General features: G+C 41.9%; 3 protein-coding genes across 4 annotated transcripts; all 3 read left to right on the top strand.

Annotated features, from left to right (window-relative positions):
- The first annotated feature begins 2693 nt into the window (after positions 1–2693).
- On the top strand, positions 2694–7090 carry LOC147898147 (BTB/POZ domain-containing protein At4g08455-like). The gene is made up of 2 exons (XM_087379374.1): positions 2694–3162; positions 5978–7090. The coding sequence occupies exons 1-2, from the start codon at positions 2764–2766 to the stop codon at positions 6425–6427; spliced, it is 849 nt and encodes a 282-aa protein (XP_087235500.1). The 5' UTR covers positions 2694–2763; the 3' UTR covers positions 6428–7090.
- Positions 7091–35877: 28787 nt separating this feature from the next.
- Positions 35878–115392, top strand: GCT (RNA polymerase II transcription mediator). Of its 2 annotated transcripts, none has more exons than XM_087378771.1 (22): positions 35878–36009; positions 44024–44174; positions 44905–44978; positions 62722–62837; positions 63003–63089; positions 63513–63600; positions 63701–63784; positions 67565–67642; positions 67868–67956; positions 88993–89071; positions 93851–94195; positions 94273–94359; positions 94478–94805; positions 99034–99357; positions 100850–102253; positions 108847–109307; positions 109464–109551; positions 109630–109708; positions 109958–110259; positions 111196–112273; positions 112622–113023; positions 114503–115392. In XM_087378771.1, exons 2-22 carry the CDS (start codon positions 44151–44153, stop codon positions 115156–115158), a joined length of 6273 nt encoding a protein of 2090 aa, XP_087234897.1. In that variant the 5' UTR covers positions 35878–36009; positions 44024–44150; the 3' UTR covers positions 115159–115392. The 2 variants fall into 2 exon arrangements, with proteins under 2 accessions (XP_087234897.1, XP_087234896.1); XM_087378770.1 differs by having other exon boundaries at positions 67868–67959.
- A 20048-nt stretch (positions 115393–135440) lies between these two features.
- Positions 135441–136790, top strand: LOC147898145 (uncharacterized). The gene has a single exon (XM_087379532.1). It carries the CDS (start codon positions 135695–135697, stop codon positions 136667–136669), a length of 975 nt encoding a protein of 324 aa, XP_087235658.1. The 5' UTR covers positions 135441–135694; the 3' UTR covers positions 136670–136790.
- Positions 136791–144179: the final 7389 nt, after the last annotated feature.

Genomic DNA, 144179 nt, shown 5'->3' with positions numbered 1-144179 from the left:
CAATGTTCATTACCAGTAGCTTGTCATCTATGTCAATGGCAAACGCTTTCTCTATCGCTAAGCATTCAAGCTTGCATTCTTTCATGATAGTGCTTTTTGCCATCAGTGTCTACAATTCCTTACCTGTTTTTTTCAATCTTGAGCTTTTTTTTTTGAATTGTCTACCACTTTTGCACCTTTCAACCACATTCCCACCAACAGCATGGGGTGTCCCTACTGTGTTTCCATCTTGATCACGATGAATGTCATCGTGAAGTAAGCCCCTTTAATCTTAATGCATAAATCCTTGAGCATATCCTTTGGCATTTCATTAGTTGGATAGTCCACCATATGAATCTTGAAGGGTGCTAGGTTTGGCATTCCTCAACTTGAGTCATTGTTGGACTTCTTTTGGGATGAGGCCCAAAGCCTCCATTAATGAGGACTCTCTTAGCGGATTAGTTCTTAGATTTGACAATGATCATTGGAACTTCTTCATCCTAAATCTTTGTCTTAGTGAATTCCACTCTGTTGGTCAAAGTCTCCACCATTGGTTGCTTGGTTGCTAGGTGATTTTGGAAGAACTTAGTGTAGTGTGGAGCAATTTCCAAGAGTTAGCCTATTGAAATCATTACATTTAATTGACATAATCTCTCCCAAGCTACAATGATCTTATTCTACTCTGTTGGGGTGTTTTCTAATTTCATCATCACTTTCTAGCTTGTCTAGACCTAATTGCATTCTTTTCTTTGTGTTTTGATTCATCAATTTGCTACATTCAAGTTCTTCTCTCAACTCTAACAAAGGCTTTTTCTACCTGAATGCCTTGGTGATCTTTATTGACATCTTCTTCTCTTCTTTCGAATGAATCCCTAGTTGGTTTGGCTTCTCTTGATTCATTTGGTCCTAATGCGTTTTCGTGATCACATTTGTTTTGATGTGAAAACCAAGCCTACAACAACTGGTGTCTGCTCATCTTGGTCATATGCCCTTTGCAACTACTTATTTTGCAACCTTCTTCTTGTGACGTTCCTTCTCATAATAGAAGAAACATTGTGTTTTGGCATCTTATGGTCTCCCTCTCTATCTATTAGACCTCTGTAGCCCATTTGCTCTTGTTAAATTAATACAGTTCAATCATGTGACTCAAATGATTGCACATGTTGTAGTATCGTCTCGTGACTCACTTTCATTGGGTCACCTCTATGTGGTATGGGGTTTGCATGCTTGAGTGCACAATGGTATTGATCTGAAGTGGGCTTTGAACACTCTTGCTTCAAGTGAAATGTGAATTGATTATTGGGTATGCAGGAAGGCCAAACATGGGAAGCACTTTTGATTAAGAAGAGAAGTACATGGTATCGCTCCTATGGCCAATGAACAAAGTTGAGCAAGACATGATATAAATCAAAAAGATGTATCGTCGAGGGTTTTGGGGCCCATTTAGCCTTGTTCCTTTTGGTATCTCTAGTGTCGAGCTAGAACATGAGCCATGGTTGGGCTCCTGTAGTCCCATGAAGTGCTCGTGAGAAATTGCCCCTCCCTCCCACTGAATACTCCTCAACTTCACTTCAAAATCAGGCTCCAAGCCCTCTTGCCCTCCTCTCTCTTCCCTTGGTTGTCTGGTGTGCTTGCATAGCCCTCTCCCTTTTCTTCTCCTCTTTGGGTTATGTTGCCTCCTCCTCCTCCATATTTTGTGAGGCCATGTCTACGAAGGGCATGCTTAATTGGCACATGCAACGCAAAAAATTGGCCCTTGAAAGCAAATTGCCCCATTTGCTCATGGAAGCTAGAGGAATCAAAATTTTTAAATGAGTAGTCAGACATAGTCAGGATTATTTTTCCTAAGTGGGGCCTCATTGCCCTCTCGTCTCACAAGTGCTCTCTACACATTGCATATCCAATATTCCCCACATGTGTGAGTGGCATTTTTTCAAATGAATGTGGGCGACTTAGATTCATGCCTGCAAAATTGCTACCACATGTGCGAGGGTGGGTGCGATTTTGGCTTGGTTTTGTTCATCTTGGGAAATGCGAGGCATGCATCAAGTGTGCAAACTCTAGAGGGAAATTGAGGCTCCCACGATGAGAGCACTCTATCATGTGACGAAGGGCTTGTTCCCACAAGGGTGTGATGCGACGATAATATGGCCACCCTGTGGTGGGAGACGGCGGGATGGTGGCTTGGCCATTCACGCCACATGCAGGGAGGCAGGCACAGTTGAAGCAGTAGTAGGCAAAGCTCGAACGCAACTTTAGGCAGTGGGTTGGTTGGGTATCGCAATCAATGAGAACGAAGCACCTGGGTGGCCAAACGAATCCACTATTTTTTAAAAATGCTCGATTGGCACGCGCAGACCTCGACTCCCATCCCTATTATCCTTCCATGAGTGAACCGAAGAGGGGTTACATCCAGCAGTTGGACGCACATTTATCGGCAGTGGCTCAAGAGGAGTGGGAATGCGCCTTGAGTGGGTGTCAACACTAGAGAGCCGTCCATCGAAGCCCCTTGGCTGCCCATTGGTGCGAACCGGGTCTGGGGTTGGTGCAAGTGGCAAGGAAGGTGTCCAACTCTTGAACGGATGGGTTCATGCCACAGAGAACTCGATGTGGACCGAGGAGTCTAGTCTTAAGGATGATGAAGTGCCAAAATTTTGCATGGTTATAAAATGCTGGAGCAGCTCTTCTTTCTCGTCTTGCTCGTTTTGCTTGGATTGGGTGCTCTTCCCCTCCATCGCCATCGCCATCGCCATCGCCACGGAACTCCCTTACCCCTTGCAGTACATGGAACATCACCCCCTCCACTCCGAATTAGACTTCGACGACATGGAGCTCTTCGACTTATACCATCGCTTCCTCCCCTCCCATCCGCAATTTGCCTACCCTCTTCCTGCCTACCTCCACAGCTCGCAACAACAACAGCAGCAGCTCCTCGGTACTCCCCCCTCCATCGTCTGCCTTTCCTGTAAAGAGACTTACACGCCCCGTGGCGCTGGAACTTGCCGTGAATGCTACGAGGAGGCTTCCGAGACCGAGGAGGTGCTGAAGAAAGAGATCGAAGAGCTCAATGCTCGCATAATGTTTCTGAAGACTTGGGCTCCCGAAGCTATGGGCGAGGATTGCACTGATGTAGTATTGGAAAGCTCCGATGGATCGAAAATCAGAGCTCATCGCGCTGTGCTGGTATTGCTTTTCAAAAAAATTTGTCCTTTATTGGTAGATGAAAGGGCGCCCGTTCTACTTAATTACTCTGATGTTCCAAAGTGAACTCTTCGTACGCCGTTCTAGTAGTTTGGGATGTCGTTATTTGTGCTTGTCTTGGACTGCTTTCTTATCCCTGGTTATTAACTGTACCCCTTATAGCACGCAGACGTGAAGATCCAGCTCCACAAAAACTTGACCAAAAAACCTGAGGGTAAACAAGTTCTTGATGTAGATCATTTTCGCTTTATTAACTTTTCTGTTTAATTCTGTTGGTGGAGTCGCTGTGCTTTGCGCTTTATTGTTCCATTTGTTCTATTTAAACTTCATCTGTCTGACGAACTAGGCTATTCTTCCTCTTTAGGGCGTAAGACATTTAAATGAATGGTATGGCTCTGTGATTGCGCATTCATGCGTACTTTTAAACTTTGATTGACACACGAGCAAGCAAGCTGCCTCTAGATTTTGTTGGCAACGTCAGTTGGCATGGACTAGTAGAAACTATACGAAGCTTGCTGATTCCATTTTGTTTTGCAACCATCCCTGCCGGATTAAAAATTGTCTTCAAAAGATGTAGTTATCGCTGCATTGTAGACTATCGGATTACATTCTTTATGGCAAGATTTGCTGCTCAGTAAGAGAGCTGGTCTAGCCTGCTCCATTGCGAGTCAGGGTGCTTTTGTAACATGCTCTTGGATAGCCATGTTACGGCAGCCTGTGCTAATCCTTTGCCATATAAGGAGGTATCACACCAAGATATTGTACTGAGCCTCTATCTCTAAACCTCGAACGATCTAATTTCGGGATGTATGACTCAGCATCAGAGGAAGCAAGCTTGGGATGCACATGCCTCTAAGCAATGAGAACAAGTTTTGAATTGGGGGTGCAAGAGGTGACTCCACTCTTCAACTTTTCCATGATACTCTTTTCTAACGTGAAATGAATGTAATCACCTTGAGGCTACACAGTCACTCCCAAAAAAAGGTTTGCTGTCTGTGCATATGTTGGAATGTTTCATATCCATCAAAAGATAAACTCTGGTAAGAAAGGAACAATGGATAATTAAGCTCAATCACTCATGCATGCTCCTGCACGCATACACAACATGTTTTGTGTGCATGCACGTGAGCATCCATGAGTGATTGAAATTGCATCGTACTTTAAAAACTCTGACTCTGATACTTGGTTTCAACTATCTAGACAATCTGTATTAGTTCTTTTATTGTTGAAAATTGACAGGTAATTGTTTATAGCTTGAAGCTTATAAGCTATTATCTACATATAGAACTTGCAAGTCTGTAACTATTTATTCATTTCTACCATGCAAACCTTGAGAGTTGAATCTTGAATGCTCAATTGTGAATGAGTTTGATCTAGATATGAAAAGAATAGCTCTACAGCAAATGTGCAGCCTACTGAGCCATCTTGGTGGCAAACCTGAGCTGGATAGTGCTTCAGGCGTTTGATGAGGCAGTTTAGTTCTTGATTCATATATCTATTTTTGGCGGTTCATTTGAATGTGTTCTCTATCTAACGGTCTGCAATGTTATATATGGCGCAGTAAGCCTCTTGGCAGAGCTTCCGGGTATCTTATGACTTCTGACTTGTGTTCGGAGACTACGTGTTATGCAAGCTCAGATCCGAGTTGGTTTCTCCAACTAGTATCAGAGAGAGCCTCTGCTCATTGTTTTAGTTAACAGGATCAGAGCAGCGCTTTGTCCATTTCCAATAGACAACTAGGCAAGCTCATCTTCAATACATATGTGGCCATATCAGAAACGTTTGGGTTTGTTTAAGGCATTCTTACAATTATCTCGGTGGCGAACTACAAACAAAGCTGAACATGAGCAAAGTTCTGATCATCAAGTATGAAAGTTAAAAATTAAAGCAAAGACTCAATTGTCAGGTTGTTGCCGTTTCACATAGATATCTAACTGTAAGCCTAAATGAGATTGAGAATTGCTAAGATCTTAACATCTGCAAAATGATATGCAATTCATTTCACAAGGATGAATTCCTCCCAAAAACGTATTTGGATTGTTTGTACATGAGGTCTCCAAAGTTTGAAAGGCCAGACACAAATCCTAAGTGTAAGTTTATCAAGATCAACTGGCCAAGTCTTTAAAGTTCAAGCGTTGCATGAATTCAGAAAAACATAGAAGTTTGCTGAGAACATAGCACAATTAGTACCCAAGGGAATAATATTGGAATAATGAATACCCTAGAATTATTCAAAATTTATTTTGAAAGAACGTCTGCATTTACAACATTTGTGTGCCTTTTTTTTTTCATATTAATGACCACATTCAGAACGTAAAGCTGATCTTGAAGGCCAAGTGACACCAAACTTTGGCAAGAATACCTGCAAGAGGAGTTCCATTATGGGCACACTGCTGCTCTGCTGGTACTAGATGTGATAAAAAGAAAATGTGGATCAAAATGATGAATCACATGCAAGATATTTGCTTTTGACATGCACTTTGGAGCACGTGTGACCTCAAGTCACCAAATGATGGGATGTGTGAGAAACCCTCCCTCCATTTTCATCTTCTTCTCTGCTAATTGTGCAAGCTTGTGCTAGAACACCTTTTTTTTGGGTGAGGGACAAGGGCTAGTTACTTTAACTTATGGGAGGGGTCTGAGGCGGATCTAACACCACCTAGGCCCTATGGCATTGCTTCGAGAGTTTTCTTTAGAGATAGAGTCACGCACACATAACATGCATGCACGCTTGTATGTATGTATATATTTGTCTAGTCAGGATCTAATTTCGGACCTATTTTATTGTGGCAATCAGGTCAGCCGATCTTCAGTTTTTAAGGGTATGCTGGAGAAGGAAATGGAAGAATGTGGGACTTGTACAATCAAAATTACTGATTTTACCTATGATGCTTTGAGACTTTTTGTACATTACTTGTATACAGCTGAGATCTATCCTGAGTCTTTGGATAAGTGTGCATTTGATCTGTTGGCTCTGGCAGAGAAATATAACATAAAACATTTGAAGTCAGTATGTGAACGATTTATGACGTCAAAGGTCAACAGTGACAATGCATTGGTCAGCTATGAGTATGCCAGTCAGCATGGGGCTAAGACCTTGAAGGAGGCTGCACTCAGCACTGTCCTGGAAAACATCCATGAACTTACTGCGAAGGATGAATACCGAGACCTTGTAAACAGAGATGCAAAGCTGGTAGTGGAGATATTTGAGATCTACCTGGCAAAGCAAAATAAATTAAGCAGTTGAGCAATGTTGATTATTATCTTTAAACACAAAGCATCAACTATGCCGTAGATGTCAATCGGTCATGGAGGTTTGCTACCTTCTCAGTGGTATGATCACAGGTGGCATGAATGGGTTAATGGTTCTGAAATCATGGTCTTCTTTTGGATATCTGGACTATTCTGGGTTTGTGTAGCTGTGTATACGACAAGCTGATGACGTTTGACCCTCTAGCAGTGTGTGACATGGCAGCTTTTCTCTGCTTCCCTAAGGGGCCTATCAAATAGACTCCATAATAGAGCCGCAAGGAACATCTTAGAAGCCTCTCTGAAAAATACCACACGGCAGTTTGTTTTTGTTAAAGATCTGGGCATCTGAAATAAAGCTCAGACATTCTCATCACACATTGAATCGGTTGTTGTGTGGACGCAAGGTGCTTTGCCGTGGTGACCACAGGAAATTTTTGGTGTGGACATCTCTTTATTGATAAATAGCTTGAATCATCATCAGCCACTGTAGTATCCACCTCAGGAATCAGCTTCCTTTGAAAAAAGAGAGTCAAAAATATATGCTTTTCTTAAAAAGCAGCAATTGCTGAGAGACAGGCGGTAATGAATGGGATTGGCGAAAATGTATTTAATCAAAAGGAGGTTGAGGCAGTTTCTGGCCACCGTAGTATCCACTTCAGGAATCAGATTCCTTTTAAAAAAAGGAGATAAAAATATATGTTTTGCTTTTTGCTCCTTTATAAGCAGCAAGTGCTGAGAGAGGCAGTAATCATTGAGATTGGCCAAATATATTTAACCCGAAGGGTTTTGAGGCAGTTTCCAATCCAAATTTAGTGGATGTTGTACTGAACTGGTTTACACGTTTCAAGGAAATATGACCGAATCAGTAAAATGTCTTTCTTTGCTTCTTACAATTGTGCAGGGCTGCAGAGCGTTGGTGACCCAAAATTTCCATTCACTAGACGGACACTCTTAAGATATTTACTTTCAATGGCTAATCTTTAGAATCCAAGGTTGCAATGGGGCAGGGGGTTATTGATGTTCAGGTGTTTGGGCTGTCCTATTGCAACGAATGGCCATGGTTAACCACAGAAATGGAAGGCATGGTATTAATCCTCGTTTTTTATTCCGGGTGGGCCTGTGATCATTTGCATGTGCATGTTGGTATCCATCAATTTATGGCATTGTTTTTTTTAAGAAGTGATTGGGATACTATGGGCACTGTGTAACTGTAATTTATATGTTGTTTTCTTTGTTTGTTATGATGTGTCCTCGTGTTTCTCAAGAGAAAGGTGAAAAAGATTCTAGGATTGTGTACATGTTTTGCTATGGATATATTTAAGTACTTGGATAGTTTGAAAAAGACAAAAAGTCGTTTCATGTCATGAAATTCTTACAATATACTCTAGTTATTTGACACATAAGTCAAGGTATTTTATCAAAAGGACAAGGACATAAGAAGCTCTATAATAGCTTCGAGAAAAGATAAAACCATATTTCATGCAAAATATTTATGAAACTTAGTAAAATTATTATTAATGTAGCTTCATTTCATGTCATTATGCATGTCCTTGCTTGGAATTGATTTACAAGTTCCCATTTTGTATCAAGTGAGTAATATTGCAATTGCATTGTAATGTGGATGATTGTGACCTTTTATAGCATCCTTGCCCTTTTGCATAAGCTAGTAATAGGTCACCATGATCTTGAAAAAATGCAATTAGTATTAGTATGCGTGGGGACCAAAACTCAAATTAAGCTAGTATCGGGCATCTGAATGTGCGACATGTGATTAAGCTAAGGTGTTGGGCTTTTAATCGATGTGCATTCCAGGTTGCCTCGAGAGCCTATATAGAAGGGGGGAAGGGATATGTCTAAGCAATGGAGACAGGGGAAGAGTGGGAGGAAGTGGAGGGGTTGAGGGAGAGGAGAGGAGAGGGAGCTGAGTGAGAGAGGAAGGGGGCTTGAGGGAGAGGAGAGGGAGTAAAATGAGAGAGACGAGGGACAAGGCAGCGAGATGGAGGGAGGGGGAGGAGGGGGTGGCTTGAGTGGAGAAGGGGAGAGGGGGGGCGGCACATAGCTTAGGTTATTTATCGATAATTGCTCATAACTTAGGTTAATTGGTTAATAAGGCGAACGAGAGAGGTAGAATAACATAAAGTGAATAGGTTAGTATAACATTTTTTTTAAATTATAGTATTACTAATTACATGTTAAATGTCATCAATAGTAATTAGAAATATTAATTTATTATCATCATAGTTGGCATTACTAGTATCACCATGCACAAATACCATGCCAATAATTACATGTGAAGCATAATGGTGTAAAAGGCACCTTTGAGTGAGATGCCTTATATGTAGCTCGTGAGAGAATTTGTATGGTGACTTGCAATAATATAGTGTGACATATTGAACAAATTATGGCGAGGAGAAGAATAGAGAGGATGTGAATTGGGAGCCATGGTGGTGGACAGGGTGGTAGTTTGGGATGGGGGGGGGCGTGGGGATGATAGTGGGAGTGGGGGAGTGGAGGAGGAGAGTAAGGAGTTGAGTAGGGATGGGGTCATAAAATATGGGTGCGCAAGGGGGGTGGGAGTGGAGGTGGGGGTGGCAATTGGAGGGGGGGAAATAGAAGTGGGAGTTGGGCAGGAAGGTCAAAGAGGTAAGGAGTGGATTGAGAGGATTGCGCAACCTCACCATGCAAGGATAGGAGTGGGTGTGGGTAGAGGTGGAAGTGGGAGTGCATGAGAGGGGGGTGTGGAGTCGAGAAATGGGGGTGGGAAAGTCATACAAAAAAAAGGTTGAGGTGGGAGTAGGGCTATATGGGGGAGGGTGGGGTTAAATGGAAGTGGAATTTGAATTAAAGGGGAATGGAGTCGGAGGGGAGTGGGAACTGGAAGTAGGGGAGTCAAAGAAGTGTGTAAGGAGTGGAGTGGGAACTGGAAGTAGGGGAGTCAAAGAAGTGTGTAAGGAGTGGAGTGGAGTAGAAGGATCCTGTGGCTGCAACCATAACAATACAACAATATAGAGGTAGCACCTGGTTCTTGACTAAATTATGGTAGAAGAATAAGGAGTAGAGTGGGAGGGTCACCCTAAAAAAGTCAAGGTGGGGGTGGGGATTGAGAGCAAGAGTGGGAGATGGAGGTGGAAGTGGGGGTGGGAGTGGGGAAGAGTGAGGGAGGCACAGATGCAAAGAAGCAAGTAGATCGAATTGGAAGGGGGGAAGTGGGAAGTTAAAGAGGTATGGAGTGGAGTGAGAGTCACATGGACATGGCCGTGCGCAAGGCACAGATGGGAGTGGGAGCGGCTGTATAGTGCAAGTGGAGTGCATGGAAGTGTGACTGGGGGAGTCAAGGAGAAGAGTAAGAAGTAGAGTGGAAAGGTGGCAGAAAAAAGAAGCTAAGATGGAGTGGGAAAGTGAGCAAGGGTGGGAGTAGATGGAGGTGATGGGAGTGACAATGGAGAAGCTTGGGATCAGGGGAGACAAAAAGCAGAGGAGTGAAATTGAAGGTATGTACATGCATTTGTATATGCATGTATATATAGTATGTATATGTATATGTACATGTACATGAACATGGATGTGTATATGTATATGTACATGTACATGAACATGTATATGTACACGCATACGTATATGTATATGTATATGTATATGTGTATGTGTGTGTATGTGTATGTGTATGTACACACAGGTGCATACATGTGCGTGTGCACATGCACGTGTGCACAAAGATAGCACGTCCACATCGGGATATACAAATTTAGAAAGGAAGAAGGTAAGGAGGAGCAAAACTGATGTCATGAGGAAGACGAAAAGCCAAAGGAGTGGATTGATAGGAGTCGAAGAGAACTAAGGGCGGAGGAAGGGGATGACAATAGGAAGGAGGAAAGAAAAGCTATTAAAAGAAAAGGAAATGTGGAGGAAAAGGAGGGCATCACGATATTGGATAGTAAACAAGCATGGCAAGAGGGAATAGAGAGGAGAGAAGGAAGGGCAACATGAGAGTGGAGAGCATAGGAAAGAGAAAGGAGGAGAAGAGGGAGGAAGTCATGGGGGCAAGAAGAGAAGGGACAAATTAGATGATTCAAGTGGTGCTTGATATGCAAGGATTGGGGCATTCATATACGTCTTGATGAAGGGGTTGATTGGGAGGATATATGCACAACATGGACAAAGGGGGGAGGTGTATGCAAGGACAAGGGGGAAGCATGTATTTGAGACTCGGGACAAGAGGGGGGTGTTGGAAAATCAATCAACCTTGCTTACACAAAGAAAAAAAATCTTTTTCCAGAGGGTCCTCGATCTAAAGCTTCTCTCTGATCCTAGATTAACTTATGTACAACATAGAAACACAATGCACACACATAATGTACTTATGGTGGATTCATTACATAAGAGATCCCACCAATTGGTCCTCGATTACACACATCTCACATACATGATCAATGAGCCTCAATCCTTTTGACCACTCCAAAAATGTGCACTGTACAACATCATTGCTAATTGATTGCAATGATAAATACTCTAAGAATTGTGTGGATCTTGCATTGCTCCAATTGAAGTCATTGTTGAATGTGATGAAGTACACAAATTCAACAAGGGATCTTGTGGGCATTGGCCAACAGATGTTAGAGTGAAATAGCTCAAGTGGTTGCAAGACCCAATTCAATGCTATCATTTTACGAATGGAACTTGGTGTTGCTTGCATTCCATGCAAGCCTAATACAGTTCATGTCCATCAATGAATGATGGTAGCCAATCCACCATTATTGATCTATATATATATCATGTCCAAGACTAAATATCCAGCATAAACAAATCTCTCATGCTTAGCATCGAGGATCTCTATCATCTCAAAGTAGCATTTCACTAGCCTTGTAGAGGCCTCCCTCTACCCCTTTGGAAATCACTTCTCTTGTGGATTTGGATCAGATGATAGCATCCTATTTGTGGAAGGCCATGCTCATTCTACTGCTTGAAAGTTGGCTAATGAAAGGTAAGTTGGTAGATGGAACTGGAAGATGGGAATTGGGGGAGTCAAAGAGGAGAGTACGGAGTAGAGAAACATCCTCCCCATGTGTGTACACTTTCCTTTTTATGCGAGTCCCAATAATTGCACAAACCCTACCTGACACTGTTCAAGTGTGTGAGAGAATCACACAGTTATAGCCATGCGAAAGGCATAGATGGGAGTGCGAGTAGGAGTGGGAGTGGGAGTGGTTACAAAGTGTGGGTGGGAGAACATGGAATTGCGAATTGGGATCGAAGTGGGAGTGGGGGAGTCAAGGAGGAGAGTAAGGCATAGAGTGGAGAGGTGGAAAAAAAAAAGCAGCTGAGATGGAGTGGGAAAATGAGCAAGGGTGGGAGTACATGGTCAGGATGGTACCATTTTGGAGTGAGAGTGGGGAACCTTGAGAGTGGGAGAGACAAAAAGTGAAGGATGTGAATTGGAAAGTATGTATATGTATTTGTATATGTATATATATATATGGATATGTATATGCATATGGTTATGTATATGTCTATGCATATGCATATGTATCTGCATATGATATTGATATGTATATGTATATGTACATCTACACGTATGTGCATATGTAAATGTATATGTATATGTATGTGTGAGTGTATGTGTGAGTGTATGTATATGTATATGTGTATGTATAGGTGTTGTGTCTGTGTATGTGTATGTTTATGTGTGTGTGTGTGTGTGTGTGTGTGTGTGCGTGTGTGTGTGTGTGTGTGTGTGTGTGTGTGTGTGTGTGTGTGTGTGTGAAGAACTATGAATCTACAACACTTCTAAGAAAGGTAATAGACCTTCTACAACAAATAATAGTAGAAACATATTTTTACAAATTACCCCAGGATGGAGGACAGAAGAAACTTTAGTCTAGCCTGATATGGAGAAAGTTTTATCTCCATTGAAGCTATAAACAAGCTTCGTATAGAGACCAAGGATTTAATCATATAGATTACCATTTACTGAAATTTAGAAATAGACATCTAGTGGTCCTGATACATGTCTATAGGAATATGACAATAATATGCTTAGTGAAAAAATCATCATACCTTTAGAGTAAGAGACAACAAGGAAGTAGAGTATGAATTTCCTGAGTCTCCACCAAATCACGTCTAAGATCCAAGTGAATCCCTGATTATTTTCCCTTTTCAGAACAAGAAAATTTCATTTATGTATATACCCATGAAAAAATGGTATATGTTTAAGAGGTATATTGGCATTATACTCACTATTACCATGCTATAAATGGTGTAAAGTACTGAGTGCTCCACCCTATCATTAGTGTTTAAAATTCATGTCATTTGAGATAGTAGTTACCTCTTACTAGCTCGAGTGCTCCAACTAAAGTACGAAAATTTTGACCACCATCTAGCCCGTATAAACCTTCACCAGGGCCCAAATATTAGTGCTAACCGATGGTGGGTTATTAGATTATGGGATCATATACAACCATAAAAGAGTAACGTATAGATTTGAAAAGGAGCTCCTACCGGTCTCTAGATTACCTCTTATAGTCAACAGTTTTGTTGATAAGCATGCGTCGATCGTCATATCTTGGAATGCATATCGTGATAACTGGCCTTGGTAGCATAGATCATCATATGCTAGAGCGTTGAATGGGCACAAAGTAGTTGGTTGTGATTGCGTACTCCCCCTGACTCTGAAGTGTAACTATGTAGATGTATGGAGTATCTTTGTGCACCCACCTTTCACGTAGAAGACCCTGTTGGCCAATACGTGAAGTATCTGTGTAGCTATCAAGATTGAGCGATCATACAAAGCTTAACAAGCTAGACCGCCACTATGAATACTTGTTCGTGGTATGGCTTTATTTGGGTGTCAATCGATGTATACCTGGCTTGCTTCCGTTGCAGAAACTTTCCATCAATAGTGAGTGGTCTTCAAGCCTTTAGCAATGCCGCGAGATCCTTCCTCTCAAGTGTTACGTCCAAGGCAGAGTTACGCTCAAGATGTCTATGGGCAATATAACTACTGACTGAGATCAACGAGTGTATAAGAGCCGTGTCTCATCCCTGGACTGAGCATTGATCAGAGTCTTCTTATGGTCATAAGAGCTACGATGTCTTGTGGACGTCTATACCAGTAGCTTTTTTCCTTTACAAGGAGTCCACACAACTTGCCTCTTTCGCTATCAATCTTGCAAAGGGATGGACAAGAGTATTGGCGGTAGAAGCTATCGTATGAGCGAGAGAAAGAGAAAGAGAAACGACCAAGCACAATGCATTAACCTTGAAGCTGTGTTTTGAATCGCAATGGCTTGATTGGGAGGCTTTATATAGCCATCAACGTATTCAGGCCGACCCCGTCGGTCTATATTCATGCAACGTTTCACCTTATATGCGCATTTCCATGCAACGTCCCATGGGTAATTAAAAACAATATCCCTTAATAGCAATTCCTCACGGATTAGCAGATGTTTGAACACAAAAGGTCATGGTCTAGCTTTTATGGTAAGTCCAGGATTTACTACTTCTAAAAAAGTACACACACACACGTGTGTGTGTGTGTGTGTGCCCAACCATCCACCCGCACAATCACAAACCCACACCCTACGAGGGTCACCATGTCCCCTCGTAGGGAGGGGATCATGGTGCCCACCTTTAGAACTGAAAGACATCCGAACAAGCCTGGTTTAGATCATGAGTGTTTGATCAATGTTTCAGGAACACCAATTTATGAGAAAGTCAATTATAATCCCTAATCAAATTTTGATTTGAAAAAGTAGAATATATACAAATTTTGTTAGATCCTCGGTCGTGATCAAATGCCATGGAAATCTCCCTTGAGAAAGTTATAAACGAGGGTCGCCATGCTCCTCGTAGAGAGGGGTCATGGTGTCCACCTTTTGAAGAGAAAGAACTTAGACAAATAATAATTTAAGAGCATTGTTTTGAGTGATATCAAATAATTTTTATTAGATCACGAGAATTGATTGAAGTCCCAGGAAAATCACTGTTAAGGAAGTTAGAAACAACCCTCCTGAGTCTCAAGCTATTACAACCATTTTTCGAAAAGTATCTGAAAAGCTTACGAATAAAATAAGCCGCCTGTTTTTCATTGTTGCAAATGTAAATGATAGGCATAATCTGAGAGCATATAGCCATATAGCAAAGTTTAGATGGTCTATTGCTATCCACCTTGATGAATCTTGAAACCTTAAAAGGGAGGGAATCCCTTTTGTCATATTTTAAGATGACGAAGGCCACATCATGTACTGATGTGATAATGACCTCTGTGCTAAGAAACTTAGCACTAGTACCAATTATACAACCATTCTCCAATCGGCAAAAACTTGTGGTATCAGCAATAATCTCCACGAACTTAAGAGGATAAATACAATTATCCCCAATGGAACAGAATATCATAGGGTTAAGTATATTGACCAGGCAAATGTCATCAATGTATCTAAAGGGATATTGAAACCATTTCAAAATATTCCATCTGCCTTGTCTGGCCAAATTGATGCAGAATTTGTATTCAAAGTAAAATAGGTAAAGATTGCACCAAATGGGTGAGCAAGATAAGCCCATAGGAATTCCCTTCTTTTGCGTCCAGGTTATGTTGTTAAGTTGAACGTACATGTTGGAAATGAGCCATGAATTAATTTTAATGACTGTCTCCATATCATAGTTTAGCTCAAATTCACCTATCAAAGTCCATATATCTTCAATTGGAGAGTGAGGCTTTTTTCGAAAAGAGATAAAGTTGAAGCTACTATGCTTGAATGTCATAATGATTACCTCCCTTATGATGTTAACTAGACCAAGTTCACCTTCTAGAGGAATGTTTTCATAGCATTGTGCTATGTCAGCTGAAAAAATACTAAATATTTTGTCAGGAAGATTTAGAGTGTAGTCATAGAGGGATTCAATCCCCCACCAACAAGAACAATTTACACCACCTCTGAGAAAGAGCTCATGTTGTGTTTTAGCGCATTTACTTTTAAGTTGTGAAACGCATGTTTTTAATATGCATGTATTGATAAGTCCAATTTCATCATAAATGCAACCAGCAGCATTGGTAATCCATCTAAAGGTGTTCTTATGGGCTTTGTATATACCCATAATAAATGGTAATTTAGTGGATAGAGGTGTTATAGAAAATGCTTGGAGTTCGGTTTCAATTTTCACTTCAATATTTAATTTATTTTCTAACTCGAAATCTCCATCATTAAGTCTTTCGAAGGCCGAGTCATGAGCAAATTTCCGACATACCAATGCAATGTTATTAGAAGCCTTGTCAATACCATGCATGAAAAAATGGTCTTTGAGAGTTCTAAGATTTTCCCAAAAATATTTATCACCCCATACATCTTTCATAAATTTCTTATGGTTGGGTAACTTTCTGTATTGTTTCCATAGACAATCATAAGAGAATTTTTTGAACAATTTTGAAGTAGCCCGTAGGGAGATGCCAAGTATGTGGCACAAATTTTTCCAGGCTTGTTCAAGTGCTTTATGAGCATCACGTATACAAGGCCTTTTAACCGGTATGTGGTTAAGTCCTTTTTTGAGCTCATGTCTTAACGGTTCATAATCAACTATACTCAAATCACAAGTAACCACATGATTCCATTTTTTATCGATAAATTTACTGAATTTATGGCATGAGCATTGTAACTCAGTATTATCGCAAAAAGTATCTTTTGCAGAATAAATGTACCCCAGTAGATTTTTGTGGAGTTTCCAAGTTAACAAGATTTCATCAAAGATAGTATTTTCCACTATCACTTTGCAAAAATTACGTACATTTAGAAAAAAGTCTCTCAAAATTATGCCTTCAAGTAATGGGTTATCAAAAAGAACATGGATGAAGTGTGAAAAGTTATTTTCTCTTGTACTTTCCAACATCCTCCTTCCGTGAACCGAAAAAGAGATACATCTGTGAACCTGTGTCAAAATAGAATCCTTTTAGTAGGATCCCCCTCCTCTATTAGAGATATTCTGGAAGAGTTTTTACTACCCTCCTTTGTATCATATCCTGTGTTATCACGTCTTGAGCTGTCCATCATGGATGATCTACTAGGGGAGAAATCGATAGTATCATGTCTTCTCGCAGTATCATTGCCCCTATTGAACCCATAGGAGTCCACTGCACGTTGCCCTCTGCCTCTGCCTGTTGGAGGGCGGAAGCCACCTCTTCTTGGCACACCACCACGTCTCCCACCACGTGTCGAGTTGTTTCCACCTCTAGAACTTATGGGTTGCCTCTCATCCATAACTCTAGCCCATTTTGGGTTAAGAGATCTGACCAAAAAGTTAATCCCTTTTCCATTAAGCCCCTGAAATGGGTCAATGTCTGGATTATTTACTGTGGCCTTGACACCTTCATTGACTAAATCCCGGTAGCAAGAAAAAATCATGGCTTGTTTAACTGAGAATTGAAGAAAAGAAGAGCACCATTGTATGAAGGCATACATTTTGATTGTAAGGCTATTGCCATGCATAAATTGGTGTACATGATTGAGTATGTACCATATAGCATGGTCAAACCACATTACCTTGTTGGGACACTGTAATCCCATATTGTTACAGTTGCATTTTAAGTAGGGTCGCATATAATTCCACACATCTAGCACTTTTTTAACAGGTAATAAAGTTTTGTGGCTGCAAAAAATTCCTTGTTTTGAAGAGCAAAAAGACTCTTCTAAATCATTTAGTGCAAAGAGCTCTGGTAGGATAATGTTGTCAGTATGTGCCGTCTTCCCTTCAATAGCCATGTTCTTGTATTCTTTTTTAATAGCGTCAATATTCTCAGTAATACCAGCTAAAACTGACCACATTTCAAATGTGATGGGTGCTGCAACGCTTAAGTCATTGAGTGACCACAATTTATGGTCCCTTCTAATATCCTCCTTGGGATAAGGGGATTAACTGAAATATCCTTGATATTAAGAGTCAAAGTGTCTGGTGCAGGGAAGTCCTGCGTAAGGACATTTCTCTCTTCTTGAGATAAAGTGTCAAAAGGAATCAGAGAATGTAATTTTGTGGAAAAAGGTGTAACCGTGGTGTTACGTTTCCTTCCTCCAATATTATCGAAAAGATACTCTGCATTGTGGTAGCGGTAAAAAGATTTAATTACCCCTTCAGATTTTCTCTTATATTCCTCGTATTGTGATTCATCATTGGAAATGATCTTACCAATAACCTTTGACAGCTTTTGTACAGTGGAAAGGGCATTGTCAAAAGATTTTGCAGAAAGTTCCCAGATGCGGCACCAATCTGAAATACTTAACTGGATCAAAAGTAGTTGTTGGTTCTCTGGATCAACAGAAAGCAAACCATTGTCGTGTTGTTGGATGAATTTATGGATTTCTTTGCTAGAAATAATAGATAAAAATCCTTGGACTCCAATGGAAGGAGCCGGAAGGGGATCAATATAGCCCATTTTGTGTAGATCACCGTGCCAAGTATAGTCCTGTGAAAGTACATATGGACAAAGAAAGAAATAGAAAAAGATAGAAAAAGATAGGATAATGTTATGGATGGCAATAGACGAGGGTTATCCTCCCTTCTCCATCCCCCAGGTGTGTGTGTGCAATTACAAGACAAACATTATCCATCTTAGACTTATCAATCAAGTCAATTTGTGATAGGATATCCTCTACCAAGAAAGCTTCCGAAAAGATCAAATAATTTTGCTCAAAAAATTACAAGATGATATTGAAGGAGCTCCACTCACTTGCATCCATCCACAACAAGGACAAGTTAGAACAAGACCCCTTATTTGTGGGACTACAGGCTTCAATGCACAGCTCCACTTGTTATCGATGTCACAATATCATAGGTTATTCTAATATAGCAAAATTGAATCGACCTTGGATGGTGGTACACCGTGTGGCACCTCAATATTTGAGTCACAGGCAACCAGATGCTCCATGTTTACAGTGTGAGCTCTTCACACTTTCTGAAACATATTTTTACAAATTACCCCAGAACGGAGGACAGAAGAAACTTTAGTCTAGTCTGATATGGAGAAAGTTTTATCTCCATTGAAGCTATAAACAAGCTTCGTATAGAGACCAAGGATTTAATCATATAGATTACCATTTACTGAAATTTAGAAATAGACATCCAGCGGTCCTGATACATGTCTATAGGAATATGACAATAATATGCTTAGTGAAAAAATCATCATACCTTTAGAGTAAGAGACAACAAGGAAGTAGAGTATGAATTTCCTGAGTCTCCACCAAATCACGTCTAAGATCCAAGTGAATCCCTGATTATTTTCCCTTTTCAGAACAAGAAAATTTCATTTATGTATATACCCATGAAAAAATGGTATATGTTTAAGAGGTATATTGGCATTATACTCACTATTACCATGCTATAAATGGTGTAAAGTACTGAGTGCTCCACCCTATCATTAGTGTTTAAAATTCATGTCATTTGAGATAGTAGTTACCTCTTACTAGCTCGAGTGCTCCAACTAAAGTACGAAAATTTTGACCACCATCTAGCCCTTATAAAGCTTCACCAGGGCCCAAATATTAGTGCTAACCGATGGTGAATTATTAGATTATGGGATCATATACAACCATAAAAGAGTAACGTATAGATTTGAAAAGGAGCTCCTACCAATCTCTAGATTACCTCTTATAGTCAACAGTTTTGTTGATAAGCATGCGTAGATCGTCATATCCTGGAACGCATATCGTGATAACTGGCCTTGGTAGCACAGATCGTTATATGCTGGAGCATTGAATGGGCACAAAGTAGTTGGTTGTGATTGCGTACTCCCCGTGACTCTGAAGTGTAACTATGTAGATGTATGGAGTATCTTTGCGCACCCACCTTTCATGTAGAAGACTCCGTTGGCCAATACGTGAAGTATCTGTGTAGCTATCAAGATTGAGCGATCATACAAAGCTTAACAAGCTAGACTGCCACTATGAATACTTGTTTGTGGTATGGCTTTATTTGGGTGTCAATCGATGTATACCTGGCTTGCTTCCGTTGCAGAAACTTTCCGTCAATAGTGAGTGGTCTTCAGGCCTTTAGCAATGCCGCGAGATCCTTTTTCTCAAGTGTTACGTTCAAGGCAAAGTTACGCTCAAGATGTCTATGGGCAATATAACTACTGACTGAGATCAATGAGTGTATAAGAGTCGTGTCTCATCCCCCGCTGAGCATTGATCAGAGTCTTCTTACGGTCATCAGAGCTACGATGTCTTGTGGACGTCTATACCAGTAGCTTTTTTCCTTTACAAGGAGTCCACACAACTTGCCTCTTTCACTATCAATTTTGCAAAGGGATGGACAAGAGTATTGGCAGTAGAAGCTATTATATGAGCGAGAGAAAGAGAAAGAGAAACGACCAAGCACAATGCATTAACCTTGAAGCTGCGTTTTGAATCGCAATGGCTTGAGTGGGAGGCTTTATATAGCCATCAACGTATTCAGGCCGACCCCGTCGGTCTATATTCATGCAACGTTTCACCTTATATGCGCATTTCCATGCAACATCCCATGGGTAATTAAAAACAATATCCCTTAATAGCAATTCCTCATGGATTAGCAGATGTTTGAACACAAAAGGTCATGGTCTAGCTTTTATGGTAAGTCCAGGATTTACTACTTCTAAAAAAGTACACACACACACACGTGTGTGTGTGTGTGTGTGTGTGTGTGTGTGTGTGTGTGTGTGTGTGTGAAGAACTATGAATCTACAACACTTCTAAGAAAGGTAATAGACCTTCTACAACAAATAATAGTAGAGTATAAACTCTAGCTTAAAAGTACTATTCCCAAGAAAGTACTATGATAGTAGTGACAATTCAGCCATTTTTGCTTATGAGGAAGAATGTTGAGTAACATGGCATAGAAATAAGAGTCCTTCCATCAATAATAAGTAGCATTTGGTAACCATTGCCATTTAGTATAACACACTTAGAACCTTTCAATACATTTCCACCAAGAAAATTGGAGCAATTAGTAGAAAACAACTTGATGAAGAAAACTTCAAGAAAAACATTGCCTTGATAGAAGATTTTTGCTGGCAAATAAAAGACTCATAGAAAAGATAGTTAAATCTTCATGTTGCTTCTAAGATGAAATCAATGGAACAAAACAACTAAGAATCTCTTAAAGGATACATTCATCCCACTGATAATATTGATTAACAAGTATCTTGGCAACCCAAACAGAAATGAAAGGATTTTAGCTACCAGTATTACACACCTTCTTTAAGCAAAATGGTAACTAAGTAGCAACACCAATAGAGCTCCTAACAAAGATAGGAATCTCATAGAAAGTCTTTAAATGGCAAGACAATAGAAAGGGGAGGGAGGCTAGACCTCTGATACCATGTTGGAAGCCAAATGAGAGGGAGATGTGCTCACACAGGAGAGGAGAGATGAACAAGATGAAACAGAACACAATAAGAATCAAAGGGTAAGTCTTTGATTATCAAGCTTCTCAAAGGAGATGTGCTCACACATGAGAGGAGAGATGAACAAGATGAAAGAGAACACAATTAGAATCAAAGGGTAAGTCTTTGATTATCATGCTTATCAAAGGAGAGCTACGATCTAGCTCACTCAACTTTGTTCTCACATCTTCTTCATTAATTTCTTGTCGGAACCTGCATGGGAAAATACCCAATTGGAAACTAATTGAACCACCTTTGAACATTCTTGATTAAGATACATGGAAAATAGTTCACAATGCTCTTCATCTATGGTTGCGCCATTGATATGATAGACACGCTAGAAACTCTGCAAGTGATTGTAAAATTTTGGAGCTTTACCTTGATATTAGAGCTGGACTTAAACTTCTCTTCCCCAAAATCTAAGTAGATTGGTCTACCGCTCTGAATAACTAACTCACTCACTCCCCACCTATCACCTTCTTGATTGTGAGGATATTGTAGACCCCTGACTCGCTTGGTATAGTCCTTAGGCCTCAAGGGTACAACCGGATGTATACTTGCCGATCGAGTAGGTTCTGTATGTTGTGAGAGGAACTCGGGCAAATTGCCTAAGTTGCTCTTCATTGACCTCTGGTCTATGGTGGCATATATCTCCATCAAAAGCATGCCTATCTTCATGATGATGGATTCGTTGTCCATCTATCATAGCTAGTCTTCTAGCTTCATACCTTTTTGGACTTACTCTTTCAGGTACAATAGCCGAGTAACGCCAAAGACATTCTCTCACTCTCTGAGTTGTCTTCACATTCATTTTGTTGCTCCATCGAGGAGATGGCCATCCATTCAAAATCCAAACTCTCCATGAATGAGTGTTTAGATTCCATTTGCCATGATGGGCCTTCAACCTCCAATCTTCTAGGATGCCTAAGCTTGACACAATTGTTTTGACCTTCTACCACTTCATAGTAGTTAACTTCCACCTCTGGAGTAGCATAGCCGAGTCTCTCTTCTCATGCTCGTCGCTCCTATTGGATAGTTGCCCCTGCCAACCTCCTTTGAGCATTGAACTCTAGTTTTGAGACTGCTCCGCCTTGCATAGTTGGATATAGCCACTACCTCTGATTTAGATATTCTTCAGATCTAGCCGTAGATCTTCTTCTTCTCTCCAAGAGTGTGTCATCCATTGCTTAATTCAAAAAGTAATCGAATAACTATCAGTATACTTTTTGTGTTCCACACCTCGATCTTCAAGGACTCTATCAATTACTACCACTCACTTGGAGTTACTTGAATAAACTTCCTATAGTAACGCATAATTTTTAGCAGCTACTTTGCTTCATCATGCGTAATCATGAACTCTCCTTTTCCCCACTAACACCAAGGATACTGACTCGGTTCTCTAAATTTCCTACCCTCATAGCTTGTCAACTTGCAATTCACTTGACCTCTCCCCAGTAGGATTGCCAAAATGTTGACACTCGTGCTCACTCACCCCGCTAACTCAAATCCCTCAGGTTAGTTTCCAACCTGGTACTGTGTCTCATGAAGATGCTTGCTCTTGCAATCCTAAGAAGTGAAAATATTGCTCATTCATTCACCAGAATCACCACGTACAACCAAGTTGCCTTGGCTTGTAATGAACACTCCCTGGCCTATCAACTCAGGTCTGAGGAATAGAACTTGGCACACTTCTCTCTTGTTCTTTCCCCCTTGTTACAACTTTTCTTCTACCTAAACTGTCCTTCCATTTAGCACATGCTCGGTGCACTCACTGCTACTCACCTATAGGTCAATATCCTGAAATCATTGGCACCCATTGCTATAAAATGGTGCTTGACTGTCGCTCTTGCTATGCTCGGTGATCGCATACCAGTTGGCCTGACCCCAGGTACAGTTTCTTTATTATTTCTCGTTAATTTATTTTTAAAGTTTTGTTCCACACTTTATCTCATGTAGCTTCTTCAATGTGAGTTAAAGTAGAGCATATGTGAATTAAGTAAAGCCTAAGAGGTCATTAAAGATAGAAAGTGTTGGTAAAGAGATCAAAGATTTAAAGATCACCCTTATGTATCTTAGTTACTTGATGTGGCCTTTAGATCTTTCTTTAAAAGAATAGGAAGTATTATCTCACATGCGATATACAACTTCAAGTCGCTTGATGCTTTCCTATGTTTTGATATTTGCTTTTATATTCTATATTAGTGGCATCTACGAAAAGGAATGTTGCTTGTAGGTTGCTAGAGGCCTCTTGGGCCATGCCTTTAGAGATCATGTTACATTGGTAGGTCCATCTCTAGTATTTCTTTCATTCTTCATTTATTTTTAAAACATTCTTTCTTTTTATTGAATTGGCCCTTTTTAAGTTAAGAGTTATTTAATCAGTGGAATTTGCTCTTGCATTCTCTTATATGTAGACTCTCTACTCAAGCTTCTACTTCATGAAGCTCCAACTATTAGAGTAGGATATTTTGCCATAGAGTAGAATCATTGAGAGATAATGACCACAAGGATAATATCTACCATAGAAATCAAGGTCACAAGGGTAGCTCCCCATATTCATAATGGTGTAGTTTGTGGAGCTAACAATGTTTATTAAAATAACATGCACATGATATTATTGGTTGATTTAAAATACTCATATGTATGTAAGTCAAAATGTGGTGCCAGATAATTGATTGGTTATATGTTTGAATAACATGAATCATGATACTACTATTGGTAATCCTCATATGTATGTAAGTCACAATGTAAATGAAACTTAGAGAGAGAAAGAAAAGCAAGCATGTTTTTGTGATGGTAGTCTTGAAACATTTGTAGCTACTTGATAGATTCTTTCTTGCTTGTCGCCAAAGGATGACATTGTGACAAAGATGATGTTTTGTAGATCCATGCTTACAAGGTCATGAAAGACTAGGCAAAATTCCAAATTTTGCCTTTATTGCCATAAAAAATACATGAAGTTGGTTTTCAAACTTATAAGCCATGGAAGGTTAGAAGATGATGCTCTCAGCTATTTGGTGCTTGTGTATACACATACATACATATATATGTATATGTGTGTGTGTGTGTGTGTGTGTGTGTGTGTGTGTGTGTGTGTGAGCAAAAAATGAAAATTTTAATTATCTCATAAAAGAGATCATATGAAGTTCTGATTACAAATCGGTTCCACCAATACATCTGAGAACCAAAATAGAAAAATAGAAAGCCAATGGAGATCATACATGAGTTATAGATTGAGGATCTATTGGCTTTTCTTTGAAGTCTTTGATCATTGCCTTGCCATCTTGGGTTCGACAGTCTTTTCTAGATGCCTTTACCTTTGCAAGCTTTAAGGCTTTGCTCTTTAGTTGACTTTTTGTGAGTTCCTTAGTAATCCACACTACAAGTCCTTTCAACTTGTTGGGACTATCTAAGAATCCACGTTCTTTCCTCTCTTGTGTTGAAAGTGATAATCCCATAAGATCCTTCCTAAACCATGTCGAAATTTGCATCTCTCCACTCAATTCTTGGTAGGTCTTTGTAGAGTTTTTTGAAGGTCTCACTCCTCGGAATCTTCTGCTACATTCGAGTTGTGTGGTAGTCCTCCAATCTTGATTTTCTTTTGAGTTGAGCTACCTTTCAACTTGCTCCTTCACTTCCTTCTAAAATTTTGTGCCTAGAGAGCTCTTCATTTCTCCTTTAAAATTCTCTTAAATCTCTCCCTTAAGCTTATTATGGAACTCTTCCATCTAACCCCTTAAATACGTTTTTTTCCCCAAAACAAACACCCCTCTTTACATAATTTTTTCCTAAAGTTGAATGAAAAAACCCAATGTTTTAGTAATTTTCTTGAGAAATATCCCTTCTTTACAATGCACGTGATACACTAAACTTTTGTGAGGTTAACCCTCGAGGGGGCGATGACAAATAGGGGGGCGGGGAGGAGGGGTTCAGGGGGGGGAAGGGGGGGGGGCTAACTAATAAAGATGCACAAAAACAAATGTACCCCTATATATATGCAAATACCTTCATTTTCTTAGTACCACCAATACTCTCTCATACTAGTACATTCCTTCCTATCGTCACATCTCCCATAGCCCCACCATCACCGACATGGCAAGAACAAAGCAAATTGGAAGACCGATTATTCCTGAACAAAGCTTCCAATCCCTCCTGATGTACACAATGCAATGATCAAAGAGAGAATAAAGAGGAGGTAGGAGGAGGAGGAGGAGGAGAGGACAGAAACCAATGAGCAAACAGATGACGATGAAGAAGATTATGGGAAGCAATCAAATCCTCAAAGTCAGCCCGAGGCACCTCAAGAGCCAAAAAGCAGACCAGAAGAACAAGAGCACAAAAGACGCAGATTGGAAGAATGGGCCAAAGGACAAGAAGATGCCATGCAAATGTGGATTCAAATGGCTCAACAAACAAAGGGCAGCCAACAACGACCCGCATGGCACAATGCTACTCAAGACTTTCCACATTCTAGATAGGGTGGAAAATCTTTGCTAGAATTGCATCACATAGCAAAAGGAAAAGGCAAAGCTCATAGTAGTTGAGGTGGAGGTGGAGGTGGAGGTGGAGGTGGAGTCCCTAGAAGACACCGCAGAAAGCCTAGAAGGAAGGCGCTTCAAGAGATAAGAAAGTATTAAAGTAGCGTGAACCTTCTAATCCCAAGAGCTCTGTTCACTTGATTGGTGAAAGAGATTATGCAGTCCTACAGGGATGACTATTGTATTCAATCAATCGCATTGGTTGCCATACAAGAAGCAAAAGAAGTGGTGACCATAACCCTTCTTGAGGACACAAACTTGTGTGCAATCCATGCCAAGAGGGTTACGGTCATGGCAAAAGACATGCAGCTAGCAAGGCAGATCAAAGAAGACCCATATATTAGGCCGTAGATTAGGATTTTTTGTTATATTCACTATGGACACCAATTTTGGTTGTCAAAAGCAATTTTCTGCAAAGATGGTTGTAAATATTTTTTGTAATAGAATCCTTTGGAAACTATGTTTCTTGTAGATTTTCAACTTTAAGCTTTCATTTTCAAGTGGAATCTTGCAGTGTATTATTTACTTCCATATATGATATATGTACATCAATAATCATGGTAGAATGTAATTGATTATTGATGGCAAATACGTGATTGTAGCTCATTACTCCATTGCTCCAATACATCCGTTTGTTAGCATCATCATCTGTGATGTCATTCATTACATCTTTCACATTCCCAAAGTTTTTCCTCTTTTTATTTGCTCTTTTCCTCTATGTATTCCTATGTTACTGCCTTGAAGTTGGTGTAAGTGCATACAATAAAGACACGGATATGTCACATTTGCACTCAATTCTGTTCCAAACATACACTTCAATGTCTTAAGATCTTTGTCATGTGCCATTCAACTTTAAATGATATGAACCCTTCAACTTGAAGCAACTCTCCTTTCATTTGCATATCTATATGATACTTGGAATTGGAGATCTATCAAATACCCATTTCAAGAATGAGTGTGTCTCTTTAGGAAGTTCAAACGTGGCAAGCCACCAAATGTGCTTTTCCGATTGCACACTAAAATCTTCCCTAATTTCCTTATCTTTGGCATGTTCGAGGCTTTATTCATCAAAGTAATACTAACCCTCTCCAACTTGTGGCCTTTTACAACCTCACACTCATCCAATTTGATAATGAGCACTGACTTTCCTTCACAATCTAAAAAATTAAAAGATTTACATGATTAGAAAAGATTTCAATAAAAATTGCAGCTCTCTAAACAATCTAATTTTAACCTACCCCATGCTTTCATGTTGTAAAACTCCACCATTGTAGCTTGGACCCTACGTACATCCAAGGAAACATTATTATGCTCTGTGTACTCAAATGTCCTTGGTCCTTGCTTTGCCCCTTTGATAGTTGGTCCTCCTTTCTTTTTGCTATGTTGGACATTTGTCTTGTTTGTGCCTTCCAACATCATGATTTCTGAGATGTGTATAAATCCACCCAACAAATCTTGAACACTAGAATTTGTTTCTTTCCTTGCATTTCTAACGTATACTGGTCTTGGCAATAGAGGATTCTGAATGCCTTGACCTCGAAGTGCATTTACAAAGGTATTATACATAGCAAAGTACCCTTGCTGACTAATGCCAATAGCATCACATGCATGGACAACTTCCGATAGATCTACAAGATTATCTAAATCAGTTGTAATCTCTTGTAATATTGCATGTCGCAATGCACGCCGACGGGGGTCCCTAAGAATAGAAATGAATTCTTTCTTCTTAACTACACTCTTTACAACACAAATTTTGTCAGAGGAATTTCTTCAAATAACCTCCTCCATCAAAATTTTGCAAAAATCATGATAACATTAGAAAAATAAAAGACTCATTTGTAAGTAATGCTTCATAATTACAAAATAGTCCAAATATACATACCTTGTAGCTTTCACCCTACGCTTCCTTGCTCCACCACCATATGCCAAGCTCTCCATTGGTTGCATGGGCTTGATCCTATGCTTGTAACCTAGAGGGGTTCTTTTTATCCTTTCTAATCTCCTAGTCAATGTAGCAAGCTCTTGTTGGATACACCAAGCCTTTGTCCCTTCTAACATCAAAATACAAATCTTACATGGGGGACTACCTCTTAAGACTCCTGGTCTTCTCCTAAGTCAAGTCGACTATCAAATGAAGTAGCATGTGACATGAAAGGATTGCAAACCATTCTAAATCATCAAGAGGAAAGGATTCTAGAGAAGACAAAAGAAAAGACTAAGGGTACTTTGAAAGAAAATTCTTGGAAGGTCATGGGTAAGAAAGGGCGAGTGCAAGAGATTGATGGAAGACCTTTTCCAAAGGATCCTAAGGAACAAGGGGCAAAAAGCTAATCATAAGGACCCTCAATCTGGCACATCATTGCAAGTGCTTCTGAGTAGGTCTTAGAAGATGAAAAGCAGATTACTCCAAGTGTTGATAAAGTCCTCCCCAAATCTCTAACCACAAGAAAATGTTGCCGGAGGATAAGGGAAGGACTCAAGGCCCCTTGGAGGATGCATAGTCGAAGGGAAATGCTAAAGTTTTAAAATGTATGCCCAAAAGGAATAACGACATGGGTGGGGCAATTCCACTTTCTTGTGAAGGCCTATAAAGTATTTGGTGAGTCGGGGATTTATAGTTTGAAGGTGGTGGTGGGTTTGTATTGAATCTATGAGGATAATGTGATAAAATCAAGCAAAGGGGGTGTGCACATCGGAGAAGAAAGCAAAAGCACAACGTGGTGCTTCTGCAAGAATTGAAGTGTGGATGAATGACAGTCTTTGGATCAATTTTTGATAGCTAAGTTTTTGTGTTTTGTCACTTGTCCAAGTCATGGGAAGGGTGGGTCTACTGCTCTGGTTCATCAATTGCTTTTTGCAAGGGGGTTATTTAGTAGTAATGAGGGGTACTTCTTTGGGGTTGAGGTCTTTGTAGGGTTCGTCTTAAATGTCCTTTGTAGGTATGCACCTAACAGTATATCTAAGATATGTGAGTGTTGGAGACAGCTCAAGTTAAACTTGTCGAGACATCGTTGGCTATATATGGAGGAGACTGAAACATGACGAGGTCATTAAACAATAGGTCTCACTCGGGGCCAAGTTATGTCTAGTGGAAAAAGAGAGGCTTGGGTTGACTCTATGGAGTTAGCCACAAAGGGTCTTGTTGGGTTTTCATGGGGATTAGACTTCAGAGCAGGTAGGCTTGATTACTTTGATGCATCTAAGGAGGGCTAGTGATTTTCCCTCCCCTTTTGAGGGTCATATATTTGTCTTTGTGTCTCTCTGAGCATCTTCCCATTCTATGGAAATTTGTTCACTTCATCCCCTTGGGGCAGTATCTTGACATCCCCTTCAAGTTTGATAACAAATTTCTACAATCTAAGAAGATTTGTCATCTGATCCAAAAAATGTGGAAAGGAGCCATCAATGGCATTATGGACCCTTGTGACCATTGGGATCACCCCATCTGTGCTATTCACAAAGTTGCCAAGGAGTGGCATGTTGTTGACATGAAAAATAAGACTGGTCTTGAGGATCGGCTACTTGGGATTAGAAACTCCTTGAGGTTGGTAGTTGAGGAGAATACATGGGACCTTGCTAGTAGAGGTGGAGAGGCGATTCAATCTTAGGAACTTGATCGAGGTTGAGTCTGCTCGGGTTCAAAGTCGCCATACCTAGCTGGCCATGGGGGACTACCCCTCAAATCTTTCTTTTGAAATTAGTAAAACAAAAATAGGAAAGGGAAGTGGTAGATTGGATCACTCATAAACATTGGAACATCATCATGGGATTCTAGCACATTGTAGAGGTTTTTTTGCTTGAAATTGAGCGGCATTATGGAGGAACCCAATGCTCAATATGCTTTGTGTTTTGCAAGCTTAGCTAAGGCATTGGCTCATGTTGACTACAGGCTCTTGGATGATCAGATATCTTTATGGATAGAGCCATCATAGTAGATGAGTTTTGGCAAGCACTCTCTTCTATGGAAAAGGAGAAAGCACTTGGCCTAGATGGCGTCACTATTGAATTCTTTGTTTTCTTTTGTGACATGCTGAAAGAAGATCTAGTTAGTATTGTTAAAGCCAAGGGCTCATTGTTTACTAATGTTAATGCTAATCTAGTCAAATTGTTCCCAAAGCACCAGTCACACCTTGTTATGGGGATTGGCACCCTATAACAATGCTTAACTCTTCATATCATTGCCAAGGCTTTGTTTCTTAGAATTTGGGATGTCTGCATGAAGTCAATGACCGGGTGCAAACAGGGTTCATTAGATCAATAAATATAGTGGAGGATATTCTAAATGTTTTAGCCACTCTAGATTATGCATGTGCTAGTCAACAAAGGTGCATTTTATTTTAGTATTGGCCTAGACAAAGTTTATGACAAAGTTTGGTGAGATCTTATGTTGGCTATGCTAGAGAAATTAGGGTTTGGTCCTAGTTTTTACAAGATGCTGGCGGCTTTTGTTTGGTCAAGCTTCTATGATTCCATGCCTTAATGGGGGTGTTGTGGGTTGTTATGATCTATGTTGATCCATTAAGCAAGGCTTTCCTTTGGCTGCTTTTTGCTTTGTGGTGTAGTTCCTCTTATAGCTCTTATCAACAAGAAGGCAAAGGAAGAGGGTCATGTGAAGGAGTTAAGCAATCCACACTGTACCCATCCTTTTGTTGCCGATGACATAGTGCTACACTCGTAGGACGAGAACTATGCTAGAGCTTTGTTCAAGCTCTTGCAAATCTTTTGCCTAGCTTTTGGTTGTGCATTGGGCCAAAGATCAAGAGGGTGGAGATAGTCAAATAGCTTTGGGGGGGCCTGGGTTTAGGAGTCACTCTTCAGTAAATATTTGTTTGGGTGAAAGACAAGGCAAAAGCTAAAGGCATGGGCAGGGCTGCCATTAGGTTGGAATGCTAGGTTACTGATAGTATAGCATGTTCTTATTGCAGCAGCCACCTATATAACATTAGTTTGGTCCTTTAAGAAACTGCATTGGATGGAGATTGAGAGAATGTTTTGGCCTTTTTTGTGGGCGGAAGAGAATGGCAAGAGAAGGCTTCAATACATTCCATGGGATCCAATTAAGGTTCCTAAAACACAAGGGCATGATAAGGAATTTTGGAAGGGTGGTAAGGAATTTTAGGAGGGTGGTAAGGAATTTTAGGGGGGACAAGGAATTGTAAGGGGTGATAAGGAATTATATGAGGTGGTGAGGAGCTATAGGGAGGGAGAATGAATTGTAGGGGGGATAAGGAATTGCAAGGGATGATAAAGGATTTGTAGGGGGAATAAGGAATGGGATAAGGACTTTGTAGGGAATGGAATAAGGAATTGTAGGGAGGGGATAAGGAACCATGGGGAGGGGATAAGGAATTGTAGAGGTGTGTTAAATAAATATGAGTATGGCACATCCTTCAAAATGTTCTATCTTTCGATGCATAAATCGGAAGGTTGAACAATTAACAAAACTTCTAGGAAAAATTGCCTCTCTATTGCTATGCCGATATCTTATCTTGAAGATATTGTTTAGAGCAACATAATGGTTTTACAATGGTTGTAGCAAGTGCTTAAGCTAGAACCACTTCAATTTTACCAAGAAAAGTGAATTTTTCATGCATGAGATCCATTTTCTCTCAAACACATTATTTCCAAGGATGGAGTCAGGATGGACCCCACCGAAATAGAGGCTATAAGGAATTGGCCACACATGAAGAACGTCCATGAAGTAGGTAGCTTTTTGGGCTTGTGCTCATACTACATGAGATTTATCCGATATTTTGCAGAGATTGCATCCCCTCTCCATGCCTTACAGAAGAAAGGGGTCACCTGCACATGCGGTACCACTGAGATTACAGCTTTTGAGAAGTTGAAAGAGAAACTTTGCTCCCATACTACCCGATCTTTGCAAACCCTTTGCTATCCAAGCTGATGCATGTGGGAATAGCGTAGGCGGGGGTACTTATGTAGGACGGTAGAGTGGTGGCATACGAGAGTAGAGTGCTCAAGGATGCTAAAATGAAGCATATTCTTACTCCTTGCCCTTGAGTATTTTATTCATGATAGTATTTAAAAAGGTTTCTTCTTCATGCACGAACCACTTTCGTGTAAGTGTTAATTTCCCCAGCAATGGCACCAAAACATTATGTATATTGCTCATCATAGCATTTGACCAAAACATTATGTTGATTGCTTATTGTAGCATAAATGACCACATATGTTGGAGATCATTGCCACACATTTGAGCCCCTGTGTAAAAAGGACAAGGATCCACATGATGGAATAGTTTGGAATTGAGTTTCTAAGTAGTAAATTTCAATACCAAATGTTAAACTAGGTAAGGATCTAGGTGAATGGTCCAAACCTAGACTAGCTTTTGAAGACTAAGATTTAGTAGGAAAAAGCCAAACTAGGATTTGGTAGTGTAGGGATCTGAGTGGGACCCAACTGATAGGAAAAACTACTAACAACTTAAAGATGAGTTAGAGCATTGATTCAAATGTTAACTAACAAGCTATACATCAGGATAAAATATCTCTCTAATTACCAAATTAATTCCAAGGGATGGCACCATGGCCATGGTATTGATGGCAAAAGTAAGAGAAGTAGCTTGATGATAAGGTCACTCAACTTGATAAGGCAACTAACTATTACGAAGAGAAGAGGTTAGATTCTTTGTTGAAGATGTTGAGACTTAACATGGTAGAGAAGCTGAAATCCCATCTTCCAAAATCAATGAGTTAAGGTATTGAACAAGACTTGCACACTACTAGTTGCACTGTAGTAGTAACACAAGTGAGCTTGAGTGAGCCGACATAGGATTCCTCTAAATCCCTCCACAGACGCATGTAGGATTCTCACCAACTCTTCATACTTGTAGCTTGGGTGCTATTCTATATTCTAACAAGGTTAGATTAGGGAATTAAACTCCTTGATAGCTTCATGTAATCAAGAAGCTGGTTTGGTGTATCCCATTTAATTGAATTCATCAAATATCTTTCTATGTGTACACTAATCAATTATTTGTTTGTGCTACTAGTCGACTATAGCACTAGGGAGGAGTATTTCAATATGAAGTCCCTTTAGAATTCTAGTTTCTATTGTGCATTTGGCACTTGATCAGCTCATGATTTTTGATATGGCATCGGAGCCTTATTACTAAAGGGCTCTCACAGTCTTCGTGAACATTGAATGAAGATGAAGGAGTTTCTTCTAGATCGAGAAGCTTAGTGTTCGATTAAGTGCAACCTCAAGATGGAAATCTAGATGTCCATCCCCAACTTTTATAGTTTTCAACTCCCTATTTCATTCTACTCCAACGATTCACTCCTCCTTGGTTCATTACTACTTGCATTCACCCCTTGGTTTGTTCCTCTTAAACCTTGGAGCAGAGCTATAGGTGTATGCCGCGTGTGTAGAGACAAGGTGTGCCTTATAGAGGGCTGATAAGTTGACCTTTTTCTTCTTGATGTTATAGTATTGTTGATACAGCTACTCCAAATATATTGTTAGCTGCTTTAGTCAATGGAATCAAATTGAGAGTCGTTGCAAGAGACACAAGGAGAAAGACAATGAGACTTTACGGTGAGTATACAAAGAGATAGTTTGGAAGTTTATATGCTCCATAGCTTATATAAGATGTGAGCATGCCTCCTAGTTGAATTACCCATCCTTGAGAAAGTGGGAGGAGATTTTAAAGTATGATATATTAATGTCTGCTTGAATGATTACTTTGATATTTATATTAAAGCTTTCTTCTATAACTTTTTGATTGCAAACATTGATGACATCACGAATAAGCGTCAAGGAATGCCCTTATGTGTAATAGTGTTTGATTTTAAAGTATGATATATTAATGCCTGCTTGAATGATTACTTTGATATTTATATTAAAGCTTTCTTCTTGAACTTTTTGATTGCAAACATTGATGACATCACGAATAAGCGTCAAGAAATGCCCTTATGTGTAATAGTGTTTGAAAGGCAATGTGCTTGCAAATCCATGAAGAAAGCCCTACGGCCCCATTCATTAAAGAAGGTTCAAATCACTCAAACTCATCTCATCATTACATCTTTTTGATGTTGTATGTTAGCTACAAAGAATTTAATCTTAGCTTTGAAGCTAGACGAGATGGGAAGGTAAAGACATCCTCTTGGTGGCACCACAATGCCATTGGAGGAGGGTTCATAGCCCTTTTAAAACAAGCTTATATAGGTCTTTGCTTTCAACAAAACTAGGCTTAATTAATCTTGAAGAATGTGTACAATGAGAACTATATGGTCTTAAATCCATGCTAGACACAAGCAAAAGGATTTTTGAGAGAAAAAATCAAGCATCCCACAATGGGGGGATGTAATGTAACATATCAAAAAAATAATGTAGGCTTTTTTGTTCTCCTCATTGAGAGCATGTGCTTGGTGCACTAAAAATTGATTAGGTGAAATCTGTTATTTGTGAAAATTGAGTGAGATTGTTTTTTTAATAAAGAAATCGACAAGGACAAGCTTAAATCATTAAAGATTGTCTTTCAGCAAGAAAGTGAAATCCATAGATTACTTGTTATAATACATAATCCACACCCTAGTACTATACGAGGAAAAAGAAGTATATAGGACCCATGTTTCATCTTCATACAAGCTAACACTAGATAATAAGCCACAACCATTTGGGCATTGCGATGAAATATTAATACTTTCATTTCAAGTGAATAAGTTTTGCATTTTACACACGTCTCAAATAAATTAGATGGTTTGAGACTTTACAAAAACTAGACTCCTTCCTTGGAGAAAATGCCATACCATATCTCTTGTTGACTCCTTTCAATTTGACAACAGCTTAATGCTACATGATTCAATATGTAAAGAAAGTAAAAGGCTCAAAGAAATATTGGGGTAGTGATGTGCCCAATGGGGAAAGAATGTTGGGGAGAATGGGTGTGACGTTAGGGAGAATGGGTGTGATGTTGTTGATTCAATGGAAACAATTTTTAAGGCTATGCAAAACAAGAGAAATATACTTTTATCATAATTGATTGATTGACTTGAATGAGTGGGATTTTCTATTTCCAAAATCTACTTATGCTAGAACTTGATGAGCTTATAATAATAATTGGATGGCTTTATCTACAAAAGCTTAAGTTGGGGAATTAACGAGGTCTTGAGAATTGCTCACTAATTCTTTGAACCATCCATATGAGGTTTAGTATGAGTTTGCTACCCTCATTCATTTAATTGCTCTGCCTTGATTGGAGTCATCTTTTCACTTTTTAATTTGGCATCTTGATTGGAGTCATCTTTTCATGTTGGCAAAGTTGTATATCATTTATGTGATAATCCCACTCATCTTGATGCGTCCCTCTATTTTGGTGATAGAAATAAACAATTGTCATCATGCATAGTACTGACTAACATACTTGGTGCAATGGTGGCAAGTGGCTAGACCTTAGAGGAGGTATGTCTCCAGCATTTGGAGATTTCCATTAGCTACCTTTACTATGATATTACTCAAATACTCCACTCTAGAATAAAACTTGCATATTTGGGGGTTTAATTTATCTATTGGCAAATATTTTATTGGATTATAAGCCATAAGTGTTGGAAGGACTGGTGTAGCTTGTAAATATTTTCTCAATTTCATGTTTGATTAATTTTTTAAATACGACTTTAATTACTCTTGTATATGCTCCGTAAACTCTCACACGCACGTGGCTTGCTCGTATCCTAGGCAACCTTATTGTAGGTCCCTTAAGAACGGGGCAAGCACATTATAATGATGGATGGGAACAATATAAGCCAAGGTGGACATTGAATTCACATGCATATAATTATTAGGATGCTTCAAGACATTAGGTGAGTATTCCATAACCCTTTTGTCAACAAGACTGATGCTATTCACACGCTTGGTTTCGGCCATCTATGGTTTGCCTAAGAGCTTGTTCACTCAAAGGCTCTGGTTTACAAATTAGGTGGGTGCCAAATTTGAACTTGATTCACATGTGGCTAGTTTTTTTTGGGGAAATCTTGGTTGCTCCATGAGCCTCAGTTCTAGAGTAGGGGGAAAAAAAAAACCGATTGTAGGTAAGCTTGGACAGCGGGTGATAGGGTGCTTTGCAAACCATCTGTCTTGCGTGAAGAGTCTTCAAGAGCCTGTTCCCGCGTAGAGCCTGATTGCAAATCACAAAAAACTAGCCAAAAGCTAGGATTTTGGTTCACGCAGAGGAGTTTTCAATAAGTTATCTGCAGGCATTCAGGCTTTGCAACCTGGCAAGTTTTTCTTTGAGCCCTTCCCAGAAAATCAATCTTCTGTGCAAACACAATCATAACAAATATGCCACGACGGGTGAACGTTTGAACGAGCAACCAAATCTTAGAGAGTTGCAAAAGAGACATGTGGCGTAAAGAGGCTCTAAGGAAGCCCCTTCGAGTGTTCTAGCGACACTTGAAAGGGGGACTTATTAGTATTGACTAGAGGGGAAGCTATAAGCTATGCATTTTGCTACGACTTTGGGAAAGTAAATACAACAGGCACCTTGTCATCTTTTGCCATTGCATTTGCCATTGCCATTGCCATTGCCATTGCTCTTCATCATCCTCTACCTGCTGCTCGCTCCTCTTTCGTTTACCCTAATTCTGCTCCCTTTCAAGCTTCCCAGTTCCTCCAGCATTTCTGGTTTGTACCGTGTTTCTCCTTCAGATCTCAGCTTTGCTCATGTATTTCTGTTTGTTTATTCGCTTGAAAATTTATCGGTTTGCGTCCCGCACAGCAGACTACGTGCTTGCCTCCGCTCCTTTCTCCACATTTTTCATCGTTCCAAGGGTGCATCATACACCTGAGCCGTCTGAATTTGTTACATTGACAAGGTTGTCTTTGGCTTCGCTAATCGCGTCTGCCCGGAGCTGGCGTGGCTCTTAGGAGCTGAGAGTTCCGTGGCGCTGCCAATGCGATCGTCCTGCTGTAATGTAGGAGACAAACTTGTGCAGGATAAGGCTTCCCTGCATGCTCGACGTGAGAGCAAAATTTTAGCAGCTCTTGCGGGATTGCGGAGGATGAATAGAATCAGCACTACGTTTTTCTAGACTTACATTTCAAAAATCTACCCTTGTGTGGTCGTGCGGGCTGCGGACGACTGTAGGCATTACGTGTGTTAAATACCAAGAAGTAACGAAAGAAAGTGAAGCTGCAGGCTAGCCTTAAGATGAGGCAGTAGCTCCGTGAACCTGTCGCACTATCCCACGTTATGACAAAGATATTTGCCAATCAAAAGGCTTCTCATTAGCAATATAGTTTAATAAAAACTTGGCTTCCTGGAAGTAGTACGCAAATGCAGAAAGTGCAGAAGTTAGCAATGGAGAGAAAGGAGAAGCCTTAAAATGTGACCAGCTATGAGCCAATCTGAAGATTTGGTACGTCTATAGCAGTTTGTAAAGAACGTTTGTCACATCCATCTATCCATTTATGCTACGCCCGGGTGGACGTTCCACCATGCTCTGTTGTCTGTGGTGAACCTAGGTCTGGGTTATAGCAGGGATGCCATACATATCAAAGCATGCACGTGCTCTAGGAGAGCACACTGATTCTGGAGGGCTGTATTTCAAAGCATGCACATGCTCTACGATCGCACATTGATTCAGGATGGCTGTTAGAAATACGTTCTGGTCAAAGCGTGATGCTTAATCTTAGGAATCCAAGGCTCCGGTAGATCATCTATTGGGAACACAACAGCCAGGGAAAAAGCCCCTGCAGAGCACAGTTAGGGCATTGGCAAAGGCTCTTCTTGCGATATGGGATCACCACAACCTGTTTAGCCCACTAGTTTCTAGAAAGCTAGGGTAGTCTCTAAAAGCAGAACTCGTATACCACTTTCCACACCAACTTGGTCTCCACCTTGGAGCATTGTGGAGAAGCAGTTAACGGCATGTTCAGGAGTAGCTTTGCACATTGTGGAGTCTTCATGTGTTTCGAGCGTTGGCCTTGCAGCTTTGAAGTCATCTTGAGGTCTCCAGTTGAGCTTCCCTCAGCTTGTGTGCTCTCAGCTTTGTAATTTCAAGGAATAAAGAAATACTTTCTTTGGAGGAGGGTTTGCTATAACCCGATATTCAATCTCCATTCCTCTTGATGCTTACACTTAGCATATGTGGACTGCTTCCAGGATGAATACTAGATGGTGAGTGTTAAATTATGAGTAGGTTGGTGTGAACTACCCTCCGGTTAGGATGTTTTTTGCCCAAGGGTTGGCATTAGGGTTAGTGTAGAGGATAAGTATCCTCATTTTGGTTTGCATGTGTAACACACAGTCTAGCAATACCATACGACTATGTGTGTTGATCATACAGTTTGTTGAACATTTGATATCAGAGGAGAAGATCTTGGCCTCCTTCCTTCGATGGCTACACTCCTGTGCTAGGCTTTTTGTGCTTGCCATTGCTTGGTTGGGAGAAGACCACTCAGTCCGTAGGACTGGACTTACTTCCAGTTAGGTCGTCTCAATCTCAGCTCGTTTTTGCTTAGTGTGGGCGTTTGTGAACAAATTCCAAGGTCTTTTTGCTTCTCTCTACAGGCCTGACTTGTTCTTCAGCACTTCAAGCTCTCATTTTTGAGGTCATTTCCCCTTGTATCAGCTGGGCAAAACATCAACAGACAAAATCACACGCACGTAGGATTTGTTTACAGCAGCAAACTGCAGAGGGAATTGGAAATACGATTTCACTATATAGCTTACTGCTTATATTTGAATTTCGTACCAATGTCATTCTTACACAGATGGATAAATCTTCTCGAAAACTGAACTCTTCTACCATGGAGATTGGGCTATTGCCATCTTGGAATAGGGAGTCCCACTGGCGTGACACCATGCAGGTAACAATAATGGGCTTAGGTCACTGCCCTTCTCCCTCCCACTGGGAAGTCGGTTGATACAGTTATGGCTCAGTACAAACTAAGTGCTGTAACTTTTGATCCAGAGTTTGAAACAAGGTTATTCCATCATTCAGATTAAATGGCATGACCTGTTCTATAACTCCATGTGAGTGTTGCATGAGGTTATTTCACTTCAAGGTAGCCTGTATTTGGAAAAAGCAGTCAAAATCTCTGTTTTTTGAGGTTTTTGCCTAAACAAGCGCGGTGGTGGACCATGGACCCAAACAAGCGCGGTGATTTCTGGTGGCTGCTATGGTGGTTGCCTGGTGGTTGCCTAGTGGTTTTGCGGTGATTGCCCGGTGGTTGACTTTTGATCAAAACCAGGGCAATATTTGTTGAGTATGTGCTCAGTTAAGAGTAGACTTTGATGCAAAAATTGCATTCTTTTTACTTGAATTTGGAGCCTTCTTTTGCTCTAGTTGAGTTCTATCGTAGGTCATCATGCTAGGGGTTGTCATTCGCAGGTACTTGCATTTAGAAAGTGGTGCATTTCGTTGTTGTGTTTTGTATTGCACTTTATAGCTAGAGATTACAGTCAGTCGTGCAGGGAAATATGGCTCAAATGATAACCTATTTGATAGAGCTTCATCCTAGAAGGACAAGCTTGATGGCGCCAATTATTCTTTGTGAAGTTTCATGGTAAAGAATGTGTTGGTTGCCAAAGGTCTATAGGGTCTATTGAATGGAGATGAACCCCGTCCCATAGATGCTATACCTAATGTGCCAGCCACATGTGGTAGAACAGAGGCCAAGGTGGTGGTTGCACTGACACCTTGCATTAATTGCAATGCTGCAGCTGAACAAAGGAGATGGGATGCCCATGATGCCCATGCTCTTGCCTTGCTATCTTTGTTTATCAAAAGGTTTGTTATTCCACATATCAGGTCTTGCAAGACCTCTTTGCGTGCATGGTATGTTTTACAACCCATGTATTAGGCAAAGAATGAGGCAAGGGTTTTTGAGAATCTGAATATGCATGAGGGTCACAGTATGTCAGAGCATCTGACTAAGATCTAAGAATATTGATGCGATTATCTCTGAAAAAGATTTGATCTCCAGGACATTGTAGTCATTGCTCGAGTCCTACCTGGGTTTCCACAATTCTCTCACTTTATCAAGGGACGATGCTCAGCCTCTTCAGTTTGAGGAGTTAGTGGGTTCGTTGTTGGAGGGCGAACAAACAAGTATAAATCTTCCTCTTCTTGTAGCAGTGATCAAACACTTGCTGTCGTGATAGGAGTCAAGGCAAGCACAAAGCTGGTACGCAGTCTAAGGCTGCTTCAGGACAGCCATCTAACAAGGCAAAGGTTGATGCAGGCAAATCAAAGGTGACATTATTCTAATTAGCAAGGCCATTATATCAGTGAATGTATATAAGGATTCAGCTAGAATGTCAGCAAATTATGTGGCTGAAGAGTGCTCCTTTTTCGTATGCAGTTCTAACCCCAACCTTGAGGTCAGTTCACTCAGTGTGAGCAGTACTTCAGATGTGGTTTGGTATTTTGATATTGGAGCATCCGGCACATTACTTCAAGGAGTCATTTGTTTATTGATTTGTTGTTGGCAAAACAGTATCCTTGGCAATTCTCCATATCCTGTGAGTTGGGAGGATTATTTTTTTGTCATCAGTGGATGTGTATTTCAGATGGCCTTTATGGTTCCAGGAATAAGAAGAATTTATGCACAGCTGTGTAGCTTGCATAACTGGACATTTTAAACCAAGAAAAGACTGGCAAATGAAGCAACTTAGTTTGAAACAGTGTATTATTTCCATCTGAAAGCCCCTTCATGTCATTAAGAATATCTAACAATTGAAATTTGCAAGCATTCAACTATTGTCAATAGACATTGTGTAAAAGTTATGTTATGGAGTTGTCCTAGCTCTTCTGCAATCTCACATGTTGTTCGTGAGTTGCCTCCCACTTCCTCCTCCTTTAGTTCCTTGAACTTCCTCAGTTCCAAGAGTTTTTGCTTCTTGAGACTATAAAAAAAAGAAGACTACTCTACCTAGATAGATTAATGTCTCTGGGTCTTTTTTCAATAAAAGTTTTTGAAAAATATAATGTTTAAGTTCTTTTTAAACTTCAATACACCTTGGAAAACTTTTTTTTTGAGGATTTGAATCTAAGTAAGCTCCATTATATACAACTTAAAACTTCATTGGATTGCTTCTTAAAAGTAAAAGCTTTCTTTTAAAGCAAAGAAGTATATCTAAATAAGGAATTCTTGATTTGTATTTTTACTTCTCCCTCTCTTGACAAGATAGGCTTAAACTCAATTTTGAAGTCTCCTGAAGTAATGGATTCTCTCCCTCATTTTGTGAGAAGAATTTGGAAGCATCCAGTAGTAGCTTGGAAGTATGTAAAAACTTTAGGACAAAAGGCTTTCAACTATGGAGAGATAGGTAAAAGGCTTTTAGAGCATTCAAAATCTTCTATCCTTAGAGAACCTTGTTATTGTAAAAGTAAGAGATTTTAAAGCTTTATTGATGCTGATTTAGGAGATGTAGTCACGATACCTCAATTTTGCTTTCTAGTAACTTAAGAGACCTTTTCATGAAAGGCACGAAATTTCGATTGTACTCTTTTAAAGAGTCTTGCCTTTTAAAAGCTATCGATAAGGGAATCTCAAAGTTTGTTTTGCAATTAGAAGAATGTTTAGGAGTTCAAAATATCTTATCAGCATGGAAAGGGAAGATCTTGAAGAAAGTTGCTTTGAAACTAGAAGAAGTCCCTTCAGTTAATTGCTCAAAGCAAAATAACCATCTTTCTAAAGAAGATGAAACTCTTCTTCGAAAATTCCATAGGAATTTTGTTATTTCTTATATGGACAAATGTTCCAATAACTTTGTTTTTATTTGCAAAAAGTTTTACTTAGAATGTCTTTTGAGAGAAGTAAACTCGTTTGCTAAAACTTACGCCCCTACCTTAGTTTCTCAAAAGTATTTGATCTCAAAACACCAGAGTTTTTGCAAGTCTTCTGGGTTTGTTTGCAATCCAAGTATCCCTTTTCTTTGTGCTGCTTGGAAGTTCCACAAAACTCCAAAAAAGCCAAGATTTATTGTAGCTGCTTGTGAGACTACTTTGACGGATGTCTCTAAATGGCTAAGCTACTGCTTCAAAGCCATCTTGCCTAGGCAGACGTCCCCTTGCACTCAAGCTGGATTTTAAATGACTTTGTAGGAGTGATTCCTGTTGTAAAAGTTTTTAATTCATCTCGAAGCATTTAGGATAAAGGGTCTCCTATTCTCCTTCAAACCTATGATTTTACCACGCTTTACACAAAGATCGAGCCGAAAGACCTGAAGTTTATAATAAAAAAGCTAGTGGCTGAAGTTTTCAAGCTGAGTTTTGACAAAGATAGATGCAAAGTGCGAAAAGTTGAGAAAACAGCCTTATGCTTTGACTTTTTGTGGCTAAAAAATAAAGATCATGACATTGCTTTTAAAAAGAAAAGATACACAAAGGTATTAAGTGTTGAAGATGTTTGCTCTTGGATAGATCTTTTTTTAGATAATCTTTACATGACAATAGGTGATTCTTTGTTTCAACAAATTATAGGAATCCAATTGTGTCGTCTTTTTAACAAACTTTTATCTTTTCACTTATGAATTTGAGTTTATGCAACGTCTTATTTCTATCAATACCTGCCTTATCATTTTACATAAGCTTAGCCAAGTTAGGTGTTTTATAGATGATTTATTTGTACCAGATGTTTCTAACTTTCACGACTTTATGTACAAAGACGCTTGTGCTTTTGGAGAAGTAATCTATCCTCGTGACTCTTGTGAACTGAACTGCACTTCAAGAGGGGATTCTTGTGTTTTCTTAGATATTAGACTTTCTCAATCTACCATAGGATTAGAGGTTGATATTTACGATAAACGTGAATAACTTGAATATAGTGGTTTACACATTATAAAAATGCCTCACATTGACTCAAACATTTCTGATTTGGCAAAATATGGAGTCATTTCTTCCCAATTCCATAGATTTTCCGCCTTTGTATAACTAAGGAGTCTTTTATCACTCAATGTAGTAATTTGATCACTTTACTATTACACAAGAGGTATAATCCAAGGAAAATAATGAAAAAAGTACGCATAATCTTAAATATGAAGTCTTTTATCTATGGTGTATCGGCCTTAGGTATGTTTAGAATGATTGAACATAATGAAAACAAAAAGGAGGGAGCTGAATAGCCCGTTTTTCTTTTAGTTTCAAAGGAGAGTTTGATTGAGTATGCTTGTGCTTTGTAAGTTAGGAATGTAATTTTGCCTCTTTGTAGGAAGCCATATATAAGTGTAAAGGGTCCTTTTAGCTTTTTATGTTTTAAAAGAGAGAGAGAGAGAGAGAGAGAGAGAGAGAGAGAGAGAGTTAATTCCAGTTTTTTGGAAGATTTTGTTTCTTGACTTGCTTGTTTATTTTTGCTTAATCACCTTCTTCCTTTCTTCTTCCTTTCTTGTTTTCTTTCTCTTTTGTTTATTTGACGTATTTTAGTAAGCACTGGATATGCCCAAGAGACTCCGCGGGTCTTTAGAAACCTAGTATAGCTGCTTATGCTTGGGCACTGATGACAACATGAGTGTTGCTTTGCTTGGTAAGTATGTCTTCCTTTTGTTTTCCATAAAAGTTCTTGTTTACCTCTTTTTTCTTCTGTTTCATTTTCTCTTTTATTTTCTGTGTAGATTTTTGGTCTTTAGAATAACAAAAAATCTAAATTTGTATGATTGGACTTATTCTAGTCTTACAAAGGTATATATAGACATTGTGTGAAAGACATCTTCATTTTTGAATCGGCTTGCTCATGGGCTAAGGGACCTTCTGTCTTTTCTGGTCTTTAGCTTCACTCCAAGATTATCCAGGATGCTTAAACTAATCAGAGTGAAAGAGAGTTGCTGGTGATATGTGGCAAGGAGCTAGTACTTCTATGTATAGAGGGAGGGGGGGGGGAGGGGCGGACGAAGTGTGCCCCTCCTTGGAGTGTAAGGCTGAGCAGGCGACCCAGGCAAGTCTGTCACTCAGCCAGGACTGCTGCACTGACCAGCCCCTCTACCCTGATTCGTAGGCTGACCAGGCCAGGTTTATATAAGACCCATTGCCCCCATCCCATTGGCTCGTTTTGCTCCTCAGCCCAGGCCCATGTATTGCCACTGTCACTGGCCTTGTGTGTCTTCCTATGTGGCCTTATGCTCTGTCCATACCTCTCTCTCTCCTGTGGCAGATCTGCAAGCTCTCCATGTAGCAGCCCGTGATGCAAACTTTACTGCTCATGTGGCAATCTTTCTACTGCCTGCGTGGCAGCCCCTATGAGCTGCTACACGCTCTCCCTCATGCTACTCTATAGACAGCCATGCCCATATGTCAGCCTTTGTGCTGGTCACATGGCAGCCCATGTGGGTATTGTCTTTTACCTAGATCTGCCCATGTGGCATACATACTTATGCCCAATGGCCGTGTCTCATTTCTCCTTATTCTGGACACGTGCCATGTCCCTTTGCTCTCTTCATATGGGGGCTTAGGGAATGCATTATTTGACCAATATTTCCAATGAAACATTAGAAAGAGCCTTGCCTTTGGAATGAAGGTGCAACAAAACATGTATGTAGCAGCCAGCTTTCCATGTAGTAATTCACTCAGCATCTAGCTATCGCTTGTCTGTCACATCAAAATTTGTGTCGTGTAGATGGGTTTGGTGGTTCGGTTATTGTTGACAACTGAGAACAAGCATGCAGATGCTCTAACTTCTGTTAAATTTGGCCATGCAGTTTGATGGAGCTGGTGGGCTGGATGGATCCCGTCTTGCCTTTTGCAGATGCATGTTTCGGCCTGCCTCACAATTTCCATTTTGTAATTCTCAGATCTTGATTGGTGGGTGCAAGAAGAAGAGAAGAAATGCTGACTAACGTCTTCAGACTGGTAATTTTCTTAAGCTTGGACAGCACAGTTTCATGTAGAGTTCTGAAGACTATGCTTCTGCCGTATTAGCGGACATGCAAATTTCACCTTGTGAAGTTTTCGTCCAAGTTGCGGCCTGTTGGTATTGTGATAATTCTTTCTATCTTAAATGGTGCGTTGCCCTATCAGCTAGATTTAGATTTAGATGCTCGTTGGGGAGAGACTAAAATGAAAATGTTTAGACTTCACAAGCAGTTGTAGCTTGAATGAAGAGATTTTGGACTACCTTTTGTTTAGCCTTCTCCTGTAGTGCTAGCCTTCATCATGGCTGAGTCTGCCCTTCACCTCCGGAGTGCCGACAGAAACTCAGTACGAAGACTTTGTATAAATGGATGCTCAAGTATGTGTGGGTGTGTGGATTTGTATGTGTGAGAGCATATTTTTATACTATGGTCTACACCCACTGTTGGGCGCTGATGACGTCAGTGGGGATGTCATAGTAGCTAGTCCCTGCTATGCATGATGGAGTTTATGGTTTTCAACCTTGTGAGTGACTATCATGAGATTGAAACTGCACTATGTTGTGTTTTTAGAGGATGAGTTTGGGAATGTTCCTGGATTCATCTAGGTATACACACGTTTTATCAATCTTCCATGTCCTGGTTTCCCTAGTTCTTATCGCTTTCTGAGATAGTGGATCATCCTTGTGGTTCTTTCATACATTATATGGATTTTGTGTGTAATGTTACAGGGCGGATTTCAGCAGATTTCATGGTTCCAACTGATTCCTGCAGAAGGAGATGGGGCTCAAGCCTTTGAGAAATGGTATTTATTTCCTTTATAGCACTGCTTACACGTTGAACTTGGTATGGATCTTGGCTGGGCTTTAATGTGAGTCTCAAGTCTGGGCCTTTTTTGGGGGGCAGAAACTAAGACATTCACTCATCTAGCTTTGTATCTGCATGTTCACATCAGTGCTATATGTCCCACTTTTTGATGAATGCACCAGATTAATGTTAAGGAGCTGCAATTTTAAGGCTATATTGTAATGACCATGAATCGTCTATACAGTGTGTTTCTCAAACTTTGTGATAGGATCCTCTTAAACAATCATGTTGCTGATCTGATATTTGCGTCATGTTTGGATTTCCAAGTTAACATGGTGTCTTGTTTTGATTACCGGGTCTAGAAATGAACATATTCCCTCTCTTGTTGGAAAAGAAAATGGTGTGCATTGTGTTTATGGACAAAGATTGTAGGGACCCAGATGATAGAGAGTTGGGTTTTGCCTCGGGGCAAGCCAGACCTTCCTGTAATAGAAAGACGGTGACTGTTGCCAGAGATGTGTCACCTGATATATGTGCAGTGGATGATGATACCTCTGATGCCATGTAAAGTCCTTGTGTAGAAAGAGTCTTGGTCCCCATGAGCCTGAAATGGCCTGTATCCAGGCTAATGTTGGAACATTGGTCCCAAGCTCCCGACTCCCAAATGGCGTGGTGCATATGCTAAGAATTCCTGAGTGCTATAGCCTGATTGAGCATACTTCTATAAAGGAAGTGGAAAGGTCAGTTATTCTGGGTAACAAATCTGTTTATTATTGCTCCAGCCTATGAAGGACCCAAGTTTCCTTAGAATCAGATCTCACATGAACTCTACGAACGGAAAGGGCAAATAGGTATCTTGTTGGACCGATGGAGCAACCCACATAGGGCGAACATCCCAAACAGGCATTAAAGACAGCGCGTGGGCCAAGAAGACCTTTGAAATGGCCAAAGAAGACACTATGAGGGGCTGTGATAGGGGTGGTGGCCCCCCAAATGACAGGGCGGCAAAAGGTAAAATCTAGGAAGGGCCTGGCGAAAAGCCAGGTGAAGGGGGAGGTAACGGAATAGAAGAGAAGGGGAGAAGAGCAGAAAGAGAAGGAAAGGGAGGTTGGGAAAAGCTTGGCGAAAGTCAGGCGGAAGAAGGGGGTGGCGGACAAGAAAGGGGGGAAAGACAGGCGTGGACCCTGCCGCTAGGCTGCTACAAAGCCAAGTGAGGGAGGAAGGAGGGTTGAGGAAGGAGCAGAAGATGCTGGAGCCAAGGAAGAAGGGTGAGGAAGAGGGTGGTGGAAGGGCTAGCTTGACCTCGGCAAGCAGGGCAGCACAAGATTTAGCTTCTTTTCTATGTGCTTCCATTCTGGCATCTATATTATTCTTGATCTTCTTTGATTCTTGCTTGATCCACCCATTTCTGGTTTCAAGCAATTCCAGACACTTTTTTAAATCTATATTTTCAAGCCTTGGTGCATCCAATGCTTTAAGTGAGATGGCATCCAGGGCTCCAGTCCCCTCCTTTCTTAGGTGGTTGTTGAAGGAAACATGGTGAGAGAGAGAGAGAGAGAGAGAGAGAGAGAGAGAGAGGCTAGGGTGAGAGGAAATGATACTCAAATGAAGGCATCATGAAAGGCTTTCATTCATTCATCAAGTATGATATGACAAGTGAAGTACAAGCCTTTATAGGCTAGACACACTCAGAGACCGATGTCCCGTCCACCGCAATACTACAAAGAGCAAGTCCAACTATCCGATACCTCTCGTGTGATAGTGACGTCTCAATCAGCTTGCGACTGGCAAGGGTAGACAAAAACCATACAATCATTTTTGGGCGACAACCCAAGGCAGAGTATCCTTATTGACTGCAAATACATTCATTTTAGAGGGACTACTCAAGGAAGAACCTTTATTAACTCAACACAAAAACACACAGCATATAGGACCTAGAAAGCCCAAGAATCCTAGTCATAATGCTCCCGAAGAGAGGTGTGAACCTCAGCTGTGGCTGCATGTATCTCCTCAGGGGGCTCTTTAGGTTTGGCTTGGTCTTCAGCAATAAGATTGGCATGGTGCTTCTCTTGTTCCTGTTCCTTCTTCTTGAAGCAATTAGCCTCAAAATGTCCTTTTCTCTTACAAAACCCGCAAATAATATTCTTGTTGGTCTTCCATTTGCTTGTGGAAGCAAATGTATGATGAGCAGCAGAGGCATGAATGGCTTCTTTATTACGACCGTCTTTCTCAATGACTAGAGCCACCATATCATCAAATGTGGTAGTGTTAAGGCTAGAACTTCAAGAGTTTGCTCAAAACGAGATATCCCTTGTGAGAAATTGAGTGAGCAAGAACGCAAGAGTGAGAGCAAGAGCAAAACATAGTGTACTAGAAAATATAAGATGAGTACAGTGTGAAGGATAGTTTTGCAGCTTATGCAGGTACTCTTCTTGATGAGGAGGAGCCCTAGACATTTGAAGAAGCAAAAGATAATGTGCATTGGATGAATGCCATGCATGATGAGTTGCAGTCCATTCATAAAAATCAGACTTGGGATGTTGTGGATTTGCCACCAGGTAAGAATGCCATAGGTACACGGTGGGTTTTCAAAGTCAAAAGAAAGCCAGATGGGTCCATTGATCGGTACAAGGCAAGGTTGGTTGCAAAAGGATATGCTCAGAAAAAGGGCATAGATTATGAGGAGACTTTTGCTCCTACATCCAGGATGACAACCATCAGGTTAGTTACAGCCATGGCTGCAAATTTTGAATGGAATGTTCATCAGTTGGACATTAAAACAGCTTTCCTTAATGGAGACTTGTTGCAAGAGGTTTATGTCAAACAACCTCCGGGCTTTGAAATTTCAGAAAATGCACTTCAGGTATGCAAGCTGAATAAAGCTTTGTATGGGCTGAAACAAGCCCCACGTGCATGGTATGCCAAAATTGATGCCTTTGGGACCAGTAAGGGGCTGCACAATAGTCCAACTGAGAGCACCCTGGGATATTCTGGTAATCATTCTTTATGTAGATGACATGCTGATCACCGGATCAAATGAGGAAGTAATTGCAGATTTCAAGGCCCAATTGAAAGCTACATTTGATATGTCAGACTTGGGCTTGTTACATTTTTTTTTGGGGATCCAGTTTATTTAAGAGAAACGTGGCATTGTTATGTCTCAGTCCAAGTATGTTTAAAAGCTCTTGGACAGATTCAACATGCATGATTGCAAGCCTATGTCCACTCCCGTGGAGCCGGGGCTGAAGCTTACAATGCATGATGCAGGTGATACAATTGATGTCACACTCTACACTCAGGCTGTTGGATGCCTCATTTATTTCTGCAATACACGACCTGATATTCAGTTTTCAGTTTCTCAGGTGAGCAGGTATATGCACAGCCCAAAGATTATGCATTGGCAGGCTGTAAAACGCATCTTCCGTTACTTGCAAGGTACAAAGTCTTTTGGCTTGATGTTTTCCATGGGGGGTGACTTGCAAATGTTACAGTGACTTAGATTGGGTTGGAGACTATGATACTAGGCAGTCCACCAGTGGGAATTGTTTCTTTCTAGGACATGCTTGCATTTCTTGGTTGAGCAAGAAACAGTCTACAGTGGCTACCTCCTCATGTGAAGCTGAGTACAGGGCAGCTTTCATAGCGACAGTTGAATGTGTTTGGCTGCGTCGTTTATTTGCTGATCTTCATCTTTCATTGGAGGGTCCTTCTCCGATTCTCACTGATAGTCAGAGTGCTATAGCAGTGGCAAAGAATCTTGTGTTTCATGCTCGCACGAAGCACATTGAGGTTCACTATTACTATGTCAGAGATAAGTTGCATGCAGGAGAGATTAGTATGATCTATGTGTCAACACATGACAATGTTGCAGACATCTTCACCAAAGCACTTCCATGTGAAAAGTTTGAGGCATTTCGCAGTGCCCTGAACTTATTTCCTTTTGGTGATTGATCATTTCCTTGTACATGACATTGGCACTGCAGGGGGGTGTTAGAATTATTATTATAATTCAGCAGTGACCAATGTAATGTAATAAGTAGGTTAGGGGCACTTTTCCCTCATTTAGAGGTTTTTTTCCCTAACCACAGTTAGTCCACTAACTACGGTTAGTGAAGGATAAGGTTTTGTCACTTAGACAAAATCCATCCCACTCCTTGTATTAGTCACTTCTTCTATTGCAAACACTACGTTCAGCTCTCTTGCTTCCCACTCTCTCACTCTCTTGGTTTCTAACAGCTAGGGGCCTTAGTTAATGCCCAAAAGGTACCTATGATTTCATGTGCAATAAGTGCAACTCCTAGTGTAATAGAGTGGTTTCAATTTCTAAGGTCATTGGTTTGGTTCAGTGGGGTCATTTTTTAAAAACTGACTCCCTAGAGATCCTACAAACTAGGGTCATTGGTTCCCAAGCATTAGGGTCATGGTGTGCCATCTGACCCCCTAGGGGCATTAAAATCCCATGCCTCATTTTGTACATGTGTCCGTGTGTGGCCTCTTTGCTTGCCTTGTGGCACCTAGGTGTCACCCCTGGAAGCCCCTAGAGCCCTTCCTTGCCTTTCCATGCTGTTTTGAGTCTTCTCCCCTACCAGGGCAGCTTCATTCTCAACATGGTGGATTTTTGAAGCCTCCCTTTTGCTGGCTGAGGTAGATTTTCGAGCTTTCTTCGCGACAGTTCTCCTCCCCTTGGTGCACTCTGCTGCTGGCATGCTTCTCGGACTTGGACGCCTCCATTCTGGGCCATTTTTGAAGCTTTTCTCGACTTTCTTCGTGATAGAAGTTCTTTTTTCTTGCATCTGAGGCCATATTCTTGGACGCCTTACTCCTGGCCTCTGTCTGGTGCAAGGCGCACTGAGTTCTGAGGTGTTTGTGGGCTGAAAACTCCATTTTGGTGGACGCATTCATGGTGGATTTGCTACAGCTTGCTGGACGCTCTCTTTTTTGAGCTTTTCTAGTGCTGGAAGACACTCATAGGCAGCTCCCTCCTACCAGAGTTTGCTGTCTGCTATTCAACCTACTTCTGGAGCGGTTCCGGGCTGAAGCAAGCTCTTTCTGTTGGTTGAATTCTCATCTTCTCTTCCTACTCTATGCTGCTGCCATTCTTACTAAGTTTTTGCAAGGTTTGATGCCTTGCCGTTGGCCCGGGAGAGGATTGGGGCACTGGTTGTGATACTCTCTTCCTGGGAGTGCAATGGCTAGCCTTGGGCTCAGTAATGGCTTGGATATGTGTGAATGCATTGCCTGGCATGTTGTCAGGTTGTTCTACTTGTGTCATGCATGACTACTGAAAGGAACCAAAGGAATAGCACTGGGAGTTGGTCACTAGCATAGCCACGTGTTGGCATTGTACTGAGTTGCACTTGCGGGTGAGCTCTTGAAGGGAGTCCCTTTGTATTTTGAGCCAACCAATAATTAAATAAATACCGCATGGGGCGCCAAGTGTTGGGGCCAACAGGTATCACTCTTCATGCTTTTGAGTAGGGGCATTCTAGCCTCCCTTGTCTTAAATGGTTCAATGATGCTATACAATGAAGTTTTATGCTCTGAGATTTGTTTGTGGACAATGGCAATGTTTCAAGTTGGCTGTATTTTCAGTTTTGTGAGATAGTAGAGACAGTTACACTGCCCTTTGTGATCAAAGGCCGGTTACAAAATCTATGCCATCCGTGGATGTGAGTATGATGTCACCCACTCCACACACTGAATAAGAAGAATTGTTTACACATGTCACCTTCTTTTTAGCAGGTGGTGCATGCAGAGATGCAAAAAGACTCTTCCTAGAAGTGATGTGCTTAGAAGCATCACTATCAAAATACCAAGTGTTTAGTGTCTCATTGACACTGAAAGAGCATGCATCCTTTGAAGGGTCATAGCTGCAAGTCAAGAAAACATACGGGTCATCCTCAAGAGTGGCTGTAGTATCTGGACTATCCACTGAAAAATCTGAAATGCAAGACAAAAGGCATAGTGCTCGTCCACAAAGTTGGCTGTAAGATCCCCTCCATCATGTGCATTAGGAGCTGATGCATTTTAAGCAGCCATACCTGAATCCCTTTTCTTTTCCTTAGCTATTCGCTTCTTGCATTCACCAATGTAATGACCTGGCTTCTTGCAGTAGTGACAAATGCCCTTCCTCTTAGGCTTATCTGCATCACCTTTAGCCTTATAAGAGGGCTGTCCTGAATCAGCTTTATGCTGATGTGTGGGCTGATTGACACGTTGCTTTTGTTGCCCTTTTCCTTTGGGCTTGAACTTCGAAAGCATGGCATGCTCGCCAGCCCGTGTTGCCATGTTTCTTCTTGTCTGCTCTTTCTGTAACAAAAGTCCTACCAACTCGTGCAAAGAGAGAGGATTGCTGCCCCCCCTAAATGACAAATTCAGCGAGGTGTGCCGAGATAAGACTCAGGAAGAGAATTCAGAGTGGTGGTAATCATCTCTGAATCCGGAATAACCTCATCTATATTCTGCAACTGTTCCCTCAAATCCTGAAGTTTTGTGAGGTGAGTATTCATGGAATCTCCCTCATCCATATGGGTATGAGATAGCTCTTTGTTCAGGAAGGAAACTTTGGCATCATTTCTTGCTGCAAACATGCTCTCTAAAATCTCCCAAGTTGCCTTCGAGGTCTTGCATGACCGAATGTGAGGACTAATGAGCCTCTTGACAGAAAGAGAAATAACTGAAAGAGCTTGTGCATCCCTAGAATCCCATCTTTTCTGCTCTGCTGTGGGAGCCACTGGAGTAGCAGCTGCTGCTCCAATCACTTGTCTTGCATTTTGACCTCTACCCCTGCCTCCAGCTGTACGAGTGATGGGTGTAGCCACAATTTTTGGCCTTGCCTCATCTCCATTGACATAATCCCAGAGATGTCTGCCAACCAAGATGTTGCAAACCATAAAACTTCACAAAGAGTAGTTGGTGCCATCCAACTTATCTTCCTGTGTGAGGACTCCAAGGACCTCATTGTGGTTGTTCTGAGTTATTTCTGCCAGAAAATTCAGAAATGCAGCAAACTAGACAAGTAAAATCCCTTCCTGGGATGTAAAATGCACAACCAAAGTTCTGCCCACAATGACAATTGTTGTCGCAGCCTATCAAAGGCTTGAAATGCACCACAATGCGCTGCAAATGCCCAAAAATCTGCAAAGTATATCTGCAAAAAGTGGCAAATGTCTGCAATTTGACTCACACTAAGTCCAAAACTGCTTGCAAATCTCCCAAATGATCTTTCAACTGCCAAATTGCATCCAAAATGCAAAAGCCTCAAATTTCTGCAAGAAATTGCATCTGAAAGGGGACAAATCAACCAAAAGCCCCAAATTTTGCAATTATATGCAAAAACTGCAAAAGCCCCAAATTTTTCCTGCAAGATTGCAAGTAGAACCAAAAAGGCCAAAATTTCTGGAGCATGTTCTACAACCTGACTGCAACCAAATAATATGCCCCAAATGTGCTCCTAGAATGCAAGCCAAATAATGGCTATCTACAAGAATGCTCACTGTGGACTAATTCTAGTCACGGTGGGCGTCCCCATTGAACACGTGTACACATAACAAATATAAAAATATATATTTATTCTCTGGTTGACTGAAGTCAACGCTATTGATCATAATTAAGGGGCTTTGACCAAGGGTCGAGGCACCTTAATTATAGTCAAGTCTCTCCAACCGAAGTTGGCACATCTTGGTTAACCGTAGTTAACTCTCTTGGCGCATGCCAAGTCTTGTTGACCGAAGTCAACACTCTCTGACCATAGTCAGCTCTGTGGTTCTCTGGTTAACCGTAGTTAACCACCCTCTTGGTAATAGACCAAGTCTCCCCGACCAAAGTTAGGCTTACTTGACCAGAGTCAAGTATCTTTGACCATTAAAAGAACTCTTTGACCATAATTAACACATATGAAAACTCTTTAATTATGATCAGATAAATGGTCAACTGTACTTTGACTTAGGATATTTACATTGTGGTGACAGCAGCCTTGCTTCACTCCGATTGTGCTCTTGATCCAACCGATAGTCCACGTGGGGGGCAAACCCTATTTCTGATTGACGCATATAGGATTATCACCCCCAATATCATTGTCTCTAGAATCTGTAGCTTTTGTAGTCTCCTGATCATGCGGGACTGTGGGACAGTGTCAAAAGCCTTCCGAAAGTCTACAAAGCATGTGTAGACCTTCTAGTGTTTGGACCTCGCCTTCTCAATGATAGCCCTCAGAGTGAAAATGTGATGTAGATATATTGGTTGCAATTGTGCGGCGAGTTGTAGCATCTCGTGGAAAAATTCCTCATTTCCTACCTCTGAAATAGGCATTTCTTCTGAGGTATTCACATTTTCTAATGTGATAGTAGGAGAAGGTGGTGACAGCTACCATGCTGGTAGTAAGGGGATGTTCAAATCCTCAAAAGCTTTAGGCGACTTGGGTAGAGTCTTTTATTTCCTTACTAATGATTACAGCCAATAAGTGTGGAATTTTGCATTTTTGGCCAGCTAAATCATCTAGTTTCCTTGTGAAGAAGATGACTTAAGTGCTGGATCCAGTCTTGCTGTAGCTGCCTACTCAGCAAAACAAATGTGCGGACTGGAAGGGATCGATTCTTGCCGCACTTAACCCTCAGGATTGTGGATAGGAATGTTGTTGCTTCTTTGAGTCCAGGGTTCATGATGGTGCGAAGTAATATCCCGTCCCTATGGAACTTGGTTCCCTTGGCGAGGAGAAGTTGTATTCGAGAAATTTAGTGTTAGCAGGTCTTGTGGGGTATTTTGCATCTTGATTTGGAAGTGATAAGGCCCTCTGAATCACTGTACTATCGAGTATAATATTGAGTTGCCTTCGATGTACAATGATGTTACCGTACTTGCCAACCTGTGCATTGCTGGAGTGGTAAGAATGGAGAAAGTCCCTGATATACGTGGTCATTGTAGGGATATTGTAGGACTGTCCTCCAAGGATTTTAAGCTCTAAAAAAAACTGCCTAGATCCCTTTGCTCTAAGAAGGCTTGTGTGACATTGGAAAGAGCATATGTCGATGTAGGTGGCCACACAAGCACCAAGGACTGGGCCCCGTCAATGGTTGTATAGCCGGTGGTGACTAGGGTGGCATTTGTACTTCTTGTGTTTCCATCCTTTGCTCTCTGATTGTGTAATCTCCGAAGTGCTGCCGACATTCTATGTGGTGAATAAGTGGCAAGTAGCGGGCCGGGGCATAGAGGACATATCCGATGGTGTCTGCATTTGGGAATTATAGAGGGAACATGCATACGTGTGCCACGCATCTGGATCGGTGATGGGAATAGGTGGCTTCCCCTCTTAGCCCTTTCTTGCAGTCTTGAATCTCTTTACTCGCAACCCATGTTTATTGATTTGATTTTCCCCCCCTTTTGTTTCCGTTTGCAGGTCCTTTAGCCCCTTGTCAAATGTGACCGATCATAAGCTCACGGGGGCCCTTGGTGTAGGTACAACAGTTTAAGGGAGGGCCTGGAGTCCTTGGCATGGACAGCAGTTAGTTTGGATTTGCCGGTCAATGATGGTCATAAGATATAAGCAGAAATACCGGGCGGTCACAGCCTCCAAAAATACATAAGAATATAGCTCACTGGGAAGCCTAAAGCCCCTGGCGTAGACTAGCAGCAGGCTTGGAGCCCCTGGCGTAGACAATGGAGCTCACGGGGGGATTTGGAGCCCCTGGCATAGTAGCAGCTCATGGAGGGGGGCTTGGGGGCCTTGGCGCAAGAAAGGCGCCTGCAGCTAGGCGTCTAACCCGACGAAGGCCGATGGCAGCAAGGCCCCGCTATGGGCTTGGACTTGGGCGCAATGGACAGCAGCAGCAGGGCCGCGATGAGAGAGAGAGAGAGAGAGAGAGAGAGAGAGAGAGAGAGAGAGAGAGTTTATTAAAGTCTTCGGAAGACTGATGGGTCTATGAGACTGAAAATCCTGGTACAAATGAGCTGTGTGAGGGTGGAGCTACTAAATGAGCATCCACACCAATGCAAAATGCAAAAAATGTAGAATGGTAGTTACTAAGTACTAAGTACAACATAGTCGTGTCGGTGGTCGACTACATATCAATCTCATTATCATCATCAGCATCAGGAAGAGACAGAGAGAGAGAAAGAAAGAAAGAAAGAAAGAAAGAAATAAATTTTATTAGAGTCTTCGGAAGACCGATGGGTCTATGAGACTGAAAGAAAACCTGATACAAATCACAGTAAGGGTGGAGCTACTGAAACGAGCATCATCACCCGTGCTGAATCCTAAGTCTGATCATACATAATCAAATACATCTGGATGTAACAATGAAAAGAAAAGGACTGGAGCGGAGCGGAATCCTCCGTATGTCATGTTCCCCTAGCTGGTGCATAGCCGGTGATGGGACGTTGGTGCCCATGAAGGGGTGCCGTGCATCTCGGTCTCGTGGACGAGGCTCGATGCAAGACCAGAGCCACCGTGACTCCCGTGGGATGTATCCCGGGTCTAAATAATGACGAGAGGTCCCCCAGAGTGATTTGTGTGTCCCCTCAATGTCTCGTGTGTCGTGCTGCGATCGTCAGGTTGGGGTCTCTGTCATGTCGGTGGCTAGAGACTGGATGATCAATGCCACTCGACGGGAAGAACTCTGTGATCTTGCTCTGAGAGGTGTCTGATGATGTGGCCAAGCCCCGTTGCCAGAGTGATTTGTGTGTCTCCTCAATGTCTCGTGTGTCGTGCTGCGATCGTGCGATCGTCGGGTCGGGGTCTCTGTCACGTCGGTGGCTAGAGACTGGATGATCAATGTCACTCGATGGGAAGAACTCTGTGATCTTGCTCTGAGAGGTGTCTGATGATGTGGCCAAGCCCCGTCGCCTGAGTAAGTACTCTCTATGTCGGACTCCCTCGTGAATGAAGGCCGTGAGGCATCTCTGATCTGGGTAGGCGAGGAATCTGGAAAGGAGCCCGGAGCCGTCTTTGAAGAGGCAGTGGTAGCGGCCTCGGATTTCGTAGTACACTGGGCACTTGAAAATAAAATGCTCCTCCGACTCAACCTCCTGACAGTCGCACAATATGCATAAGTGATGCTCCCTAGGAATCCCCTCTGCTCTGTCGCTCTCTATGCGGAGGCGGTGTGATGATACCCGAAACTGTCCGATGGAGATCCGTAGTGAGTGAGGCTATGAAGCTCAGTGTACCCTTGTGGTGTGATGAATCCCTCTTCCGAAATGCGAAGATAGTAATCTCTGTAGAAACTCAGCTTCATTGGAAGCTCCCTCGGCTCCAACCAGGTCCTAAAGGTGTGTAGCTGCAGGAGATCCTCTCGAATGACCTGGTTGGTATGTGGCCCAATCGGGATGGTGGGTGGGAGTACCGGAGGGGCATCTAAACTTCTCTGAAAGGGAGGTATCCTATCGATGTGGAACCCTAGTCTCACAAACCATCTGTGAGTCCGTGCATACCAACATCGCTCGTCTCCCTCTGCTGCCAACCTCATGGAGGAATCGAGAGCCAACCATGGCAACCTCTGTCCCTGATGTGCAGTCCCCATATGATCTAACCTGGTGTAGATATGTGATGGTCTGAAAGGCTGCATCTAGCTGGAGTGGAGAAGCACCAAACTCGGCCTGAATAATGTGATGTGGTACAAATGGTTTCCCTCGGATCATGCGTGAGAGCATGAGGATCTGCAAGCGCTCCACCCGTGTCCACTCTATCTCTGACATGTCAGGCCCCCAACAAGGGCTACCATACATACCAGCTGGTCAGAGCAAGGAGTCGAAGAGAAGAGCCTTGGTGTGAGGGTCCTGGAAGTGGGAGTGAAAGCATTGTCTCTCTAGCCGAGCGAGTGAGGCATATCCCGTGCTCAGTCTGGCCTGCATCGCTGGTCTCATCGTGAAGATTGGGCCGGAGAAGATGACCCCCAAGTAAGTGTATGAGGATACGATCTCAACTTGTGACCCACCCAAAGTAAAAGTAAACTGCTTCCGTTGCATTGCTCGAGAGGTGTTAAAGATCATGACCTTGGTCTTGCCAAGGTTGACCTCCAAATCATGGGATAAACAAAAAGCCTGCAATGCATCCAGGTGTCGCTGGAACCCCTCAGGTGTGGACGACAAGAGTGCCACGTCATTTGCATAAAGAAGAATCCTGATGATGATCCCGACAAGTGAGCAACCGGTCCCTCCGAACGTCCCCATGAAAGTCTCAAGCTCATCGATGTAGAGGCCAAACAGGGTCGGTGATAAGGGACAACCCTGTTTGACCCCTATGGTACTCAGGATCTCATCTGTCCAACCTGCGCCTATACGAACTCGGCCTGAGACTCTCTCATACAGTGCCATGACTGCCCATATGATCTCCTGATCAAGTCCCAGTGTTTGTAGGCGTGTGATAAGACGAGCTCGAGGTACCGTGTCAAAGGCTTTGCAAGAATCCGCAAAGCAACAGTGTACCCTCTCCTTCCGTGATCTACCTCCTCAATGATACTCCTGAGTGTGAGTATGTGATCCATAGTCCCATGGTCTCGCCTGAAACTGGCATGATCCTCTGCTCTAAGCCCTCTCATCTCTGCGAATAGGCTGACCGATGCATCCAATACAGCTGCATAGATCTTGGACATCACATGTCCAATCATGATAGTCCTGTAGTTACTCGGGTCCATGGGATCCCCTACCTTGTGGATGGGGGTGATGGTGTTGAGTGTCCAAGTGCGGGGGAAGCCAAGGCAAACAGCGTCATTGAATAGCTTTGCTAGGATTGGGGCTAACGTGTCGATCCCATATGCGATAAACTCTGTGCATAGCCCCTCGTGATCCTTAGCTCGGCCATTGTGCAGTTTCAATGTCGCGTCCTTGATTCCCCCTCTGGTGAACAACGTGCAAGTGGTGGGACGAGGTGTGTGTATGAGGTCTGGAGTGGGCTGGTGTGGGACATCATATAGATGGTGTGCATACGTGTGCCAAATTCTCGTGTCGGTGAGGGGTGATGGGGACCTACGCTCAAGGAATCTCCGCCAAAAATCCTTAGAGTTGTTGCTGTACAAGATGTGCAGCAGCTCCTCCTCATTTTGACGAAGAAAAGCCTGCTTCTTTCGACGTACAAGACGTCGGTACTTGCGTACCGTGTCTGGTGTGTTTGGGAGGTGACATCTGGTTTCAAGTCGGAGCTATCGGCGATAAGCCTTGCACTCCGCATCGTGCCAATTGTTGCAGGGTACAGAACCAAGATGTGGTGGTCTAGTGGACGGTGTGGTGTGGGGAAAGATTTGGAGGGCAGCCTCGTGGAGTGTGCGACTAATCAAGGCAGCACGGTCCTCTATGAGTGGTATGTGATCGATGTGGGTTAGGAGTCTGTTTAGGTGTCCAGAGTAGGCCGGTGAGAGGCTGTGATCAAAGTGTATGTTGTGGTAGGTGTCGTGCTTCCTATGTGGTGTGTGTGGTGTGGCTAAGCGTGGGGTGGCGATAGTGAAGAATAGGTATGTGTGCTCCTGGAGGGAGTGGTGCTACGGTGAAGTCGGTGATACATGAAGTGAAGGTAGGGGACCCCATGATGTAATCTACTACACTAGTGCCCCCCCCCGTGTGGGAAGCAAGTAAAACCACCTAAGGAGGGTCATAGGTCGAGCCCGTTGTAGATGATGAGATCATGCATCCTGCCCAAATCAAGGAGCGCGTGTCCATATGGTGTAACAGGCCCGTGTCGGTCTGATGAGGTCCTGGTCATACCTGCTCCGTCTAGGTCCATGTCTGGCAGCATGATAGAGCTGTCTCGGAAGTCCAAGTCTGGCAGCATGATAGATCCGTACTCATCCTGGCGTTGAAGTCCCCAACAAGTAGAACTTCCCCACGGGCTGAAAGGTCTGGGATATCCTGATGTAAGGGTGCATATGGCGATGTCTCACCCTCTTCTCGTGCCACTCCGGGGAAGTGGGATGTGTTTGGCGGGAAGTAGCATATTGCTATGAAAAGGTCACGGGTGTCTGTGCGTCGGATCCGGATCCACATGAATGTTGGAATCGGAGTCCTAGTGTGTGTGGTCCTAGAGTCTTAGGAGTGTCCTACAATCGTGTGAGTGTGAAGAGTCTTGAGGCCACTTGTGCCACCTCATGTGGTAGATGTGATTCCTCACCTAGATTATAGGATCTAGATTCTCTTGTGTGTGACCTCATCTATGAGGTGTCTGTAAGGCTTGCCCAGCCTATAAAAGAGGCTATGTACTTGCTGTGATCATCAATCAATCCACATCAGTTCGTGCCTCAGCTCGTCTCCAGTCATGTGTCTCTCACCTTCTCCCCATTTCCATCAAATGGTATCAGAGCGGGTCTTCCCTGACTGAGCCTTACCTCCTTCCCGCCTCACCAATGGCCAATCCTTTAGTCAACCCAAAAGCCCCTTCATCGACCTACAAGAAGATCGCACAGCCCACTGCAAATCAGCCGTACAGCCTGTACGGCTTGCCTGCCATACGACCGCACCTGCAGCATACAATCTTCCGTACAACGTGATCTCTGCAGCTGCTGTATGGTCTGTCGTACTGCTGTACGATCTGCCATACCGATGTACGATTTGCCGTACAGCAGGCTACCAAACAGCCTCGAAATCTCCACGCTGCTGCTCCCGCTTCTGCTCTACGCTGCGCCATTCTGCCCGCTAACTCCTTCCCGAACCTCTCCTATGGAGACCTGCTCATCATACTCGTGGAGCTGCTGTCAGAAATCTGCGCCAAACTGAGCTCCTTCTGCTGCGCCACTCTTCTGCTGCACCATCCTGCGGATCTTCTACCCGCTTCTCTGCTCTTCATCTGCTGCACACCTCTGCCCACGCTGTTGCTCCTGCGCGCCATATAGCCTCTGCTGCTGCTGCCCGAACACCTGCTGGTCCGATCTGCCGGATTCGAACCTGCTGCTTCCGCCTGCTGAGTGCCCGTTGCCCACGCAACTTCTCCCATGAACAAGGCGATGACTTGGCGTCGACAGCAGGGTATTACTTGGCGATGACTTGACTCGGCGACTGACGACTTGAGGGCTGTGGCCATCGACTCACCTCACGATCGTCCATGATTCAGCTCATTGATTCCCTGTCTCTTGAGGATGCCTTGATGCAGTAGCAACCCTGCTCTATCTGTGTCGAAGCTCGCAGCAATTCAGTGACCAATTTCCTGCCCGAAACCCTAATTTTCGCCCCTTTACAATTTATGCTCAATTTCTCGAATTCTTGGGTGATTTCATGATGTGAGGGTTCCCAACCGTTGAACGAGAACTCTTCTGTCAGAAATTTAGAAAAGCCCCAATTTTCTGCAAACCCTAATTTTTGCAGCAACCCTAACCCTAAAATTTAGGGCTTTTCTGTTCTGTGTCTTCCTTTGGCATAATTGAAGCTTCTACCATGTAAAATTTGGGCCTTTTTTGAAATTTGAGTAAACATTGTAAGGGATTTAGACATTGGCTGTAATAACAGCTAAGACCTTCCCACCAATGGATAGCATAAAAAACTTTTTGCGCATCGATAAATTCTCAGGGAGCAATTTCCCAACTTGGCAGACAAAACTCCGGCTTCTTCTTATGCGAGAAGGGATATGGAATATCACCAATGGCAAGGAGCCAAAACCCCAAAGTGATGATGCTAGAATCAGTTGGTGGTAGAACCAAAATGATAAAGCAATGGCTATCATTGGCCTAGCTTTAGCTGACAACCTTATCCACCATGTGGATTTTGATAAGATAGCAAACGACGTTTGGGAAAAGTTAGAGAATTTGTTTGGAAATAAGATCAATAATTCCAAAGTATTTCTCAAACAAAAACTCTTCAAGCTCAAGATGAAGGAAACTGAAACCCTCAATGAACACTTGAGCAATCTTGGGTCAATTCTCCAACAATTATCTGCCATCCGAGCCATTGTTGAAGATGATGATCAAGTTGCTGTACTTCTCTCCAGTATTGAAGACATTTCCAAGTACAATGAGATCCTTGCTGTCCTAAGAGTCGGCCGCAATATGAGCTTTAAGGATATGGTAGCTCATCTCATTGATGAGGACCGTAGGCTTACGGAGAAAGCAGAATCTTCCTTCGAATTTGGCAAAGCATTCTTTCTCAAGAATAAGCCCAAGAAGAACGGAAAACCTCTTAAATGTAATTACTGTCAGAAACTTGGCCATCCAGAGGATCGTTGCTTCAAGAAAATGGCAAAGGTACAAGCCAAAGAACATGCCAATCTGGTTGCGGAGCAGAGCGAGGACGAAGACGATGAAGCTACACCTTCTGGACCTGAGGAACAAGCCTGCACTGCTGCTATTTCTGGTCTATCCCTCCATGAGGTGATAGATGAAGAGTGGGCTTTCTAGAGTCATGTGTGTTAGGTACTCTGCCTTGGGTAGTCCCCCTAAAATGATGTAATAATTTGTCATTTTGTGTGCCGTGTCCTATAAAAGGCTCCACTTACTTCCATGTACCCAGTTAGGAGACAAGGGGGGTTTGTTATGTCTTTCCTTTATCAGGCCTGGCCGAGTTCCAGGATGTTGGTGTACTCCCTCGACCTATGAGTTGGTCATGCATCCATGCTTAGATTTGAGTCTCTGATCATGTTGACACCTAAGCCATGAGAGTGCTTGGTTCAACCTCTGAATTATGCTCAGCTGTTAGCCTCTGAGATTGCCTGGGATGCACAGTCTGGATGATGTCATAGTCTCTCACCCTAGCTCCGAGGGGGGGTTTGTTGGAATCGGAGTCCTAGTGTGTGTGGTCCTAGAGTCTTAGGAGTGTCCTACAGTTGTGTGTGTGTGAAGAGTCTTGAGGCCACTTGTGCCACCTCATGTGGTAGATGTGATTCCTCACCTAGATTATAGGATCTAGATTCTCTTGTGTGACCTCATCTATGAGGTGTCTGTAAAGCTTGCCCAGCCTATAAAAGAGGCTATGTACTTGCTGTGATCATCAATCAATCCACATCAGTTCGTGCCTCAGCTCGTCTCCAGTCATGTGTCTCTCACCTTCTCCCCATTTCCATCAATGAATTGGGAGTGTGCGTCCTTCCTTTCAATGGAGATAGCTCCAGCGAGGGAAGACCTGTACAATACTGCGACCCCGCCTGATCCTCGGACTCCTTCTGTATCCCTCGTCTCATCCCTGAAGGCTAACTCCCATGTGTAGCCACTGACTATTGGTAGTGGACGCTTTGGGCTCTGGTGTGTCTCCGTGTAAAAGATTATGTCTTGTCCTGTATATGACTCCGAGAAGTTCCCTGGGTCTGACCATAAGGTGCCATTACAGTTCCAAATGGTGCAGTCTAGGGTCTCGGAAACCTGAGTCTCATAGGCCCCGTCCCCCTAGGGGGTATGGGTGGGAGCCCGACAGGTGCCGGTTAACAACCTACCATCTCGGACCCATTTTGCGGGTAACATCCCGCTGCTGCAGAAGAACTCGTTGCTCCTCAATCTGTAGTGGTGTCAAGTCCTCGTCCATGGACAAGGTGGGATGCTCTCGTAGAGAGGCTCGGCGTCAGAGAGAGAGAGAGAGAGAGAGAGAGAGAGAGAGAGAGAGAGATTCCTTTACTTTGTTGGTATGCTCTCAAGGGCTTGTATGCTTAACTTTTTTTCACTTTGAAAAAATATAATGCATCTGAATACCAAGAATGTTAGAGTCTTCTAGTATGATATGTACCCTCTTTAATACCGGGCTTATTACAGCTAAGTTCATGTGCTAGACTGTTTGCTCACCGAAAATGATTCCAAGTGCTTAATGTTTGCATAATTATTATTATTTTGGTTGGGTTTTATTAGGCAAGCAGATAAGCATGCTGATGTCCTTGCAAATAAGGTGCTTAATGCCCACATAAAACTCCAGAATGAAGGTCACCTTTCTTCTTGGACGTGTGACTCTTCAGGGTCTCTTGAAGGTGTGTTTCCCCCTTGTGAATAACTTAGGGAAAAACGGAATTGATGTGAAACTTAGGAAACTTTTTTGCATTATTTTTGAGTATAGTTTAAGTCTGTTTCTTTTTAGTAGTTCATGCTGGAAAATTGTACCTTTTCTGATCAATGATGATCTGCTCATTCAACAGATGTAAAAGTCAAGCTTTGGGTATTTATCCCTGGGCACAATGAGAGTATCAGCGCCACAGTGCAGCCAGCTATTTCTGGTCTCAAAGGTGAGCATTATACTTAACAATCACAAGGCAGTATGCTATTCTTGTTTCAAAGGTAAGCATCCGGGTTTGAGAATCAAACTTCTAATAAAATATATCTGATAGCACATTAGTTAATTGGTTTATCATATGCCCTTGCTAGCTGTTTAATGATAACAAAATGCTGCTTTTTGTTTGGGGGGGGGGGGGGAGAGATGTTGACAACTAGGGTCAAGAAGACACATTGAGTAAATAGCCTTTGATGGACGTTCAGGCTTAGTACAATAGAAAATTTTAAACAGTGTAGATGGTTGCATTGTGGTCACTTGCCTAGGTGTTGAGGGAGCCTGGGGCACGCACTCTACCTCTGACTGTTTCGATCAGAGGAAGGAGAGAGAGAGAGAGAGAGAGAGAGTGATTGACTCAAGTTGGTTCTTTTGGTGGCAGTTGTTGGAAGTGGATTCTGGTGCTTTTCTAAAGATTATGGCGAGATTTCAACTGCGTTGTGTCAAGCATTGCGTAATCGAATGGAAAGGTGGTCATAGTCAAATAAAAATGTTTCTCAATTTGATCAACTAGGATTTCCTTGCTTCTAACATTTTGTACATTTTGTACTATTTACCATGTGATTGCAGAGGCTTAAGGAGTGTAGGGTACATGCGGTTTGGAGACGTATTTGTGAAGTGCAAATCATTTGCATCCAATGAACCACAGCTCAGGTATCAAATCAACTCAAGATGTCTCTTGAGTTGTTTACAATACAACCTCATGACTTCTACAGAGAAAAATGGCTGATATGATTTGAGTGAATGTATTGGTATTGGTAAACCTACTTAATTCATTCTGTGTTAAAACTTTGGGATCATGTCAGCTAGAAGTGAGCTATCCTCACAGGCTCGAGAAAAAGGACCTCTCCATAGTCTATATTAATGACCATTGACATTGTCTAAATATTTATCATCCTGTTTGCTATGCACCTACTGCAGCTCAGGTATCAAATCAGCTCAAGATGTCTCTGTAGTTGTTTACAAACAATCTCATGACTTATAGTAGAGAAAAAATGTGAGGGACCTGATTAGATGTGATATTGGCAAATCTATTTAATTTGTTTTGTGTTAAACTTTGGGAGCACATTAGTTAGGAGCGAGCTGCCCTCACATGCTCTAAAATAAAGACCTCTGCATGGTCTATAGAAATGACCATTGACATTGTCAAAATATCTCTCTTGTTGTTTGCTATGCTAGCCTGTCATTGAGAAAATCTATCCTTATAACTGTGACATAAACCTGTGCGGCCAGGTGTGTGTGTGTGTGTGTGGAATAAAGACACATCCATATACATGCTGTCCCTCTCTGATTCTGAGAACTAAATAGTGAAAGCTGGCTGTTTCGACCCTTTTATCCTTCCGTCCTGTTATACTTTCTTCTAAATATGGTATCAGAGCTCACGAGAGGGAAGCCGAAGCTCGAGCTGAGGAGTTTTGTAGTAAATCAATCTCGTTTTTGATCTGCAATGGAGCAACCGTAGAGGGAGTACAACTCCAACATCTGCAAACAAAGTTTTGCAATTTCAGTCTACGACAGTCAAGCTGGTTTTTGCAGACTTCTGTCTATGTTCTTCATTTCCTTAGGACTTTTTTGCATAGTTATAGAGCTGAGTTCAATTCCAGATTGATGAAGCAGAAGGGGCAGCATGCAGGAAGTGGGTTTTAGATATGTGAAATCTACAAGCAACAAAATCAAATTTCACCTATGTTTGGGCCATTTCTTCTAGGAGACATGTGGAAGTAAGCAAGAGCGAGAATATGCGTGGGGTTTTCATGCATGAAAGACAGATTGGAAGTGTTTTTATAAAATTTTTGGCACATTTGGCAAACAATTTTCTCTCTCTTGATTGTGCAACCTGGAAAAGTTGAGTTTGCATATACGGTCTCAGATTGTGTATTCAGCACATGGACTGCAGATTGAGCAGGTTTTGCTGAAAAATGGCAGGAAAATGCAATAATCTTTGTAAGTGTGAAAATTACAGGTTGGTCCAACCTTGAGGCTTGTATGCTGAAACAGTTCAGAAATTGCAGTAGCGTATTATGTCCGAGTTTCCAATGACTTTATAAAGTGTGGGATCAAGAAGCGATACAAAGCAGCCTAACATCCCTCAGCAAAATTGAATGGCTGAAAGGAAAAACAGGACAATATGGGAGTGGACTAGAGAAATGTTCAAGGATAGCAAGACCAATTCATGTGCGAGGTGAAACTTGATCTATATGGCTTGAAACAGGGTACCAAGGGCATGTTATGCCAGGTTCGACAAGATTTTCTTCAAAGGTTTGAGCATCTCTTGGGTCGATGCATTATTGTTTGGGCATTGAAATATGGCAGCTTCATGACAGGAACATGTTCGCATGTGACATCAAAAGATAATTTTACAGAGGTTTGACATGGAGAATTGACAGTGATAAAGAGTCTCATGCATGACAGTGATAAGCTGACAGCTAATGGCAACTCAAATTCAGTGGATGCCACATAATGTAGGCAGCTTATCTACTTAGCTACTAGGTGTGACATAGCATAAAGTAAGTCAATTAAGGCAGCAGCCAAACAAGTTACATTGGAGATTAGTGAAGAAATTATTGAGGCATTTAAATGGAGAGCAGTTTGGATATGGTTTATACAAGAGGTGAAGACATAAATGTTCATGGCTTTAATGATGCAAAATAGGAGTGGATGAAAATAGACAAACTACCAGGTATATGTGTGGATTAGGTACAGTGAGGTAGTTGGGATTATCCTCCGTTGAAGAAGAGTAAAAAGTAGCAAGCATGGCAATTGTGAAGCCAAGTTTGGTTAAGGCTTTTATTGTGAGAAACTGGGATAGGGAAAGACAGCTGTATTTTTAAACATTAGAAGCTGTACATGATTGGCTAAAAATTATATGTTTCATCCTAGAACAAAGCACATAGATATGCAGTTACGGTGTATCACAGGAGGTGTATCTCATTTTTTGCAATTTGGATCTCAAGTGATGGATATTTTTACAAAGCCATTGGAATTTGGGTGCTAGGAGAGTTGAATTGTGCAAAAACATGTTGGAGCAGTAGGACATATAATTGAGAGTTAAGAGAGAGTGTTAGAAGCTAACGCCTGCCTTTCCATACTGTTAATGCCATTTTTGGATCAACCGGTGGTTGTTTTTAAATTCTGCCATCAGCTAAGCTTAGCCAGGGCAGCTTAAGGTACAATGGGCCAATAAATTTTTTTGGCAGCCATGTCTTACTGCCACAACATTTAGAGTTGTGGAAACCCAAATTTGTGACTACATAGGTTTAGTCTTGTCTTGTCTTGTGTGTTTTGCTCACAGTCTTGTCCATATTGTCCATATCCGATTGTGCGAGATTACCAATGAAAGACGGCTGTTTTCTACCCTTTCTGGCTTCTATTTCCTCAAGTCTCATTTGAACAGACCATGGTATCTCATCTCAAATCTTTTTCCCAATCTATTTGAAGCTTTAGATTCAAATCTTGTGAAAAAGTTTTTTCTTATATAGTGGAGAAGTGTGATATCCTTACTTCATAAAACATGGCATGCAAATGCATGTAAATTCAGCTTTTGACAAGTACATGAGCTTACTATTTGTCTGTATCAATAAGTCATTATACACAATGATCAATCAAAACTACAGTTGAACTCTCTACCAGACTTCTTGTCCAAGTTACACTCAAGGATTTATGTGATTGCTTTCTATCCGCAACAAGATATCTCTCCTAACTTAGATCTTCACCTTTGAAGTGCTGATGATTTAAAAGGATCTGTTAATTGAGAACAGCATATGTTTTTACTTTTATGTTTAGTGCTAATGTTGGAATTATATGTCTCTCTGGATTAGTATTGCTGTGCAAAATCTCCGTGGTAAATCTGCTTCTTGTTGGTAGCTTCCTGTTGATTACTGGTTATGAGCATGCCAAAGTGGAAAAATCTGTCTATCTATCATGGTGGTGGTTGCATGAAATTGTTAGGGGTGCAGTTGATTCGATGTGCCTTTGTCATTTAATATGTCCTCGGGAGTCCGTTTTCTTTTGTCTGTGCAGTTTCTGATTAATCTGGAACTCTAACCTACCTGGTACAGCAATGGTAGACAAGTTGTCTTCGTCATCCAGATCTGATTTGCGTGATAGAAATCAAAAGTAGCCTCCAGGGCATGCGCATTCCCCCTCTGAGATGCCAGGGCATTTGCACAGTATTTTGAGGAGTAATACTGGGCAATGACCATTTTACCCTTTCCAGGAGAAATAAAGTGAGCCTGCTTTGAGAGATCACAAGATGCCTCTTCACAGCATTTCATCTTCTGACAAGTCCTACTTTTGCTGGCACAAACGTTTGAGAAGTGTTTCGGGTGTAATTACTATTGTTTGTTGCTTTGTTGCTCTGAATTTCCTAAATTACGCTTGAGAGTAATGTCCGCAGCTGCAGATTTTATTGCTTTGTTTCTCTGTTTTATACAGAAAGCCACTGCCGACATGTGAGGCAATTTTTACAGCAAGCGAGGAGGCCATTTTTGTACATTTCCTGCTCCAACGCAAGTGCGTATTTATTGTTTGATGCACACTTGTTAACCAATCTCTGGCTTAACTTAGCCAGTGAAAAGATAAACATACTTTTTCTTTGGATCAAATGAGACTCTGCACCTGCTTATAGAGGCTTGGGTATTTCATGTTAACCCCTATCTGCAGTGTTTGGTGTTTTGGTAAATTTGGGATTTATGCTAGGGTGCTGAGCTGACATATGCTGTCCTGTTCCGCTTGCAGGAGATTTCGGGCACTTTCCACTAATGACATGCAAGCAGCTCTTAAATTGCATCATGATGGGTCAGCAGATCATGCAGAGAGACAAGCAGGTAGTTGTTAGAAGTTGATGTTGATGTTCACTTTTTTAATTTTGTATGCAAGTGCCACGGGCATCCACAAGCCCAAGGCCATGCTAGCCGGTGCCAACGCAGGCAAGTCAGCTGCCATGCAAGCATCCGTACAGCCATGCAGGCAGCCTTGCGCAGTCAGCAATCAGCACACAGTCAACAGACAGTCAACGACACGTCATCACAGGTTAAAAAAACAGAGAGGTAACTTTCTAGTCAAAAGTCAATGCGTGGACTTTTTGGTCAATGTTGACTTTTGGCCGACCTTGACCAGTTGGCCCGGCTGACCTAACAGCCTATAAAAGGGCAGCCTTTGGCCCTCATTCTTCATCCCACAGTTGGGCAATTCAGTCCTCAGAATAGCAGCAGCAAGGCCTCCCAGCTGTAGACCAGCAGGGTAGCCTCAGCCTCTTCAGGGATCTAGTGAGGATTCACCTCCTCTAGGTAGTCTAGTCTTTCCAGTTTTGCAGTGAGGGTTTCAGCCCCTTCATATAGTTGTATTTAGCCCTTTGGGCATTCATTATTCATTTGTATCTATTTCCTCTTCGGAGGTCCACTACATTCTCTCCCTCTGATTCTCTCACTCACATCCATAGCATCACTTTGTGTATTGAGTGCATCATCCTATAGTTGCAGTTAGTATTGAGCAGGAGAGAGAGTGAGGATGGTCTATCTTCGGTTACAGTGGTATCAGAGCTTTAGTTTTCTTTGCTGAGATAGGGAGAGTCAGTCTAGGGGCAGCTATATTTTTAAATGGTCTAGACAAGATCCGGTAAGGAAAAAATAAGCACCAATGAGTAGTCCAACACAGGGGGTAGGGTTCAGTGCCTCAACCAACACCACCACCCCCACCACAGAACCCTGCAGACACTTCCATCTCTGCCCACAAAAAGGGGATGTCATAGGCATCCACAAGCCCGTGGCCATGCTAGTTGATGCTAACACAGGCAGGTCAACTGACACGTCCCCGCAGGATCTAACCCTATCACTGACCTAGAATCTCGTCCTCAATCCAACCAGAATCCTGCTTGGGGGATGGTCGGGAGGATCGAGGCACCTGCGCTATGATTCTGGTTGGATTGAGGACGAGATTCTAGGTCAGTGATAGGGTTAGATCCTACGGGGTCGTGTCATCAATTGCCATGCAGGTAGCCTTGTGCAATTAGTGCTCAGCACATAGTCAACAGTCACTCAACGCCACATCATTGTAGGTCAAAAAACACAAAGTTGACTTTTTGGTCAAAATTCACGTGGTCAATGGTCGATGTTGACAAGGTCGGCCAAGCTGACCTAAGAGTCTATAAAAGGGAAGTCTTTGGTCCTCATTCTTCATCCCACAGTTGGGCACTTAAGCCCTCAGAATAGCAGTAAGGCCTCCCCGCAGCATACCAACGTGGTAGCCTCAGCCTCTTAAGGGATCTAGTGAGGATTCACCCCCTAGGGTGGGTTTCAGCCCCACTATAAGGGGTTGCATACCTCTCTTCCTCTAATTCCTCGTTGCTTGTAGGAGTTGTGTAGGATACTAACCTTTGATCCAGAGAGTTCAGCTTGGAGGAGAAGAGTAACACTCGTAGATTCTTGTGATTCAACTCACCTTGGGGTAGCATCTCATAAAAGCTCCTTTTGTGCATCATTGTTCAGAGGTTTGGTTGATGTGGAATGCTACAAAACGTGGAGTTGAACTGAATTGAAGATGCAAGAACCAGATACAAGAGGGCTATTAACATGATAAAAACCTAAAATCCTAAGGCTAGTCTAGGGTGAGTTTAAAACCTATGATTGTACAGTGCAATCAAGTCGCAAAGGTACTAAGCTCAAAGCTTACCGGTGAGGTTGAGGAGGAGTCTTCGTCAAAAGATCTGCCAAGTTGTCCTCAGTGGGAACATAAGACAACTGAATATCACCTGCTAATAATCTCTCTCTGACATAGTGATAGTAAACCTCAATATGCTTTGCGCAGGCATGGAACACTGGATTTCATGCAACAGCCAAAGCACTTTGACTATCAGTAAAGATGACGGTAGGAGCAGTCTGACATGCATGAAGATCTGCAAGTAACTTCCGGAGCCAAACATACTCCACTGTAGCTGTAAAAGCTGCTTTGTACTCAGCCCTCATAGCTAGAAGTAGCAACTGTAGTCTACTTCTTGCTGAACCAAGAGATACATGAAGTACCAAGTATGAAACAATTGCGACTATGTGACACATGGGTGTCAGAATAGCCAGCCCAATCACTATCAGTGAAACCCATGCATGACAAGTGAAGAGAGAAGGCCCAAATGCTGAGTGCCTTTGAGGTACGTGAAGACACGCTTCACGGTCGGCCAATGGTGTGTAGAGGGGCTATGCATATATCTGCTCAATTGTGAGACAACATATTGAAGATCAGGTCTGGTATGGCATAAATAAATCAAACAACCAACTGCCTCCTAATAGATTGCCATCCTCAGATGAGAAGTGAAAACTAGGCTCTAATGGTGTGGATACTGGCTTGCAATCCTCAAACTGAAAACGCTGCAAAAGCTGTCCAACATACTTGGATTGTGACATCAAAATACCCCCCTCGCTGCTAGCAAATTGAATGCCCATATAATAATGCAAAAGACCAAGATCAGACATAGCAAATGACTTTTGCAAGTCAAGCTTAAAAGCTGCAATTTGCTCAGCATATGTGTCCCAGTCACAAGCATGTCATCCACATAGAGTACTAAAGTCAGCAAATCTGTCCCACTCTTACGGATGTAAAGGGTAGCCTTAGTAGGGCTGTTCTGAAATCCAAGACTAAGCAAACGATGGATCTTGGACTACCAAGCCTGGGGTGCCTGTTTCAATCCATAGAGGGCTTTCTTTAACCGGCATACTTTCCTTCAGAACCTTCAACCTCAAAGCTTGGAGGTTGGGTAACATATACTTTCTCTTGCAAGTGCCCATGAAGAAAAGCTATCTTAATATCAAGGTGATGTACCTCCCAATGAAAATGGGCAGCAAAGGCAATAACAATCATGATAGTAGTGCTCCTGGAAGTGGGGGAAAAATTTTCCTCAAAGTCAATGCCTTGCTGCTATGCATAGCACTTAGCGACAAGACGGGCTTTGTAACGGTCCATTGAACCATCAACTTTTCGTTTAATCTTGTATACCCACTTAGTCCCAATGGCATTCTTGCTAGGAGACAAGTCACACAACTCCCAAGTGTTATTCTGATGAATGGAGTCCAATTCACTTGCATAGCCTGCAACCAACATTCATTTTCAAAGGCATCCTTATGGCATAATGGCAATATTCCAAAGATTCTTGGCAACCAAAACATGCCCCATCGTATAAGCCTACATGGGGTAATTTGTGCCATCAAGCTTGTCCTCAGCTCCAAGCATCCCAAACAAATCATCCTTATTGCCAGCCATAGTGCAAAAATGCAAGGCAAAGGCACCAACTAACAATGCAAAGGAGAGGAGGGCAATCTCCCAAATCCGAAAGGCAAATTACTGCTCAAATTTCAAAGCTTCTCACGCAAATGTGTGGCTGTCATAAGGTGTACCTGCTGCAAAAAGATTCCCAAAAGGCAACACGAGGCCTTCCACTAGAAGCTTACTAGTGAAGCGTTTTGCTGGAATGAAAGGAATCAATGCAATAGAAGCTTACCAAGTGATGTTGATAAAAAATGCAGCAAGCAAAGGCTAAGCGAGCACAGATGATTAGCCTTGTAGGAGAGGTGAAAAGGACAGCAAATGGCAATGAGGGAGCTAAGAGAGGCTGGAATATGACATTACAGCAAGAGTATGTGCTCCCATGAGCAGGAGAAAACCTGGAAATGAGTGCAGCAGCAGCCAGAGGTGATAAGCCCGCAGCCCTAGGTGTAGGAACAGAAAATGAGGGCAATAGGGCTTCAAGAAAGGTCTCCAGACAGCAGCAAGCAGGCTCCAAACCCTAAAGTCGGTGGCTGTAGGCACTCAGAAATGCAGCAGAAGGCCTCCAAGCTCTATGTCGGCCCCTACAGGTGCTCCAAATGATGGCGAATTTCACCTGTGTGGAATGGCGGCTGCAGCAGACCTTGAAACAGCTCCGAAATGCTATAGGAGGGCAAAAACCAGCAACGGATGCACACACAAGAGTTGCTTATACTGGAGGAACCCCAAAAAGGTGATTTCCGGTGATGAAAATGCTTGGAACAGCCTCGAGTGGCCACAGCTGGCAGGCAATGCCTTGGGAAATGTCCTGACCAGCAAAGGAGTGTGCCGACCAGCAAAGGGAACATGCCGCCAACAGCACGGGGTGGCTGAAAATGGCTGAGGGGAGAATCCCTGACCTACTCTTATACCACTGTAGGCCAGGGCAAGCAATGGAGGCAAAAACGAGCTGCTGTAATGAATTGTTGCAATAGCCAAAAGAGCACAAAGTACACCCTATATGATGAAACCTAGGACAAGGTGTCCTAGTTGGACTAAGTGTCCTAATTGGTACATGTACTAACTGTACCAAGTGTCCTAACTGCCTATAACTAGGCCTACAAGGCACATACCAAGGAATGAATGGCACCTATGTTTCTTGCTCAACCAAGAAATGCATGAACTGCCAATAAAGAAACAATTTCCACTGGTGGAATGTCTCACATCATAACCCCTAGCCCAATTCGAATCAAATTTCAATGCAAGCATGCAAGTCAGAGTCACACCCCCCCTCGCATAGAACAGACCAAGAGATTGAGTGCCTTGCAAATATCTGAAAACACGCTTTACAAACACACCAATGCTGTGCTTCGGGCTGTGCATATACTTGCTAACTTGGGATTCACTGAACTGAATATTTGAACAGGTATTGTAGAGATAATAAAGCATCCAACAGCTTGGCTATATACAAGCATCAAAAGTTTCACCTTCATCATGCATGGACAGCCTCAACCTTGGCTCCATGGGAGTTGAAATAGGCTTGTAGACCCTTTTTTACATTCTTGAATGTATTTTGATTGTTTGAACACAATGCATTCATTTGTTTGTGTCATGAGGGTGTGAATTTTTAACCCTGCCTAAGTGGTCAATACCTTGGAGAATGAAGTTGGGCTAAATGCCCCTTGGTCCTCATTGGTCCAAAAAGGGGGCAAGGGCAATTTGCCTCTTGGTATTAAATGCTCTGTCGCTCTTAAACTAGCCCTTGTCACAAGCACCACTGCAGGGCATACGCGGTAGTGACACGTGGCTGCACAATCACCAATTCATAGCATATTCTAGGACCTTTTTGGCAAGGATTTATGGCTGCAAAAGGTGCCAAAGGACACACCGCCAGCGGAAGACAACACAGCTCGAAAGCACGCAGAGTTGACTTTTCAAGTAAAACAGCAACGCCTTGACTTTTTGGTCAACGCGACTTTGATCAATGTGGTCAACTGTCGCTGGCTAGGGTCAAGGTTGGCGTTGACCATCCGACCAGGGTCGGCCAGTCTGTCCTAAAAGTCTATGAAAGGAGGTAACAGCCATTGATTTTAGCATTAAGTTCAGGTGTTCTTACCTGCAGTTCTGCCTTTCAGCTTCAGTTTCCAGCCAAGCATCCAGGTTAGCATTCAGTCCTTGCGGATCATTGTGCATACACCCACAGTCTACAACATATCAGCTTCGCCTACATCAGGAGCAGCAGATAGGAGTAGCATTCGAGGTCTTTAGGTAAGCCCTTATAAGCCTCATCATTTGCTCTGCATTAGGCTCGTTGTTGGCAGTAGAATCCTCAGCATCTCTGTTAGAATTTCTTATAGCCTCTACATCAGCATTTCGTCCACAGTAGCCTTGTGGAAGGAGTCATAGCCCATCATCTAAAGGTGCTCATTATTGTATACAGACATTTGCATACATATTAGTAATTGCACCCAATTTGCATGTCTTGTGCCAGATCTCTAGACTCTCTCTCTCTCTCTCTCTCTCTCTCTCTTAGTGCTATCTAATCTTTAATTGTAGTTAGTCTAGGGTTGTTTAACTACAGTTAGAATCTTCTGCATGTTACAACTCTTGTTCTAATGGAGAGAGGGGCTGAAAGTTTGCAGTCCTGTAGAGTCTGTAACAGCCATCTTAGGGGACTGTTTTATCTTTTTGTGAAGCAGCCCTCTCGTCTATGCCAACCTCCTGCTTATCCTTGTGTGATAGGCTGATCTTGGACCTGATCTGGAGCATCCAAAGGTTGCTGTGCATCAGCATGTGCAGGAAGAATGTTCTGATCTTCTATTGGCTACTTTGAAATGCTTTGACTGCCAATGAAAGGAACTCTTTAAACACATCCTGAGTTGTGTATGCAGCTGTCTATCAAATTCAGTCATAGACTAACAGACCAAACTCTAGGAAAGGCATTTTGTGCATTTTTTCGCAATATGCACCCTTCACAGACATCATCCAGCTTGTAGATTTCTGCTCGTCACGCTCGTCCATTGCGTTAGCATCAGTCACGTTGGAAGCCAGGGGGAGTATTCTTGAGAGCCATTTGCTAATTCGGGCAGAGTCGCTAATGCTTGTGAAGACCTTGTGCCTCTTGATTGCGAATGAGCTGCTAGGCACACGCTTGCCAACGGAACCGAGCCTCTCCAAGGACCGAGGCCATAGCCACAGCCACGCCTCTTGTTGCTTAGCGCTGCTCCACCGTGCGCAGATGCGCCTGTGTCGCCAAATCTCTGCCCCTCCCCAGCGTGAGGTGGCAAGTTTTGCACCCGCGACGCTCATGATGGCTGCTTGTTGACCCTTTGTTGCCCGCGATGCCCTGAGCCACCACACACGCTTGCGTGCCGCCTCCCCATGCATTTCTGTCGCCTTGCCCGTCGCCTCCTGCAAAACCTTACTAATTACTTACCGGGTTAAGCTGACTGCAGGTTAGTTGGGATTAGGTTTGGTTAGATAGGCTTAGTTAGGTTAGTTGGTTAATTGAACTGGGGTCTAGTTAAATTAGAACCTAGGGTAGGTTGAGTTTAGGTTAACCTAACTAGGGTTCAATTAGTAGGTTAGGTTGGGTTATATTAAGTCAGTGTCGTAATTGTCATAAGGGTCTTAGGTTATTGCTGTCCTAACGGTCCTAGGTGACATAGGGATCCCTCCAAAAAAAAAAAAGATTGAAATTTTCTCAGCTCTTTTGAGAGCCTTCCACATCCTTGTTTAGGCTCATTTGAGCGCCATTTCGAAGCCTCTTCATCGCCCTTTCTTCCGACCCTCTCCATCACATTTCAAGTTGTGAGATAGGTATTTATTGACAACAATCTAGCACACCTGCATGCATTTGACGAAGTGCGACAATAGCAAAGGTTTATTACACACCATGGGACAGTCAAGTGCCTATAGAGGGAGCATAGGGCAACATGCCTCTAGCTCTATGCAGCTTATGCAGGGCTTTGAGCAACTTGCAAAAGGCTTAGGGCACCTTCAACGTGAGGATGTTTCACAGTTGAATGGAATCCTTTTGATTACCATCCACAATATGTTGTACCCCATTACATTGGATGTGTTGCATCAGGTATTTTCGCCTTTTGGGCTTTTTGAGAAGATTGCTATGCAATGCATTTTGCCTCACAAGCTAGTGCACTGCAAGCACGAAACACCTTGCATGGTCGGGATATATATGATGGTGGTTGTACCTTACATATTCAGCTGTTAGATTTGACAGCGATGTCCTATGCTAAATGTCGAGATACAAATGCCATAGGGCAACCAGTTGTTGGAGCTATGATGCTGAGAGGAGTGATGCCAACGACTATGCAAGCTTATAACAATAGACACCCAACATCTGGGGAGAATGTAGTCAGGCCAATGCTTATAATGCAGTCCAGCCATGTTATGCCACTCCCTGACATGCAGCCAAACGATGCTTTGGAGCCATGGATGATGCCTTTGGATGCAGGACAAAACTATGGTCATTGTCAAGTGACTCCAACTGCAAATACTAAAGGATGTTGTGGGGAGAAGTGTTGTCATGAAAATAGCATCTTAAATGGCTATGAACAGCAAGAACCAAAAGCTGTCATTTCGGGAGCACCCAAGGGTATATCTCCTAGCTTTGCAATGCACATGCTTGATGGCACAAGGGCTAAATTTATGGATGCTTCATCGGTGATGCTTCAAGGCACGACCCAAGCCGAGGCAGAGAAGCAAATGGGCCAGCAAATCGGCAAACAAATTTGTGAGCACATTGCAATGCAATCGAGGGGAAAGCAGCCCATGCTTCCTCCTATGCACCAAAACGATGGGGATGGGAAGGATATTGATCCACCCAAAGATTCTTTTGGAGCTATGATGCCTAGAGGAGCTATGCAGCCGAGCCATGCTATGCCTCTCCCTAGTACGCAGCTAAATCATGCTTCAAAGCCGTGGAAGATGCGTCAATATGCAGGACAAAAATCTGGTTGTTTCCAGGCTACTACAGTTGCAATTACAAAAGGGTTATGTTGGGATAGCTGCTCAAATAAAAGTAGCAGCCCACATGATGGAAACAAATATGGACAGCAAGGGGGCTGTTATATCAGTTTGCACGATCGATACATTGCTCCAGAAGATGCCCTAGCAGTTCAGCACACTAATGGAAGCCTATATTCAGAGCAGCATACATAATCGTGACAATGAAGCAGGCCTGATGGGTGAAAAGATAGATGAGGTGCCAAGCAATGATGAGCAAATCTGTGATATTGATCACGATGCAGATGTTGACCAGCAAGATAAGGATGTGGATGCACTTACACTCGATCCTTCTAGGTATGCAAACTTGGAGGAGGTGAGCATCCAGCATTGTATGGTCTCTATAAAGAACGAAAATATAGAAAACCACACAGATGATAGCAAGGGATGCCAAAGTAAACTTACCCACAGTGACAAGGAGCAGCTTGTGCAGCATGAAAAAGATATGCAAAGACAGTTTTACTACTGAAAGCTGTGTCACAACACATTCAGGAGCATGATAGTGGGGAATATGGCCACAACTTCAACATAACTGATGCCTTTCACTGCTGCTTACTAGGTTGAGTATAGTTGGGAGTTTTGCTTGCTACACTTAGCAGCCGTTAGGAGAACAATCCATGTATTGGCACTCGCAAAGAAAATCCGTGTGCACATGATGAGGCTGAACAGACCCATGAGGGTGATGTCAGGACTATTACTTATAGTTCATCGTAGTTGCCTACGAGTAACTTGCACATACCACGTCTATGAGCTAGAAATTCAGAATTATGTAAAATGGTTCTTTGTCCAGCAAGTTGCAGACATAAGCCAGCAAGACAAGCCCCGAGATACAGCTGTTATGATTGCTGTCCTAATGCAGTGTGATGTTGATGTTTTTGGGCCACAAATTTTGGCGTATTTGTCATCAGGGCATTATGCTTCTTTATGCTGCATGCAGTTATTACAGCTTACCAACAACGAAGGTCCATGGGTGTTGATATCACAGGGAGCTCACCCATATGTTTGCCAGTTCCTTCATTGCCAGATGCAAAATGTAATGATAGAAGGGAATCATGATGTTGAAATGAATGGCTGCTCAATAGACATGCTTTCACGCCTGGACGGAAATGAAGCCATTGTACTTCCAGATTTGAGCATTGTGGCTATGGATCTGAAATTTTTAATACAATTCTTTTCAAGGGGTAATGCGTACACAGCCTTATGTGCATGCCACTATTTCAGTCCATTCACAAGGAGAATATATGGAACCTCATTTATCAGCTGATTGGAAACCCTATAATGATATCAATCTTGGGATTGTCCCTTGTCTGGAGAGGTAGAGCAGAGGCAGCTTTGCAAAAGATCTAGCTGAGCTTGAAGGAGCCAGTTGGAATAGAATGATTGCACGAGAATGTAGGCCATCTTCTCCTAGTTCTAGTGATGCCCTATAGGCCCTGGTATGTGCCTTGTAGGCATTGGTATAGGCACTTAGTTTATTGTGTGCCTTTTATGCCACATAGGACACTTAGTCCTATGTGACACCTAGGACACTTAGTCCTAGGTCTAGGTACAAGTACTATGTACTCTCAAGATTGACGTGACGGCTGTGACTCTTCGACTCTTTGTACCTTGCACTCTCTTTTCATTCAACGATCCTACAGTGGTATTAGAGATTCGTCTCCTTCATCCGTACAGTTGTACGGTACGGACAACCGTACTCAGCTCTCCGTACAGCCATGCTTGCGTTGTACTTACGTCGTACAGCTCCGTACCTGTTTTCATACTGCACTACGTATGTCTCCGTACCTTCGTCGTGCGTTTCGTACAATCAATGTACAATCGTACTTGCGTTGTACTTGTGCCGTCGTACTTACGTAGAACTTGCGCTACCGTACAGCTTCGAATCTACATCACCGTACATCCGTACATCATAGTACTTGCATCCGTACAGTGTATATGTATACGTACAGTCATGTACTTGCATCCGTACACTGCGCGCACTTGTTCCGTACACTTGCTCAGCACGTTATACCTGCAATCCGTACAGCGTGTACTTTACAGTACATTATCAAAATCTGGGGCTTTTGAGGATTTTTGTTATCCTTATCTTCCTTCTACTGTTTGAAATCATTTCAAGACATTTCAATAGATTGGAAAGCCTACATTTTGAGGTCCATACTTTGGGACAGGTGCACTTTTGCAGTTATTTTGTAGACAGCAAGTCCTAATTTTGCAGTTGCAAGCCTTGAGGCTATTTTTGGGATTTGGTCTGCAATTTCGCTTTTGATTGCAATACATTGGGACAGATTCGAGAACATTGAGTCACATTTGCAGGACATTGAGTCAGATTTTCAGACATTGAGTCTTTTCTGCAGGACATCGAGTCAGATTCGCATACATTGGGTCACATTTGCAAAAATTTCAGCAAAATTTGGGGCTTTTCTGCATTTGCCCTCTTTTTGGCCTCTTTGCCCTCAATAAATTTGGGGCTTTTGCCAGATTTTCTGTTTTTGCAGTGAACATTACCTGGCACAGTCACATTTGGGTCACATCTGCATTTGCCCTTTGATTTGGATCGAAAATTTGCAGATATTTGCTGTCATTTTTGGACAGCCAGCTTTTTGCAGTGATAGCCTTGAGGCTTTTTGGGTTTTCAGGTCTTTTTCAGGGTATCACATTTGCTATGGCTGGGAACAATCAAGATCTATTTGGCATTCTTCGTGAAGATGATAAGTTGGATGGCCCCAACTATCCGATGTGGTCTTATCTCATGAAACATATTCTTGTTGCAAAGCATTTGCGGAATATTGTTTCCGGGGTTGATCTGAGGCCAGCTAATGCTACAGTGGTTGCCTCTACTGTTGGTCCCTCCGCAGGGGGTACTACTCCTGATGCCTCATCTTCTAGCACTCCTGCTACTACTCTTCCAACTCAGGAACAGACAAGATGGGATGCAAGAGATGCAAATGCACATTCATGTATTGCTTTATCATGCAAGAGAATCATTATTCCACACATGCGGTCTTGCAGGACAGCAAAGGATGCTTGGGATAAATTGGCTTCTCTCTATCAGATTCGCAATGTCAGCATGAATGAAGGTGACTCCATGGATGCATACCTGACAAAGGTCAAGGACCTCATGGAACAACTTGCCAACATTGATGAGGTGGTGCCAAATTCACAGCTTGTCAGTACCACATTGAATGGACTGCTAGATACATATCAAGGGTTTGCTACAACCCTTCAATTAGTGGCCATGGGTAATCCAGACCACTATTCTTTTGATCAGCTAGTTACTTTGCTTTTGCAGGAAGAGCAAAGTAGAGCTAATAGACAAGCCATTATTCCTGATCATGCATTTGCTTCACAGCACACAGGAAGAGGCAAGGCTTCCAAGCCTATGGGCAAGCCAAAATCTGCGCATAGCAGCTGCAATTCCTCCAATGCATCTAAAAATACAGCAGATAAGTCAAAGAAGAAAAGATGCAACTATTGTCGCAAGCCTAGACATGACATTTCAGAATGCAGGAAGCGCATTGCTTCGGAGAAAAAGAAAGCAGGATTGACAGTTAATGCCTCTCATGCTATTGAATCCCATGAGCCAGAAGATGCTTCACATGCACATGCTCTTCAAGATGATTCGGCATGGGCTGTCCATTGCTCATTTGATCCCTCCAAAGCTGATGCATTCTTTACAGCTAATGATGCTCAGTCCTGGTACTTTGATAGTTGTGCTTCCAAGCATGTCACATGTGCTAATAATGTTTCATATGCTGTAAAAGGAATTGGAGATGTGCTGCTCACATCCATTTCAAGCCATCCTGTCACTCTGACAAATGTTCTTTTTGTGCCTGTAATTGAAGTTAACTTGATTTCAATTTCAGCAATTGCCACTTCAGGTTTTAGAGTATATTTTGATGGCTACAGATGCCTAGTTTATGATCTTCGTGATGACAATGCCATAGTTCTCACTGGCACTTTGCAAAAGAGGCTTTATCACCTTGATCATCACTCAGCTGCACTTTCTATTGAAGCATTTGCAATTTCAGATTCACAGCTTGTTGAAACTCATCTTTGGCATGAGAGAATGGGTCATCTCAATTATAGAGCTCTTGCAAAGCTACATTCACAGCAGATGGCGAATGATGTATCTCAAACTCACACAGTTTCCAAACATGTGTGTGAGGGTTGTCTTTTGGGTAAGATGCATCGGTTTCCTTTTCAAAAGAATTGTCCAAAACTCTCACAAAGGAAATTGCAGCTAGTACATAGTGATGTCTGTGGCCCAATGAGGACAAATTCCATTTTGGGGTATAAGTATTTCATGACTCTCATTGATGATTTCACAAGATATTGTTGGATATATCCTTTAAAAACCAAATCTGAAGTTTTCTTATGCTTTCAGAGGTGGCTGAATATGGTTGAGAATGAATCAGGATGCAAGCTTGTCACCCTCAACACGGATAGGGGGGGAGAGTATATGTCAAAGGAGTTTGATGCATTTCTCTCTTCACGGGGCATTATTCACTCATGTACTACTCCTTACACTCCTCAACAGAATCCTATTTCTGAAAGGAAAAATAGGTCCACAATGGAGATGGCCAAATGCATGCTTAAGGCCAAGTCTTTGCGCAATAAATTTTGGCTTGATGCAGTGATGTGTGGCAACTATGTGCTGAATAGATCACCTACATGGGCATTGAAGACTGTTATACCTTATGAAGCATGGAAAGGCAGGAAGTCTTCACTTTCACACATGAGAGTTTTTGGGTCTCTTGCATATGTTTATGTATCATCTCAGCTGAGACATAAGCTTGATGATAAGGCAATCAAATGCATATCTATTGGTTACAGCCAGGAGAGCGGAGGGTATCAGTTATATCAACCAAATACTGGGAAGATTATTGTCAGTAGCGATGTAATCTTTGCTGAACATTCAGCTTCTCCTCTTGTGGACTGCAAAGCTAAGCCAGATGTTGACATGTTTGATGCCTTTGAATCTTGGTTACCTCTGTCATCCTTAGAAGAGGACTTTGACAAGCAACATGAGCCTCCTGCAGGCCCTCCACCAAGCAATAATCAGCCACTACCCCATGCTGATTTGCAGGTTTCTCTTCCAGCCCAAAATGATCCCACTATTCATGACGTAGTCATTGAAGAAAGAGCTATCAATAGACAGCAAAGGAAAGTTCCCAGATGGCTTCTTGATACATTGAGGGACAGCAAACAAGATCAGCCTTTTGCTGCCCGGACAAGATCAGGGAATAGACAGATGCATGGTCACTTTCTTGAATTTGCACTCCTTGCTACAGCTTGCAATGAAGAGCCCTTGTGCCATAAAGATGCTTTTGACAGCACAGAGTGGATGGATGTAATGAGAGCTGAGTTACAATCCATTGCCAAAAATGACACATGGGAATTAGTAGATCTTCCTCCCGGCAAGCATGCCATTGGTACCCGGTGGGTCTACAAATTAAAAAGGAAATCTGATGGCAGCATAGATCGATAGAAAGCCCGTCTTGTTGCAAAAGGGTATGCCCAACAACAAGGCATTGACTTTGAGGAGACCTTTGCTCCCACATCCCGGATTACCACCATTCGATGTGTCATTGCCATTGCAGCCCATCATCATTGGCAAGTGCACCAACTTGACATCAAGACTGCTTTTCTTCATGGGGATCTGCAGGAAGAAGTATATGTCACCCAACCTCCTGGCTTTGAGGTTGTTAATTCTGAAAATAAGGTATGCCAGCTTAGAAAAGCCCTTTATGGTTTGAAGCAGGCACCCAGGGCATGGTATGCCAAAATTCATGCACACTTACTATCCCTTGGTTTTCAGAATAGCCCCACAGAACCCACTCTTTATGTCCGTGGGAGTGGATCTGATTTTTTTAGTGCTGATTTTATATGTGGATGATATGCTCATCACGGGCCCATATACTCAGCAAATTGCAGCTTTCAAGGCTGATTTGCAGCAGATTTTTGACATGTCAGCTATGGGACAGCTCCATTATTATTTGGGCATTTAGTTTGCTCATGTTGAGGGGGGTATCATGATGTCTCAGTCCAAGTATATTGGACAGCTCCTTGATCGTTTTCAGTTCGAGGATTGCAAGCCAATCTCTACTCCAGTGGACCCTGGCTTCAAATTCTCAGCTCATGATGGGAGCCCACCATGTGATATCACTCTTTATCAGCAGGTTGTTGGATGCCTTATTTATTTATGTCATACCAGACCTGACTTACAGTATGCAGTATCTCAGCTCAGCAAATTCATGCACATGCCCAGTTCACAGCATTGGCAGGCAGTGAAGAGAGTCTTCAGATATCTGGACAGCTAACCCTTTTCAGCCCGAAGCAAAAGGAGGTCAAATGGGATCTAGCATTTTGTTGTTTCATCCAATGCCCCCTCCTTGGTCTACCAAAATAGATTCAAACAATGTGTGTGACTATTTTGTTGTCTGGGGGTTGGACTTTGGTGTATCCAGTGACAAGGAAAGTTTATGGGACCATCCCTACATGACTCCTAGCAGACCTGAATTGTCTCTCTCAGGTTATTTGGCTGTTCAGAGGCTAGATGCACCATGTTTCAGCGATTGTGCCATCTTGAAAGTAATACAAAATATGTACATGCTAGCATAGCCCTATGTTGTCTCATATGTGAGACCTCTAGATCCAGGGGATATTGGGATTAGAGAAACTCATGGAGTGAGTCCAAACTCTGCAGCTATAATAAAGACGATTTCCGTTCTTCACATTTTGTAAGGACAGAATATCTAGAGATGCAATGCAAAGACAACTCATTGAAGCTAAGATGTAGGGTATATGGAAAAGCAAGCAATGCTTCCCATGTGGACGAAAGTGGACAGCAAAACACAATGCATCGTGCAAAACAAAACCCATGGGCACAACTCGAACTCATGTGATTACGAATGATGATCTTGCCAGGATGGATTACCAGCCACATGGCCCTGGAGGTGCCAGAGCACCCAAGGCAAAAGAATATATCACATTTCATTTTGATCGCAGTGGCATGCATGATAAAGTATGCCCTTTTTACAGCAGGGGCCTTGGTGCCTAACCATCACCTGCAATTTTGAGGACAAATTTGTTTTTGACGAGTGATGGATGTAATGAAGGCCATGATTGGGCCAAGTTAGTGAGGGTTAGGCTAATTCCTTTAGGGGATGTTCAAACGTAGAGAGGGCAAAAAGGAGATAGTGCGGAGGGACACTATATCAGTCCACCTCCCCAACCTTTGTACTCACCATTTGATGTGACATCTAATCCCATCTTCTCCCTTCTCCTTCCTCCCACGTGTTGCCTACATTCTCTTCCAATCTCTCTCTATCTCTCTCTTCCCCTCATCGTCCTCTCTCTCTTTTCCTCTCCCTCTTCCCCTTTCCGCACTTCTCACTCAATCTCTTCCTCTCTCTTCCCTCTGCCAATTCTATCCCCTACACCAATCTGCCCTGCCTCCTTCATTGCAATGAATCAGGTATAGACCCCAGTATAAACAAAAGTATGTGTAGGTGTATAAGTGTGTATGAGAACATAGCTTGTCATGCCAGCAAAACAGATTTCCAAGCTGGTTTATTGCAGCCACTAACTGTTTTAGATGGCTGAAGTCATGGATTTGATGGTTACCAATAGTTGTGGGCTGCCTTATATGGGGGGGGATGGGCTATGGTCTGTACATTGTAGGTATGGTGAGTGTGGGAGCAAGTACAAGAGTCGAGGCTGAAAGGCCGTCACGTCAACTAGTGGGAAGAAATGAAAGTACAAGGTACATAAGATAGACCCTAGGACTAAGTGTCCTAGATGTCACATAGGACTAAATGTCCTGTGTGGCATAAAAGGCACTAAAACACTAAAGTGCCTATAACTATGCCTACAAGGCACATACCAGGGCCCATAGTGCATCACTACGACCAAGAGAAGATGGCCTACAAACCCCCCTCCATGGTATGGGCTGAAGTATTCTGGAAACGTCTCAGAATACCTGGTATTTTCTGATCATGGTGGCACATGTTTATCCAAAAGGATATAGCCACCGATGAATGTACAAGGTATGTCAGATTATGTAACAAAGGGAACCAAGTGTAAAGCCTATCGGAAGACTTCGAACTTGGGACGAGGAAGTACCTTTGTAAACATATCTGCTATGTTGTCGGTATCATGATGCCACAGTCTAAGTATATTGGACAGCTCCTTGATCGTTTTCAGTTTGAGGATTGCAAGCCAATCTCTACTTCAATGGACCTTGGCTTCAAATTTTCAGCCCATGATGGGGGCCCACCATGTGATATCACTCTTTACCAGCAGGCTGTTGGATGCCTCATTTACTTATGCCACACCATACCTGACTTACAGTATGCAGTATCCCAGCTCAACAAGTTCATGCACATGCCCAGTTCACAGCATTGGCAGGCAGTGAAGAGAGTCTTCAGATATCTCAGAGGCACTCAGGATTTAGCCCTCTTCTATGGTGATCAGGGTTCACTTACCATGCATGCTTACACGGATAGTGACTGGTCAAAGTCTCCTTCTGAGGGAAGCAGAGGTAAACAAGAGTCCAAGGCATCAAACATGTCAACTTCTGGCTTAGCTTTGCAGTCCACAAGAGGAGAAGCTGAATGTTCAGCAAAGATTACATCTCTACTGACAACAATCTTCCCAGTATTTCGTTGGTATGCTCTCCTAGGTGTAACCAATAAATATGCATTTGATTGCCTTGTCATCAAGCTTAACATGAACATATGCAAGAGACCGAAAAACTCTCATGTGTGAAAGTGAAGGCTTCCCGCCTTTCCATGCTTCAAGGTGTAACAGTCCTCAATGCCCTTGTAGGTGATCTATTCAACACATAGTTGGCACACATCACTACATCAGGCCAAAATTATTGGGCAAGGACTTGGCCTTAAGCATGCATCTGGCCATCTTCATAGTGGACATGTTCTTTCTTTCAGGAACATGATTATGCTGAGGAGTGTAATGAGTGAACAATGCCCCGTGAAGACAAAAATGCATCAGAATCCTTTGACATATACTCTCCCCCCTTATCTGTGTTGAGGGTGACAAGCTTGCATCCTGATTCATTCTCAACCATATTCAGCCATTCTCTCATGCCAAAGATGAGTTTTAGCAAGCTGTGAATCTGAAATAGCAAATGCTTCAATAGAGAGTGCAGCTGAGTGATCATCAAGGTGATAAAGTTCCTTTTTCAAAGTGCTATTGAGAAGTATGGCATTGTCATCACGAAGATCATATACTAGGCATTTGTAGCCATCAAAAATCACTCTGAAACTTGAAGTGGCAATTGCTGAAATTGAAATCAAGTTGACTTCAATTCCGGGCACAAAAAGAACATTAGTCAGAGTGACAGGATGGCTTGAAATGGATGTGAGCTGCACATCTCCAATTCCTTTTACAGCATAGGAGGCATTATTAGCACATGTGACAGTCCCCCCTCTAGGTGCATTAGCTAAGGAATGAAACAACTGTCTGCAAGATGTGACATGCTTGGAAGCACCACTATCAAAATACCAAGATTGAGCATCATTAGCAGTAAAGAATGCATCAACTTGGGAGGGATCAAAGGAGCAATGGACAGCCTATGCCCAATCATGCTGGAGAGCATGTGCATGTGAGGCATCTGCTGGCTCATGGGATTCAATTGCATGTGAGGCATTAACTGTCAATCCTGCTTTCTTTTTCTCCGAAGCAATGCGTTTCGTGCATTCTGAAATTTCATGCCCGGGCTTGCGACAATAGTTGCATCTTTTCTTCTTTGACTTATCTGCTGTACTTTTAGATGCATTGGAGGAATTGCCACTGTTAGGCGCATATTTAGGCTTGCCCATAAGCTTGGAAGCCTTGCCTTTTCATGTCTGCTGTGAAGCAAATGCATGATCAGGAATAATAGCTTGCCTATTAGCACGGCTTTGCTCTTCCTGCAAAAGCAAAGTGACTAGTTGATCAAAAGAGTAGTGGTATGGATTACCCATGGCCACTAATCGAAGGGTTGTAGCAAACCCTTGATATGTATCTGGCAGTCCATTCAATGTGGTACTACAAGCTCAGAATTTGGCACCACCTCATCAATATTGGCAAGTTGTTCCATGAGGTCCTTGACCTTTGTCAGGTATGCATCCATAGAGTCACCATCATTCATATTGACTTCTTGCAATTACCTTCTTAAATATGCAACACGTGCCTCATTGTGAATCTGATAAAGAGAAGCCAATTTGTCCCAACCATCCTTTGCTGTCCTGCAAGATCGGATGTGTAGAATAATGATTCTCTTGCATGATAAAGCAATACAGGAATGTGCATTTGCATCTCTTGCATCCTATCTTGTTTGTTCCCGAGTTGGAGGAGCAACAAGAGGGGTGCTAGAGGATAAAGAATCAGGAGGAGTACCCTCTGCAGAGGGACCAGCAGTAGGGGCAGCCAGTGTAGCATTGGCTGGCCTCAGATCAACCCCAGAAACAATATTCTAAAAATGCCTTGCAACAAGAATATGTTTCATAAGATAAGATCACATCGGATAGTTGGTGCCATCCAACTTATCATCTTCACGAAGAATGCCAAATAGATCATGATTGTTGCCAGCCATTGCAAATGGGATACCCTGAAAAGAAAAGACCTGAAAACACAAAAGCCTCAAGGCTATCACTACAAAGAGCTGGCTGTCCAAAAAATGATAGCAAATGTTTGCAAGTGAATGTCCTGCAAATTTCCAGCCCAAATCAAAGGGCCAATGCAAATTTGACCCAAATGTGACAATGCCAAAACAACCTGAATGGCTATAGGCAATCTGTTGGAGATTCGCACGTGCGGAGTCTGTACGGGTAGATACAAGCTGTACGGACATCTGATATGTAGGTACATGTGTACGAAAGGTAGGTACGCCCGCATGTATAATTGTACGAAAGCATGTACGTGTGCAGGTACACCTGTACGGAACAGCTACTGTGTAGGTACGGTTGTATGACGTAGGTATGGCGTACGTATCGTTGTATGGCACAGGTACAACACATGTACCGTTGTACGGCACATATACTTTTGTACATCATAGGTACGGTGCAAGTACGGTGCATGTACTGTTGTACGGTGCATGTACGTTAGTAGATGCAACGGGCAGAGAAGCGAGGAGCGTAGCGGTACGGCAGGGCGTGGGATCTGTATGGACATCCGTATAGTCGTACGGACTGTACGGATGGAACACGACTCGAGCTATTGAAGGCTGTGAGCAATGCAGATCCGGAGGCAGGGGAGCAAGTCCTAGGAGCTTTGATACCACTGTAGGTACGGTGAGTGTGGGAGCAAGTACAAGAGTCAAGGCTGAAAGGTCGTCACGTCAACTACTTGGAAGAAATGAAAGTACAAGGTACATGAAGATAGACCCTAGGACTAAGTGTCCTAGGTGTCACATAGGACTAAATGTCCTATGTGGCATAAAAGGCACTAAAACACTAAAGTGCCTATAACTATGCCTACAAGGCACATACCAGGGCCCATAGGGCATCACTACGATCGGGAGAAGATGGCCTACATACATGGCATTAATGGGGATCCCATGGTAGTTTGCACTCCATCATGTAGTTGAAGGTTTTAAAATGGTGGGTGACTATCATGCCTGGAAAGGTTGCTTTGTGGGTGCAAAGACTGTTTTTTTTTTTGCTTCCGCATGCTCCCTGTTCACATGGGTGACTATCATGCGTGGAAAGGTTGCTTTATGGGTGCAAAGACTGCTGTTTGTTTTGCTTCCATGTGTTCTGTTTATGGGTGCAAAAACTGCTGTTTGCTTTGCTTCCACATGATCAGTTCAGGCATGTTCCCTGTTCTGGAACACAAGGTTATACGTCAGAAGTGCTGAGGATGAACCTTCAACAAATAGCTTGTTTCTTGAGCAGGCAACAAGAAATGTTTATAGGGTTTGCCTAAACACGTTTTTTGGGGAGTAGGAGCTCGGACTATTGACATGATGTATCATTACCATGCTGAATGACTTCAATTTCGATATTATAAGGCAAGAAATTAGAGCCTTCAATGAAAGTACATGAAGGGTTGATGCAGATTTATGTGAAATATGTGATGGTACGGAAAGATTGCATGTACAAAGCATTCACTGAGATTGAGCCAGTTTGACATTTACGGAAAGTTGCAACGTAGTGGCTATGGCAAACAGCGGATGCTCAAATCAGTGCCAGACTAGGGATGAAGTATCGTAACTTTCTGCAAGCTAACAAATATCAATTGTCTGACCAGTCTGGATCGATGAGTGTGGCTGATCAAATCTGTTTGTATTGCATTGAGGTCTTTTGCTGTGTTTCGCAGGACTCGGCCATAATTGACTTGTGCAAGGCTTTTGCCGTAGCTGGACAATATTTGCTGTCCCCTAATTAGAAAGAAACAAAACCTTCTTTTTCCTTTCCCCTGCTCTTTGAAATACTGAAGGTTCTGGTCTTCCTGGTCTTTATTTAAGGGTTAAGACAAGTATCCAAATGAAGAGAGCACTGTCTTATCGTATTCTTGAAGAAAATGAGCATGTAGAACTTGTCTTGATGAAAGTTGACAAATTGTATGAAGCTTATGCTTCCTCATGTTGGCTGATTTCTGGGCAGTCGTGGTTGCTCCACATGGTCTGATTGGGGAGCTTAGTGGATGCTGTTCGGGCGATCTTGTTCACCAACTTTATGAGAGGTGAGTTCATGCCTTTATGCAAGCTTATGTCTTTGGGTACATAATGCCAGGATATTTTGTTTTCTTTGGAGTTATCAATTTGCATGTGCCCCCCATTGGACTCTCTCTCTCTCTCTCTCTCTCTCTCTCTCAGCACTTCAGCTCTCAGCAAGGGCCTTAGTGAGCCCTTTGCTTCAGCCCATAGCACCTTGTATGAGTTACTTTTGTTTTGGACTATGTCTCATAGGCCCGCAAGGCCTCCCGTAGACGTTAATAAATCTCTCTCTCTCTCTCTCTCTCTCTCTCTCTCTCCCCCCCCCTCCCCCTTTTCTCCCCCCATTCTCCCAAAACAAAAAAAACTCCCCCTCTATCTTCTACAAAATTGAATTACTCTGTACATCAGGCCTACGCGGTGCCTTATTTCATGGCTTTTCCAATTTCTAATTTGATTTTGTCAAGGGTATTATGTTAGCCTGTTGTCCATCATCTTTTTCCATAAGGTTAAGTGCCCTGTCTTTAATGGTTTGCTGTTTGTAAGGGTGCATATTGGAGTAGTTCATGCATGTGAAACATGGTGAGCAGGGATAAGGGCAATTTTAAATGCAGATGTACGTGTCTATATTTGAGTACGTGTATATATATTCTTTGTGTGTGTGTCCGCCCGCCCCCCCCCCCCCTCTCCCCTCACCTGCTGCTCGGTCCTGCCACCCTGCAGCCCAATCTCGCCACTCTACAGCTCCCCCTCCTCCAGCCTTCAGCCCTCCTTCCTGCTGCTCCCGCCTCCCCCTGCTGCTTCTCTCTCTCTCCCTCTCTTTCTCTCTTCTCTCTCACACACAGCACTAGGGGCCAGGACAATAGTCGGGCTGGACCCCCTCGAAGGTCTTTATTGGTTCAGAAAATGTAATTACAAGCTTCAGTTTAATGCTGAATCGATTTTTACAAAGAGCTCATAGCTCATTTCTTTGGCTAAATGCCACTTGTCAAATTTCTAATCTACTTTCCTAATTACATGCCACCTAAGGGCAACTCTGAACTCCTCGTAGCACTTGGTCACGTGGGTGACCTCCTGAATGCTTGCTAAGCTCCATATTGCTCTTGGTACCTGCAACAATTAACTAAAGCCCACAACCTTGATTAGCGCATTGCATGCAAGTAATAATCTGTGGACTAATCCTAGTTGCTGTGGGCATCCCCACCAGGCAAACATGTGCACATAATATAGAACAAATTTTGTGGTCGACCAAGGTCAACCCTCTTGATCATAATTAAGGGGCTTGACTGACAGTCAAGGCGCCTTAATTATGGCAAATTCTCTCCAACCTAAGTTGGCACATCTTGGTTAACCGTAGTTAACCCTCTTGGCGTAAGCCAAGTCTCGTTGACCGAAGTTAACACCCTCTGACCCAAGTCAGTTGTATTACGCTCTAGTTAACCCTCTTGGCCTAAGCCAAGTCTCTCTAACTAAGGTTAGGTTGGAGTTAAGTATCTTTGACTGTAGTCAATACTTTGACCAATAAAATATAACTCTTTGAACATAAATAAACAAGAGGCACACGTGCCTACAGCACTGCCCCCAAGTGGCTGAGTACTAAACTGCTGTTGTCCCCCTTTCAAAGGGCCTACAAAATAGTATCTTTCTAGTAGCTAGAGCTCTGTCCCTAACGGCGCAGTGCTAATAAAAGAAGAACTCTTGATATTCCCGACTCCGGCCGGAGAGTTTTGGCTTTAATTAAGGCGCCTTGATCCATGGTCAATCCATGGTCAAAGCTCGTTAATTACGGTCAAGAGGTTTGAAGTTGGTCAACTAGAGCATTTCTATGTTATGTGCGCACGTGTGTTTAGTGAGGACGTCCACAGTGACTAGGATTAGTCTAAAGATTTTTATTTGCATGCAAGCGTTAACAGTTAATGCGTGCCATGGGGGTATGTCTGATTAATGTGTTGCAGGTACCAAGAGGGGTTGAAAACCCAAAGCCTTATGGAGCTTAGCAAGAAATCAGGAGATACTTCGTGTGACCAAATGCTATGAAGGCTCCAAAGTTGCCCTTGAGGCATGTAACTAGGATTTAGGCTAGGATTATGACAAGTGGCATGTTGCCAAGAAAGTGAGACCTAAGAGCTCTTTGTAAAGATTCCTCACGGCTTTCAGCCTTGGAGCTTAAGCTTGTACTGAGATTTTACTTGTGAAATAAAATCCTTCGGGGGGGTCCCTAGTGTGTTTGCACGAGAGAGAGAGAGAGAGAGAGAGAGAGAGAGAGAGAGAGAGCGTTGAATATCACGTTCAGTTTAAATTACCCTTGTTGGAGAGAGAGATTAACGGCGAATGATTGCAGAGTGACTCGCAGCAGTAGCGGGAATCAGGCTGACAACACCACCACATAGGTCATGGATCTCTGGAAGTAGGTAGATGACATTCGACGACAGCTAGCATGACCCTAGCGAGTAGTACATCTATGGAGGAGTGCATTGCCACGATGTACTCCGCTATTGAGGAGACTTCCAAGGGGATGGATGTTGTGAAATGAGAGCTTGCAAAGGCAGCCGTTGCAACCACCTTACTTTAGTAACAATAGAGAGTAAGGCTCTCAATATCAACTCGTACCCCTAGCGCCGTCACAGGTGCCACCACTTTTAAGTTTTGTGACCTCCACCGTGCATGTATAGGAGATGGGATCGAGGAGGCCTGGTGCATATAACACAACCCCACCAAAGACCAATCCTTGGTGGTACGCTTCAGAGATTTCGAGGCTCGACTTCGAGATCAGCTATATAGGTAGAGGAGAGATGGATCTACTTGCAACAATGATATGTCGCACATAAGGAGCGGACGTGGGTAGTGGTACGGGAGGGACAATGGTCTTAGAGGGATGCCTGTTAACTTACTTGCCTAGGAAGGCAGGATCTATGGGACTTAGAGAAGCGAGATGTTGACCTGCCACATAGAAATCTACTAGTCCTCCACCCCTTAACTTGTGAGGCAAGCTGGACCCAAAGTCTATGGAGCAACATGATGGCTTGTCTGCGACTATCTTCCTCCACAAAAAATAAGTACCAAACAAGTTAAAACCCTATGTAAATTATTACTTTCTTTCTTATCACATCAACATCCTCTCATAAAATGAAATCGTTTAGTCTTCACAAGCAATTGCAGCTTGAATGAAGAGATTTTGGACTACTTTTTGATTAGCCTTCTCCTTTAGTGCTAGCCTTCGTCATGGCTAAGTGTGCCCTTCACCTCCGGAGTGCTGACAGAAACTCAGTAAGAAGACTTTGTATAAATGGATGCTCAAGTATGTGTTCCTGTGTGGATTTGTATGTGTGAGGGCATATGTTTATACTATGGTCTACACCCACCGTTGGGCGCTGATGACGTCAGTGGGGATGTCACAGTAGCTAGTCCTTGCTATGCGTGATTGAATTTATGGTTTTCAACCTATGAGTGACTATCATGAGATTGAAATTGCACTATGTTGTGTTTTTAGAGGATGATTTGGGCATGTTCTTGGATTCATCTAGATATATGCTTTTGCCGTATTAGCGGACATGCAATTTCACCTTGTGAAGTTTTTGTCCATGTTGCGGTCTGCTGGTATTGTGATAATTTTTTCTATCTTAAGTGGTGCGTTGCCCTATCAACCATATTTAAATGCTTGTCTGGGAGAGATTACACTGAAATCGATTACTCTTCACAAGAAGTTGTAGCTTAAATGAAGAGATTTTGGACTACTTTTTAATTAGGCTTCTCCTTTGGTGCTAGCCTTCGTCATGGCTGAGTCTGCCATTCACCTCTAGAGTGCTGACAGAAACTCAGGTTGAAGACTTTGTATAAATGGATGCTCAAGTATGTGTGGGTGTATGGATTTCTATGTGTGAGAGCATAGGTTTATACTATGGTCTACACTCACTTTTGGGCGCTGATGACGTCAGTGGGGATGCCATAGTAGCTAGTCCTTGCTATGCATGATGGAGTTTATGGTTTTCAACCTTATGAGTGACTATCATGAGATTGAAACTGCATTATGTTGTGTTTTTAGGGGATGAGTTTGGGCATGTTCCTGCATTCATCTAGATAAATGCTGCAGATACTTTGTGTAGTGCGGCGTAACTAAATCAAATTTCTTGTTTCTTTACTTACACACAAGATGGATGACTTGCATCAATTTCGTTCCAATCTGTTTGTTTTCTGGCTATCCATTGGACATTATAAAGAATAAACTGCATGTCTATCCTAAACATTGTGCATCATTGAAGTATAGCTACAGATTTCAAAATATTGAATGGGGAATGCTGGTATGGTGCAGCTTGTGTGAGTAAATTATTTTGCTTTTCTTTTTTGGTTTTGTGGACTCCATACCGCTTGATGGATGGCTTGCATAAATTTGCTTCAACCTGAAAGTGGGTCTCACAAAGGTATGTCCATGTGTAGAAAAGAGCAAATTGTTTTTTAGTGCAAAATTTGGGTGCTTCATTCTGGTTAGCATTATTATGTTTTTGTCTTTATGGTGCTTCGATCATGAATGATTGTTTGCGGATAAATGACATCTGTTGGTCCTAATGGGTAACTTGATGAAGCATTCACCTGAAAATGTAGTCTGCGCGGCAGGTAATTTAGCAGAAGATGAGTGCATGTGCATGATCAGATAGAGTGTTTTCCCTATTGAGCCATGTGTTTGCTTAGCATGTTTGTATGGCAGCTTGTGTGAGAAAAATATGCTGTAACCTTGCCCTCAGGGTGGGGCTTGCAGATTTATGGATCGCTCGACCTGAAGGCTCATAGCATCAGTGACACTTCTATTGCAGTAAGCTGAAGGCTGTAAACGATGATCTGGCAACTGATGTACCTCTTCATTTGGTCTCATCTTGCTACCATGGGAGAAGTTCAACATATGGTCTTCACGCAGAGGTTTACTTTGGGCATGGCAGCAATGCAAACCTGGCTGCACTACAAGGCAATGTGATATCAGCTACAAGCCGGAGTCTTCATTCAGAACAGACTGTAATAAAAAGTGAGATAGTAGCCTTAGACAGGGAGGATCGGGCTTGCTCAAATGACAATCACCTAGTAGAAAAAGTATTGCTGTATCCACATGAAGCTGTGCTTTTTCCATTTGTGCCCATCGTGCCAGCAAAGATATACTTGAAGAGGTAATCTGCGTGACCACTTTTTATCATTTAGGCTATCTTAAATCAAGTATTACATGGACTTGTGTTTGTTAATACAGGTGTTGGATGCAAAGGTGGGTGGGCACCACATGGATTGAGGATGACCTTCAAGTAGGCTTTACAGCTGCCAGCTCCTGTTCGTCTTGGTAGGGCACTCTGGTTTATTTACTGGCGGATTTTGGCTGTGATGTTAGAACATTGAATTCTTCTTTCCTATATTTTGAGGCAATTCTCGAATCTTGTTGAAGGTTTCTCGTATTGCAGGTGTAGAGTGCATAAGACATCCAGCCATGAGATGTTAGACGGCGTACTTACCAGTACAAATGCATCTTGTGGGATTAAAACCCCTAATAGCAAGAGCAGTAGCAGCAGTAGCAGCAGTAGTGGCGGAAGCAGCATCGAAAATAGCAGTAGCCATGGCAGCAGCAGTTCAAGTGACAGTGATGCTGAAGCGGGGGTAGGACCGGGGGAACTTGAAGCAGATGCTGAATCGCTTGTGATGAAGGGGAATATGGCCATAGGCTTCAAGCAGGCACAAGTCTCTGCTGGACAGCCCACAGATGATGGACTAGATGAGATGAAGGGCTTTGAGGTACTTAGATAAACCATGGCACTTTGGCTGAGGAAAAACGTAAAATGCAGTGTTGCTTGTGTGTGCAGATACTGAGAACTGTGCTGTGCTAGATTGGATATCCTTATTTGGTAAGTAGAGGAAGCCTGCAGTCCTGTATGATTACTCTCCCATCCCTGTACATTGCCCGTTCGCCCTTGGCCCCAGCTTCCATGGGCTTCTTAAGGCCTTCTTCGGCTCCTCTTTTTACATATGTGTGAGGTCAATGATGAAGATTCAGGTTAGCCTCTTTGCCATACCTGAACTTGATGATCAAGAATTCTCCCGTGTGTCACCCTTTCCCACCCTCCAGGCTCTCTCATTGTGTGTTTGTTCCAATTCTAATTTCTCATGCATGTGTTCCTTGGCTATGTCCAAGGGGCTGGTTGCACCGTCCCTAGCTCCACCAATTTGAGGCTGAGGGCTTTGTTCCTGCTCCTGCTCCTGCTCTTGCTCTTATTCTTGAAGATTTACTCGGTAACCGTTGATGAAAGAAAAGTGGTAGGGAACCTAGTGAAGAGCCTATGCAACTGAAGACAAGACAGGTGCGAAGCAACTCTTTTTCATTTAATGGAAATGTTTACTAGTTCAGCATGCATGGTCATGCCTTAGACAGCCAAGAGTAACGTTCATGAAAGCAAAAGGAGAGAAAAAACAACCAGCAAATCACTATAATTCAATTAGCTCTGTAGATGAGGTCGGGACTCCCTATGGGATCAGACTAGCAATATGGGCTCCAATAGAAATAGAGCAAATGCACAACGCCCAGAGCATGTACCCGGACCACAATGACTTGAGATGATACCCTCAACAGGCCACAAACAAGCACAAAGACACCAGGAAGACTCTCAACTGAGATGGCACAAGTGACACGATGAACAAGACTCAGTCAGACAGGAATAAAGCACATATGTGGAACCATAAGCGATAGGAATGAGCCACAACTCCTGCAGATCATGACTTCAGTCGAACAGGTCCTCACCCTTCCTTGTCCACACGTATGGGCAACTTCCCAATCAGCGTTGTCTTCACGTACGCAGCAATCTCTCCTCAGTGTATGAGCAATCTCCTGCGCAATCCTTTGGCTTTTCTCCTCAAATTCTCGTTCACCTCAAGAACAAGCGATCAGCAGCTCTTCAAATACCAATGACAGAAATCCATCGAAGGCGGGGGCAAGCTTTGTACGTGCGCCTCAAGTAAGCAAAGCTCTCTCTCACAATCAGCGCAGAAGGCAGCGTAGATCACCAGCGACGTGCAATTAGTGCACACCTCCTCTTCTTTAAAAAAAACCAGAGTCGTCACCTTCTCTCCTGCTTTTTGGAAAGCCTCTCTCCCCTTCTCTACCATCTGCGCTCCCCCTCTATAACGCAGCGTCAACTCCTTTTGGAAAATCCTTCTGCCACCCACGTAATGAGCCAAGTCCCCACGTATTGCAGCATTGGCTCCACGTAAAGTTGTAGCTTCCTCATGCAAGCCACCTCTCTACGTAAATTTTCCACGTCATTGCCTCCTTTTACCACTCTTCTACTTTGCCTAAAAAAACATTGCACCAAGACCTTTCTCACACAATTGGGGTCACATTTCATTAGCACACAACCATCCTTCAAAACAAGGTATTTTCATGCATGCCCACAAATTTACCACATTGGATGTAACACAGATATTGACATGACAACATTCCATGCACAGAAGATCATTTATCACACACACATTAAAAAAAAACTTTTACATTTGACATTCAACCACCGACCCCGTCACACATGGGTACATTGCTCTGGAGTGCATCGATATTGCGTTTTCATCACTTCCCATAGGAAGTTCCTACAAACATTTTATTTCATAGTCAAATATTTACATGATATCATCTTTTTTTGGGAAAAGATGTCTTTGGAGCCATAAAAAAACCCCCATCACTAGCTAACTATGTGCACCTATGTGTCTCCCTACATTATTCATAGTGCTAGTATTTTATTGCTCTTTTTGTCTTATCACCGTCCAAGGCTTATATCTGCTTACTACTACCTGAGGCAAAAATTCCACATTTTTAACAGGTGCCTCAATCTTTGCTTCAATCTTGGCTGTGATTTTCTTTGATTCTTCTATTGCCTTGACAATGGTGGTGGCCCTGGTTCTCATAGTACACAGGACATCTGAAAGCGAAGTCCTCTACCTGAACCTCTTGCAAGTCGCATAAAGTGCAAATGCAGCTCGAGAGGGATGCCCCCCAGTTTCAATACATATACGGTGAGAAAAAATGTGGAACTGCCTGATCGAGATCCTCAAAACGTGGGGGAGGTGGATCTGGGTGTAGCCAGGCGTGTCAATGAGACCTTCCTCTGAGATTTGTAGGTAATGCTATTTGCGCTTCACTGGAAGCTTACTAGGTGCTAACCAGGTCTTGTATGTGTATAGCTGTTTGAGATCCCTCTCGAAGGAGTTGGTTTGCCTCATGGTAGGTAAGTTAAACCAAGGGACTGGGAGGCCATACTGAAAAGGAGACAATCTATCCATGTGAATGTTGGAGTGTCATTGGCCCACTTGTGAGCTGCCAAATGAGGAGGACAAGGGGTCAGGGCACTATAGGGTATGGGCTTACCTGGATAAGACAGGTCTACACAGCCTTGAGCAGGTTGGAGGATCAGCAACACCTGAAACTGCAATCTGGAACTGCCGCAAGGACACGCGGCAGGTTCTGGATGGTGCACAGCATCTGTTCAGCAAAGAACCTGGTCTGGAACAGGACCCGCAAGGTTTGTGACTGTGTGCGTGACAACTGTGACATGGTACAGCAGGTGGAGCAGAGACAACCAATGCGGGGTGACACAAAATAGGGCGGAAATATCTGCGCCTGTTTTGAGAAGATCCAGGAGAGGAATGGAACAGATCGGGATTTTTCAGAGTTGGTCGGCTGACTGGGGTCTCTCTTTAGCCTATAAAAGGGCTGACATTTTTCCCCTACGCTCATGCAAACTGAAGCCTCTGCAAAGGCCCCGTGAGAGCATACAGCGTTACAGATTTTACCTTCTGTGGTTTTGAGTAACTGCAGTCTCCTTGATTGCCATTTTGCATCCAGCTTTCTGGCTGGTGGTTACTGCTCTTTGTGAGTGGTCTGTTGCCCATGTGTTGTGAATGAATAAAATGAGGTCTATTCGTCTCTATTTGCTGTCTATTCTCTGAGTTATTTCAGTAAGCGTTTGCTGGGATTCTGAGGGAGTTTTTTGAGAGATTAGCTGAGAGATCTAAGGTGCTTCTGCTCAGTTAGGGTCTGCTTTCCATACAGTTCCCTATTCTACCAATATAGCCCAAGACTCTTAAACCATTTGCATGTCTGATCCTACCAGCATCTCTCTCCCTCAGCTGCTAATTCATTTATGGGGATAGGGCTAGCCACACTAACCTACCTCTCTTTGAACTCTTCTTGTGTTGCTGCTCTCTTTTTTAGTTTCATTGGGGAGGAAAAAGAGCATAGTGCCCTCTTGCTCTGTAATTCTGCAAAAGTGAAGTAGTAGTAGGGAGAGGTAGGGAAAAAGGAAAAGCAGGGGATGTGGTGTGATGGGAGGGGGGCAACGATGGAGAGAAATGAGGTATTACTTCTAAATTTTTGGTTGACAAATCAATGTGTCTCACTGGAGCTTTAAACCTTCAGACCAAGGGTTCACTTTCATAGCATTACTAGAGGACTCTCCTGGTCCACTTAAGCTGCATGATTCCTACTGTTCACTGGTGCCAAAAACATCCTTTTCAACCTTCATTTTATGAACTCCATTAGGTGGTGCATACCAAGATTCCATTTTTTTGCATACAACATCCTTGATCACTCTAAACTTTTGTGTTACAGGGTTGTAATCGTGATACCTCTTTGGCTCGGTTGAGATCCTAACAGAATGCATTTTTCAGCCTTTGGATCAAGCTTTGTCCTCAAATCATTTGGAATATGCACATATGCAACACAGCCGAGACTCAAGTATGACACATTGAGAGAGAGAGAGAGAGAGAGAGAGAGAGAGAGAGAGAGAGGCGGGTGGATGGGTGGGAGAGAGAGAGGCGGGTGGATGGGTGGGACTGCCTGTGTGTGTGCGCGTGTGTGTAACTGTTTTCCTGTGGGTGGGAGTGGATAAGTTTGCTAGAGTTGTATAAAGAGCTTACTTGCCTTGATGATAAGCTTCAATGATATGGGAGTATCATGACATAATTTGTGTCTTTACTGCAGGATATTATGGGATCTGGCAAGTGGGGACGATCAGGAGGAGCACCCCAAGGTGAAGTTCCTGTGCTGAAAACGATGAGGAAGAACTCCAATTCTGGTGGAGAAGTCTCAAATGAAGTCTCTAGGTCTATGCAGAACCGGACTGATGGTGTTGGTTCAGGGATGGGCCTATCTCCAAATGTGGGTGTGGGCACACCAAAAGCTGCAAGTAGTCAGGTTGGAACACCATGGGACTGGCCTGAAGATGATAGAGATGATGCAGATATTCTTGCAGAATTTGGAGATTTTGGTGATTTTTTCGAGGATGAGGGGCTCGGTTTTGGTGAGGTGAGATCACCACCCAAGTGATGTAGGGCAATCATTTTAATTGATTTTTTTCTGAGGGTTTCTTTGGGAGTTTCATGTGAAACATGTTTTTCTAATGAAGGGAATAGTTTTCGTTGATTCTGTAATGAAGGTCTGAAATATACTGGTGTAGTATTCATCATGTATTAATCATAGGCCATGGCTGATACTCCTTAAGATCTTGCTCCTTTATCATGTATTATTCTACTTCTCAGTGCTTCCTCACATGGACATACCTAGTCAGTAAGCACTATGTCCATGCACATGCTTTTAATTCCTTTGGTGATTGATGGTAAATGTTTTGATTTCAGATTCATTTGATTGATTGTCAGAGCTCAGATTGTTTTTTAATGTATATGTGTAGTATGTACTTTCTGGGTAGAGCCAGTTTCATGCCAGGCCATGATATCATTGAGGTGAAGCATGCCTTCAGGGACTGTCTATGAAAAAGTAAAGATGACTATAGTCACATGCGTATCTTTTATATAACTTTTTCTTGACAGTACTATCACCAACGGTATAAAAATCAGCAAGCTAAGCATTACCCTATTAAGATCTCATGAAGGCTGGGATTGAGGAATTGTCTTACAATCTGTTGCGAGTGTTATATATTAAGCTATCACGTTGGCTGAGGATGGGGACTTGTTTTACAATCTGTTGCCAATGTAGTAATATTTGTGGGTTTAGTTTCTGCGACATGATGCAAGCTGAAGGAAATCTGTGAGAATGCTGCAAGCCTTGCATTGGAGTAATAACACTCAAGATTCGCTACCATTCAACATGCTTTTGTTGTCTTGGATTGTGGAATGATGATCGTTCGCCAAGTGACCCGAGCTGTAGCCTCTTGTAGGCCAACCCAACGAAAGTTGTGGACCTAACCGATGCATCCCTGGTCTCTTAAGGTTCTGGTCTATTTTAAATCTGACTTACCTGAAGGCACATGTTGTATGCTAGATGTGAGTGTGGGTGTCTGGGCAATTGTGACATTTGTTTTTATGCTATGCATAAGTATAAATATAAATAAATAAATAAATAAATAAATATGCATGAAGATGGACAAACATGAAATATAAAGATAGACACATGCATATACTTATATATTTCCATTTACATCACATGTACATGTACAGGTATTGTGTGCATGCATACATGCGTACATACAAACATGCATATACATGCTGTGTTTATGTATATCTATGTATGTTACACACATATATTTATGCTTTTCTTGTACGGCCTTAAATTGCATAAAAAGAGGAAAGTATCACGTTATTTAGTTCATTTCCGGAAGATGAGCAGTGCATATGGGAAGTGGGCACTTTTGTTTGCTAAGCAAGGAGGTCATTTAAAAGCTATATATAGCTGAATTTGGAAGTTTGATATTGAATGTTTCCAGTTTAAGACTGATATACTCCATCAAAAGTAATCAAGGCACTCAAGTAATGGGTTTTTCTTGTATTCTGTCTCATTGCAGCCCCCTGGCACAGCAGAATCTCAGGCAATGATGTTCCCTCTTACAGATTGTGTGGAAGGAATCACATCTCCTGGACTTAGTTGTCTTGACTTTCAAGATCCTTTGCTTTTGCCAATTCTTGATATTCCTGTTTTAGAGGGACTAGGACAGCAGCCTGTCTTTTCCAAGGATGAGAAAATGGGGGGATTTCTCTCAGGCTTCCAGAAGGATTTCCAGAAGTCACCAGAAGCCCTCCCTGATAGCCAAAATATGGCACTCGATTCACTGCCAAAATTGGAGGCAATGGTACTTTTTGCACCTGGATATGACCCCGTGTCATTTCCAAGCTCACAAGGCATGTTTCAGAACTCGATTTTCAAATCTCCATATCTACCTAAAGCAAGGAAAATTCAAATGGATGTTTCAGGTTCATCTGATTTGTATGTATATGGTGTTAATCCACCACCTTCTCCTACAATTGAGGTATCTGGAAGGAAACGAGAACTTTATGAAAATATTTGTGATAGAGAATTAAACACAAAAAGGGTAAAAAGTTGTGGTGCAGTGAATTATATGAAAGGAACGGCATTTCCTACATCACATGGTGTGCCAGGGAGGGTGGCCTTGGAAACATCTTCACTTTTAGGAGGAAAGGCATCATTGAAGGGGAGTACATGGACTGAGATAAAAGGCTATACATACAGGCAAAGGGCTGCAGATCACAGCACCTCGAAATCTCCCAGTATAATGCTTGCAACAGATTTAGAATGTTACAGGTTACAATTGTCTCTCATCCAATGTAGGGATACTCACTTTTGCAGAAATCTATCCTCCATGTCTTTAACTAAGAGTCCTGGTGGAAACTTGAGGGAGAGTGTTTTTGATGCTGCTTACACAGCAGATTCAAGCACTCATGCAAAGATGGGCTCTAAGCAGCAACAAGAAAGGAAAAAAAAAGATCGGATTCCTTCACGCATTGCTGGTGATATTGACGAAGAGATTCATGACAGCCCTCGGGTTTCTCAAATTGGAGTGTGGCGTCCTGTGGGAACTCCTAAGCCTCAAAGGGCATCTCATACACCATGGAATGACAACAGCTCTGTGGTAACATTGACAGAGTCTAGCACTCTTTTAAACCAGGAAAATGCAACAATAAATACAACAATAAATATGAGGCTAAATCATTGTCAGGAGCTACTTGAGGCAATCCCGTTCCTAGTTCAGCAAGGCTCAGTATCTTTTGATGCAGCATTTGATGGTGACTGTGGGGATGGCCCCTTTGGATGGCTGATGTCTCAGGAACAGGAAAGACGCAAATCTGTCTGCGGTCCTGGTATGAGCCATGCAGGATGTGGGGGAATGCTCTGTGCTTCACACTTTCTTGACAATGCAGGGGTTGAGCTCTTGGATCCCATGGCAAGCGAGGTACATCTATTTCTTACTTGCATCTATATGTCTTTCTTTGAGGATGTATTTGTTAAATTTAATAAATGCACAGCCTGGATGGTCTGCAATACCTACACTGAGCCTCTTTAGGTATTGGATTTTAGAGCAGATGCGAATATAGTAAATTTGTGCTCTGATGAAGCCACTTTCAAAACTCCTTGTGTTATACAGCTTGAAAGTTATGCATTTGGCTTGTTTGTGATTGCAAATTCATGGTATTATTAAGGAAGGCAGAGCTTCTGTATTAAACAAGATTGATATCATAATGTTCCTCTGGTTTAGGATTGCTTGTCAGTCATTATTGTTTTTAAAAAGCAAGTCTCTCAGCTCGTGGTTGGAATGAGAATTGTGTAACATTATGTGTAACTATTCTAATGGATGTCCAGTAACGTTATTGGGGCTGCAATCACACCTGCTATGGGGGAAAGCCTTGCCATGGCATGTTTGTGCTTAACAGTCAATTTCTCAATTTCAGGTGTTTTGTTCAAGATTGTATTTGGCAAACTAGGGAATCCTTTGAATACACTCCAAGGCATTATGAGCAGTACGAGTCAAGGACCGATTGAGTAGATTTAGACATTGATTACAACCTGCCTACTCATAGTAACTCTCTCACCTGAGAGTTGAGTAAACAATGTATGACAACGTTCTTAACCAATCATGACCATTGGGGTCATTTTGCAGGTTCATAGTGACACAAGCATAAGTTCCTTTATGTCATTCAGCCACACTTGTTGACTTACGTGTCTGAAACATGCTATCATGAAATGCTCTATTAGCATACCTTCATGTTATGTCATCACACATTTAGATGAATATCCATGTTGTTATTCTCTTTAGATCATGCAGTAATTCACCATTTATGGATGATTAACTACTCACCATGGATATTTTTAGTAATTTTCCATGTTCTGTGGATTCTTCTTGGGAGATACTGGCACGTATTCCAGCGTGACGTAACTGGAGATCCAGATGCACAGAGGCCTTGGATGGATCCAAGGTCCATCCTTCTCACACGTTGGCCATTATTTGGACAGATGGTATTCATATGATGATGGCTATTTGGACGAGCATGCAGGGGACGTCACGACCCAAGAGGGCTATATTCCTTAGAGAATGGAGAGGCTCCCCTTTTTTCTCTAAGTCCAACGCAGGGTTGACATGGTACTTTCAGCCTCAGCCTTGGTTTATTTCTTGTTCGCTATAAGGAGCTTTTAATTAGCCCCTTCTAGGGTGTTTCTTTTCATGCTTGCGTGAAGTATTTCAGCCTTGAGCTTGCTCCTGTCGGTTTTGTTCCTACTTAATAGAAGTCCTTTTCTCGCAAAAAGAATATTGAACCAATGATTGTTCTCTAATCTGGAATATTGAGCAATGCTAATGACGATGATCATCATAAGTAATAAATGTATTTGCCAACTCCTACTTTTGTAATCTTGAGGCCATCCTCAAGCAACTGTCAACCCCATCCCAACTTTTTGTTTTTCTAAAGTCATCAGAGACAAATGGGATTAAGTAAGATACTATCCATTCTTTTCTTGGGGCAATCAGCAACAAGGATTAATTTTTAAGATAACAATGACCTCATTGGGTGCTTTGCTAAGTTGTCCTGGTTATGCATGCATTAACGGATAGTGACTGGGCTGGTTACGACACACAGGTGTCTCACATTGGCAACTGTTTCATGCTTGGCTCTTTATGTATTTCTTGGTTCAGCAAGAAGCAGCCTACAATTGCTACATCTAGTTGTGAAGCTGAGTATAGGGCAGCCTTCATATGTACTTTTGAGTGTGTTTTGCTCCGCAAGTTACTTGCAGATCTTGATGTCCAGCCAGACATGTTCTATGGTGATCTACACTGATAGCTAGAGTGCTTTGGCCATTGCGCGTAATCTTGTTTTCATGCATGTACCAAGCACATTGAGATACACTATCACTATGTTCGAGAGTGACTGTCAGTTGGAGATATACAGTTGCTACGTTCCCACGGAAGATAACTTAGCAGATCTTTTGATGAAGGCTCTACCGCGACCCAAGTTTGATGCTTTTTCAAAAAGCTTTACACTTGATACAATTTGTCATGAGATTTTGCTTTCGTTGTACTATCATAGGTTGCTATATCCGTCACGGATGAACATGTGCAACCATGGTTTAGTTGCCACATATTACTGATATGTATCCATGATACTTCAGCCATACTGTGGAGGGAGGTTCGTTGCCACTTAACCCTGGTATGGTCTTATAGGGTAGTTAGGAATTTTAGTCGACTGAGGAAGGTAGGCCAATTGGTCCACCTAGGATGCTAGGGTGCATTTGGGCCATATAAACCCATTTCTTGTACTTTCTCATGATCCATTTGCAACTATACTCTATTGCTTTGAGCTTGTTGTCTACTCCCTTGCATTCCCGCTTCCTTCCATTGCTTTGCATCCAACATCCAACGCATAACAAACTTTGACATCACCGATGGGTAAATCCATTTTAGTATATTCATTTTTTTACAATAGCATATACCCTTCACAGATCCTGTGTCATGCTGTCCTATGCTACCAATATATACTATCTAGCCGGCTTTTGGAAAGAGGGGGGGGTGGCTTGGGTGGTTCCCTCTCTGTTTAAATGTAGAGTGATAATTATACAACATACTTGAAATTCCCATTGTCATGAGCTCTGCCAATGACCTAGCAATAGCCTACTTTGGAGCCTTCTAAGGTCACGGTCACATGGACACCTCCTGGCTGCTAGCTAAGCTCCATAAAACGGGGAGAATGAACCACTATTGAGATTTCGCAACAATTAATTAAATGCACATAGCCATGGCACCATTAATCGTTAGCTCTTGTGTGCAAAATCAATAGTTAGACTATCCTAGTCATTGTGGGTGTCCCCACCATGCAAAACAGTGCGCACACATTAATTCTTTCGTTGATCGAGGTCAACCCTCTTTGATCGTGGTTAAGAACCTTGACTGAGGTCAAAATACTTTATCCTAGTCAAGCTCTCTAACCGTAGTCAGCACAAATGCTCTGGTTAACCGAAGTCAACCCTCCTTGGTTGAAGCCAAGACTCCTTGACTGAGGTCAAGCCTCATTGACCGGAGTCAATATTTTGACCAAATAGAAAAACTCTTTGACCATAGAAGAATTCTTTGACTATGGTGAAATGAAATGTCAGCTTTGTATTTTACTTGGAGTATTTACAACTTGGTGACATCCCCTCCGCCTCTAATTAGTTGACCTCAATTGAAAAGCCTCTTTGTAAATATTCAAAACTTGTGGATAATCAGACATGTCTTCATTCATTCACTTGGCATTCAATGCTGAATAATTCTTGATCTTGACAAGGTACCTATCAATTACCTTGCCCTGGGGACCCTTGCGTACCTTATGATACACAATCTGCTCTAGCTGGATCTCTTACAATTCATCCACTTCTGGTGGATCTTTCAATATAGGCTCTGGCCCTTCATATATCTTTAGAAGACTCGTGTGAAATGCATTGTGACTCTTGGATAAGATATATCGTTTCTTGGATTAACTCTAGTCTTGTGAATGGGATCTAGAACTCATCTGCTAGCTTAGTCTCAACCTTAGGTTATTCATCAGACTACACCTTAGCCCTTGAACAATACCAACTCTGGGTTAGCCTCGTATTAACTGTAACTTCAACCAACAGTGCGCCAGTCTATTCCTAAACCCTGATCTATTATTTATCTTACTTCATTGGGACTTAACCCCATTTGCCCTTGTGAAGGTAGTAATTGGGTGGCTCGAGTCGATGGCTGGGAGATGAGACAGGTTTATGTTTCACGTTGATCTATGTATGTACATGGAATTTGTGTCTATATGACCCGAGGACAATCTAAGCCCACGGTTATGGTTAGGTAAGAACTTGACAGCTCTGCTCTGCCAAATTCATGACTCATTATGGCCTGTCTCAGGCTAAATCTTGACCAGCCTTTATGCTCATTTTGCATGATGCTAGTCCATTTTGAGCAAATTACAGCTTGTCACATTCCTAGCTCGAGTGAACATTGACAGTATAGTTTCCACAAGCTCAAGTCTGTTTTTAGCTGTAATTAACCTCTAACAACAGGGAATCAGCATTAGTTTTTGCCATGCTGAATTCCTGATCTGCTTGCAAAGTACTCGGTTTCCTGTTACTGATATTTGGAAACTGCGGAGGAGCTAGCCGATATGCGGGCAGTTTGGATTTCTAAGAGAGTGGTGCAGAGGCCACCCGCGACACGAAGAGCGACCAGAGCACCCTCTATTGAGGTCAGACCTATCATAGCTTTCCTCAGAAAGAAAGAAAGAAAGAAATTTTATCAGAGTCTTCGGAAGACCGATGGGTCTATGAGACTGAAAGAAAACCTGATACGAATCACAGTAAGGGTGGAGCTACTGAAAGGAGCATCATCACCCGTGCTGAATCCTAAGTCTGATCATACATAATCAAATACATCTGGATGTAACAATGAAAAGAAAAGGACTAGAGCGGAGCGGAATCCTCCGTATGTCATGTCCCCCTGGCTGGTGCATAGCCAGTGATGGGGGAGACCGCCTGAGATGAGGGATCACTTTGAACATAGCTCAGCGAGTTTAGAGATCGAGGAGATCACGTTCCCCCCTACCACCACAGCATGAGACCGCCCGATAGATGCAAATCTGAGACATTTTCACCGCTCAGAGACGTGCCACCACGGTGCCGAGTTTTGGATTTTGAGTTCTAGTTCTAGTCTCATCCTACCTCAGATAGCACGTGATATATTTTGTACTTGATTTTGCTTGAGCTATTGAGCTTTTCTATTTCAGCATATTACTCAGCAAGGGCCTTAGCTCGCCCTTTGCTCCAGCCCTTTGTGGCTTGTATAAGTTCTTTGCCCTTTTTGGTCTGTTTTGCACTTTGTCCCATAGGCCTTGCGAGATAGCATGTGATATATTTTGTACTTGATTTTTCTTGAGCTATTGAGCTTTTCTATTTCAGTATATTACTCAGCAAGGGCCTTCGCATGCCCTTTGTGGCTTGTATGAGTTCTTTGGTGCGTTTTGCACTTTGTCCCATTGGCCCGCGGGGCCTTCTGCTGACGTTAATATATCTTTCTTTCTCCAAGAGTTTCTGTCAAATTTCTTTGGAGTCGTTGCAGCACTGATTGATTGGTTGTCATTATGTTATTCACAGACAATAAAAACAGCATATGGGACCCAAACATGGTGCTCCAAAATTGACATTATCGGTGGAGTAAACTCTAACAAAATAGAAGGATAAAAAATGCCACTCAAAATGATGCTGTACTCTAAGCAAAGCAAGTGTGTAGAAATGTTGAGTGATAAACAAGTTTAAAGGTTAAGCTACACAAGCCTGGTAGTCACAATCTTTGTTTGAATACTCATTTTCTGTTCAGTTTCCCTCTTAAGAGAATCTCACTTGATTGGCTCAAAAGAAGAGAAGAAAAGTCTCACTTTCCTTTTCCGCCATTGGCATGCTCTTCTCTCAATATAAAGGTCCAAGGAACTCTAGGAAAATTTTCAGCAGAATAAATTATCTTTTTGTCGCATGAATTCTCCTCTATTACAATGATTTTGTGGATTCTGCTATTTGTACAACCCCATGACACGCCAAGCCACATATGTGCTGAATGAGCTATCTGTTGTAAGCTTTGTCCACTTCATTCTGCTATTTCACAGATGCTGAGTACAAACAAAAACCTTCTAGGAGATGCATGAATAGAACTGATTGGTGCATAGGCTCAGGCGCAGCGAAACAAGGTGTCCTGAACTGAAGTACAATCCCAATGGTACCCTTGGAATACTGCATCCTCATGCATAGAAAGCAATACTTCAGTCAGCCATGTGAGCTTGTGATTTGTCAGAAAATTATATTGGAGTCTAAGCTGAGAAAATAAATCTCTTATTCACGTGTATGAGCTTTCCTGGTTATTCAGCTACTTGGATTGCTCTATCAATGATGCTTGCCCTGAAGGCTTATCATGAACACATAGGAATGCCTTATTTTAGTTGTTTGCACTTGAAATCACACGAATTTGTCTGGTATGGGGTAGCCCATATTTTAGAGCTCACTTTTACATCCACGTGGCACACTCTGCTCCAATAAAGGCCTGCAGCATTGCAGTGAAAATATAGTTTGTAAGTCTAGTATTGTGGTTGTTAGTTGTTTGCTTCTCATATTCTAGATTTGGCAATGATGCTGATTTTACTAGTAGTCTGATATGGTCGTTGTTAATTGTTTGCTTCTTAATTTCTTCAAAATGCTGACAATCATAATAATTAACTGTTATCTGAACTTAACCAGATGGTGATGATGTTATGGCAGGCCATCTATTAAGTTGTATTTTCAATATCATGAACACATTACAATGTTGAACACTGACAAGAGAATACGATGTATAGTGGAAAGGGAGCTTAAAAATTTTGGCTGTGTTTTGCTAACACTATCCAGTAATCCTCAGTCCTGAAAAAGTACATAAAGCTAGCTTCGCATCAAGTAAGTGCATTAATGGGCACCCTGACACACATTCTAAGACAGGATCAATACCCTCTGTGATTGTTTTTGCAGATGTCAGCTGCATCAGTAGCTTCTATACTACAGTCAGACATTCGAGCAGCCATGGCCACTGCTTTTGGGGATGCTCATTTGGATGGACCTTTGAGCCTCGGTGAATGGTTAAGGGGTCGTGCTTTGTTAGGTGATTCATTTGGCAGTGAGAGCTTGCCAAGTGATTCAAAAGAGACAGCTAGCACTGTTACGGTTGCTATAGGTGAGCCTATAACCCCGCCACAGTGCACTACTGCCCCCCCATCGGGGCTGAAGGCCTCAGCACAGGATATTGAGAACCAGGCTTGTGATGGCCATCGCAGTAGTAGTAGCTGGGCTATGGAAGGTTCATCTCTGTCAGATGATGGATGTACTAGGCGGTGTGGTCAAGATACAGGATCTATTGAGTCTGACACCCAGCCTAGCAGCAGTCGTGGTGGGCCAACAGTTGTGGCACTTCCTATGCCATCCTTACTTGTCGGGTACTGAATGAGTTATATTCTTGCATTGACAGCTTTGTGTATGGGTTCATGAGTTTGACTCAAGTGTGCTCATATGTGTTTTCACTCTGAAAAGTCCATATGCTGTGTAGAGATGTATGGCATTCAGTGCTTAGTCTTATATGTTGTTTTAGACAGGTATCAGGATGACTGGTTGAAGGTATCATCAAGCACACTTCATCTTTGGGAGAAGGCCCCATTTGAACCCTATGCAACAGCTAAGCCTGTAAGTGGTCACCAGGATTTTAATGCAAAGCATGTTACTTTTCTTTTGGCTACAAGTTGATGTTTGGTTGTTCTTTAGGTCACTTACTATGTGGTGTGCCCTCGGATAGACTCTCTTCTATGTGCAACAGCTGATTATCTTCAGCAATTGAGTGCTGGTAAGTATTTCCCTTCCTGTGATGTTTATTAGCATCCACCCTGTTGTAGAATAGGGAATCGGATGTATGTTTTGGCCATGCTTACACGTTGAATATTCCAAGCAATATAACCATATAAGTTAGTGTGCACTGAGGTTTTCAGGATTGCTGTATTGACTTTACAAAATTTGAATTTTTGGAGCAGTTGTCATGGCGTATAATTGTTTTTCCAACAAGCTTGTAAGCTGATATCCGTTGCTCTGAAAACAGTGTATGAAGCATGCAGGTTAGGCACACATGCTGCTGGTAACATGGTATTTGGACAGACAGGCTTTCCTGCAACCACTGGAAAGCATGTTTTCTCTGGTTTCATGGCGATAGATTTCCCAAGTCAAGCATCTCTAGCACATCCACACTCAAATGTTGCAAATTTATTGAGTGAATATGTTACAAGTATAAGCAAAAGTTGGAACATACATGAATTTCGCAAAGCTCTGCGGAAAGCCTGTAAGGCCCTTCCACTATGTGCAAGTAACATGGCTCAACGAGAACCTGAAAACGGACCCTGTCTGGTATATATGCATTCATATTTCGTGTGGTTGTTGTAGAGTCTCTTTGATTGCTCATTTTCTTGGGTGAAAGGAATGAGATCCATAGCTTTTATTGAAAAATAGTCAATGTTTCATTTTCTTAAACATAGTGGGGCCAACGTGATCATTTGTAATTTAAAGGTGGCCTGTTTGTGATATGGTGAATAACTGACTGTCTTAAGTGTAAGATATGAGTGCCAAAAAAGGGATGTCCACCCCGAGGTGCAAACAACAAGGAAGTTTAATATTCCCTGATGCACAATATCACAAAAAAAGATAGCCCCACAGCCAATGTTCAACTGCTAGCTGTTCTAGAATTTTCATGTATATTGCAGCTGGCTGTGTAGGGTACTCAAAGTCTCCAAGAAAATTGTGATGAAATCATGACTGTGAACCTGAATGCACCCATATTGTGTCTGTAATGTGCATTGAGAGTGATTCTAGTTAACTCCCAGAATCAACCCTTGTTGACAAAAATGGGCCATTTGGAGTTTGATCATGTGTCCAAGAGACTGACAACATCAGACTCATCCTTTGGGTGAAAATCCAGTCTGGATTAATGTATGTCATTCGCAGAAGCAAGCTGTTACCAAGAGTATTCATCATGGAGATCAACCATAACCTTTGCATCATATTTGTAGACATTGAGCTTCAATACCTATTATGTCCATGTGCAGAAATTCTTGGGGCGGAGTGATATACCCACTTGCATTGAATATGGGCTGGCAGAGAGAAGGTTAACTTGGCATGTATTGAACGTGTTTATAGAATTTATCTTATGCAATATGGTGGTTATATGTTAACATTCAAATAGACACTCTGCACCTTTTATGAAATATTATATATACTGGATTTAAAATTTGTTTTTATTTTCTATTCTTATTTGAACAACTTTTGCTTGCACTAAACTTGAAACAGGTCTATTATGTGATATGTCCATCGTCAGATCCAGATGCAATTCTTCAAACAATGATTGATGCTTGCCAAAGTATTGGGCACAATGTTGCAATGTCCGATAAAGAGCGGAGATCCACTGTTTGCAACCAAACACAGAGAGTATTTACGGCACCTGGTTCTGTGGAAGATTCTTCCATTGTGCCTGGTCAAGGTGTGGTTGGGTTTTCTACTCCTAAACTGGTTTTGCAAGTTTTGACTGCAGAAACTATTCTCAAGTCAAGTAGTCCCATCTCAGTGGAGGTTGGTCCTCTGAAGGAAGTAGCATTTACTGTATATAATAAAATTCGCCGCATACCTCGTACTTGTAGCAGTAGTGATTATTCTTTACATACTACCCCAGTAGGTAGGAGTCGGTCTTTGCAAACCAGCACAGCCATGCCTGGCATGTGGAAGGACTGCAGTACAGGACGTAGTACTGGTGCCAGTACAGCACTGCTTGGACAGGATTCACTGCTAGAATCAAGCTCATTCCGGTCTAATAGCTGGGATAACCCGTGGCAGCAGCAAGGGTCTTCAAGTGATGCCAGTTTTTCACCTGCCATTGACGGTCAGATTACTCAGGACATTCCTAGGTACCTTTTTGAACCACTGTTTATCTTGGCAGAGCCAGGTACTTTAGAGCACGGTGTTGGATTCTCTGCATCCCGTTCCCCAGGGTTTGATGAGGCTTCTGGAAATCCACATTCAGGCCTAGCAGATACCATAACAGGAACAGTTGCAGATGGTGGTACAGAGTTTGACATTGCAGGTGGAGGGACTCAGAGGGTCGCCAATCTGCATTGCTGCTATGGATGGACAGAGGACTGCCAATGGTTGATATCTGTGTGGACAGATTCACGGGGCGAGCTTTTGGATGTGCATTTGTTTCCTATGGCTGGTGTAAGTGGGCGACGGGATGGAAAAACACTTCATAGCCTTTTTGCACAAGTTCTTTTGCATGGTTGTCAATTGCTATTGATGGCTACAGGGGCAGGAATGGCAAAGTCCCGTGGAATCGTTATCACCCGCATTGGCGCATTCCATGAGCTAGAATGTCAAGGTGAATTTTCTTTTTCCGCTTATTCCCATGCAGCTAACTCAGATTCTGCTGGTTTATACTTTTTCCAGAGCTTCCAGCAGTTTGCAACAGTTGGCTGTGTTTCATGGCCATTTTCATTCAATCCTGATGGTCGCATCTTGGGATTTTGTGATCCTTTTTTTTTATAAAGAACTTGCTTTAACAAAGCTTGAATTTGATAAAATGTGATCACATCGGGTGTTGGTTTGATTCTATGGCGAAATATTGTTTTCATGAATGCAATTTATGCTCTTTACAGACATGCGTTCATTTGGGAAAATAAGTTTTTCTAACGACCTTGTTCTGGAATATACACTGTTTAATCTACAGAATGGCGGAAGGCAGTCCTTACTGTTGGTGGTGCAGACCTTAGGAAATGGCCAGTACAAATTTGGCACCAGTCTTCAGACAGCACTGGTATTGGGGGAGGCAGTAGCTCACTTCAACCCCAAGATGTAAGTACACTTTCAGAGAGAACCCTGGCCTTGGCAAGCAGCATGCCTTCCTCCCCTGGACCATCGTCTTCTTTGTTCACTTCTCGAAATAAACCTTCCAGTTTTGTAAAAAATGAAATGGGATCAAATGCCACAAGGAAACAGGGTGGAGGTGGCCACATACAGAATGATATCTACAGAGGGGCTTTCCAGCTGGTGCACAGTATTAGCTTTGTTAGTGTTATGCTGGAGCATTCTTTGCAAATTGTTGGCCTTAACGACATTGGATCTCAGTCAGGTGCGTATTTGCTTGGTGGCTATCATGAAGTTGAAGAGAAGGTTCTGTTTTGGATATTTGTCTGACAAGACATGAGGTCCAGCATGTATCTTTTGTAATAGAATTCCAATGTTGATGGTTTGTATGCTGGGTTATGGGAAGAGATGTCATGTTTGGCTGGAAGAAACAAAGGCCTGCACTTTCCAACCTCAACATACATGGCATTGTTTAGAACATAATTCATTTGACTGTGGAGGGTGGCATTGGGATTGTGAGGAGTACTGTATCTGTAGATGTCTATTACAGGGTAGTTGTAGGAGTCCATGTCCTTGTCCCAGGAGAGAAACCGCAGATGCTAGAGAGGAGCTGCAGGTTATTTATAGGAGTCACTGTTATTGTCTCAAGGAACTGCGAAGGCTACTGTCATACCTTTTGAGACGACATATTCCTCTCACTTATGCTGCATTTTTCCATCTTGTGTAATTGCTTCAATGCATAAACGTTTGCACCCCTCAGAACAAATGCTTGCACTTGCACATAGAAGATTCCAGCAGCAACAAACACTTATATGAAGGCACTTTTTCCCATTGGGTGGCCAATCTACAATGCCATTCCTGGCGTCACATCTTCTATATTGCCCCTCTTTGTCTTCTTTGATGATGCTGTTATTTTGATTTTGTCCCAGGAGAGAAACCGCAGATGCTAGAGAGGAGCTGCAGGTTATTTATAGGGGTCACTGTTATTGTCTCTCTCAAGGAATTGCAAAGGCTACTGTCATACCTTTTGAGACGACATATTCCTCTCACTTATGCTGCATTTTTCCATCTTGTGTAATTGCTTCAATGCATAAACGTTTGCACCCCTCAGAACAAATGCTTGCACTTGCACGTAGAAGATTCCAGCAGCAACAAGCACTTATATGAGGGCACTTTTTCCCATTGGATGGCCAATCTACAATGCCATTCCTGCCGTCACATCTTCTATATTGCCCCTCTTTGTCTTCTTTGATGATGCTGTTATTTTGATTTGCATGGTACCTTGGCGCAAAAATGCACCTCTCAATGGTCTGCTTCACTTATTTTCAATGTTGGAACCACCTTTATAGCATACGTTATAACTACCTAGAAGATCTTTTGTCCTCTTACTCCTGATCTATGCAACATTCTCTATTTCTATTTACAACAATTGGGCTCCCAAGGATGGTTGCATTTCAGACCTTTTTATTAAGTACCTATTGTTCCTGATTGTATTAAGTTGTTACTTGTGTAACCTGCTTTCTGGTACATGCTACATTGTAAATTTAATCATGTATCCTTTCATTGACTTGGATGGCTAAAGTTTGGATACTGTTGAATTTCCTTTAAGGATGATACAGTTCTATAATTTAGATACCCATTTGTGCTCTTCCAAGAAAAGCAGCCAATGCATTGACCCATCTATCTTCTATAGAAGCAGATATAATGAAGGTGCTGAGGTTTGCCGTGTCTTCTGAATGAACAGGTGGGTCTCAAAATTCTGTGTCTTCTTCCACCTGGGTAGGGTCAAATAGTGCAAATGTGTTATCTACCTTGGGAACAGGATTTGGTTTGGTGAAGACTCTTGCGTCAACAGTGGCTTCTTATTTGTTTGTACCTGCACATGGTCTGCGCTTCATATCTAATCTTCCGTTGCAGCTTCCAAGGGGCTGTATATCTGAATCACCTGTCATCGAGCAGCTTCTTCAAAAGAGTGGTTTGGCTTCCACAGTGGCATCTGCATTCATTGTGTCCAGAGCCACTCCCTCCATCCGGACAGAGTCAGCGCAAAGGTCCATAGAAGATTGGCCAGCAACGCTATTGGTTAGTTTGGTTGGCCACATGGGCAATACTCTCAACCTTAACACACAACAGGGACCAAGTACCGTATTAGGGAGTGATGCAACATTGAAGACAAAAGGTATAAAGTCGGTGCAAACCGAAGCTTGTGATCAAGCATCACATGCTCAAATGGTACTGGAAATACTTTCTGCAGAACTCCAAGCACTCTCATGGTTGACCGTCAGCCCAGCCTTTCCATTGAGGAGGACGGCTTTGCCTTTTCACTGTGGTGTGGTGCAGCGACTGCGGAGACTGCTGCAATATGCTAATAATGAGTTTGGTGGATTACAGGATCAGTAGTTTTTGTATGTATTTATCAATTCATTGCATCAATCATTATTGTACCAGTTTTATGCGTGTGACTGCACCCTAGTCTGTATTGGTTTATATATGCAGCAATATCTACAGATTGGTGGTGGCTATGTACAGCAGCAGAGGTGGCAGTAAATATATTTATCTTTTCATCTGTAAGTAACTTATAATAAGAGAAAGAGATCATAGTCTTTGTCCAATTTTGCGCTGTGTACATTATTCTAGCTAGAGGTTTAAGTGCAGGCATGTTTCTAAGTACAAGCAAATATATATTGTGTTTTTGAAGAATTATAGCATTTGGCTAGAGAGTTATGCATTACATTCACAGCTTTTGTAAGTGTTGTACAAGAGGTCATTATGGTGTGTTATGTCACATGTTGTTGTCTTTATAGTCAATTGTTTGGTCCTTCAAGTATACAGTCAAACATGGGATTTATAATGTTAATTTCTTATATGCGTTCAATTTGAAGAGTTATACTCCAATGGAAACCCATTATAGACTGGCCACGTTCTGGCATTTAAAAACATGTCAAATGGTTAGGTAACGTCTTTCTTGCTAGCAACTTTGAGATAACAGCAATTGATAACGGAAAGCCACGTGCAACTTTGAAGCAAAAGCTGATAGTAAAGACCTGTTATCAACTTCTGTCAGCACTTCCTGCTGTAAAAGGGAACATTACTCCTTTGGCTTAAGTAATTAGGGTGGAAATATACAATTTATCTGGTTGAGAGATCGTGTTTCTACAAATCTCCTCGAGATGGTTTACAGTCTTGTGTTTACATGAATTCTTCTTGGACATAGACAGACGGTGCTTGATACCTTCACAACCTCTGGTAAAATGGCCTTTTGATTTGGTTGAAAGAACTTTTATCGCTGCTAATAGAAAAAGAAACTCTGCAAAGTGGAACACTATCATACAAGCAGCATTCTATTTGCAGGAGCCTTGGTGGCTTACATTGTCATTAGGCGGAGATGGGTTTGCATTTCATGTTATGATAATTTTCATCTCCTGCAGGTGTTCTTCACAACATCTATTCCTTTCAAGTTTTTATATGCTGGATTTCATAACATTGGATTTTTGATTAGCTTGGATCCATGGACTGGTTAGAATCAGGCTGCAAGTGTAAATGGGATCAAGCATCAAGCCATGTTCCCTTTGCGAATGTTCAGGTGTTGCTATTTCAACTTGATGGAAGTCAATGTTTCTTCTTCAGTCGTGAACTATCTCAATGTGAGGCCTCTTTTCAATCCTTTTACAGCACTTATTTCATCTTATAGAAAAGTCTTCTTTCTTTTGAAAGAGCAATTGCATAGTACGGTCTTCAAGACACCTACAAGAACCTTGTCACTTTTCAGTAGGAGGGTCTAGCACTTGTACTCATTGGTTTAGTTTCATAATTGAAATTTCAAAACTAATCAAAATGTTTTAAAGTTTGCTTTGTTTATGCCAATGATTTAACCAGTTTATGGATCTAAAAATGATTATGTTAGCTTGGTATGATATTTGTCTCATATATTCTCTTCTCTAATCTGTAGTAATGTTATATATGGCTGGGAAGCTTCAACTAATGTATGAAATTGTAGCCCAATATCTAGAACCCCGAAAAACATTATATTACATTTTTTTCATTTCGTTAATCCCCTCAACTAGTTTCTAATTTTACTCATAATTCCGATAGCAAGCAATTATGATAGCTATCTATCGGCATCCACAATATGATTCACTCTATTTCGTGTTTTGTAAAAGAATATAGTCTCGGAGTAAGGTTTAGTACATCAAAAAATTAAGTCATTTTTACCATTTGTAATATTTTACTTCATTAAGTTTGATAAAATACTTTCAAATTTTAGATCAAAATCTATTGGTGCTTGATTCAAGACTGATTTGACCAACACTTACATGTGTGCATGCACATGCACATGTGAACATATGAGCATCCACTTACATAAAGGTCTTTGTACTAAGCTTTAATTAGAGAAAAGGTTGCAACTACATTCACATGCTAGAGGGATGGGGGGGCAACAAATCGACCTATCTCTCAGCTTCCTCATTCTCACCATAACTGCCAACACCAAGAGTATTGTTACAAGGTCGAGGAATATGAAGCATGAAATAAGGGACACAAGCTTTGGGATGTATCAATCCATTTCAAGAATGAACAATTCTATTGGAAATTGTTTCCTTGTTACTTTATTTGTGTTGTGGCCTCTTATTTTTATTTCTTTTGAGAGAGGAAAGTTGCGTGTCCAATTATGTTGCATCATTTGTATATAGGTTTGTATGTTGAGCTTGTTTTTTCGCACCTACACGTGGTTGAAGAAATTGGATCTTAATGATTGGAGTTGCACAAAAGTAGACATCTATGCCATTAACTAGTTCATTTGTTGTATCGTAATTTCTTGCACACTTAACATCGATGGCTTCAATTTGAGCGTACTATATAAAGGGGCTGTTTGATTTGGATTGTATGGTAATCTTATGTTTGTCTTAAAATGAGTATTGTAAAAGTCTCAATTTTAAATTTTAAGTTTGGCCTTGTGTGGCCTTTTGAGTGTTAAATAAGTGTGGTATTGTCAAACCATTTTGTGGTTTTTGAAAACATGTTTGGTTTATGGCATCAATTTCTTGCTCTGTGTGTTTTTAAAAGTTGTTTAAAATCTTTATAATCTCAATGTCAGTTTGGCACATAAAATGTGAGTTCTTAGTATTTGAAATTTGGTATCCAAATGTTTGTAGGTAGTATATCTTACCGTGCAAATATCCACTTATTACGTACAAGGGATGCTTGATATTATTCCTTCAAGAAGAAGATATGTAGTCCTCCGCGATGATAGATGTTGTAAATCTTTGATTGTGTGTAAACGCTTGTCTAGTATTGTAAGCATCCGTGCTCCTATTAAGGATATTTCAGCTACAACAATTGCTTGTAGTTCTCAGTATGCTTTTGTAAGCGTGGTTTTTTTGGTTGATAGGAATACATGGAGCTGAGTGTATTGTCATTCCATCTATATTGTACGCAGCTTTACTAGTGTATGCTAGTTTAACGACCTTTAGTTTTAATGGGTTAGCATGTTTATTAGAATTGAATTTTATTGTTAAGTAGTCAGCGAGTATCTTTAAGACAATTGTTTTTCTAGTACTAGCTCCTCCTGTGACGAATGCATATATTTATTCTTCTTCTTGGTATGTGAGCTTGAATGCAATGTCGTAAAAAATTTGACGCTGTTAGATTTAATTGTCGTCTTTGTTTGTATTATTCATCTATATATAAATTCTCCTTTTGGTATTAATAAATCATATGGTTGAATTTTTTGTGTAGAAGTTTGGTTATCTTCTTCATAAGCTAAATTATACAATTCAATGTTTGTAGTATTTCTCTTTAGGAAGGTTGAATGTATTTATGCTCATAGTCATTGTTGTCTTTGATAATTGTTGAGCATTATCTTCAAAGTTATTCCAACCACATCCATCATTGTATCAATAGTCATATGTGTATTTCTTTGCAATATTTGTTATGTCATCAACGTGAAGATTGTAGGCCTCTTCCCATGCTATGCTTGAACCTTTGAAGTTTTCTGTCACAGTGTTCATTGTATCTTATTGATCTTATAAGTCTATCTTTTTTTCTCGTGCTAATGTTTTTGTTGTAATTGTAAAATGCAACAATGTCAGATAGGCTACAATTCTCAAGTACACGAGGACATGCCTTGTACTTTTCTATAATTGATGTGCACATTATGTATGTGGAATTGTTGCTTAAGACTTGGAGCTCATTTTCACGTTTTAGTACGAAAGTTGATCTTGTGGATGTGCTATGTTAATAAATTGAGAAGCATTTTGTAGTAGTATGGACTATCAAGAAAATTGCTTGTTAAGCAGACATTTGTTACATGTTTAGGAATGTTAATCCAAGCTGTTTGATACATGTGGTGGAAGCGTTGTGTTCACGCTTATAGTTTTGTATAATAGCTTTAAAAGTTTTTGTTATTGTATTATCACATTTTGTTAGATATAATGTACTTTGATGCAACTATGTATGGCTCTAAAATATGTTGTGTATTCATAATTAGATTCCCATAGATTCATAAGTTGTACTACGAAAGGATTAGTAAGTATATTTGCTAGATTACGCTTTAAAAATACTCATGGATACTTCAATGTAAATTGAAAGTTTTCTCTTCATCCACATGTAGAGAAGACAAAAAGTCTTTAAATGCTTTTTTCAGTGTATACTTCCAAGAATTCAAATATCTTTGTGGCTTTTTCAACATATTTCTTGTTTATATTTTCATTCGGTTGGTTGAGGAAAATTGAATCTACATTTTGTTTTATTTTTTACCCTATGTGTGTATGTGATAGTGGGTTTATATATTTTGTGTTTCTTCATCTTATATCTAAACATTTCTTATTACACATAAAAGAATGATTCAATTATTAATTTTATGTTTCCTTATTACACATAAAAGAATGATTCAATTATTAATTTTATGTTTCCTTAACTTTGCATAACTAAATATTGTGTTGGATGGCAAGTATGCAACTTCACAATAATATGCTCAAAGTAGTTAAAATTGCAAACCTTGTTGAAAGAATGCAAGGAGTTGCCTTTGAAGGACAAATACCTAGCTATTATGGAACGTTCAGCTTCAACAAAAACAGTTCGTACTTGAATGTTCGTGCAGATTTAGTGGATAACAATGGACTCAACTGTTACTCTTCAACTTGACATAATAAAAAAATATGAACAATACATACAAAAAACCACTACATAGTAAAAAAATAGCATACAACAAAGTAGATGCTGATGTGACCATGCAAATTACATATTAACTAAGATAGACAGCATGCAACCTAAGAAGATAGACAGTAATTTCTTTCCAAACATAACTATAAAATAACAAACGGGGATATCCTAAAGGCAATATTGCTATGGTAATCTTGGAACGATGGCACGCACAACACTAAAAGAACTACCATGTTCTATGCACAAGTTGTTGATGGCATGGATGGCATAGTAAATGAGTTGCTAACTAGCCTTGTTTCTTTGAAACTTTCATAGATTGACACTATACCACAATTCTTGAACTATGGTCAGTACTTTTAAAGCTTCCAATGTCATCATTATCTTCTTGGAGGTTATATGTTTGGCTTGTTTCGTCTACTTCTTGATCAAAGCTTCCAATGTCATCATCATCTTCTTGGTGGTTATATGTTTGGCTTGTTTTGTCTACTTGATATTTTAGATGAAATTGTGAAGCCCATATGTTAGAGACATCAACTTTTTACTTTTTGTATACTGGTGTTTGTGTAAGAATATATAAAGCTTTTATTACTTTATATGGTTGAATGTACACACCTATATAAATTTATTTGTACTTAAGTTTGCGCTTTATTGCTACGCCTATTGTCATTGTATCATCTCATCACATTGGAAGTACATTTTGTATGACATTAGTATTGGTAGGAACATTGATAATACTACCTTTTCATTGAAGAGGCTACTAATGCTCATACAGATACACTCATACACGGTCTCACATACTCAAGCAAATTTTTCGACAATACATCTAATATTATAACAATGGCACCTTCACAAGGATACCATCCATTTGGATTTTTTAAAGATAAAGGCTATGAAGAATTAAACTTTCCAACATTATTCTATGGCAATGAAAGAGAAACTACAACAAAGGAAAAACTAAATTACCAAAAAATAGCTCAATGTAAATCAACAAATCAAGACCAATGATTTGCTTCACACATTACCAACATATTTTCAAAGTAATGAATTTTTTGATCCAAGAAATTGCATCATTATCATGGATTTGACTTCGAAAAGGAAAACTCAAAAAATAAAATCATTTGTGGATGCAATGTTAAAGCAAAAGAAAACGTTATTACAACCTGACATAGGCTAACCTGCATACATCTGTTGATTACCTTGAACGATTATGAAATAATTTATTTGGTATGATACCTTGGGCCACCTACCTTTTTGTAACATTTGCTAGTGGAGAATGCCATTGGAAACCTTTGTAACAAGCTCTACACATTCTAGCAAAAGGCAAGAACAACAAGATACTAGTAAAGTGAATTACATAAATTAATAAGAGAAGAACTTGTTACATGTGCACATTACTACTCTCATAGAATTGCTTCACTTAAAGAACTTTTAAAAAGCACAAAAAACAAGTATGGTGAAGTTGAAGATTTTTTCGTGACAGAATTCCAACCACAGGGCAGTAAACATGACTTGTCAACTATATGGAATTCAAAGCATTCTAACATTTCACAAACTTGGACACTCAGTCACACATGATGCAATAAAGCAACTAGAGAATATACACCAAAACATTAAATTCATTTACAAATATTGCAGGAAATGATAGCACTCTTTTATTGATTCATAACAATATTGTTTGTCTTTTATTTTGATTAGAGAAATTGGGATGTGGGGGGCTATATAACCTATATGCCATTCAAACATTCACAAACTTGGAGACAGTCACACATATTGCAAGTGTTGTGAATGGGATTTTTTGGGGTTGCACCTGTTGCAGACCTAGAAACGTAGGTTGGGACATTCGGGTGGTATTTTTCTTGAAGTGCATGCTTGCGCCTGTGTCATGGGGCTTCAGCGGTCTGCCGTGTAGAGAAGAATGAAACATGCGCATGTGCCCTGGGGTTCGGCGATTTGTTGCATTGAGGAGAAGAAGTTCATGCTTGTGCCTGTGTCCTAGGGGTTTGGTGGTTTCCTATTTAGAGGAGAATGAAGCATGCATGTGTGGCCTAGGGGTTTCGATGGTTTGCTGCATTGAGGAGAATGGAGTGGCGATTGCTTGCGCGGGTGTCTTGGGGATTCGGTGGTCTACTGTGTAGAGAAGACTGGTGTATCTGAGCATGCACGTGTCCTTGGGGTTCGATGCTTTGTTGCATAGAGGAGAATAGAGTGGCGAGTGGTGTTCGTTGTGTATGTTAGGCTGCTCCATGACGTTTAGGAAGAATTTCACCATGGCATTATGCTGCTCCATGACGAGAGAGGACTGCTTAGCATGTTCGGGCGACAGGTTTCTTGCGAGCAGTGTAGTTTGTGAGGTCCTTAGTTGCAGCATTAGCTTTGTTGCGTGGGTTTGATCGTAGGGATTTAAGATGTATGGTTGGGTTTTCATGCTGCTAGTTTGTTAACAACAGCGTTGGTCCTTAGAACGAAGTAAGTGTGGTTTGACAGTTAATGGCGATGTGGCTTAACAGTTAGTGACACATCATGTTTGGTTGTCTTTGCATGTACTGTAAACCAAGCATCAGAACCAACAACTACAAAGAAAACATTCGCAAATCAGCTATGACCTTCGAAGTCAGCCATCTCTGTATCAAAATCTACAAAACAAGAGTCACACAGTGCATATACAACCATCGCAATCTCGCAGCCAAACAAAACATGCACAAACCTATTTATACACATAGAAATGCAAGCTTCACTTAATGCTTCTTCTAGATCACGTTAGAGCGGATACAAATCTTCCTGACACAATCACCCCCATGCATCTCTTTCTGATTATTTGGAGAGGTGCAAGCCAAGAATGGCTTGCCCTCTCCAAGAATCATCCCTATCTTCCCTATCTTGCTAAAAAACAACAAACGGGATGGATGTCCATCCTGTCTGAGGTATTATCCACCATCGCCATGCTACACACAGAGCCCTTGCCCATGACGAGCAGCAGAACCCTCTGTCCGAGGTATTCTCTCACCATCGCCATGCATAGCACAGAGCCCTCGCCCATGATGAGCAGCAAAAACCTCCAAAGGAGCCCATCATCGCAGAGGCACGTCGCTCAAACAAAGCGGAGGCGCATTCACTACTTGCACAAAACCACAAGGTGAGTACCCTAATCTAACGCTATAACCCTAAATTAATCACTAACCTACCGATTAAGTATGGTCAACTTGACCAAACACTAACTAAAAATCCGGATAGCCGTCCATCCAATCCATTAACCACTAAGGGTCCTTGAAAGGCCAAAAAGTGTAGGGATTGCAGAAGGTTGTCATCCTGGGGAAGTACATGAGGCAAGCCAAGCAAGTGAGAGGAGTGGTGGTCATGGAAGTGTCACAAGGCCCGTTGGGGATAAGGATGAGGACAAGCAAGAATTTGGCTGAGAACGAAGGTTTCAAGCCTGCGTGAGAGCCTCTCACAAAAGAATATGAAGGGTCATGTTCCGTGTTCTCGTGCTGAGCCGTTCTCTGAATGGGGCTGGTGTCCAGCGTTGTCATGGCATCATGGTCTTCTTCAGAGCAAGCTAATCTTGACGAACAATCGTCAGGCATGTCGAAAAACTTCAGTCTGCACTTGCAGCTGGGGCTCGCCCCATCAATCCAAAAGCGAGAAGGGGCGAGCTCTAGGGGCTCGGAGTAATTCCATCTCTAATGAGCCCTCTCGAGGAATGCTTACTAGGAATAAAAAAGAACAGGAAAAGCGAGCCTCAGCTTGGACAAAAGATATGAATTCAGATACAGGTCCGCTTTGTGCAACAATTAGACCATAGCGGTGTTCGGATCATCGAAGGGAATTGACTGCGCACCGCATTGCTATGTGATAACACGACACAAATTCTATCTTCTTCTCTCTTTGAGGCCTTATGTTGACCTCCGTTTTGCAAATTCTGACGTTCTATTATTCACAACGAGTTTTCAATCTTGTCCCGTGCAGGTAAAACTTTGATCCTATTAACGATGTGCCTCTACCGGGACGTTGAACTTTCATACACTATAATTTGATGATGCGAGTGGGAGACAACCCACTAGTTCTTACATCATCACCTCTCACTGTACTGAACGTTGTGAATTAGTTTCCTCGCCAAACATATCCCACTCCACCATATGATAACTCCATGAATGAGGTTAAAGATTTGATTAGGAATTTCTATCAGATGGTAGACGAAAGGCTTAAAGCTAGCGATTGCTATGAATGTTCTTATGCTCTGAATGTTCTTAAAGAGGCACACAATACAACAAATAGAAGAAAGCATGATGTTCCAAATGTGGGGGGTTGTGTGCAGAGCTTGCAAAATGTATGGGCATTACAGCTATAGGTAAGTTTGGTCATAAAGCCTTAAGGGACCTATGTAGCAGAGAGTGAACCCAACTACTTGAGTAATCATCATTTGAAGCTACCCAAAATACGATCAACCAATGCAACCTCTATATTGAATTTGACACAATAAGCTTTTTTTTTTTTAGGGGGGGGATGTGGTCTCCTCTTGCAGACTCACAATAGGCATACATCATGACTAGATTCAAACCTAAAAAGATAAATGGTATAGATACTAAATAGATCCAATGTTGTGATTGAAGAACTATGAAAATAGGAGAGTTCATAGGCAAATAAAATGCCCATTTGTATGGAAAAGACCCTAGATTGTTAGCTTGAAAAGAGAAATCTAAAAGATCTAGAGTTAGGAAGAAAAGGGGAAGAAAATGAGAAGAACGGTTAGTCAATTCATTCATGTGAGGAAATCCTTACTTCATTTCAAGCATATGCCATTACCCAATATTTATCTAAACTCTCATGATGCTATTTGTAGATATACATTGGATACCGAGGACACTTTTTAAAAGAATGAAGCATGTCATCGGCACAGCTCTACCACTAAAAATAAAAACACTTTCTTTCATGATTATGGACTCACTACAGAGCACAATTGCCCCCAATCTGTATAAACATCAAGGGTTTCCTACCAATCATAGAAAAGCTCAAAAATCTCAGCCTCACCATCTGAAAATCAAGAAGTTGAGATTTACTCTTCAAGCTATGGTTAAGTAAGATGGCTGAGAAAAGAAATCATCATGATAGGCTTGCAATTGCTATTAAATTGGATAGTTTTCCCCTTTAAGAAATATCTAATCTAGAGAATAGGCAACTAGACAAGAGGAAGGCTTGGGCATTAAAGAAAATGAGGATTCCATATTGGGCTCTCGTTGGTGGAGAGACCTCCCTTCATTACCGCTCCCTCTCACTAGCCCCCTCTTGTCCACATTACCACTTGGGTCATTCCCTCTTTTCATGGGGGCCTCAAAGATCACGTGACTTTTCCCTATGAAAAAATGAAAATTTCCAAAAGTCTCCTCGCACACCCAAACACTTCCCAAAAGTCCTCCCAAACTGCCCCCTTTTACCCATATACTTTACTTGTGCAAAAAGGGCTCTTCTTGTGGTCTAGTATCTCGATGATCCTCTTCCTCCTTCTAACCTATTCCTCTCAACTTTTTCCTTGTCTCAACCTCTTCCTCTTTGCTTTACTCCCATTCATTCTAAAATGGTGAAATAGTCAACCTCTCAAGATCAAAGTTGTCAATTAAATCTTGTATATGCTCAAATTTGAAGGACAAAAATGATATTTGATTGCTCAAGGGTTTAGGCTAATGCTTTGGGTTATAATGCAACCTTCTCCTATGGGTCAACACAAGGTTTCAAGAAAGGATATAGAAAAGAAGAGAAGCATTGGAAGTTGGCTTTTCAAATACAAAAAAGGTCTGAGGGTCAGGGTCTAGCACTTGTACATGGCTTGAGATATCAACTTGGATTTTGAAAATGTCCATTCTAGTGTGTGTGTGTGTGTGTGTGTGTGTGTACACGCACGCACGTGCGAAATGTCCATTCTTGTGTGTGTGTGTGTGTGTGTGTGTACACGCACGTGCTTGCGCACGCGCATGTGCATGTGTTAGCCATATTGAGATTGAGAGAATAGTAGGGGTGTGTAAGGGGAGGGGGGGGGGGGAGAGAGAGAGAGAGAGAGAGAGAGAGAGAGAGTGCTCAAGCATGTAATTGCAACCCACACACCTGGCCCCAACTAACCCTGACGCTCTTTCCACACTTGTCAATTAAGATAGGATGCTTTAGAGACTAGCAATTGCAAGCCACAACTTGGCCCCAATTAAAACACACACTCTCTATACTTGTGAATCAAAATGGGATGGTCAAGCTAGCAATTATGAGCCATGGGCTACACATTAAAACAAAAGAATAATAATAGATTAGAAGAATAGGAAACTCACCATGGTCTCTTAAGAAGCTCTCACAAATAGTATGTTTTGACAGATGAAATGAGTTAAAACATCATGTGTATATATTTTCACCTATAGGTATTGCTCAATATTTGGAGCTCTTATTTTTCATGTAGCATGTAGTAATTTTAAATAATTCATGGTATCTCATAATAATTTTTATTAAACTTACTATATGATATTACTTTGTACCATGAGATAGATGGCTAGTGAACTAGTTTACATCCCACCAATTTTAAAAAGTACAAATTTGGAATTTTAAATATTTTTTATGATATAACAATATTAAAAAGTACTTGTTAAATAAGAGTTAAATTAAAAAAAGTTTTGATAAAAACCTTTTTACATGTCACTCAAAAGGCACATCAAAAATCAAGAAGCAAAAGATCAAAGATGCAAGCATATGAAAATAGAGAAACTCACATTAAAATCACAAACCCATGCACAACTCTTGGAGAAGATAATAGAGAGGGGATAACTAATGAACGTGGACATAAACTATTAGACATGTCAAATGAATCCCTCACACAACAAACCTTCAATCACTCTACCAAATAGAATAGCAATCAACACAACCTATGGGAATGAAGCGATGATGAGGCTTTGCATTGAAAAGTTTCATGAGATTAACCCTCATGATTGCATTAAATTGGTCGATGTGCAATGTGTGCAAACTCTTTCAATAATACATCATATCAATTCCTCATAGTGCAATAGAAAAGGTGGGTGCCCTCACCAAAAAGATGGGAATTACAAACTTTAAAATTCAAAATTTCGATCACCCTTTCTTGCTTCCTATCAAAATAGGGCAGCCTCGACAGCTAGCCTTTATGGAGAAAGGGTCACCCTAAACAATTTTCCCATATAAAGGAAGGCCATCTCTAAAGGGTGGCCACTTAGGCCATCCTATGTATATACGATGTTTTAGACCACCGGTTAGACCATAATTCTTGTAGTGATAACTCGCTTTTACACTTTGGTTAAAGACTAAGCACCTCCAAGAAACCCAATCTCATATTGTCTTAATAACATGATAAGAGTGCTAGCTATAACTACTATGAGAGTGCCTCAAACATGCATGGACTACTTTGAATTTGTGTTGCTCATTTACACTGCTCTTAGATGCCAGTGATGTTGAGCTTGCTTGTTTATATTTTATAAAACATAAATGCCAGCATGTTTATTCTATCATACCATAGGCTTATAATTGCATTAGGCTCTACTATACGATAGGATTATGATTGTATTAAGCTCTACTTATATGAGGTGGCATGAGACCATGATACGTTATACCATGGGATGTGATTGTACTAGTCACTCTTTTGAGATGTCATTGAACACATGGTACAATGGACTTGTGCGATTGGACATATGAGCTTACATGGTAAAACAGATTTGTGGTTTGCATACTAATTTTTGCACCCTTGCAAAGCCCTTCTACCCATATATGCACATTTGTTACATATCACAATATAATAATTAATGCTCATGCATGGAATATCACCTGGATGATGTCAACCACATGTACATACAAGAAAAGGATTTCCCATTCATCAAATAATACTCCTGCATAACATATTACCTATGGCCACACCAAGGTGACCAATCATACACTAAGAGAATCAAAGTGAATGAAAAAATCAAAGCTCCTTATTTAAAAGAATTCAAAGACTATTAACTAGGAAAAATACTCAAACAATACTATTTTTTTAATGGGAAAAATAACAGAAACGAAAAAGGAAGCAAAAAGCTACACTATGTGGCATCTCCCAATGCTTTAGAGGCCATTGCTAGATCACTAAACCGCCATCCATAGTAGTCTAGCACCTTAAAATGGCTTTTTGAACACCTCCAAACATATCATCCTTCCAAGATACTCTCTAGAAAACCAATGCATTCCAAGTTTTCCAAATATGTCGAGCAGTTAAAGCCCAGGCCACAAACTTTAGGCACCGGTATGAGCTTCATTAAGACTACCACCACGGTCATGGAGAAGTTCCATTTTCCACTTTAGAGGGGTAGATAATTATGGCTTAGCAGCACATATCGGTGTTTCTTGCCAAACTCTTTGTACCACAATGCAACTTTAGAACAGATGAAAATGTGACTCCATTGCAATACAAAAGAACGAGAAAGTAGGGGATATGTGTCTCCAACTGGTAAACCTGTCCTTAGTGGAAATTTTAGAAGTTATAAGTATCCACATAATAGAATTTAATTGCAATGAAGGTATGAATTTCCAAGCTACTTGAATGCAAAACGACCATATGAAAAGTAAATACAATGGTGCCCAATATCACCAAGGAGGATGTCCACATTCTCAAAAATAGAGAAGTATGACAAGCAAAGCCAATCATGTCTGCAAACATCCCATAAACACTCCCAGTTTGGAAAGCCCATGATTGTTTAGTCTTGCAAAAATTTGAGTGCTTAATGGAATAGTGTGATGGGATTAATAAAAGGCCAATGATGAATCCAAATATTGAGCCCTAAAGGTTCATGTCCTTTCAATGTGTTCAAATCTTCCCAAGTCAAGTATCCAAACCTCTCCTTGAGACTACCACCAATTTGATAGCATTTCTGAATGCTTAATGCAAAATCATAAATGGGAAAATCACAGAGAAGGAGTTCCTGCCAACTAGCCAATCCTTTAGAGATGGTAGGCGATCCTATAGAGATCCTATAAATGGGAAAATCACATAGAAGGAGTTCCTGCCAACTAGCTGATCCTATAGAGATGGCACGCTATCCTATAGAGATGCCCAACACACCCTGCAACTAGATTAAATTACAAGCAATAACTGCCCACAATTGACTTGTATGTGACTTGGTGACCCACTTACAGCAGAGTCTATCACATCTCGCTTTGATGGAGCCCACATTGAGATTCAAAGGCAATCACATATGACTAAGGAATGGGGTGCCTTTTGCTTTGCCATAAAAAATCCTTAGACATTTTATCCACCTCACGATAAAATCCATCTATGAAAAAGGAAGAACATAAGAAAAATGTGCTTAAGTGTAGTAATCTTGCCTAGGATAACTTCTTCTCTCTCCAATTATGGAGCTTAGTCCACACTTTATTGAGATACCAGTTAGGCCTCTACTGCATAGTGACCCCAAATCCAATTGGATGCCCTAACTAGCACCAAATGACTCCCAAGGTGATATGGGTAAATACAAGTTGCATAATTGCTACGTACTCTAAAAAAGAGGGCTCTTTGCCGTGTTCACTGCCCAGCCACTGGTGGATTCCCTACATGAGTTCCTTTTCTCTTTCCATACCTTTTGTGAACTCCATCTAGAATCCACCCCTGAACCCAATGCTTGCCTAGTGGCCTCATGCCTTGGTGCCATGTGTCCCATAAGGGACCTTACATTCTAGCCCTCTCATAGAGCCCATTTGTACCTTGTCATTAATGTCTAGGCCTAGGCATGACCCTCGACCCAAACCCTCTAGGCCTCATAGTATGCAAGCATCGTCGAGCCCTCTAGTTTCTTGCTTGACCATAACCACATCACACGATTACGGGATACAATGTACAGCCTGCAATTAACACAAGTCTCTAGAGTCTCGGGCTTCGAGAAGAAAAATCTCTGTGCGTGCGACCCCCAATTGTTGTGCTGCTGTGTGCATATGAAACTTCAAATGTCAAGCACGTCCCTTCCTCATCATGGCTTTGATACCAATGTTACATACTCTAAGACAAAGGGCTCTCCCCAGTGTTCACCACCAACCACTGGATTCCCTACGTGAGTTCCTTTTCTCTTTCCATACCTTTTGTGAGCTCCATCTAGAATCCACCCCTGAACCCAATGCTTGCCAAGTGGCCTCATGCCTTGGTCCATGTGGCCTTATGCCTTGGTGCCATGTGTCCCATAAGGGACCTTATATTCTAGCCCTATCGTAGAGCCTATTTGCACCTCTTCATTAATGTCTAGGCCTAGGCATGACCCTAGACCCAAACCCTCTAGGCCTCATAGTATGCAAGCATCATCGAGCCCTCTGGTTTCCCACCTAACCATAACCACATCACATGGTTTCGGGATTATGGCTGATGTAACAGTAATCCAATCTAGAGGAGATGCCTCAAGCAAGGAGAATATACGTATACTTTCTCTTGTTAACTCTCAAACTCGATATAATTAAAAATCATCATATACTTTCATCAAGGTTTCAATATACCCTCTGTTGCCCCTAATATGTTGGCATTGTCATCTGCAAAGAATTGTCCTAAGAAATAAGAACTATCAGGTAACACAAGACCCTAAAAGGAGACCCCACTCAATAAAACAGCCTTAGTAAAGGTTTGGTAACCTACTGCGAAGCTCAAAGAGGTGCCAATGAGAAACCTTGACAAATTGAACACTATAGAGAGAATCTATTGTAAAGGTAGCCGATGATCGTGATCACAATAGAATCAAGATTAGACAATAAGGTTGTAATAAGTCCACAGAATCCCGAGCTGAATCCAAGTTTTAGCTGCACCTTAAGAATGAAATCCCAATTAACATTGTCGTAGGCTTTCTCCATGTCTAGATTCAGCAAAACAAGTTGTTTATTTTGAGAAACCAAGTAGTCAATTGCAAGCAAGAGGTTCAGTATGGCATCATGGATGTTGCGGCCATGGATAAAACCATATAATGATGTAGACTTGAGATAAAATGACCTTGATTCTGATGAGATGAGGATAGCCTATTGACACCTTTAGGAATCATCTTAATTAAGCTTGTACTCCCACAGTGAGGTAATTGCTCTGAATCATAATAGTGATTGAGAAATGTCGAAAGGTCACTGCCACGAACATGCCAATAATATTGATAAAAGTCAATCAAAGTTCTTTCAGGTCTCGGCGATTTTTCGATGGCCATAGACTGCACCGCAAACTTGAGTTTGAAAGTAGTAAAGGACAATTGAAGTAGTAGGGCTTGTGGTTGAGAAACAATAGGCTACGTAGGTTCCAAAAAGTTTTGAACTCGATCCTAATAGTCATCAACCAAGGCAAGAGGAGAACCAACAATGCTAGAAAGGTGGCGCATGAAGACCTACACAATATTATCATTGCCACTCACATCGTTACCTTCCTCCTAAAAAATTATTGAAATATTGTCCATGCATTTTTTCCCCTTGAAATGTCAGAAGAAGAACTCAGAGGGTTGGTCCCCTATACCCAACAAATGGATGTTGGATTGTATTCTAGCCGTTGCTAGCTTTATATGTTCATAATGTTGTATATGACAATCAAGAGCATATAGCAGACTCTGAGGTGAGATGTGAGGATCACGAGGGGAGAGTCTTGAAGCACTGCAAGCACTGAAGATTAGATGGCTTGAACTAAAAGCTCATCTCTTTGGTGACTTAGGCTTGGAGCTGCTCATGAGCTTTGCAAATCTATGTTACATACTCTAAGCAAACCTCCCAACAATAGGCAAGAGACATGGTGACCCATCAAGCTTCCTCCCAGCCTTGAGAAATAGCTTGATCAAAAGATGGTTTGCCAAAGAATGAGATCTTCATTTAGAAAGGCATAGGACCTTTTGCTTGTCATGGTTGATGGGAACATGTGAAGCGAAAGTTAATCGACAGGTCTGAAGAGCAAGATGTTGAGAAAATTGCACCATGGACCCATGGATCCATCCACCAAGCATGGTCAAAGATGTAGATGTGATTGGCTACTCGGAGGCTAGTCCATGCTTCCACTTCTTTCACACAGAGCTCAAGGGAGTTATGGCATTTATCTTGACTCTCAATTGCAGTGGCAATATGCCAAGTGAACTGGCACAAATGTCTAGGTTGCACCAGTCAACAAGCTCCAAAGAGTTGTAGAGGCTAGTCCATGCTTCCACTTCTTTCACAGCGAGCTCAAGGGAGTCATGGGATCAATCTTGACTCTCAATTATCATGTTCAAATTACTTGAGAATATTGTTTGCTTCCTAGCGAAATCCTCCCAAAGATTATCCCACAAATTAGCTGTGTCAAGAGTAGAATAAGGTGCATAAACAAAACGAAGAAAATGTTGTGACCCTGTATACTGGCCTCAAGAGCAAAGAAGGATCCATCATCCGATCCAGAAAAGAATTTAGCAGAAAGAGATAAGCGAATATGTATGGTGGTCTCACCCTCTGACCGAGTAATTAGAGAAGAGGTCATATCCAGTAATTCACAGATCATGTAAGTCTCGATTCCCTATTTTAAGCTCTTGCAAAAAACAAATGTCAGGATCATGCTTAAAAGCCATGTGGGCTACCAAGCACTTCTTCCAAAAGAAGCACACTCCTCTAGTGTTCCAACTAATATAAGAGATAGCTATCATTAACTATCTGATTGTTGAGTTGCACCTCCTCGAGTGGCACCTCCTCATCCTCTATTAGATCCAGAAGTGGAGCGTAAAGATTCGCAAAAATTGGACCCTTCCTAGCGTGACCTTTAACCATTCTCGGTGAATTTTCTTTAGAAGATCTAGAGGAGCTAGTGCCATAAGAGAGGGTAGACATATACATATCAGATGTCCGCCACCTAGAGCTCCATTTATCATTCTCCCTCTTCCTGTATGATAGGAGCTTTTCCTTTCTAATGGCTTGGAGGAAGATCGCCACTCTGTCTGTTGTTAGTTCTGTCTTCTTCACGTTGAACTTGAAGGGCACCTCCTTTATCAGAATTACCCTTCAAATTGCCACCCATTGTACCTAAGGTAGTTTAAACTTTTTCATGCTGTCTTTGAACCCCCTGAGGAGATTGAACGGATCGACTACCCATCATATCACCCTGCAAAGAATCATTGGTAGGAGATATAGTATTACGCAATGGGCAGCTTCAAGAAAAATGGCTAGTCGATAGCAAGCATGAGGGAATGTGCCGAAAGAGGCTGAGACATGAATCTCCACTTGGGATGGAAAGCTCGAGATAGTTTGGAGGTTCCTCCCCACAATCCCAAAGTATACACACTTTGGGCAAGGACTTTCTTGCTTGTACTATTAGTAGAACGTACAGATCGTGGCCCAATGTGGAAGCGATGCTTTCAAGCTCATGCATGTAAAGCTTGTTGAGGTTTGGAAAGTATACCTAGACCAGGGCAATCAAGCATCAGAACCTTATCCAGTTTGAAAGTCGTAGACTAGGGAATGCATTACACAAGGCTACCTCGGTAGAAGGAAATCGTGTTTTGCTTGAGTGCTAATAGAAGCTTGGAAAGCCCCTCTACCTATGAATCTGAAGTCACACAAATTACAGTTCCCCTAGAACACACTTGAGAACCATCGAGGAAATTCATCCTCAGTGGGAATCTTCCCCACGAACACCATGGAAAAGCCGCAAGCATGGAGCTGATTGTATTGAAATGTCAACATTATCTTTGAAGGCCTTGCCACTATTCATACCTGCTGCCTCGCGTACTACTCAATGCTTGTCGTTAAGATCATGTATGTCTCAAGGCGAGACATTAGATATTAGCCTTATCCATGTCCACTCCATGTTCACCCTTCTTAGCTTTCTCCCCATAGGTGTCTTGTACAAGGGAGATCTCCATTGTAGATCTACAATTCGTCGTCGCAGGCTTCCATGGGGACTTCAAGAGTTTGACATGAGTTGCAACATTATGCAACTCAATAACAGACGGACGGCAACATCTCTTTGACGGCATGCAACTCAATCTGATCAATTGCCAAAATATTTACTCTCACGTCTCCTCCACATGCATCGCTATGCTACTTGGTACGTGTATCTATGTTTGGGTTGTTACACCAGGCTAGCAAAATTGAGCCATACAACCGACATTTGAAAGAAGAGAATAAACTTATAAATTATGATTTGAAGCTCCAAATCATGTTTTTAGGTTTATGGAGGCTCTAGCTAGTTCAATTAGTGAGCATTGGTATAGGACACTAGCTAGTTCAATTAGTGAGCATTGGTATAGGACACTTCACATCTCGTGCAATTTTATTGCTGTGTTTCACAATTACTAAATGTGTTTCACAATTACTATATACTGCATGGTTGAACACATACAATGAATGTAAATATGGCGCGACATTTTGGACCGTGAATTATACGTATTTACCTCACACTAGCCAATTTTACCAACTTAAATTAAAGACTAAAGACTAGATGGAGTTTTTTAGCGATTTTTTAAAATCTGTATTTAGTTTGTCTAAATTCCTTATCCTTTACAAAGTTTTTGAAGCTCTCTCTCTCCCCCTCCTCACCCTCGCCACCGTCCCCCTTTGTATTTCCGCCAAAGAACTAACGACAAAATCTACGTGTATGCAAGCGTGACATCCCTGGTTACGAGAGTCGGGCATTCTGCTACGGAAAGAGAAGAGACATGCATTGCGAACCGTTTTTCACCGTGCATCCATGCACCTCAACGATAGAGGGACCCTGCTATACTTGAGACACGTGAATTTTGTATAGATCCAACCGGGCTGTCGCAGTTCTCTGATCCGCTGGTGACCAAGCTCACGGGGACCCTCCGTATCTGGGCCCTCATTATCTTCTTGGACCTAGAAGACGTTTTAGCCTAGTACCAAACCAAACTACAAATCCGATGAGGAGCTAACCGTCGAGTTGTTTTTAGCGAGAATTAGACTTCACAAGCCCACATGTTGACGTTTTAGCCTCGTACCAAACCAAACTACAAATCCGATGAAGAGCTAACCGTCAAGTTGTTTTTAGCGAGAATTAGACTTCACAAGCCCACATGTTGTCGCCGAGTAACAAATTGCCTGAAATTGATCGAAAGTTATATGATCAATGCAGGTACGATCCAGCTTCTTGCACAAATCATCGTACCTAGTCGGTGAGGTTTCGTGAGGAAAGCCTTTATCTGAAAGGTGACAACTATCATTGAAGGAAAAGGAGCTGCTCGTCCCGTGAGTTACCTTGAGGCTTCGTGACTAGATAATTTCGAAACTTTTAGGAAGTGATGTTGATACCTATGAACGAGGACAAGTCCTGTCCAAACGTTCTGGGAGGCTGAGGCTTCTTCCCGATTCCTGAGAGTGACATGGAAAGCGTTATTTTGTGGCTGTGGAAGGCTGAGGCTTCTTCCCGATTCCTGAGAGTGACATGGAAAGCGTTATTTTGTGGCTGTGGAAGCTACAGGCTGAATCGTGAAAATTCGTGGCCCAACGTTACGCAATTTCAGTTTAAAAGGAGGAGACGGTAGGCGCACTTCAACAGCTTACTGTGTAAGAAGGTCTAGGATTTGTCTGTTTAAACTCCGGCACTGTCAGGGCCCAGGGGGCGTGCTTTTGGAGCAAACAAACACTGCCTAGCCGGGTATTAGTTATTAGTTCCGATTGCTGTAGTAAATTTAAGCCTCACGTAGCATAACTAAAGGCTACAGTACTGTACTGGGACCTAGAGTCCGGGTGTTCGAGCTGAGCGTATTGCGGACAAGTGAGAAGAACGCTGCAACGCGACTTAGGCGAGTGTTAAAATCCAGGACGTAGGGACCTATCAATGGGGAGGGTAAGAAAACAGCAGCAGTCAGAAGAGAGGGAGCGAAAGAGCGAGATGATGATGCTGCTGCATAGAGCGAAATCCGAGGGGAGTTGGGGGGCGGCGAGGAGAGGGGTGAACGTGAGCAGCAAGAGCAGGAGGGGAGAAGAGGTGGCGATGGAGGAGGAGAGGCAGAAGCAAGGGGGGGAGGTGGAGCAAAAGCAGGAGGAAGGGGGGGAGGCGATGGAGAAGGAGCGGGATGAGCAGAAGGTGGAGGTGGAGGGGTGGGCGAAGGAGGCGGAGCAGAAGACGAAGAAGCAAGAAGAACAAGAAGCTGGGAAGGTGGTGGGTATGGCGACGGTGCAGCAGCAGCAACAGCTTCATCAACAACAACAACAGAAGGTGATGTTTATGGCGACGAAGCAGCAGCAGCAACAACAGCAAGAGAAGGTGGTGGCGATGGTGACGACGCAGCAGCAGCAGCAGCAGCAACGGCAACAGAAGGTGGTGGGTATGGCGAACGTGCAGCAGCAGAAGCAGCAGCAGCAACAACAGCAGCAGCAGATGGAGCTGGTGAAGGCGGCGGAATGCGAGTGCTGTGGGATGAGGGAGGAATACACGGCAGGGTACATAGAGCGGGTGAAGGAGACATTCTGCGGGCACTGGGTATGTGGGCTGTGCGCGGCGGCGGTGCAGGAGGAGCGCCACCAGCTGGGGCGCGGCGCCGCCATGGAAGATGCCGTGCGCGCCCACATGCGCCTCTGTTTCCACTTCAGCGCCGCCACACGGGCGGCGTCTCCGCCCGTGGCAGCCCCGCCCCCCGCCCTCGTGTTGGCCGACACCCTCCGCCACGTCCTCCGCCGCCAGCCTCCCCTCACCCCCTCCCCCGCCTCCTCCCACCCCTTCGACTCCAAGCGCTCCCACCTCTCCCGCAGCTCCAGCTGCCTCCCCTCCCTCTCCACCGCCGCCCAACCTCCTCCCCTCTGCCGCTTCTGATCCTCCTCCTCCCACTTCTCCACCTCCTTTCTTCCCACCATTCTACCCACTCATCACTATCGTTTGCTCCACCATCCTTTGCCGCTTCTCATGATCCCCCTCCCATTAATTCTTCCCGCTTAGTGTCGTTTCTTCCTACCATCCTATTCACTCATCGACACCATGGCTTCCACCTCCGTCCTCCGCCAGCTCGTCCATACATACCTTCCATTCGACATCCCTTCCACCTTTCCCTTCCTCCACCCTTACCCTCTTTAATCTGCTGTTTCGTACCCTCCAGGAGCTTCTCATCCCTCGTTTCCGCATCCGCTTCTCGTCGAAGTAATCCCAGCTCCATCGACCAGCGCAGGCTTTTGCTCCCGTCAGATTGTTTATCCGTTTTCTACAATTCCTGTCGTGTGCTTCCAGTTTTTGTGTGCAACTTCTTAATGTTTTCTGGCATCCGGTCGAGTGTAGCTGCAACGCTGAGCTCTATTCCAATGGACCGAATCACTCACCCACCCATCCCCATCGATCATCTCCTTCGTCATACTCCCATACAACGCTTCGATATATCATATGGCAGCGACATTATATGCCTGAGCCAGCTTTAAGATGCGTAAGTCTTAGCTACAGCTGTCATGAAGCTGTTTTTCGCCATCTTTTCAGCACAACGTACATGCTTGGACCTGGGATGATGTACCAGAATGTAAAAATTTTGTGCGGTTGCACTTGGAATAAATTGGTTGCTTGTTCGATCAGGTTCTTCTGGAAATTGCCTAGTGGCAGGTCTGGCCAAACTTGTACCTCATAATCATAATTAGTAATTAAAAAACTTGCACTACTAGTTACATGTGTCTGTTATGAAAGCATGAATGGCTATGTTCTCGCTGCGGCCAGTTTCTAGGTGATGGAACTCAAGGAGAAACAACAACATAATGATTATAGATTATGCAAAATCGTTCGTCATCACGCGTAGTTTATGCAAAAGATCTTCCTGTGGGTGCTGAAGCAACGATTAGGAACTCATAGAATGTAGAAACATAATAATAATCTTGGTTAAACATCACTAAATGTGTTTATTCTATGGAACATATGTACCTCATAAAATTTCATTTGCTTGGTAGATATATAACCCATTGGGAATTCTTTTATCCAACAATATAGAATCAAACCACCACTTTCATCATGCAATATCAACACATTGAGCTTCTTCTAAAACAAAAAGAAGTGTTTCTAAAGCTATTTGAATCCCATGAAACCATATTACCAAGTTAGGAATAAACTCATCCCATGAAACTACGTTAGCAAGATGAACATAAACTTATCCACTTGTAGGAGTCCTTAACAATTTACCTTAAATGTCACATCTAATTTTGTTCTTTATATTCCATGGAGCGAGTGTGTGTGTGTGACACACACACACACACACACACGCATGCATGTGCACATGTGTGTGTGTACACACATGCATGCATGTTGAATAAGAATGATGTTTAGGTCGACTGCATAGACATGTGGATTGTCCACGCTCATCAACCTTATTACACTTTCATGGAGTTTTCACATTTTAGATGGGAAGACTAGTTAATGTGAACAAAAACTTAAGAAACCTCTCTAATGCTACAATATTTCTTTTTTACACGAAGTCATCTAGCCCTTTTCCTCCTCTCTTTTTAGGAAGCCTTACAAAAATATTGAAAATTGTGGGCTCCCATGAAGCCATAATGTGTGTGCTTCCAAGCCATCAGCTTAATGTTTTTCTTCAATGGTGTAGATTTTCCAAGCTTTAATGGCTTGGCTATGCTTTTGTGCTATTTAATTTGTACTTAATTTATATAAATGTTAGCCTCGAAAATATGTTTCGACTAAAGGTAATGCATTTGCTATGATGATGTAAGAATTATCAACCACTCATATCAAAGTGAGAAGCTATAAAGTTAATCCAATATTTTAATCCTTTACCTACGGGTTGCTTGTCCCATAAGCTCAATGCCACCATCTTCAAGCTTGACCTCCATTGCCCATCATAACTCCTCAATTGTGAATGATATGACTAGGTACTTTTACATGATTGAAGGTCTCTTACATATGCCTTTGATGTTGCTTGCATGATATTGTTTCCAAAGGTGTAAAAAAAACAATTTAGATTTTAGATTCATAACCTCCTCCAACCTGCTTCACACTACTATAAAACTAGGTAGAAATGGCAATAGGAAATGGTACACAATTTCCAATTTTGCCATTTCTTATGTATGAAATGGCAACAGCTTCTCAAATTGCCATATTTTTTGCAAAAATGACAGTTAGAAATGGCAACTAGTTCTTGAACTGCCATTTCTTTGAAGAAATGGCAACAAAAAATGGCAACCTTTTATTGTCTGCCATTTCTTAATAATAATTGGTAGCACCAAATGGCAGCCAATTCTTGACTGCCATTTCTTATGAAGAAATGGCAGCAAAATCTTGATTGCCATTTCTTATGAGGAAATGGCAACAAATTCTTGACTGCCATTTCTTATGAAGAAATGGTAGCAAATTCTTGATTGCCATTTCTTGGGGTAAGAAATGGTAGCCATTCCTTGACTGCCACTTCGTTCAAAGAAATGGCAAGCACTTCTTGACTGCCATTTTCTAAGAAGAAATGGTAGCACAAAATGGCAACTATCTCTTGACTGCCATTTCTTACGAAGAAATGGCAACCATTTTTTAACTGCCATTCTTACCAAGAAATGGCAGCACAAAATGCATATGTGGAGTAAAATTACACAATGGTTGACCATTCAGTTGCTGCAAAGTGTCTTATTGTTGCTAAAGATACAGTACTACCATTCACAACATTGATATTACTGTCACTATTTTTGTATTGTCTAAGTGTGAAAGATTAATCAAAAGTCTTAAATGCATTAGTACTCATAGTACACGGTGTGAAGAACTCATCTAAAATTATAAGTAAAAACTTTTACCTTTTATACACACGCATTTTACTTGATAATAGATATTATTCAATAGTTGACTGAGAAATAAATAATACAAATTTTACCTAGAAAAATAAAATATAAAATTATAAATACATTCCATGAAGAGTTTTCCAAGAAACATTCAAGCCTATGGTTTGACCCAATGTCTGAATCTCATAATTTTCTTTAAATATACAAGCATCCTTAATGATTGCATCATCAACACTCTCGATGGGTATAATACTTTGTATAGGCCTTAATGAAAGTAATAGAATTGTTCTTGCAAAAATTTTATGTGGATCGGGTGTCTTTTTCATGGCCGCGAATGTGTATTTCCACAATTCTTACCATGCAACGTGGATGAAGTCTTAATACCAATAATACCCTTATCCTTGCAAATTTTTGAGTTGATAGGATATCATTTGCATGGTTGGGCAGGCGTATTTTCACAATTCTTAAACATGCATCATGCATGAGTGCTTCTAGCATATCTACGTGTGTCTAATAGGCATGATACTTTACATAGCTTCAACGAGATAAAAACCCTTGTGCTTTCAAATTTTGATGGGGGTCAAGCATCAATTTCATGGTTGGGCATGTGTATTTTCAAATTTCTTACCATGCATTGGGTATGAGTGCTAAAAATTATGCTACAAATCAAGTAATGAGTAAAAAGCAACAATGTCAAGCAACAAAGTAATCAAAACAAACAAGAGAAGTGAAAGAACACAAACAAGATAGCAAGATACCAAGAAAGTAACAAACTCAAGCAAGCAAGCAAGCAACAAGATGCATTCATATCAAGCAAGTAAGTAATTGGAAAATTTTGGCAGCATCTCCCCTGGCCATAGAAAAATCTCATATTTGCCTTTTGTGCAACCACAAAGACTCTAAGAAACGTGTAAACACACAATGCAGATTCCAAAGATTAATCTAATGCAGATGAAAGGGTTGGGAAGCTTACCTTGAAGAAGAAATTTGAAGACAAACCACTCAAAATATCATCCACTTCTTTAGTTCCCAAAATAGAAATCTTCTCCTTCAAGCTTGGAGTGGAGGGGAGTGAGCCAACAGTGGTGTGGGTGGTGTAGGGATGGTAGGGGAGGGTAGGGAGATGGTGGAAAGGTCATGAGTAAGAGGCAAAAAGTTGGCAAGATCTCAAACAAGAGAGGTGTGGCAAAAAAAGAGGCATTTGGGTTTGCTTTTTGAAAGTTGATGAGTCGGTATAGGCATTGGTATATACCGGCACCTATACTGATGAAAACAGAGTTTCCCTTTGTTTTTGCATTTCCTAAAACTTTTAGTACTTCTCTCACTTCTTGTTTCTTACTAGGTTTAATAAATGATGACTTGTATTGGATAACAAAATCTTGTAGCCTAGGAGGCCCTATTTTAGGGTGCGTCATATCTCCTTTTTTACCACACCTTGCACGTTTTAAAACATACATCGTTGTACTTCCACTACTACACACGCATCCTATTGCGACGTTTACGTACCGACGATTAGCGCCCGCTTAGCGTTAATCGTCGGTATAAAAATCGGGTGTCGTAAATCGTCGCTATATAGCGACTTTTAATAAGCGTCGCTATATAGCGACGTTAGTAAAAGTCGCTATATAGCAACTTTTAAAAGTCGCTATATAGCGACGTTAGTAAAAGTCGCTATATAGCGACTTTTAAAGGTCGCTATATAGCGACACTGAGACACTAAATTATAGCGACGTTTTACAGAGAGGTTTTTTTTTTTTTTTCTTAAAATTTATTTTCTTCCAATGACAAAATTTTTTAAATTTTCATACATGTTTGAGCTCATAGAGAATTAAAAAATGAGAGCATGTACATCAAGCCTTTGAAGCTCATATATTCATGTCCAAGTTTGAGATGAGAAAAATCAAATTAAATAAGAGCATTTACATCAACTGTTTCATCTTGAGCCAAGTCTAAGGCGCCAAGCAAGTCTATCTCCAACTCTATACCGAGTTGATCTCCTATATCATCATCGTACTCTAGCATCGTACGTTCACCTAAAAGTATTTGATCATCTTCTTCAATTAAGCTTAAGTGTGGTGATTGATCTTGACGATTGTTGTCTTCCTCGTCAATATCGTGATCTCCATCCTCCTCCCGTGCGATGTCATTATGCGCATCTTCCTCTTGCCTCATATGGTGATCTACATCTTCTTCGCTAGATTCATCAATTGGATCCGGATTTGGTAGTGGCATCTCCATATCCACATCTCGATCTTCAAAAATCTGCTTACTTCATGGTGCAACTTGGATCACGTACCACCATCTTGGATCAGAACGATCCGGATGAAAAACCACCTATATTGAAGATGAAAAATCACGTGCCAAATGTCGTCAATTATATATATATCAATGGACTTAAAAAACGAAAGCTTCGACTAATTAAATCATTAGTATGCACCTGCTCACAGTGCTCGGGAAGAACAAAAGTATCACTTTCATCGGTCCAATGTTTGGTGGAGTCTATTGCAAAGAGACCGCTACCATCTTTTCTCACAGTTGCATGGGGACCGTTGTAAGTAGTTCTAAACCATTTTACATCAAGAATGAAAATAGTAAATCGTCTGAAATCAATTTCATAGATGTCGCGTATGGTTCCACAATAATCCAACTGTGAGGAGAGAAGATTGGTATCCGAAGCACTTGCTCGGCTATCTTGTGTGAAGTTAGCCATGACTCCACAATCATACGTGACTCTCTTTGAATCGATGCGTTCTATGCGAAAATGTCGTCCATATGACCATAATGCACTGTACTTTTTGTACTGTAAAAGAGCATCATTAAAACAATGAAGATGCACCTATTTTATAGCATATATTGCCACAAATAATTACTTAATTACATCAAGAGATAAGAAACTTACATGCACCATACATCCAGATGATAACTCCCGCTCGCGCTCGTTTATTGTCTCTCCATCACGTTCGGCTTTACGTATAGCTAGTTGTAGCCAATCAAGTGACATGTGAGCAGGGAGAAGAGCCAGATCTCGTGGATATGGTTGTGATCGCCTGTACATTACTTTGAATCTCGTCCTTGCATTTATTCTTTCTGCTTTGGTCACTTCATATCTCTCAATCCACTTCTGCATCTCAGGGCTATTGAGGATACAAAACTTATTGAATTTCTCCATTTGCTCTTCGCTCATCTTTCTTTCAATCCCTTTTCCTTGGGGGACCTCGCCAATGATGCGATCATCATCCTTGTTGTGCCAAGCTTGCGGCATATCAGGATCCGTGGATGCAAGAAACTCTGTGATATATACTAATGACTCTTGCACAAGCCATCCCTCTGCCATGCTTGCTTCTGGTCTTGCTCTTTGTCTTACAAACCCCTTTAAAGTTTTCATAAACCGCTCGAGAAAAAACATCCATCGATTATGAACGGTACCTGCTATAGCCACCTCATCAACTATGTGCACAAGCAAGTGGACTTGAGTTGTCATAATGCTTGAGGGAAAGTGCTTCTCAAGCAAGCATACGGCTTCGATGGATTCCACCCTAGCCTTCTCGATGCTCGATATAGAGATCTCTTTTTGAGATATCGACCTATTTCACATGTCAATGTGTGATCAGTGGACCGATGAGATGCATGCCATGTCATCAACTCCGCTATGGATTTGCATCGAAACATGTGTTGTATTCTTGCAATGATGGGAAAGTGTCTTAAGACCTTTACCGGTATCCTCTCACCCTGCAAGTCATCTCTATATCGTTGTTCCCCACACTTTGGACAACTAGCCAAATCTCCATGCTCACGACGAAAGAGAATACAATCATTACGGCAAGCATGGATGGTATCATAATCCATACCCACCATTGTTAGCATCTTTTTCGCTTCATCTCTTGATGCGGGCATGGTATTTGGTGCAGGCAACATCTTTTGGAGCAACCTATGACAAAGACACTATCCAAATGATGATTCTCAAAACAAACAATATCCAAATAATGAGTCAATCAAATTAATGCAAGGGCTAACCTCATTAAGGCCGAGACACTTGTATCCGACCACCCATACTGTACTTGTAGATTCAAGATTGAGAGACAAGCACGTAGTTTAGACATCCTGGCACCCTCGTACAATTGTGTTGATTGCAACTCTCGCATTTTCACCTCAGACTCTGACATCACGTGTACGTGGGATGTAGTGCCCCTAAAAATGGAATCCATCATGTCGACCATACCCTCGTCATCATCTGGGAGACTATAGTCTTGTTGAAAGTGAGAAGGTATATGTGTACCCTCGTCACCCTCGTCATCCTGTCATAAGCTCATTCGTGTAAATAGAAGATCTTCTAATTCCGGGTATACAATAAGATTGCGAACTTAAATAGCTTTGACTTACCGATGATCCATCAACATGTGCAACACCAACGGGGGGTACTGGTTCCGGCTCCTCCCCATACATCCGCAAGTGGCGCATGATAATACGACGTTGATGTCGTACTTCTCGCTTGCAATGAGTGCAATGACAATATAACCTCTCCGTAAGCCACTTCGTGCTCCCGGGCGTTGGCGCATCATCGGATGAGCTTCCACTCGTCC

This window comes from Dipteris shenzhenensis, chromosome 9, assembly GCF_047967505.1.
Source record: "Dipteris shenzhenensis isolate YYH24624 ecotype China chromosome 9, Dip_SZ_1.0, whole genome shotgun sequence".
Taxonomy (NCBI): domain Eukaryota; kingdom Viridiplantae; phylum Streptophyta; class Polypodiopsida; order Gleicheniales; family Dipteridaceae; genus Dipteris; species Dipteris shenzhenensis.
This window is presented reverse-complemented; position numbering and strand designations above follow the sequence as displayed.

What these genes read in the sequence shown, in the direction of transcription:
- LOC147898147 (XM_087379374.1), top strand. Translation starts at nt 2,764, where the DNA reads ATGGAACATCACCCCCTCCACTCCGAATTAGACTTCGACGACATGGAG. An exon ending in GAGCTCATCGCGCTGTGCTG is followed by an intron (nt 3,163 to 5,977) that starts GTATTGCTTTTC and finishes TGTGGCAATCAG; the next exon opens with GTCAGCCGATCTTCAGTTTT.
- LOC147898145 (XM_087379532.1), top strand. Translation starts at nt 135,695, where the DNA reads ATGGGGAGGGTAAGAAAACAGCAGCAGTCAGAAGAGAGGGAGCGAAAG.
- GCT (XM_087378770.1), top strand. Translation starts at nt 44,151, where the DNA reads ATGCTGACTAACGTCTTCAGACTG. An exon ending in TGCAGAGAGACAAGCAGGTA is followed by an intron (nt 67,960 to 88,992) that starts GTTGTTAGAAGT and finishes ATTTCTGGGCAG; the next exon opens with TCGTGGTTGCTCCACATGGT. An exon ending in GCCAGCTCCTGTTCGTCTTG is followed by an intron (nt 94,360 to 94,477) that starts GTAGGGCACTCT and finishes CTCGTATTGCAG; the next exon opens with GTGTAGAGTGCATAAGACAT.